The sequence below is a fragment of the Chanodichthys erythropterus genome, chromosome 2, assembly GCF_024489055.1.
Source record: "Chanodichthys erythropterus isolate Z2021 chromosome 2, ASM2448905v1, whole genome shotgun sequence".
NCBI classification, from domain to species: Eukaryota; Metazoa; Chordata; class Actinopteri; order Cypriniformes; family Xenocyprididae; genus Chanodichthys; species Chanodichthys erythropterus.
In genome coordinates, this window is record NC_090222.1 from 30,342,319 (window position 1) to 30,470,000 (window position 127,682).

A 127,682-nucleotide genomic window follows, 5' to 3' on the forward strand; every position below is an offset into this window, starting at 1 on the left:
CAATAACCACTCAAACCGGATCATTGAGTGAGTGAGTTGAACTCTAGAACTGGATCAGTGAACAAATTCTTTTCAATTAACTTATTAATCTATTTCATAAATTGGATTGAATGATATGTTCAAATCACAGTTCGACTTACTAACAGCACTCTAATGAGATATGACCAGTGAATAATGACTAAAATGTCATTTTTATTCAAATGGCTTCAGAAGACTTGAAATATAGAGTCATATGAGTAACATTGATACCTTTGGTGCTTCTGGGTGGTTTTTTTAATAGGCTTTTTAGTAACACTTGGTAGGCAACATAAAGGTTTTTAGTTTGCTGCATTAGTGCATTGACATGAACTAAAAATGAACAATACTTATGCAGTATATATATTAATGTAAATGTTAACATTTACTTATATATTTGTAAGTTGTATCTGTTAACATTAGTTAATGCAATGTGAACTAACAAACAATTAAATTATGATCTAATGTTAAAAAAAATAGACCTTGTTGTAAAGTGTTTCCTTTTTATAGCTTTTAGAGAACTATCATTGTAGTTTTTAAATAAAGTCATTCAGGTTAGGAACTAAAGAGGTTGGCAGAACAGTGACAGCATTTTTCATTTTTGAAAATCCATCAGGCACTCATAGAAACTTATCATCTTATCTGTGTTGTTAACTATTGCCCTTCAAGCAAACATACTTTTCTTCCTCACTCATTGTTCTCATTTTGTTACTTTCTCTCTTCTGCTCTCTTTATCTGTGTTCTTTCTATTCTCTGTCTCCATGTCTCATATTTTTCCTTTCTACCCACCGCTGTGTGGTGTCAACAGGTTGTTAAATATTTAAGGAGTCCAGGCCCATGTGTTGATGGTTCAGAGTGCCTCTCTGCCTCTCACTGTTTCCTATCTTGTCAGTTTAGGAAAAACTTTATGGTATACTTCACACAAAGACTCTGATGCCATCTTTCCTCTGCTGTCATTCTCTTTTAACTTAAAAAAAAAAAAAGCCAAGCAATAAAATAACAGGGTGCTTTAATCACATTTCTGTCTCTTTCTTTGTTTTCACAAGTCACTTTGAATTGTTTTTAATTGAAATGCTAAAGCTAAAACCCTTCTCTTTGTGTTTATCTCAGACCCTGGAGCAGTGGTGGAAACCCACAGTGCCGTTCCGTATGCAGTGATTGGGGGCATCCTAGCTCTGCTGGTCTTCACTGTCATCTGTGTGCTCATCGTCACCATCTGGTGCTCCGTCCGACAGAAAGGTGACCTCCTCTCTCCCTACACACTTAACCTGTGGTGACACAATGACATGATGCACCTCACCTTCTGAGGAGAGAGAGGAAGTAAAAAATATCCAAGCACTAGAGAGAGAAAGAGAGAGTGTGTGTGTGAGGGAAGATAAAGGCTGGTTACATTGCACCAATTAACATCAGCCGGGTTAAAACACTCATCCAGTTTGTTAGTGTTTGCTGGTGCAGTGAGAGCAAGCGTTAACAGGAAATGGAAACAGAACAGTTGTAGATTATGATTTAAAGTTGGGCTGTAAAATATACCAAGTAATGGTAGAAATGTCTCCCTTTAGAGATTTTGCTATACTGTTTATTTTGCAATAGATTTGCATCAGTGAGCAGAACTGCCCTACGTTATTTTCATGTGACAGCCATAAAGAAACATTGAGTAATATGAAAATACAGAGCGAGATGTGAGGATGTATTTATCACATGGTATTCGTTATAGGTTTTTTTGTTGACAGTTTCTGAGCAACGAAACATCAAATTTGTGTTTTAACAGGTGTTTCATATATTATCTGCTATTTTACATTCAGAATTCAGAGTATTCACTTACATAATGTTAGATATAAACACTACCATTGAAAAGTTTTGGAGTAAGATTTTTTTTTTTAAAGAAATTAATTTTCTTATTCAGCAAGGACACCTTGAATTGATGATCAAAAGTGACAGTAAAGATGATTAAGATGTTGCAAAAGATTTATATTTCAAATAAATCCTGTTCCATTAGCAGCAAATCGCTGAAGAGTAATGGCTCCTGAAAATACAGCTTTGACATCACTGGAAAATTGCATTTTAAAATATATTAAAGTAGAAAACAGTTATTTTACATTGTAATAATATATCACAATACACTGCGTTCCAAATTATTATGCAAGACACAAATCAGTAAGATTTCTGTACAATAAACATTCAGATTTTAGTTTTTCTAAGAAAATGTTTGTTCGTTTATTTATTCATGTCTTTTTAGATAACTGGTATCAATGTCAGACAAAATAATTTGCCAGATCTATGGAAACCCTACTTAGAGGTTGTTCCACATTATTAAGCAAGTCACAGTTCTCATGCAATATGGGGAGGAAGAAAGATTTTTCTGAAGATGAAAAGCATGAAATGGTGCAATGTTGTGCAAAAGGCATGAAAACAACTAATATTGTGTGAAACTGAATGGAGATTATCGAATTATCATAAGATTTGTGAGTGATTTAGAGCACAGCAGAATTCGGTCAGATAAAGGCTTATTAATGAACGTTCCTGTCAAAAAATGTATTGTATTAAAAGGGCAGCTATAAAAAAAAGCCAGTGTTGAGCAGCAAACAGGTATTTGAAGCTGCTGGTGTCTCTGGAGTCTCAAAAAGCTCTCCATGCAGGCTGGCAGTTGTGCGTAAAAATGCATTTCAGCCACTCCAAACCAAACCTCACAAAGAGAAACATTTACAGTGGGTTTAGAAATACACAAAGACTCATTTTTTAAATAGTTTTAGTCACTAAATAATGCCGTACTACTACTGGATGGTGTAAATGGATGGATTTCTGGATGGTTGGTGAATGGCACCACGTTCCAACAAGACTGCGATGTCAGCAAGGAGCTGGCGGGTGATGTTTTGGGCTGGAATATTGGGAAGTGAGATGGAGGGTATTAAAATGACTTTTGCAAGATATGTGGAGTTCATAACTGTCCATTTTCAGCCATGGTATAAAAAGGAGGATAGTGCATAGTACTATGCACTATCCCATGCTGCAAAAAACACCACAGAAATAAAATGGTGTCTAAAATGCATTTTTACGCACAACTGCCAGCCTGCATGGAGAGGTTCTCAAGACTCCAGAGACACCAGCAGCTTCAAATACCTGTTTGCTGCTCAACACTGGCTTTTTTTATAGCTGCCCTTTTAATACAATACATTTTTTTGATAGGAACTTTCATTAATAAGCCTTTATCTGACCGAGTTCTGCTGTGCTCTAAATCACTCACAAATCTTATGATAATTCGATAATCGCCATTCAGTTTCACACAATATTAGTTGTTTTCATGCCTTTTGCACAACATTGCACCATTTCATGCTTTTCATCTTCAGAAAGATCTTTCTTCCTCCCCATATTGCATGAGAACCATAACTTGCTTAATAATGTGGAACAACCTCTAAGTAGGGTTTCCATAGATCTGGCAAATTATTTTGTCTGAGATTGATACCAGTTATCTAAAAAGACATGGATAAACAAACAAACAAACTAAAATCTGAATGTTTATTGTACTGAAATCTTACTGATATGTGTCTTGCATAATAATTAGTAATAATAGTAATATTAATAATTTGGAACGCAGTGTATTACTGCTTTTACCGTATTTTGAATCAAATAAATGCAGCCTTATTGAGCATAAGAGATTTCTTTCAGAAACATAAAATTTTGAACAGAAGTGTATAACTAATATAGTAGTTAAAATATTAGTTGTTATCTTGAATATCATTTAATCTTGACTTCTATTGAAAATGTGCCCTTTGGTGGAAAAAAAACAACAACAAAAAAAGACAAAACTGGTAAAATGTAATATAAAATGTAGGTTACTTGACATTTATCTTTTTGGTTATGGACCTGTTGTCTAAAAACCAATATCACTGGCGATCCTGCTGTAGATTTTGATCATGCCGCCCACCCATACGGTGATGTAATGGATGAGTAAAAAAATCAGGAGGAGAGAATAGTTGATGTAGGAGGGTTTTTTGTTGTTCCTGAGGGCACACGGAAAGGTAACTTGTAAAAATGTTCAGATGAAAGAAGAGAGAAAGAAAGAAAATAATCTGCAGAGGACTGTGCCAGACCTGTGATATTAAGATGTAGCCCGTGGAAATGTGGGCACGGCCCTCGTGTTTAATAGCCTTTTTTTGTCAACCGTATCATGGTGCATCTATAAAGAAAACTTAATTACCTCGTCCCTAAACTCCTTTAAGAACTTCTGGTCATCTCGGTGTGTCACAGTTTCCAATAAAGATCACGGCACCCGCAAATTGGGGCGGAGGCAGAGGGCTGGGAGGAACCCGAGCCCACCTGCCTATCAAAGTCAGAAGCAGTTAGTTCACCCATCGGCGTAGAGACAGAGAGCATTAGGGTTGATCCTGTCTAACCTTGGGGTGCCTGGAAAGGCAGAATGGAAGTGATTAATCTTAGAATAGAGGAAAAGGAACATTACAGCTCTGATGCATTGTCTTTGTCCTGCGCAGTCCACGACATCACTGCTTTTAATGACCCCATCAGCCTCTGCTGTACACTTGCATTTCAAGAAAGCAAAACTGCACGTACGTAAGATCGATTTTTTTAATTAAATGGTGTCGTGCCAGTGCCATAGAGTCACTTCTGCCTTAGTTATTTCAGTTATTTGTCCCTGAGCCACAGAGGCAAAACCATTGTCATATAATGATGTGAATAAAATGGTTGCACTGTACCATATCGCTGACTGTGCAGTAAAATGTCAGAGGTGATTATATCTAATGAGTTTTGTGAATAATTAAAAGTTGACTTTTGCTGCAGGCCCTGCAAAAGATACTCTAACTGGCAGAAACGTGATCCCAAACAGGTGATGAAGGTTTAGATCTATGTAAGATAGATGCAATCCAACACGACAGCATCAATCCCCAGGGGCCAGTTTAGTTTGAGACATACTGATCGAGGACACTCGGGGCAGCTGAAGATGCAATAAAAGGACATAAAAAAGTTACGTTGACTGATATGCACATGAATGAAAATACATAGAGAAAACATAAAAATAAAAAAACAGAAATACGGAGAGGTACCGGGACTAGGTTGTTTCTAAAACACCACAAAATAAATAAAGGATTAGTTCACTTCAGAATGAAAATGTCCTGATACTCATCCCCATGTCATCAAAGATGTTTGTCTTCCTTCACTCCAAAGAAATTAAGGTTTTTGAGGAAAACATTTTAAGATTTTTCTCTAAATAGTAGACTTCAACAGCTACCAATGGGTTGAAGGTCCAAATTGCTGTTTCAGTGCAGCTTCAAAGGGCTTTACACAATCCCAGCTGAGGATTAAGGTCTTATCTAGCAAAACGAAAATATGGAGAGGTGCCAGGACTATGTTGTTTAAATGAAACACCTCAACTATAGCCCTGGTTCCAAATTGGATGAAAATCAAAAGAGGAAGATACAATAATTAAAGGATTAGTTCACTTCACAATTAAAATTCCCTGATAATTTACTCACCCCCATATCATCAAAGATGTTTGTCTTTCCTTCTTCAGTCGAAAAGAAATTATGGTTTTTGAGGAAAACATTCCAGGATTTTTCTCCGTTTAGTGGACTTCAGTGGGGTACAACGGGTTGAAGGTCCAAATTGCCATTTCAATGCAGCTTCAAAGGGCTCTACACAATCCTAGACGAGGAATAAAGGTCTTATCTAGTGAAACGATTGGTCATTTACAAAAAAAACAAAAAAACATTTATACACAAATGCTTGTCTTGCACTCTGTGTTGCGCCACACATTACGTAATCATGTTGATGAAAAACTCCATCTCATTTTCTCCTCCAAATTAAATAGTTCGACGTGGTTTTTTTTTTTTGTAAAGGCTGATTTAGTCTTTACACGTTCGCTTTATAGACACTGGATCGATACTTTTGCCTACGTCACACGTGACCTTTCCAACATGATTATGTAATACATGGTGCAGAGCTAGTGCAAGACGGGTATTTGTGGTTAAAAAGTATAAAAATTGTATTTATTTATTTTTTTTTGAAAATGACATATCGTTTCTCTAGATAAGACCCTTATTCCTCGGCTGGGATCGCTTGGAGCCCTTTGAAGCTGCATTGAAACTGCAATTTGGACATTCAACCCATTGGTAGCCGTTGAAGTCCACTATATAGAGAGACAAATCCTGGAATGTTTTCCTTAAAAACCTTAATTTCTTTTCAACTGAAGAAAGAAAGACATGAACATCTTGGATGACATGGTAGTGAGTAAATTATCAGGGAATTTTAATTCTGAAGTAAACTAATCCTTTAAGACAAAAATATGCACAAGCTCTCTTCAATTGATATACATTAAATTGCACTTGATTCAAGTGAGCGTGTTTAACAAGTTTGTTTAACGTTTTCTTTTAATTCCTGCAATGAAGTATGAACCTAATTCCTGATTAAATTGCGTCTTTCTCTCTAGGTTCATATTTGACTCATGAGGCCAGTGGGTTGGATGAACACGGTGAGGTTCAGGAGGCGTTCCTCAACGGTAATGATGCCAGCCAGGGCAAGAAGGAGTACCTACTGTAGCGCCGCCCTAGTGGAGCTCTTCAGAAACACTGGACCGCTGCAGAGTGCACACCGCAACACACACTGATCCCAAACAGACACAACACCACAACGACAACCAGAGGGAATCACAATCGTGCCATATGAAGATGGAGTGGGAAGGAGAGGACGGAGACGTTAATGGAGCAGGGCGGAGAGGGAGAAAGCCGAGAGGAGAGGATAATTATTATGATTGAAAGAGACCATCACACACACTCTTTCGGTTTTTAGTGGCGTGTACAATAGGAAACTAGCCGTAATTGTAGGTCCAGGAGAGAAAAGTGTCCATTTAAAATAGGCCGATCCATAACCAGCCAGGACTGCATTGCTGCTGGAAGCCGCAAAGGGCTTATGAGCTATTGAATGTCCCAGTGTGAGCAAATTGAAATCCCTTGCATTTGCCAAAGCGTACTGTATGGGCCTCAGAGACTGAGCTGGTAGAGAATAACTCCACCAATGACTGAGAGCGCAGAGCCGTCCTCATAAAGTATTCATCGGCGCTTTTCATCCGGCAACTCCATTATCGGCTCACGTTGGCCAAAACCTGTTGACTTGTGAAGAAAAGTTCCTCTCATTTTGATCCTCTCTCGGTGACTCTCTGTTTCCCGCTCTCCAATGCTCCTTCCTCTCCCTCCTTTATCTCTCCACTATTGTTTGTTAATAATTAAGGGATTAAACATGTTCTCTTTTATGAGCGGAATGAATTGGAGCGGCCCGCTCGCTCTGATGCTGTAAAAAGGGGCTTAATTATCACAAAAAGTCATTGGGAACGTGAAACCGCGAGGAGTTCGACTTGGGTGAGAAAAAAACAGGAAGGGAGTTTGTAGAGAACATGTCAGAAATTTCGATGTTTTTTTTTTTTTTTTTGATTGCTCAACACGAAAACACTTACACAATGAAACATATCTCTAAAGTCATTATTTGTATGAAAAAGTCTACAAAGTAAGTTAAATGACTCTTTTAAGAAAAAAAAAAAAACATTTACTTTTGCGCGCATTACCAAGCGATGCTATCGTACTAACACAGACTATTAGCTTAGAGGTGCAAAACTGAACAAACTACTGTTACGTCATCTTTAAAAAAAAAAAAAAATTAAAATTCACAAAAATATATATTTCGTTTGTCTTTAAAAGATATCAAAGGTCTTAATTGTTTTTATTAATTATTATTTGGACTATTATGATTGTTGTTGTTATTATTATTATTATTATTCTTACTGTTATTATAATTGTAAATGTTATAAATTGTATACTTCCCATGCTTTAGTTTTATCAGTAGAAACAGCTGTGTACCCACTTTTCTCTCTCCTCTTTCATTCTCTTCCTTCCTTCTTGATCCTCTTTGTGTCTTTCTCCCTATTTGTCTTTCACGTCTCCTCTTTGTCTTTCACTTCCTGTTTATTTTATAGTCTTCGCGTCGCTGTTGATATAGCTAACTGTACATCTTTATAGGGGAAAGATACCAAGCACGAAAAAATAAAAAATACTTAAAGAATCTCGCGTGAAAGACTGATTTTCTGACTTTGAGAAGCTGACACAATCAAGTTTCACCAGCGGCAATAAAAAAAAAGCAGCGAGGAAAAAGGGAGGATATTTTAATTAGCAGAAGCAGCCAGCAGAGATGAAAGCAGTATGACTGAGATGATGAATCATAAGACTCTTATGACAAAAGTGCAGAGACACCAAAGAGAGAGAAGAGAGAGAGAGAGAGCAGGTGCATTAAAATAGTACACCTCCATTATTCCACTGCAATCAATATACGATTGTGTCAGAAGTCACTTGCTGAGCGCTTCGGGAGGGGTTGGATTAGATTTTAAAGTCGAGGGGAGGATGACTGATCGATGTGTTTGTCCTCTATTGATGGAGAGGCTCTGCAGAAAGCTGTCATAAACAGTAACTGTCACATGGCAATCAAAGCGCACTCTTCGTTACCTGCTGTTCTGCTCGCTTTGAGCAGCTCCTTAGATAAAGAAGGACATATGCTAGCAATTTCCTTTTAGTATGAGTTAATGCTTCACAAAGCACGATCAGATGAGACGCGTTGCTAATTTCGGGGCTTCTGAGAAGCGAGTTACGCTTCAGTGAGCCGACAAACTCCAAAGCAGAGTTCAAATGAAAAATGACAGCCATATAGACTTGATGTGAACTTCATCAATCTCTTGTAATTTTGTTTATTGGACCTCGGCTGACATCTCAAAGGCAGATCCATGGGTAAATAAACCATATGCTGGTCAAACAGCGCATCCTTCGGCTTTATCCAAGGACGATGAGCGTTACGTTCTCTGCATGAAGGATTTGAAGCTTCCGTACTCCTTGTAATGACCCCATCCAAGAGGATGTGGACTAGAGCAGGTGCGACGAATTGACTGAAGCCGCTTTAGCGGTGAAAGTTTGTCATTTCGGCAGGAAGCTAAAGGCTCTCGAGCGAAGAGAACAATCGAATGAGCTCTCGGTTAGGGAAAGCTTTTACTTGTTTTACCTTTTTGACGGTCCACCTTCACTCAATAATTCACCTCGACATTGGAGGTTAGTGCGCACTTTAATGAGAGAGAAAAGCATTTGCAAGAAAAATGGTTGGAAGACAATGATCAAGAAAGAAAAAGCGCCAGACAAATCAAAGTCAGGGCTATACAAAGACAAAGTGAGGAGCAAAAGTAACATTAGATGGAGGATTTCGTGCTTGAGACTTGGATGAATAATGAGTGGATTGGGGAAGTGAGGCAGCGAAGAGAGAGAAGAAGAAATGAAGATCATAACGCAAATATTCAGATACAAAAGGAGTCATTTCTTACTCTAGCACTGGCACATGTGAGCAAAAAGAATAATCCAATTAGTGTGAAACAGGGCTTTTATTCGAGCTGCACATAAGAAGTGCGCATTTAATCAAAACAGCTATGGAATCCTGTTTTCCCTGGGAGTTATTGAGTGGTTAATTATCTCGATGCATTTAAATGGTCTCTCCCACTTGATATGCTATTGTAGTTGTTATAATTAAACATTCAGATCAAACCACAAGCTTGTGCTGGGTTTGAACATTGATGGGACACATTTTGATATACTATATTTAATTAAGCACAAGTATGCAAACTTATTAATGTATTCATATAACAGTCTTCTGAGATTTTACCATGTAATCCTGGAGTATCACTAGGATTAAAGATGGCAGCAATTCAATATTTATTGGACCATTTTTGCAACATAACACATTGGACGTGATTAAAAAGCACTTTATAAATCAGAAAAGGCCTGTTTTGTTCATGCCTTGCTTATTTGTTGTTAATGACATAAAACTAAGGTCTGGCAAATATTTCTTGCATATTGCAATAATCTTTTTCAGCCCCCTGAAGTATTCATTATTTCCATGCCAAAAAACTCATATCTGGGAAGCCATGTTAGGGAATGATAACTCAAGAATTAGCATTGATACCCTTGTGGGAATTGGTAGATGCATAGACAAACTTATTTCCTTCAAATCCAATTGGTTCAGAGTCCCCAGATATCTTCATAATTGGCCCCTAAAGTGGAAAAAAAACTTTTCAGACATGGGTGGTATCGGGGCCCTAATCATAAAAACAAAACCAACGATACAAATAAATGTGTTTTGATATTTGAACAAGTCTTGATTGACTTTAACAAATTTGCAAGTCCATAAACAGAATGTGAGAGGTTTGGTACAGTCACTCATTTAGCCAAGTCCATATAAAAATGTCTCATGTAATTACGGCAGTTAAAATAAACTGACCAAAACCGATTTAAATTTAATTTGGATTGAAATGGCTGGTGTAAAACTTTGATAATATTAGCCTAGACGTGTAAACACTCATCAGTTTGTTTCCTGACGTTCTGTACTATACTATGTAAACTTTTGAGCCAAGTGGATTTTGAACGCAACTTGAAAAATGTTTTTATCTTTGATCATTATGTTGCACAAATGAAAATGTGCTGGAAAACTGTAACCTTTTTGCAGATTTTAATGTTAAAATGTAATTTATGTGATTAAATGTCAGCAATATGTACAAATGTGCTTGAGAATCTCCCACAGAAGAGGCTCATTTTTTCTGAAGGAATCAAAGAGGTAAGAAGCAGTTTACATTTGTGGTGATCAAAACTGATGGTTTAAATCTATTCGTCACAGTATATAAGACAGAATATGTAGATCTCACTATCTATCCTGAAGTTTCAAATAGCAGATATGAATAACAGAGTTTGGAACCGGAATGAAATCATTGTGAACAGAAAAAATGTGCCCCTTTTAAATGTAACTAATGACTACAAAGGAGAAACGTGGCATGTAGGTCTACAATAATTTAAGCGGGCCAGAAAAATATGAAAAGTCCATTAATACTTATGTTTTAGATCTCAAATAACACAAAGTATGAACAAAATAGTTGAGCAGTAATACACTTCTTAATTCCTTCTTAATTCCATCTGGACTGACTCTAATACAAATAAAGCCTGGCATTAGCTAATATTGGATTAGTTTTACTCAACTGCTGAATATAATTACACATTACCCATGCAAGGACTCTACAGATAACTTTCGGTGCCCTCTTCACATCCCTGGAGGTCCTTTGCCTTTCGGTGTTGGCCCAGGGTGACCGTAATCTTCCACTGAACTGAAAGCACTCCCCACAGATTTGACTCGAGAGGTGATAACCCTTGAGGTCAGGTTGGGCACGGATAACAAGGAGCACTCCATGCCTGGCTGCTGAGAGGTGTTGGTGAAGAGGAGTGGGGGCACTACGCTATACGTCTGGAAAAGAACAGAGGCTGTCAGAGAGGTCCAGCCGGGTCTAGTGGCACTCGGGGCGAAGAGTAACAAAGCGTGGGTGATGTGCAGGGGCAGGCAAAGCATTACCAGGAGAGAAACGGAGAGAGCCAAGGAGCGAGACCACACTGAGCTTTGTTTCTGAGAAAATGAGGAGCTTGCAGGAACCTGCTGTGGCGTTAAGCACATCAAGTCCAGATACACGGCCAACAGAACCAACAGAGGAATAACAAACACGGTGATAGCGTAAACATACACAAGGAAAAGCGGACTGAGCATGGTGTCGGTGGCACAGACGCCCCAGTGGCTGCCGTGGATCTCTGCATAAGTAAAGTTCTCCTTGTCCTCCACCAGAAACTTGGATAGAAAACCTCCATAAGGCAAGAATTGGCCGATAACAGAGCGATCCTGGGGGTAGGGCCGTTTGGGAGGGAGGGCTGGGGTGGTGTAATTTTCTTCAGGCCATTCATCCATCCCGAGTCCAGCCGTATCGTCGTTCTCAGAAATTCCCCAAGCATAAGAAGAGTTGGAAATGATGAACTGGCCGAAGGCGGTGATCACGGAAATGACCCAGCAGAGCAGCACTGAGCACAAAACCCGCCTGCGAGTCACTAAGCCTGCATATCTGAAAGAAACATAAGTTCCGTCCTGCATTTTTACTATTAAGCATATTCAGCACAATTTAATACTCTGATTTTATAGTCAGCACAAACTGAGTCTTTAATGTTATTTCACATGAAAATAGCTTGCTGAACGTCTTATTCATAAACATTGCGAAACAAGGTCGGGATGTTCACGCTCACCTGTTCCCCAGGCGCCACTGCAGGTGTGTGTTAAGGGTGAGTAGAAGCAGAAGGCACACAGTGAACTGCCTGACCAGTAGGGGGCAGGAGACCATGGCGATACAGGTGTACAGGCACCGGGAACTCCTCAGGTTTAATAGCACAGACACAGGAGTGACCACAATACTGCCCACTGACCCAACCAAACTGAGGCAAAGTTTCAGGCATGCAGATGTGCTCCACTTTCTAGTTCCTGCCACAGCTGCAGAAGAACCAGCAGACAAGCACAACCGCACACTCACTCCCATCACCAGCACTGCTATTACACACTGAATCAAGGAATATAGCCACATAACATACATGACCCCTATGAGAGAAAGGGAGATGATGATGATAATTAATTAAAGAATTAAATATATAAGAATGACAAATTAATTGGATAAAAGCGTATGCCAAATGAATAAATGTCATTTTGATCATATCATCAACAGCATGATTGGTCCCTGCTGCTGCTACTCTTATAAATTGTTGGAGGGGCCCAGACTAGGAAAAAGTTCTGGTCATCCCTCCTTGTCCACACCAAAACACAAAAATGACCTGCCATTGTAATTTTTGAGCTATAATTTGTACGCGTCATCTTGCACTCCAGGAAATCTTCAGTTTTGAAAATCCAATTAGATACTTGCACATTTAGTTGGATTTATTAAAATTATACTATTATTATTATTATAAATATTGAATATTTATCATAATAAATAATACATTATTCATATAAAAACATGATCATTTAATGTAAATTAATGGTAATAATAATTGTTATAATCAACCATATAATTAATATTTATATTAATATAAGGTCAGTTCATTTTAATAATAACATTTAAATAAATCAATAATAATAAATTCATATTGTAGAATTTGTATCATTTATGTTTGTTGTGCATAACAATTGAATTGCTACTAGTAAAAATGTTCAATTTTGGTATCTGAAAATGTATTTCTGATATCAATATAATTTCAGATAAAAAAATGTCTTTCTTACTAGTAACAATCACATTCATGATATCAGAAACTAACATTGTCACTAGTGAAAATCAAATTATTGATATAAAAAATTAACATTGTAGTACCAATTAAATTTTTGATATCAAGAACAAGAATTCTAGTTTTTACTAGTGAGAATATAATTCTTGATATCAAAAATTAGCATTTTAACTAGTGAAAATTGAATTGTTGATATCAAAAATTTAATTTGTTACGGAAAGTAATTCCTGATATCAAAAATTGCCATTGTTACTAGTGGAAATGTAATTCCTGATATCAAAAATTAGCATTTTAACTAGTGAAAATTGAATTGTTGATATCAAGAATTCATATCCTGAGAATGAATAAAAGTCAAAACGGCTTGCCATAGCTAGCGGATAGTGAGGAGATGTTTGCTGTATGTGACAAAGCATGTTTTAGCCTAAAAACGTGTGACATCACTTAGAGCACCTTTAATTATTCATCAATAAATGTATTAATAAATGTTTATTTATTAAACATATTAATACATTTCCAACATACTTCAGCAATATAGTAATTTTAAACAATATTTGAGTTGAATAAAACTACCCAGCATGTTGGGCAAACATTTAACCCAATAGCTATTGCTGGGTTTGTCCATTTTCAACCCAACTTGAGTTGTTTTAAAAAAGGGACAGTTCACCCAAAATTGAAAATCCTGTCATCATTAACTCACCCTCAAGTTGTTCCAAACCTGTATATATTTCTTTGTTCTGCTGAACACAAAGGAAGATATTTGGAAGAATGTTTCTAACCAAGCAGATGTCTGCCCCCATTGGCTACAATAGTAGGAAATAAAAATACTATGGCAGTCAATGGGGGATGAGATCAGTTTGGTTACTGACATTCTTCCAAATATATTCCTTTGTGTTCAGCAGAACAAAGAAAATTTTACAGGTTTGGAACTTGAGGGTGAATAAATGATGACAGAATTTTCATTTTTGGGTGAACTATCACTTTTTTAGAGTATAAGTGCATAACATTGTTTAGAGATTGTCCATATGTGGAAATCTTAAGTTTCAAGCTTAGCTTACAAAAGGAGTTTTATAGAATTAAAAATGCTTTGGCTCACATATGCGTTTAAACAAGCTGCATACAGGAAGACAATAAAAGACTATATATATATATATATTCCTCATGGCATTCGTAGTTTACACTCAATTGAAAAGGTTAACGTGGATTGTTGTGACTGCATCCAGACAGCGGATGTGATCACAAACTACAGAGGAGAAAAGCCTGAAAGTCACGCCGCGCAGCTACACAGCCCCTGTGACAACCCATTCACGTTGCCTCGCTGCTCTGACAGGTTATTTCATTTTGTGCTCAGACAATGGGAAATACATATTTGCGTTAAAAAATAGCTGTTAAAATATCCCCCGAAACGCTTGAATATGCCACCTGTCTTTTTATCATAATGAGTTTGACCTTTTCAACAGCCGCTGACAGTAATCAGTCGGAGAACGACTGTGAGTGTTTCATAGTAATGAACAATCTCTTAATCCAGTGCTGCTCACACGCGCGGGCTGGGCCGCTGGGTCTGCTCTTCTTTCATTGTTTCCCCCACTCAAACAAATTGATTAGCTGAAATAATTAATGGCGTAAAAGTTAGAAGTCGTCTCATTGTGCCGTTCTCATTGTAATACTTCTGCACTTCACTCTCTGCACAATTAATTTCTCCTGCTAATCAACTAGAGCCCAGCGATGCAATAAATACTCGCGGATTCACGGTTCTCCGTTGGCGAAGGGAACAAGAAACGTGTTAATTAATAAACCAACACGTTTTCAATTGAATAAAAGGTGAGAGAAACAAGCTGTTGAAATTAGGCCTACCGTAATTGGACGCGAAGATAAATAGGGCATATGAATCTGTCAGCTCTGGGATTTTTGTCTGTCACCCAATGCTAATTCCTCTCACACGCTCCGTGCTTTTGAAATGTGCTGATGGACAGAGTGAATGCATAACCATAAACCATTTTTACCACAACTCAATACAGTGTGCGCAGGCTTATCAATCCATTCAAGTGTGTGAGGAGAACTGCCCATTCCATTTGGCCAGTACAAAGGGCAGCATCGCCACCATAAATAAACATCAATCTCATTCAGGAACACATAAAGACCCCAGCTCACATATACACACTTAGAAATGCACAGTCTGGGACTGACACACACCATCACCGATTTGCGCACGCCAGGACTCTATCTCTAAAGTAAACAGATATGGCAGGAATGATTGGGTAGAAAGAAGAATGAAGGGGAAAGGAAGGGCTTATCTGTTTGGGAGTTTAGGTGTCGATGCACATGAACTAATTCAGTTCTCAGCAGGGTATGAAATGATAGATTTCTTCCATGGTTCAATAAGGCTGCATCGTTGCTTTAAAGAAAAGAAAAAAACCCACACAGACTGTACTAATACATAAGATTCATATTGCCCTTCACAAGACTGTCTTAAGGTTATAGTATTCAAGCCCTCCCGTTGTGTTGAAAATATGGGTACGACGTTTATGTAGGAGGTTATTCAACGTGACCCTCATCGTGTTCCATGCAATTTTTATATAGTGACTATTTGCACACTGAGGTGCAAATAACAAGTATAAATTTGTAATTAGTGTAAACGCCATTTATTGGTATTTACTTCTGTATTTTGGTATGTCTGGATCTCAAACCTTTGTGAGGTTAAAAGGCTTCTCACACTTATTTTCAGCATCTCATCAGACTAATTAAGATCCAAAAACTAGATTTTTGTTTTTTGACAGACTCAAATCTGAAGAATTATCCTTTAATCTCGAGTTAACATAAGTCAAATGCTTTTTGTATTAAGTTCTTGACAAGATACAGTAAAGGTTTTATGTTTTGACTCTTTGCTGTTTTTCAAAGGGTTTATTTTTGGCAAATTGCATAGAAACCAAAGGGGGTTTTGCATGGAAACCAGACGTGTCAAAAGTTTACATGCGCATTCAATAAAAAGTCACAAAATTTGAATAAGAAATAAACAGTTTAACCTGTGTTTCAAGCAGTTTAAATATCAAATGTGGTTCAAACTGACCTTCAACACAAGGGCTTACTGGAGGGCCAATGTCCTGCAAAGTTTACTTCAACCCTAATTACACTGAAGCTAATCAAGGTCTTCAGACTCACTAAAACTTCCAGGTGTATTGGAGCTAAACTCTGCAGGACGTCGACTCTCCAGGAGCAGGATTGGACACCCCTGGTCTAGAGTGATGGACGGATGCGGTGGTGGGCATACTGTGGATTGATCAAGACCCTAGCTGCATGCAGGCAGCAGCTGATAGACATATGTTGTAAAATCCAACCTTTCTTTGGAGAATAATCATTTTAAATGGGGGGAAAATCTCATTAAGAAATAAATGTTTTTCTCTAATACACATTGCTCACAATTAATCATACCCTTTTATTCAATACTTTTTGCAACCTCCTTTTCCCAAGATAACAGCTCTGAGTCTTCTTCTATAATGCCTGATGAGTTTGGAGAACACCTGACAAGAGATCAGAGACCATTCCTTCATGCAGAATTTCTCCAGATCCTTCAGATTCCCAGCTCCATGTTGGTGCTTCTTCTCTTCAGTTCGCTCCACTCATTTTCTTTAGGGTTCAGGTCAGTGGACTGGGACGGCCATGGCAGAAGCTCAGTGACCCATTTTTGTGTTGGATTTGATGTTTGTTTTGGATCATTGTCCTGTTGGAAGATCCAAGCACAGCTTATTATAAGACTTCTAACAGGGACAGTCAGGTTTTGATTTTTTATCTGTTGGTATTCCATGATACCATGTATCTGATCAAGATGTCCAGGACCTCTGGCATAAAAATAGGCCCACGACACTAAAGATACAGCAGTATATTATTTCATTGTACACATGGTGTACTTTTTACCCCTGTGTGCACCAAACCCATCTTAAGTGTTTGCTGCTAAAAAAGCTAATTTTTGGTTTCATCTGAGCATTGAATCCATCTCGTTTGAAGTTCCAGTAGTGTCAGTTACTTTTCAAATTTTCTATGGTCAGATGAAGAGTCAGAAGAAGCACTAACATGGGGCTGGGAATCTGAAGGATCTGGAGAGATTCTGCATGAAGGAATGGTCTCTGATCTCTTGTCAGGTGTTCTCCAAACTCATCAGGCATTATAGAAGAAGACTCAGAGCTGTTATCTTGGGAAAAGGAGGTTGCAAAAAGTATTGAATAAAAGGGTATGATTAATTGTGAGCAATGTGTATTAGAGAAAAACATTTATTTCATAATGAGATTTTCCCCCCATTTAAAATGATTATTTTCCAATGAAAGGTTGGATTTTTGTAGATTTTTTAAAAGTATTAACGATGCAGATTTATCTTCACAGCCTTCTTTGGTCATATTTACTAAGGGTATGAATAAGTTCGAGCACAACTGTATATATGACTTTCTTCCTTCTGATGAACACAATCAGAGAAATATTAATATCCTGATGTATCCGATCTTTATAATGGTAGTGAGTGGGATCAACGAGTATGAGCTGAAGACAGTGTCTCCATCCACATCCATCCATCATAAACATACTTCACATGGCTTCAGGGGGTTAATAAAGGCCTTCTGAAGCGAAGCGATGGTTTTGTGTAAAAAAAAAAAAAAATCACCCTCATGCCGTACCACACCCGTAAGACCTTCGTTAATCTTCGGAATACAAATTAAGATATATTAGTTGAAATCCAATGGCTTCATGAGGCCTTCATTGGGAACAATGACATTTCATCCCTCAAGATTAATAAAGGTACTAAAAACATATTTAAATCAGTTCATGTGAGTACAGTGGTTCAGTATTAATATTATAAAGCGACGAGAATGTTTTTGGTGCGCCAAAAAAACAAAATAACGACTTATTTAGTGATGGCCGATTTCAAAACACTGCTTCATGAAGATACGGAGCATAATGAATCAGTGTACCGAATCATGAATTGGATCGTGTGTCAAACTGCCAAACGGCTGAAATCACGTGACTTTGGCACTCCGAACAGAAGATTGGACACGCTGATTCGTTTATGCTCCGATGCTTCCTGAAGCATTGTTTTGAAATCGGTCATTACTATAGGCCTATAAGTCGTTATTTTATTTATTTTATTTTTTTTGGCACACCAAAAATATTCTCGTCACTTTATAATATTAATATTGAACCACTGTACTCACATGAACTGATTTAAATATGTTTTTAGTACCTTTAAGGTTAACTAATGTCTTATGGGTGTGGAACGACATAAGGGTAAGTAGCCTAATAAATGACAGAATTTTCATTTTTGGGTGAACTAACCCTTTAACAAGTAACAAAGTAAAATATCTAGCTTCCACCAGACCGCATTCCATATTCTTATGAAGAAAATGTAAAACTCTTGCAGTTCAAAACGCTTGCACTAACCCCTTTTCAAATTATGGAAAAAGCTTAACTGACGCGACGCCAGGAAGGTGGTCTGGCGGAAGTTCGATATTTGACTTCATTACTTGTTAAATATGGATTTATTTATTTATTTTTTTTTTTTACACAAATGCATTGCTTTGCTTTAGAAGGTCTTTATTATCCCCCCAGAGCCGTGTCGAGTACATGTTTATGATGGATGTGGATTAAAGCACTTTCTTCAGCTCATAGGCTATACTCACTGATCCTCACTCACTGCCAATATAAAGCTTGGATGTGTCAGAATATTTATTAATATTTCTCCGACTGTGTTCATCAGAAAGAAGAAAGTCATATACTCCTAGGATGGCTTGAGGGTGAGTAAAGCTTGGGAAAATTTCTGCTACAAAAGAAGTGATATCACCGCATTGAAGGTACTATCTTAGGCGTTTTTTTTGCCGTTATTCACCCGAACTTGTCAACAAGGCTACTTTACGTGAATGCAAGTGCATTAACAGGTAGTTGCTGAATCACAGATGTTTCATATGAGATGAAGACATGTTTGCAGACAGTGATGAGGCCAAAACCATTTACATCTTATCTTCTATATTGAGGAGACCTTTTTGAATGATATTGGTTTACCTATTCCCTTTGTGAGCACTTGAGCTTAACTGAGCCTTGAGTGTTTGTAGATGTTTAAGAGTCTGTTTATTGAAATCTTGAGGTGTTCAGGTTTATTTTGACTTTAGAAAATAAACGTGATTGCTCTCATCGTAAATCAACAGTTTCTTGTTTTTTTCACTGGCATGTCTCTTAAGGACCAGTGGATCTTTGAGTCTACATTCAGTACAAGTAAAATACTATACTGTTATTTACTCAAGTCGTATTGGAATTGGAACCTTGTAACTTGGTCATTTTCATTGTAAGGTATTTTTACTGAAGTATGGCCTTTGCACCTCTGTTATGGCATCGCTGTGAAAACCCCTTTTTGAAAGCTTTATTTTTAAGAGCGTATGTTAGCTTCTATTTCAATGGTGTAAAAACATACACATAATAAACAACCTTGGTCTGTTGAAAATCAAAGGTATGTTCAGCACTCACTACCGGAAATGTCAAAGAAAGTCACAGTTAATTTACAAACAGCTGCAAAAGACATAACTTGCATTCATTCACATGTATTTTGACAACGAAAACCCACTCGAAATACCTAATACACTACTTGTACTCAAGTTAGTTTATTCAAAAATAGCTGAAAAGTCACATTTGTTAATTTGCCATCCATGTATTCGATGTTGCTATGGTCATAATCACTAGCACTTCCAAAGCTTTGCAGTGTGCATGTGTCAACGTATTAATGCAGATAGATTTAGCAATAACAGATTCAAGAACAGAAATATTACATCAAATTTGTGGACCGTGACGAATTTTACTCCCTTCATTAGTTTGTTGAGATGGTAAAAACAGGTTTAATTAGGAAAAGAGCTCAACTTTCTGATTGCATGTCACACATTTATGTTGATTTTTTATGTTTTAGTCATTTGTCTCAAATTTAAGGTTACTTTGTGTAGGTGGAAATGGAAACCAAACGTTTTTAAACACTTAAATTTATTTATGTGTGCCCAGTAAACCCATATTATACTAAATTGAACTAAACTGTTATATTTAGATATAAGTAATTGTTTTTTACAAAACATTGTTACTAGTAGACCCCCAAATTTGCACATATGGTGAAGTTGAATAGACGACCTCACTCGCTGCGCCATACTCAAATCTCGCGATAACAAACGCGACTCGCCCCTGTTAACACGCGTAGGAAACCCTGCACGTCCCTCTTCCTTTTGCTGTCCACAAGCAAGGTAAATCATACTCCGTATCTTTCTAGGTTATAAAGTGACTTTTGAGCAATTTTTGGTCACTAGTTTGCTCATACATCCATCTTTTTATGTAGCAGTAATCATATTAACACCGGACAATCAATGAAATGACGTAGAAATTAACCGCGTAGTGTTTTTGGAAAATGAAATTAGATCGCATGCTAAGATCGCCCGGTGTTCCAATGGCTGCGCCCATGCACTAGCATTGAGGCCTGGTCACTCAACATGTATCACTTTACTTTACTGCGATAAAAGGCGGTGAATTAATAGTAAAAACAAATAGTCGTTGCATGGTTTAAAACACCGGACTTATCATTTGTTATTTGCAAGTCTTGTTTGTGTACATTTTCTTTCGCCTCGGTATAAACGTGGTCGTTAGCTGTATTGCTAACACGCCGTTTCTAACAGCCAACCACCCACAAAACCGAACACTTGCGCTTACTATTATATTTAGGCTTTTGTTAATAAGGGTTGTTGTGTGTCTGTAATAAACAACACTGCCCTTAGGCTTTCATAAATATGTAACATATATTCGTGTTAGCTAAACGTTTTACATGTGACTTACTCTTGTTAAAGAATACTGTAAAATGGGCTAATATTTGATTCAAATCCAATATTGATTGTAATTTTCAGATGCCAGGCGGTGGTGTAACAGTGAAAGACGTCAACCAGCAGGAGTTTGTCCGCGCGCTGGCAGCTTTCCTCAAGAAGTCAGTTCAACTGTTCAGTGTTGATTGTATTCATACCCTTGCCGTTATGTTTTAGACGTTTTTTTGGTTTATGCTGTAGTTCATTTTGTAGCCTGGTGTTTTGACAGGTCGGGGAAGCTGAAGGTGCCGGACTGGGTTGACATTGTCAAGCTGGCCAAGCATAAAGAGCTGGCTCCCTGCGATGAGAACTGGTTCTACATCAGAGCTGGTAAGTGTGCCATTACTTTTACAAGAGCTCATGGACATGCATAGAGTTCAAAAGGTTGCTTGAACCTCAGATAATGGAGAACAAGGATGATGGCTGTGCATTAGTTAACTTAAGACCTGTACCACACTTAAAGGGTTAGTTAATCCAAAAATGAAATTTGTCACTAAGCACTCACCATCATGTCATCCCAAACCCATAAGACCTTTGTTCATATTCAGAAACACCAATTAAGATATTTTTGATGAAATCTGATGGTTTCTGAACCACACATAGGCAGCAATGTCATTGCACCTTTTGAGGTCCAGAAAGGTAGTAAAAACATTGTTAAAATAGTCCATGTGACTACAGTGGTTTAGCTTTAATGTTATGAAGCAACAACAACTTTTTGTATGCAAAAATGAAACAAAGATAATTACTTTATTAAGCAAATTTGTTCCTGTCATTCTCCTACGCTGTTGACATGGTGAATGCCGTGCAGCGCTTCAGGGTTTTACGTCCGAACACTGGCTCAGTATTGGCCAACACTGTACACGTGAGCAGCAAGGCGTATGCGTGTGATGCTGACACAGGAGCCAAAAATGAGCCCCTGTTCTGATGTAGAACCCTGAAGTGCTGCACTGCATTCACTGTCAACAGCATAGGAGGGAGACAGGGGAGAGAAGAAATTGAGCAAAGTGGTTATTTTTTGTTTTTGTGCACACAAAAATATTCTTGTCACTTCATAACATTAAGGTTGAATCAGTGTAGTCACATGGACCGTTTTAACAACTATTTCAACCTTTCTTGACCTCAAAATGTCAAAATGATGTTGTTGCCTATGTGTGGTTCAGGAACCCTCGGATTTTATCCTAAATATCTTGATTTGTGTTCTGAAGATGAAAAGGTCATATGGGTTTGGGATGACGTGAGGGAAAGTACTTGATGACAAATTTAATTTTTGGGTATACTAACACTAGAATTTCTGCTAGGCATGTGGAATATATTTTTGTCTTTAAAAGTGGTGTAATTATCTGCGTTTGTCAAAAGCCAGTTAAATGTGGGCTTTTTATTGAGTTATTCTATACTGAACATTGTATGACATGGTCCCAGTTTTGTTGCACAAAATTGTAAATTAACTTGTTTTGAATGGGTTTACAGTAGACAAGATTTAATAAAAATGTCAGTATTGGCAATAATGAACTTGTGTGGTCAATACCAATAAAGGTTCATGGTTCTTGATCATTTCAATATGCACTAATATGGTATGGAACACTGAGAAATGTTAGGTATAGTAACATATTTTTACGTAAGTTTTTCAATTGTTTAAAGTTATCCGCAAGTAGTGCTGTAAATGGGTCAGACACAAATGGCAAGCAGATGTGTTATATATATATATATATATATATATATATATATATATATATATATAAATTAGTTGTCATGATAACATTAAAATGTCTTGATACTATACCAGCTGAAGTATCACAATACCAAGTATTATCACAATACCATGCAGTATACAAAATGAACCAAACTTTAATAAATACATGAAAACAGACCAGATTTTTCTCTGAATACTTCATTAATGAGAAGGGCTTTTATTACCAATCAAATGAATCATTGTAAACAAAATTCATCTTAGCACTGCACAGAAGCTGCATGAAGTGACATTTAGATGTAGCATTTATGCATTTGCGCTTCAGTTACAATTGCATAAATAATGTTATTAATGTTTTAAATATAAAAATCTGAAAATAGAAAATGATAGAATAGGCCTACTTTTAGATGGGAGACTAAAGTCACCAGTAGGTGGCAGCAAGTCTTAATGATCAAGTCAATGAATCATTCAACTGATTAGTTCAAAACGGCTGATTGATTCAGGAATGAAGCAAATTACTTTTTTTATTTTATTTTTTTAATGAATGGTTTAGTAAGTCAGTGACTCACCCAATTGGTTCAAAAACAGATTAATTAAGAAAAGAGACAAAAATGGCGCTCTTCCTCGTGTCTATCAGGAGCGTTTTTGCCAGCATATCTTGAAATTTCCAACCATGACTGGAGAGCAGTATGTAGGCCTATATTAAAACATATAATACATTTATAGTGTTAAAATCACGATTGATATGATTGATAAGAACCGAGTGCAAAGCCGCTATAGCCTACTGATGAATGGAATTGCATTTGTCTGAAATTTTATGTTAAGTGAATTTCAGACCCTTTCTCCAGATAAAATGTTGTGCAAAAACTACATGCAAGTGCAACTTTATCTCATTGCAAAATTAAATGAAGCATTGGGAAACAATGCGCTAATTCTACAGAGCATTTACTACACTGGGCACAGCAGACAGGCAACGGCAGTCTCTTGTAATGTTTTTGCAAGCACGCATGTTCAATTGAAGTGTTCTTGCCGCACATACAACATTCTTTACGGTATTGACGATACTACCATTTAAAAAAAAAAAAAAAAAAATAGAATGGCATTGCCAGTATTTTAAAGCTTTAGTATCGCGATTACTATCGTAGTACCAGTACACTGTGCAACCCTATATGGGTTTCTATCAAATTTCTGCAAGAGGCGAATCATGACTACTTAAGAATAGGGGTGTAACGATACGCTCAGTTCACGATACGGTACGTATCCCGATACGATACGCATCACGATATTTTGAACAAAATGAAACTGAAATTCAAATAAGATTTATTTAAAAAACATTAACAAATTTCAATAATTTTCCTTGTTGTACGTACAAGATCACATTTCAAGGTTTAATAAAAACCTTCTGTAGCCTATTCAAATTAACAGCTGAATAGGTCTGTCTGTCACTGGAAAAAAAAAAAAAAATTGTTAAAATTAACATGAACTTAGAATTATGGATCCTAAGAGACGTTGACATATTGCTTCTAAAAACGCATGGAAGGCGCGGCCGCAACGCTTCTCCTTTCCAAAGCACCTGCGCTCCCGTGGCGTCGGTCGTTGCTATGCAACAATGAACTTCGCTCGCCAAGAGGATCAGGAAGTTTCAGCAAAGGATAAATTGATTTCTAGCCCTTGCATTAGCTTTACTACTAGATATAAAAACACCTTGTACAGCTATGATCAGCTGTTCGGCTGAGATTTTGATATTTTGTTACGGAAAGGCCATAGCTGATCGGTTGGTTCTTGTCACATGACCTGCTGTGCGCTTGCGGCATTCTGAAAAGTTGAGAATTTTTCATCTCGATGCATCTGGAAGACGCACCGCATGCGTCACGACCGCGTTGCTTCCATTGTGAGCGCGCATGCCTCATTTGAAATGACTGACTTGCATGTGGAAAAGACGCAATATGTGAACGGCCCCACAGAACTTCTTAAAGCAAAGCATCACATGCATCTTTTGCTTTTCTGTGAGTACAGCTGTTGCTGTGGCACTGCGGTGAAAGAAAGCCATGACTTCTCACGCGACCAAGCAATAGACTGACGCGAGAAACGTTTAAACCTGCTTGCAAGATTCGATGTGTGCGCGAAACACTTGCTGAACTAGAGAGCTGATTGAGACACACCCTTAATATGCGGTGACAACACGGCTTCTTTCTCTGCTACTTCCATGTTGCAGAGTAGGTAACGTCGGCAGCTCAACTAATAAGATCGTAAAAGTATCGCCATCACTCTACGATGCATATCGTAACATTTTTGCATCGCAAAATATCATACTGCGATATATCATTACAGCCCTACTTAAGAATGTAAAAGGTCTAACCCAGCACAAAAGGAATTACCAGTGAAGCGTGTGAAACACCAGCACCTGCCATTTTTTTTAAAAAGCCGTGTACATGACCTATATAATTACTCCATGAACTAACTCTACAAACATGGAAAACAGTGATAGATGAACCGCTCAACCTGTGAATCTCAATTTGAGATGACTGCAATAATTGTGCAGTTTAAACATGTCACATTTTGCCAAAGAATATTAAAAACACTGTTGTAAAGTACAGAGTATGGTTTAATCAGACTGTAATATTGTATTATATAATTTTCACAGCTTTAAAGTTACTCGGCACATAATTTGCAAGTTTACATTTATATGTTAAGATGTGCATTTTGAGCAATGAACGCGTTGAATTGCTTGTGCATTTTATTGGTATGCAAATTTTAGCAAATGCATTTAGCTTGCCCTCTGGTATGCTCATTAGTGTGGTTAAAACTTTGTTTTGCTGTTTTGTGATCGATGATCCATTTGAATGCCTTGTGCTATAAGCAGAAATGTAGTGTTTTTCAAATGATGACAAAGTTTAGTGGCTTTAAATGTTTACTCTGAGAATCTGGCGGAAAACAATGGATGGTGAAAGCAAGCTATTGTGTCAGGTTTGGGCTCAATTATTGATGACCTTTTCCTATTAATGTGTCAGCAGTTTCTGGTTTGTGCTGAGAAACTGAGCCTTTCTCGAACAAACATCCCACTTGAAACACTGTGTAAATTGAAGAGCTGAGTTTGAGTAGTTGGGAACTGATATTACAGATTTTATGCTGTGTGCGCTGCATTTTTGCTGTGAGTTTGAATAGACTTGAGTTTGGTTTCCTTTTTTTTTTTTTTTTTTTTTTTTTATATAAAGTGTTTCTTGGCATATTGCTGCCTTTTGTACTCCCTGAAAAAATGTCTTCTCCTGACTCTCTCTGTCCTGTCTCAGCCTCCACAGTGCGTCACCTGTACCTGCGTGGAGGTGTTGGTGTGGGCTCTATGACCAAGATCTACGGCGGGCGTAAGAGGAATGGTGTGTGCCCCTCTCACTTCAGCGTGGGTTCTAAGAACGTGGCCCGTAAAGTGCTCCAGGCCCTTGAGGGTCTCAAGATGGTGGAGAAAGACCCAAATGGGTGAGTAGACTTGTTTTTAATGACAGAAGTCAACATTTGAAGTGGATCAAAACCTTTCATCAAAGTTCCTAAAACCTTCTTCTTGGGACAACTTTGATCTTAGGACAACTTTTAACTTTTTTTTTGATCCACTTCAAATGTTGACTACTATATGTATGATGTATATCAGGAGTGTCCAGTCCTGCTCCTGGGGGCCATTGTCCTGCAGAGTTTAGCTCCAACCCCAATTAAACACACCGGAACCAGCTAATCATTAGGCATACTAGAAACTCCCAGGCAGTTTTGTTGAGGTAAATTGGAGCCAAACTATGAAGGCCAGTGGGCCTCCAGGAGTAGGTTTGGACATCCCTGAACTATATTGTTGTTGTTCTAAGATCCATAGTGTTTCCAACTAATTCTAAATTGTTGCTGTTTCACAGTGGGCGTAGACTGACCCCTCAGGGGACCAGAGACCTGGACAGAATTGCTGGGCAGGTAAGAAGTGTTATTGTATTACTGTATTTGTAAACTGGAGCATTTGTAACACTTTTTTTTTCTTCTTTCAAAAATTGCATTTAAGATGCTATTGATTTTAGTCAAGTCAGGCTTGTGAAGTTGGATACAGTACAACAGATGGCGGTTCTCAGAATTCACATGAATTACTGTTCGCCTTAGTTGTAAATTAAAATTTCAGAGGAATTTAAATGATGTTGCTGCACAAAAGCAACATGAGTGAGAGCAGATCCAGGTTCTGAATGTGGTGAACCCATTTTCACTTGAAAGGCCTCACGATTAAGTTTTGACAGCAGTAGCTTTGATTTAATATGTGGACACAGAACTATCTTCAGAAAGGAGATGCATGCACATCCCCTACAAAGCCTTTGCTTGCTTTTCGCCCCTCTGTTGGTCCTCCGCTTTCCCTGCGAGCTACCGCTGTGCGCCAATCCGATGCTGGAGGAAGTAAACAAGCCGATTGAATTTCATGCTCGCTGGGCTGCCGTATGGTGGCGTTTTATTCTGCCTGATCCCCTTAATGAGCTGAATTCCGATGAGTTAACGTGATTTTCTTGTTGTGCTTGCATTGGCTGTGTTTTCTGCACTCTGACTCTTTCCAGAGCAATGTTGATATGCTTGGCTGCTCATTGGTGGCATGAGCAAAAAGTGTCAGTGTAGAACCCAATGTTGCTCCTAATCTCCTGGCTAATATCGTGTCCAGAACCTGACAGGCTCCTGAATGTTTCCCCACTGTTGATTAGTTTATCAAGGATTTTGGTGCGACAGGGTGCAGGAAATAACCAGACTGATGTCTCTTAATCCTGATCTTTTTCTTCATTATCTGTTGCAGGTTGCTGCTGCAAGCAAGAAATCATGAAGTGTAAAATAAACTTTTTTTGAGAACCAACCACTGTCTTTGTCTTTTGTTTTTGTGCTTGTTTCCTTCAGAGACAAAAGCTAAAAACAAAGTATTTTAACCTTTCTAAAGACATTGTCTTAATGTTCTGTAAAAAAATATTGTTCCTCCCCTCAATCCATATTTTAACTTGATGTTCTTTGTTTTCACTTCTTCGAGTCATATTTTGCATTAATTCAGTCTCTGGTGCTTCAGGCAGGTTGCTTGAATCTGAACAGTAAGGCTGGATTTGTGTAACTGGCAAGGACGCTGATTGATATACTCATTAAGACAAGTGTCTTTATTTCCCTTCTGCTAGTTTTGGCAGAGGAATTTGGAGCAGTTAATGAATAAACGCATAGCAGTCAAACCGCTGTGTATTGAGCTGAACTGTGTGGTTGCTGCAAGGTAACAGTGCCATCATGTGGCCTTGTATATAAAATCCATTTGGTTTGTGATGGCAGCCAGAGTTCTCTGCCCAAATCATCCCATAATTATAGGTGTGTACATGCACTCTATGGGGAATGTTCTTGCTCTGCTTTTGTTTTGGCAGAAGGTGGGTCATGTTTTGTTTCAAATATTGAAACTTGAGTGTGAAGTTTTTTTGTTTATAGAATGTTTAAATTAAAGATCTTTATCTTCCCCATCGATAATCTAACATTATTCCATTCCCGAATGTGCGGGGAAATATGAAATGTTGCTTTGTTTCCCAAACTCTGTTCAGTAGCTTCTTTTGAGGCGTAACTTGGCGATAAATTAACTCAATTATAGCTTTGTGGAAAATACTTAATGAGAAAATATTTCATCCATTTAATTTAGTTCATTAGGTATGATTTAAGACATGTTCTGGTCTTTTGACATTCACAATTAGGATTTTGGTGACTTAAAAAGGGATGAAAAATCAACTTCAAGGTATTCCAAACCTGTATACATTTCTTCTGCTGAACACGAGATTTTGAAGAATGTGGGTAACCAAACATTTGATGGCGCCCATTGACTTCCGTTGGATAGGGGAAAAAATACAAGTCGGTCTGTTTTATTCTTCAACTGTTTTATTCTTCAAAATGTCGTCTTTGTGTTCAGCAGAAAGATTCATACAGGTTTGGAACAACTTAAATGCAAGTAAATTATGGATTTTTTTTTTTTTTTTGGTGAGCTATCCTTCATCTGTTAGGTTATCTAACAGTGTTTCTCAAAGAATTTGGCCATGATGAGACTGGGTGAAGTTAAACGTCTTGACTCGCCGTTTAAAAAAAAAATAAATAAATGAAAGGTCGCGCAACAGACATAGATGACCATCTACATAATATACGGTTTATTATAACGGCCTCAAAAGTTAAGAACAGAAAAAAATAACTAACTTGTAAGACTAATCTTGGCGGTTTATGCAACCTGCCCTTGCTGCAGTTTTTCAATTGCTCTGAACAGTACCTGTTCTGGCCAGTAGGTGGGACTGTTAAGTCGGAAGATTTCAACAAACCCTACAAAGAGCTGGTGAGGTAATAAAAGCGGTTCAGTAAAATTGAGAACTTATGTATAACTTCCATACTTAACAACTGTGTAGTTTACAGTCTGATAGTCAGGACGGCTAAATGTAAAAAATAGCTGCTCTGACCCAGCGACCTTTTATAACATTTTTATCCTGTGTATCATGGATGACAATCCAGTGTGCGTCTCTGGTAAAATAAGTTATGCTATTTTGAATTTAGCCAAAGACATACAGCGGAAATACATTCTTAGTAATGGGAACAACATATATCGTTAATGAAATAACATTGGTGAATTCAAATTTGCCGCTCTTATCCAGCCATTAACTCTACAGTGGCAAAAAAAGTTGATTTGGACTCTAGTTGAACGCAAGAGGGCAGAAAAGATCAAGTTTTGTATGGACCGCGAAGCTGATCTGCATCAAAATAAAATTACTTCTAACGCACCATTACTTTCCTTAAGGAAAGATGTAACAAGTAGAAAATAGGTTCTTGTTACATAATATATCACATACCTTCAAAACATAAGAACACACGTGTTGTTCACGTCGGTGTCACTGCAGAAAGTGGAGATGTTCCGCTGGTGATTTGTGTTTGAGTGCCGAATGTGTTGTTTACTGTACTGTGTTTGATTTACTCCATGTAATGTGTGTTCAGATGTTCCCTGGGAAGCGGTTTCATTCTCTGTGTCCACAATGCAGCTCCGCGCCAGTTTATCAATGATCGTGTAAATATGAATCTCCTTTTACAAACTCAGTCATCAACATAATTAGTGTTTCTACGTTTGCCCTTCATCTCTCAAGAGATGTTCATTTGTAACATTTTCATATCCACCTCTCTCCCCCCCTCATCTCGCCAGCTGTTTGAGAGCACCTGAGCTCCTCCCTCTCTCTGTCTCTACCCTGTAATTTGGAAGCAAGAGAGAAAGATAAACATGTCTTTGAGCGATAGACGAGAATGTCAAGAATGCTGGCTGAGAAGGTGTTGCTGTTTGCTCACTTGCCTCAAACGATGCCGCCGACAACTATTAACTTTTCAGGGAATTGTGGAGCCTGTGGGTATATATAGAGGAGATTAAAAACTGTAATTGCTAAAATTAAAATTACGACATTACATGATTACGTTATTGTGCACTTATAGGTAATGTGTTTAAAGTCACCATGAAATCAAAATTGACAATTTCTTTTAAATGGAATATTGCAGTAGCCTTTCTATTTATTATAATTTATCTGTGCACATCACCGTTATTATTATTATTATGTAATTCATGTGCCATCATAATTTTTAATCAAAATAACTTCCCCCTCCTGGAATGAGCATTCCTTATGTTATGACATAAGCCCTATTCGGACAGTAATCGTTTCTCATGTAGACATCTGTACAAATAAGTTTGTCAAAAAACAGTAGGTATTTCGGCTGGGAATTTTTACACAGGTGGTGGGAGAGAAACACAGACATTCTGGATTCGGACGGCAATAAAATCACAGACTACTGTCTGTAAATGGTGAAAATATTTTATGTCCCCGTGAGAAACAATAGAGTACCTCAGGGATTACGTGTTTTTGTATGCAAAACCCGGAAGCGAGTTAGCATTTTAGGATTTCCGGTCTATGGGTTTTTTGAATGGGTTTTTGCTAAATCACCTGAAATAAGGTCTGTGGTTAACAAAGCCTCTAAATATATTCATGTTTTGATCTATGACATAAAACACACCAGTTATAACCCGCTTGGGATTTTTTTTTTTAAAGCTTTTATTGTCTTTTAAAAACGGTGGTTGCTAACAAGTTGCTAAAGGGGACTACTTCCTTTGGCGGGGACTTTAGACGTAATCATGACAAATGGGACATTTGGACAGCATTTCACATGAAAAAGTGGATAAGTATTCATACACAGCTCTGATCATAATCAGTGAGCATGTTTTTAAATCAAGTTTTTTTTAAATAAAGTTTGAGGAAGTTTGGTGGTGACGTTGATCCGCGACCATGGTGTGCTGTAGTCAGTTTATAGCCTACAGTTAGCTTTTTATATCTGACAACTTTATTTAGGCTTCATATGTTGTAGGGATGCTCACATTGACCGTTTAACCGTTAACCGAAAGTAATAATTTTAACCGATTAATACTATCAGTTAAACGTTTTTTTTGTTTTGTTTGTTTTTTTTTTTTTGCTGCATGGTTAAAGAAAAATATGCTATATATAGTTACATATATGCTTATTTGTTAACTCGCGGGGCGTTTCACACGTGCCAGACATATTTCGCTAAGCAACAAGCAAAATGAAGCGAGCGAAAAGAAGTACTGACCATTTCGATAGGCACGGGGGACAGGGGGGTCAAGACGACCCCGCACTTTTGAAAAGACAGAAATCGACCCCCCCGCACTTTTGATAAGGGCTGCTTCAATCAGTCACAATATATCATCTTTTAGCTTAGGACATTTTCTTTCAAATGAGACCATTTTCACGTTTCTGTGAGCTTTCCTTCATAAATAATCAACTGTTTTGTCGCAGATGTGAAGAAGAAGAAATGCGCTCTCGAACAGAGAAACACGCGATCTCCAAGCAATCGATCACAGCGTGCTAACGTTTTAGGACAGGACGATGGTATATAAATCGTGGCCGAACGTTAGCGTTTGTCAATCAAGCAAAACCGTCCATTCAGAAACCAAGAAATTTGACACTTTAAGGTAAGAGGCTGGTCTCTCAGATTGACGCGCGAGCTGGCTTGACTGAAGTTTTCGTGAGGATTTGTAGTTAATGGACACCGTACACCGTCCGTGGTCATAACAAATAACAATCCTTGGGGTAGGCCTGCTATTTTTATTTGACGGAAAAAATGTCTAAAATACCGGTTGTTCAAAGCTTCAATCGATTCACCGTGTTTTTTTTTGTCATCTTAATTTGTTAAACATTTAAGTGAAAAATATTTAGTGTAGGCCTATTTATTTTATGCCTTTTTATTTAAATTATGCAGGTGCGAATTTGATAATGTGAATCCAGGTTCTGTTGTTTATCTGTTCTATGCTGCTGTTTGCATGTTAAAATAAACCCGTGGAAGACACAGACACTCGTCAATTGTATTTTTTTATTTAATGTCATATATATGTCATATTATCATCATATACGCTATACAACATTTTAATCTTATCAGTTAACGGTTAATAATCGGATAACGAGCGTCGGTTGTCGGTCGAGAAAGTTAACCGAAATGAGCATCCCTAATATGTTGTTAACTTGTAAGATTATCTTTTGAGATCTGGGAAATTCGGAGGCCAAGTCAACACCTCAAACTAATTGTTGTGCTCCTCAAAAACATTCCCGAACCATTTTTGCTTTGTGGCAGGGCACATTATCCTGCTAAAAGAGGCCACGGCCACGACCACCAGGGAATACCATTTCCATGAAAGGGTGTACATGATCTGCAACAATGCTTAGGTAGGTGGTATTTGTCAAAGTAATATTGACATGGATGGCTGGACCCAACAGAACCCAAAGCATCACACTGCTTCCACTGACTTGCCTTCTTCCCAATTACATCCTAGTGCCATGTGTTCACCAGGTAAGTGACGCAAATGCATTTGGCCATCCACGTGATGTAAAAGAAAACGTGATTCATCAGACCAGGCCACCTTCTTCCATTGCTCTGTGGTCCAGTTCTGATGCTTACGTGCTTTTGGCGATGGACAGGGGTCAGCATGGGCACCCTGACCGGTCTGCGGCTGTGCAGCCCCATACGCAACAAACTGCAATGAACTGTGTATTCTGACCCCTTTTTATCAGAACCAGTGTTAACTTCTTGAGCAATCTGAGAAGTCTGATTTCGTGTGAATTTCACGCAAACTGCAGCATACGCAGTCTGCTCCGGTCCAGAGACATGAAAGCACAGACCGGAACATATCCGCGAGTCTGCGTAGACCACAAAACGTTTTGGACGTAAATTCTGCACATTGTAAAGCAATATAGAGGAGATTAGGAGGAGAAACGGATAGAAATTAGAAGGAAACTGAGGTTTTACTGAGCTCAACGGCTCTGGCTGTGCTGTGATATAAATGAAATGCTATTGGCTATTTAAAAAAAGGGGAGGAGCTGCTCGATATGTACCCACCCTGTCTTCCTGTTTCAGTTCAAATTACGTCAACATATTGAATAATGCTGTGTGTTCTAAGGCACTTCAGTCGGCCTTTAAAGGATTATAAGTTAGTTCAAAATAAATTTCCCTATGGATGAGTTTTTACTTCCGGATTCCAACTGTTGCACACCATAGCAAACAAACCACAACGATCCAATTCCAGATGGACAAAATCAAGTCCCGACCTACATTTGTTTGAGAAGCGGTTTCAACTGAATATGTCACAACAGGGAAGAAAAGACTATCACAACTTCCGTAATTGTGGCTAAATGTTAACAGTAAGTTAGTGATGGGAGAAACATAAATGAAAGTATATCTATTAAAGGGTTAGTTCACCCAAAAATGAAAATTCTGTCATTTATTACTCACCCTCATGCCGTTCCACACTCGTAAGACCTTCATTAATCTTCAGAACACAAATTAAGATATTTTAGTTCAAATCCGATGGCTCCGTGAGGCCTTCATAGGGAGTAATGTCACTTCCTCTGTCAAGATCCATAAAGGTAATATTATAAAGCGACGAGAATATTTTTGGTGGGCCAGAAATAAAAAAAATAACGACTTATTTAGTGATGGCCGATTTCAAAACAATGCTTCAGGAAGCATCGGAGCACAGTGATTCTGTGTATCGAATCTGCAGTTCGGAGTGCCAAAGTCACGTGATTTCAGCCGTTTGGCGGGTTTGATGGTTTGAACCGCGATCCGATTCATGATTCGATACACTGATTCATAATGCTCCGATGCTTCCTGAAGCCGTGTTTTGAAATCGGTCATCACTAAATAAGTCGTTATTTTGTTTTTTTGCCGAACCAAAAATATTCTCGTCGGTTTATAATATTAATATTGAACAACAGTACTCACATGAACTGATTTAGATGTGTTTTTAGTACCTTTATGGATCTTGACAGAGGAAGTGACATTACTCCCTATGAAAGCCTCACGGAGCCATCGGATTTGAACTAAAATATCTTAATTTGTGTTCCGAAGATTAATGAAGGTCTTACAGGTGTGGAACGGCATGAGGGTGAGTAATAAATGACAGAATTTTCATTTTTGGGTGAAGTAAAACCGGAAGCGAGTTAGCATTTTAGGATTTCCGGTCTATGGGTTTTTTGAATGGGTTTTTGCTAAATCACCTGAAATAAGGTCTGTGGTTAACAAAGCCTCTAAATATATTCATGTTTTGATCTATGACTATATTCATGTTTTGATCTATGACATAAAACACACCAGTTATCTGTTATCAGTTATCTTCATTTGTGTTCCGAAGATTAATGAATGTCTTACAGGTGTGGAACGGCATGAGGGTTAGTAATAAATGACAGAATTTTCATTTTTGGATGAAGTAACCCTTTAAATGCAATTTTCAAATCATTTAATACCATTAAATATGAAGTGTCTGTATAATGTGTCATTTTTTAGATTGAATAACCAGGCCAATAAGAAACTATTAACTAAAACACGTTTTTTATTAGCCTATACAAATGTGTCCACTGAAATTTCAAAACAGTTATTACATAACTAAGCCATGTTTATTGAAATCATGTGACTATGACAGTTCTATACATGCTCCGCATCAATGGTTCAAAACAAATGATTTGCAAAGGTTCCAAAGCTTCACAAAGCATGTTTTGGAAGCACCCCATCTCTAGTTAACAGGCTCCATCATCTAAATGCTTACTTCGTATGCGCTATTAGAATGTCTGCTGTATGTAATTTTCCACTGTGATGTGTTGATTGGAGGATTTCTTGGCCGCACGCTGGTTCCTCAAAAATAACTCTATTATCAGTGAAGTCTCAAAGCCACTCAACACCCTTCTTCTGTTTTTCTGCAGGAAAGAGAGATCTGTGGAAGCAGGTCAGGATGACAGGGCGGGTAAAGATTAAGGATATAATCAATTGTTCCTGTTAAACAAAGCTTTTGTTTGGTTGTGTATATGATCTGTTCTCCATTTATTCAGAGCTCTTCCATTTCACACACTGTTGAAGTGTAGGTAAATATTTTTTTCCCCCTCTGTCCTGGCCATGGCTAATCTAATCTTACCGTCTGTTAGCTGAGTAAGTAAACAGCCATTGTTGTTGGTGTTGAATGTCTTTTTAAAAAAAAAAAGAAAAGTATGATTTGAATATGAACACTCACAAAACTCAGTACGTTAAACACTTGCAGTGGGTAGTTTCCTCTATTGAAATGACTGTATTTTGCTAGTGGAAATGAGTCAAGCAACATTAAATATGACCACCTTTACAGGAGAATCTATGTTCTTTTCCATTCATCAGCACGGCTTTTAAAACAAGCGCGTTCTGAGTGAATGGTCCCTGAGACTGTCTTTCTCTCTGACTGTCGCTGACACTCAGCTTCTGTGTGGCGTCTTTGTTAATCTACCCATCGTGCTCTGTTTGTGTTTGGGGCAGGTGGTGTAGTAAGTCCTGGTGCTTTTGTGTATTAATCTTCTGTGTGGCTGTGATGTCTCCCTGTGTGTGTGGCACAGCCTCAGGGCAGACAAGCCTGTGTTGTCTTTACTCAACAGGCACATGGCATGGCCTGCTCCCTTGGACATAACACCTGTTTTGAGGGCAAAAGGCGAGCTATGAACAGATGCAGGTTAGAAACACTATGTTTGAGTGTGTCTGTTTGGCACTTGATCTGGGTTCATATATGTTTGCCAGACATAGTCAAACACCTGTCAAAGGACGGACCAGAGCAGAGTCAAGTTTAAAGGAAGAAAAACTATTAGGAAGATATAAAGTAGGCTGGCAATTGAACATGACAATTTGGTATGATTAGTCAAAAAAAGGATATTTAAATAGTATTTTAATATATAAGTGAAATAATTAGAGTAAACATTGCATTATATTAATATTAATCTGTATTCATATAAATAAGCCTATTGCATTGATACTTTTATTATTAAAGTTACCATTTTATTGCAATTTGTCATAGGCCTATTTAATACCCATGTATAGTCTATTTAAAGGTGATGGAGAGGATTTTTTCGTCGACTGAGAATTCAAAGACTGTTACTGAGTTTTTGAAATGAGCGCATGCGTAAGAACAGCCCCCCTCCTTCACAGCTCAGTTCAAAGGAACGCCTCCCAAAAATCGTGCACGAGTATTGGAACACGAGTGTTTATCACCGGCATTCTCTGTATCGTGTTAGTGGATTCATTATGTCGGACTCAACGCAGGTAACTTATAATCTGCAGTTGTTACGCCTGTTTCACACATAATCCGTCTGCAGTGCATGTGCGGTCCGTATGCAGTGCGTATGTGTTGCTGAAGCAGGAAGCGGCCATTGTGCTTTCACACAGCACACGTTTGCAGTGCGTAAAGTTATATTCATTACGCTTATATATTGACAGTTGCTGGAGTAGTTTAGTACACGTAAACATGACACAAAGATTTGAAAACTTACTGTCGACACCAACAGTCAACGAAACTGCTTCCCAAGCCTTTTCCTTCGCATTCAAATATTTATACAATACATTCTGCGGGTCACACAGAATTTTATGTTTTTCCACCTCAACGATGAGACGAGTGTCATCCATGTCACCTTGTTTTTGAATAGGTTGGTTTAGGTCCGCCTGTCACGTACTTGGGTAAAGTTGGTTTTATATTCGCACATTCGGACTTCTGATAAATTCAGACTTTCCAATAAATGTGCAATAAATTAAATGTTTGCGAATTTTAAGCAGCGACATGATATTGACAACCAACGATTGTCAACTTACAACATTTTTTCACAGTCGATCAAAATAGTCAAGTATTGTTTTAATGGCATATTTACTTGTGAATGTCCACTGAATGTCCAATGTAGTGTGATTAACAAGGCTACTGAATACGGATGTCCGAATGTGTGAATATAAAACCAACTTTACCCAAGTCACGTCATTGCCTGCTGGGATGCGAGTTTCCCTCCAACGATGGGGAAAAACATATCTGATCGCATTATGCAAGTAAACACTGTTCATTTTTTTAAAAATAAAATTATTGTTTTGAACTGATACAACTGAACTGTGTATCCAACAATCCATGTTCAATTGAAATGTTTCCTTTTGGCATGAATATAGCTTGTTGCTGGCATGGCGTTAAATCAAAAAAAAAAAAAAAAATCCTTTATGTAATGTACTAAATATACAAAGTAGTTTAAATGTGCATAATTTCTTTTTTTTTTTACAATTTCAGGTCAATCCATGTTCATTTTGCCCACACACAATCTGCTGTGCTGCACTTGCAGTACAGCAAAAATAGACTCGGTACGTAAACGATCGCTGCACTGCTGCAGACGCACCGCTCCTGGAACGCAATGACGGACCGCAACCGCGTGCAGTGTGAACGCTCTAATACGTTAACATGGGTGCGTAAAAAAATACGCAACGCATACGCACTGCAGACGGATAATGTGTGAAACAGGCGTTACTCCTGTCTCCTGACAAAAACATTGCATACAGCGCCTGTTAGGGCTGGGTACCGAACTCGATACTTTTTAGGTACCGATCGAACTGCCTCGATACTATCGAGTATCGAAAGTGTCTTGTCATTCGGTACCAAATTTCGGTACCTCAGAATGGAGCCGAGTAGAGGGGCGGAGAAATGCCTTCGCTGTCTCGTTGAGGAGCAAGTAACGTTGCGCTACATTATTATTTATATCTCAATATATAAAACTATACGCGCGAGAGAGACCCTATGTGCAAGAGGGCGAGTGAATCAACGGTTTCGTTTTCCGTTTATCTCCGAATGGACGGGTGAGAAACGGCTGTTTATGTGAGCAGCCGGTTCACTACAGATACTGTTAACAGAAAACAAAAGTGTCGCACTGCCTGCAGAAACAGCGGAACGCGCAATGTTTTTGTAGTCTAGTTATGGACAGGTACAACACACAGCAGCTTTACATCAGCGTTCTTCCCTCAAGTCTATGGAAACTCGCGACCGGTTCGTGACAGGCTCGTTCGCCTGCACGAGCACAGTCTCTGCCTCTGGCTCCAGAACGCGAACAATTCTGCTGAAAAAGGGGTATCAGCGTCCTCCTGATACTGGGGATAATCTGCTGGTCGGGCCAAGTTATTAAAAAAAAATAACATTCAAATTAATTGCGGGTGGATGAGAGATGTATCATTAATGTGTCGATTTTAATAAAGACACAGAACTCTTATTTCACGGTAAGACGCAACGAACTTGCGTCACTCTTACTTCCGCTTTGATCGTGTTAATAATAATTAATTTTTTGAAGAATTGAAGAACAATTGCTGAGTGATTTAAAAAGAGCCTCACATAGCCTACTGAATTTTTGCACTGAAAACTAAACTTTATTAAAACTTTGCACTCATTTATTGTATTGGGTAAATGTTGTTAATTTGTGCTTTTTTTTTATTCCCCGCAGTGGCTCAGGAGATGTGTCTTTGAGTCTGAAAAAAAGTCAACAAAGTTAAAATATAAAACCAAAGATTTTTTTTAGGTTATGTAATCTTGTTTAAACAGATTTTATAAAATTGGTATCAAAAGGTACCTATCGTTTAGGTATCGGTATCGAAGTCAAGGTATCGGTATCGTCTCGGTATCAAATTTTTGAACGATACCCAGCCCTAGCGCCTGTAGAGTGTGGAAAGTACTGGAGCGCGCAGCCACGCTCGTCTCTCACAAGGAACGTCACGGCAGTGATTGACAAGCCAGAGGGCCAATCGTTTACGCGATCATCGATGTTTTGGCTGATGTTTTTAAGGCCCTACCTCGTGCACAGATGATGTATATTAATATTATTACTTTCAGTGCACCTAATAAATAGTTTTTTATCCGTTAGTAAAGACAGTTTCAAGAAATATTGCAAAAATGTATAAAACAAAACATCCTCTTTAGCACCTTTAATAGACTGAAAACATTTCCTACCATCAGAGCAAGTGATGCTTGAATTAACAAATGAATGAAATGAATACTTTGCTAGTCGACTGAAGATGTTTCATGTGTATTAGGCACATCCATGCTTCAAAAAGAGGTAGGGACAATATCGACCCTGGTGAAAAGTAGTGGGGAAGTGTCCCACCTGTCCCGCTCACAAATTACGCCTATGGCTGTCTGTCATCTGAAGGTTTTAGATCCAGTCACTGTTTTTCACCGAAGCTGTTCCTGTCAGTTTTGTGTTCTACACACGACTCATTAAAAGCTGTCGTTTAATGAAGATTTGACTGATGAACTCGCGGATTGGACTATTGTCGTATCAAAAGTGATAAGACTTTTCAGTTTTATGCACGTCGTTATCTTGGATAATCTATTTATTACTTTTGTCACTGTAGGTTACTGGTAAGAGAATACGAGCTTGACTCCCGTTTATACAGACAGTCTGAGACACTACTGTAAGTTGCTGTTAGAAACGGACATTTTGAGATTCACACCTAGGTTTTGAATCACAAAAACTGACAGTGAATGAACATAGCCTGTCTATTTTTGTCCTTGTCGCCTTTATCATGCTTACTGAAGGGTTTAAGGTAGCCTACTATTCTCTATTTTGGAGCTTAACTAAAAGTCAAAGTAACCATTATACACGCAACCCCAGAGAACTGTAGACATGAACAAACGTATCTGAATGCATTTTTAGGAAATGTTCCATATTACATATTTTTACAGATTTATACTGTCCTGCTGCGACTATTTTTGGCCAGGGACTTTGCTGTCGGACCAATGCTCGAAAAGTTTGTCTCACACATGATACACCTTTCTTTGTTTCAGCAAGGGGGTCCCTCGTGAAGAGATCATAATATTCGAGGGTCTTTGGCGTCAAGTTTGAAATCTGAGAAGGAAAACATATTCATAAAGCTGAGATTGACTAAGACAAGTATGTAAACATCTAGTTAATCCAGGAGATATGTCTAAATGTGTGAGATGACACCTAGAATGTGTTCTTGCAACATGGTGTTATCTGAAATATCTACATTCTGAAGGATAATCTGTTCCCACCCATCCAAATAGCCAATATTCACACACAAGCTTGTTTGGGGTATTAAGGGGTTGTCTCTGTCTTTGCTCTTAAACAAGTCCTCCTTATCTAATCAGGACCAGAAAGTTCTCCTATTTCTGTTGTATTTCTCTCACCTGCGCTACCCCCTTCAGTGGCCACCATCACTTCACCTCTCTTTCAACTTAAACCACTATTCACTATAAGCCCTCAGCTGCTCTGATCCCCCCACGAGTATGTGTGGTCTTATCTTAACAGCTTCTGACCCAGAGTCCCACTCTCGTTTACTCCTATCAGCCCATTCCTCTCCCATTCACTTATGCAGACAATGCACATCCACCATCTCACTCCTCCGTGCAGGAATATGAATTTTGCAACATCTCTGTATTAAATATTTACTTCGACAGTGTCCGGAGAAATGTGAACATAAGCCATGCACATACCTGCAGTTATTTATTAAGTCTCGTATGACAGTCCAGATCCCTGCTGTTGGTCAGAGCAGCCCGAACAGACACGCATGAGTTAGGATTATTAAAGTGGGTGAACTTTCTAGAAAGACAGGAATGGATTATTTATGGCTGGTCAGTGCTGATAGTAAGATAGTTCTTCTCCAGCTTTAGCAATGTTTTGAATGAAATAATTCAAATGAAATTTTGACTTGGGGCAAAGTTCTTCCACTTCTTTCTCCCCTCATGCCCCTTCAGAGTTCAGGCATGCTGTTTGTAAGTAGGAGTGCCTGATAATTGGGTGGATGCAGAAATTGTATGTGAAATATGTGTGTGCGTTGGACAGAGTGTATTTCTCTGTAACATTGGCGCTTTCTCTCTGACTGCAAACTCTCTTTCCAAGTCGAGAAAGCTACTTTTTGTAACCAATACAAGTTGTCAAAAGGGACGTTGGCCCTTAAAGGGATAGGGATGGAAATTCTGTCATAAATCACTCACCCTCATGTAGTTCCAGACCTGTTTGGCTTTTCCCCCCATAGAACACAAGTTACTTTGAAAAGTGTTTCAGTGTTTTTTGGGGGGTTCATACAATGAAAGTCAATGGGGTCCAGTGTTGTTTGGACCTCAACATTCTTCAAAATATCTTATTTTGTGTTCTGATGAAGAAAGAAAGTCATAAGGGTTTGGAACTACATGAGGGAGAGTGAATGATAACAATTTAAAAAATACATTTTAAATATAATTTAAGGATAACAAATGGGATTACATAGATTTGTTTAATTTTTCACAAAGCATTGATTTAAATTCAAACAAATATTTTAAAACAGAAAATGTGCATTTTCTTTTTGACAAGGCTTGTCAGTAGTTTTTGACTATTAAAAAATACTTTAAGGCAAATCAGTTCACTTGGTCATCTTGGTTACGCCTTTGGGCATGAATTTGGGAAGGAGGAGTGGAGTTTATACCTAAAGCTCATTACTACACCTGCCTCTAACCATAATCATACTTGCTGTTTCGCCGATTAATAAGATATAGCTTATATCGTGAATATAATATGCCTCATACCATCTTGTGTTTTGGAAATTCAATTAACCTTTCAATAGTATGTCTTTTTTTAATGAAATGAATACTTTTATTCATCACTGAAAACAAAATATATATTTCACATAAATGATGTTCTGTTGGACTTTTTATACATCAAGAAATCCTGAAAAAAAAAAACGATCACAGTTTCTACAAAAATATTAAGCAGCACAACAGTTTTCAACATTAATACTCTTGAGCACCAAATCAGCATTTTAGAATGATTTCTGATCATTTTACAAAATTACTGTTTTTACTGTATTTTTTATCCCCCCAGCAGCTTTGGTGAGCATAAGAGACTACTTTAAAAAAACAACAACAGTGATAATCTTACTGGACCCAAACTTTTGAAAGGTGGTGTAAGAGGCTAGTGGCCCTCAGTGGTTGTCTTTCAAATTAAATTCTCTCTCTCTTTTCTCGCTCTATTTCCTGTTATTTCTTACAGTCTGTAGGTTGCGTGTTCATGCGGTTGAGCTGTATCAGAACAGGGAGAATTGAGCTGGAGAGAGAGTGACCAGGTCTGAGATCTTTTATCTTCCAGTCTTAGAGCTTGTCTGTCAGGTAGTGCAGAGCCATAGTGAGACATTGAGACCACATGGATACAGAACACTGACTGTCCCCTTGCTTTTGAAGGAGAAAGCTCAGGAGAGAGCTCGTATGGAATGCTAATGCTGCAGTCAAAGTCAGGACAGTGAAATTTTGGGACAGTGTTCCAGAAAGGAGACATTGTGTCATTGCTATGAGATCCATTAGCATGCCAGGCTGTGTTGCATACCCTATCGTTGTCTTTTCAAAGGGATAGAAGAGACTTTAAAACTTGTGAAATGAAAGTGAGGTGTCTGCTACATTACAGGTTAATTAGGAGAGTGACTTACAGAACAGGAATGCAATTATGTGGATTTAACGTACTTGAATAATTTCTGCGCTCTCCAGAGAAAACTGTGTTAGAGATGATAACTTTGCATCTCACTTTGTCCCATTCAGAAAGTCATCTGCATACTCAGAAGCAGATGAAAGGCCTGAACCTGCTTTAGGGCTGTGCGAATGTAACAGACAGACATTTAGTGTTACATTATGCGTTTGCCTGAGGCTCTTCTCCTCTACAGTAATGGGGAGTCGTGCTTCCCTGTCTTTTGATATATGAATGACCCTCTTTTTCATTTTTCATCACAGCTTCTGTTACAGCCGTGTCTCATGTCTGGCTGTGTTTTAAATCTGTAGCACAGCACACACAGCATTTCATGAATAACAATACACTGCTACTATTCCTTGCCCTATGGGAGTAATGGTTGGGTGAGTACAAAGACTCTGCCCATTAAAGTGGCCTGCAACCTGCAAGCATAACTGCCACTCTTCTCCTGCTGCCTGATTTAAAAAAAATTATGCAATAGCATGTTTTATTCCGTTTGTTGACCCATTGTGTCATTTCCAGCCCTGACTTTAGTGCCGAATAAGTTTCTTTGGGTGTTCGGCATAGGTATGACTGTACGACTATTAAGTTGATCTGTACTTACTATGTATGATTATTAAGATGAGTCTAATGAATTTATTTATTAGGGTTGTCACTCAATTAAAAATGGGAAGTAAATGTTAATCTAATTAATCATGTATGAATAACTTCTCTTGAGAAAAGCCCCTAAGTGAAGAAGATCATTTTAGACATTGCATTTGTAACGCTGCGTGCACTCAGGCCTCGTTTAAACTAGTGCGTTTTCGCTCATGTAACGGAGGCCAGCTAGCAGTCGCTGTGCGAGTAATCCTCATTCCTCTGATCTCAAGAGATGCTCTAGCGACTGACGTTAGGGGTTGCAGCATTTAGCCTCCTCGTTAGAGCATCCGACTCCCATGCCGGAGACCCAGGTTCGAGGCCCTCGCAGAGCGGGGCGAGTAGGACCTGGGTGGAGGGGTTACACTCATGCACACTGGGCATACGCGTACAAGTGTAAACAGTTCCCTCTTGCGCATGTAGGTAGCTGCAGTATTAAAAAAATACAGTTTAACTGCACAGTGGCTGCTAAAAATGACAACAAAGATAGTAAAGATTGCAGATTAGTCTCCATGTTATTGTTTACACGGTCGTCAAGGATACACAGAGCGAATATGTGCAACCACGCCATCGTTTTCAAAAGTCTCCACCGGAGTAGTGTAAACGACAGGCGTAACCACTGCAAAAGTTATGCATTTTAAAATGAAAATGCACTAGTGTATAACAAAGTTGCAAGGGGATAGTGAGGGATAGGTGTAGGCAGTGAGTAGCTATGAAAACAAATGAGGGTAACTATGGAGATGCACCTTAAATCTGCAGTGGTCAGGTGGTACAGTGGCCATGTGGTACAAGTTGTAGCTCTCAGAAAATTAAGAGTTTAGATGTTGTAATTACAAGTTCTACAAGCACCTGAAGATTTTTTTTTTTAACATACTTACGGCATGAACTCACCTAAGCTAACAAGGCACAAAGCAAACAGGAACTAAACATAGAAAGTAAAGACAGAAACAATGGGAACAGAAAAACACTTCAACATAAAAGTCCTTAAACAAAAGACAGGGAAACACAAGGTCAAGATTGTTGCAGTAAATCGTGGGATATGGCTTGCGGTCCATAGCATTCATTTTAGCAAATTTTTTAAACTGTGTTTTTATTAATTTATTTGCTTAAACTGGTCTATGTACATATACATAAAACAGATATCTTTGACCATTGGTTTGCATTTTGCTGTTTCTCTAGAGCAGGAGTGTCCAAACTCAGTCCTGGAGGGCCACTGTCCTGTAGAGTTTAGCTCCAAATTGCCTCAACACACCTGCCTATAAGTTTCTAGCCCATAGTAAGACCTTGATTAGCTGGTTCAGATGTGTTTAATTGGGGTTGGAGTTAAACTCTGCAGGACAGTGGCCTTCCAGGAGCAGGATTGGACACCCCTGCTCTAGAGTCAGCATGAGCTACATATTTTTAAGACAGTCAAGTTAAAATCAGTTTAACTTTAAAAACATTAGTGTGGGGCATATCGCTTGTAGTAGCAACTGAAAATGGGCTGACTGCAGACTAAAGAGCTGTTTACACAACACCGTTTTCAACTAAAAACTGAAAACATTTTATGCACAGTTTTGGCAGTTTATTTGCACGACAGTGGCATTTTGGGGGCCTAAAGAAGCAAGCTTTGGAAAACAGGTTTCAAGTTTACATTTTTGAAAATGATACCGTTATCTTCCTCATGTAAACAACAAAAACGCCAATTGGTGAAAGCGTTACGTTGTGCACATGCTGTTAAGTGTTCAGTCTATAGGTGTGTAGTGTATCTTTACAAAGTGACATCGCCAACTACTGGCCTGGTATTCATAACACAGCTTTTTTTGTCATTTTCGTGGATCCTTGTGAGTGGGGAACGCTTTGACAATATCGTCTGTATGCGAAAAAAGCATTTTTAGCGCATCCTTGTCATGTAGATGTACGCTAAAACAAGAAGGTGGTACTTAACGCTTGAATTGTTCTGATCATTAAAAAATACCTTAATTTATAATGTATGTATTTGTCAGAGGATCTTATTAAATGTCTAAAATTGTATCTATTTTAATAATTATGAAAAATCTTATTTTATAATCATTATTATTGCAAATGTAATCATCATCATCCATCATCATCTTCTCATACTTAAATACTTTAATTTTGTTAGGTATAATTAATTGTACTAAATGTGTACATCAACAACCATATATCATCACTTTATATTTATATAGGTTTTATTTATATATATAAAGGGACAGGGGATAGGATTGGTGGTATAGTTATGGTTTAAGGGTGGGTTAAGGTGTGAGGGTATTATTTAAAAAAAAAATAAAAGTACAATGTAAAAAACATGGATGTACACAATAAGTGCAGTGTATGAAATTAAGTTAAATGTTAGTAGATAGTAGTTAAAGACACCTAATATAAAGTGGGACCATACATACATATCAAAATATATTTAAAACAATTTTTAGAATAATTTTGATAAGCTTATTATTGTGGTATATTAATCAGCCATCTTGTCTTTAGTTCATATATATTCATATGTCTTTATTCGTAACATAATTGTAGTTGTCAGTTAGTTCTGTGACAAATGAGTGACCACTGACCACTAGATAATACTCTTTCTTAAGGCCACAAAGTACACTTGTTCCTCTATTAGCTTTAATACTTCTTCAAGACCTTCCAGTTGCCTTTAAACTACCATTTTCAACATTTTTAATTGTTTCACTGTTTAATACTCACCCGGTGCTCTTAGCAGCTTAAGTACACAAATATTGCCCTCGTTATTGCTCTTCTCTGTGTGTTGTGCCCTGCATTGTACCAGCCTAAGTTGTCCAGTTCTGACCTGAATTAAATACCCTTCCTTTTCTTCTGACCCTTCTCCCCAATTTCTCCAACCAAGAGGCAGAACGTGTGCTGGAGGAGTGTAATCTGCTCTTTTGCTCTCCTTTATTTCCATTTCAATCCCTTGTTCACAGCTGGACCCCAACCGCTTTGCATGCTGATGAAGAGTGGATCAGCCCAACGTGGGGGAAAAAGCGCAAACAGACAGGAGGAGGGAATGAGGGATTATTTGGAGGAGTAAAAGAGAAGAAAGGGTGAGAGAACTGAGGAAAGAAAGACAAAGAGTAGATTTGTTTGTACGCTTTTAAAAAGCACTCAAAGAAAATCTATTATTTCCACTTATAAACCGATCGATTGTTCTTGCATTTTTCCCTTTTCTCTTATATTCCTGCCAGTGGTAGCGCTCGTTCTGTGGACTGCAGTCATCTCTGTCGGGAAAAGTGAGAGATGCTGAGTCAGATTACTCATAAACTTAGAGCATTAGGCTGCATTATTCTACCAGGAAGTGGTGAGCAGCGTTCTCTATGACAGAATAATTGATCTATTGTTAATAATGTTAGATAGATGTTGAAGATGAGGATGTAAGAATGTGAGTCAGATGTTTGGTGGTTGTGAAGGGATGAAGTGTTGAAGTGCTTGTGAGTGTGTGTGCATACAGTATGTGCTCTGCATAGTGTTGAAGAACTGCACCATTTCAAAAACACAGGCAAAAATATAGGCCTACAATGGCCCCAAAATATTTGGACACTTAAAGCAGACTTAAAGGAACTTTTCTTAGAAGGTTTTTTTTTTTTTTTTCTGAGCAATTTTTGCAGTTAGTTTTAATTATCTGGTCTCAAGGTGATTCAGGTGGATACACTCCATATATCATCGCGTCTACTAAAAACATATTGCACTATTGTTACCAGAAAGAGTTTGGATTTTATTATTTTATTTAAAGTTAACAAACTTTTTTTTCAAATTTCCCTGTGCTTTCTTCCTTTAAAACAAATAATCTTGGTTATAATTTTTATTTAATTCCCACATACTTTTTGAGATCACACTTTTTTTTATCATTTAAAGTCGCCATGGAATGGAAATCTTCTTTCTAAATGCATGTTATTAATCTTGCTGTGGATGATTTATCTATGCATATGTTTCATTTATTTATTTTTTACATTTTGCAATCAAAACTTGATATCGAGGAGAAACGTCAAACTGTCTGCTGACGTATTTAGATCTGCCTAGCAAATCAACAACAAATGGATAGAGAGACAAGTCCTGCCCTGCAAATTTTTTCGATAGTCTATTTCACAAATGGAAGAAATGATCTGTTGCTATTCTACTATAATGCTTAAATGAAAGAAGAAAACAAAACACTTATTGGCTGTTGTTTTGATCTGTATATTGTGTAGTGTTTTAGTACTTTTCTAGTACTACTCTAGTAAATTGAAAGTAATACATGTGGTTATTTCGATAATTGGTATCTTTGACATGTAAAACTACAGAAACTTCAGATTGATGGACTAGGAAAAAAGGAGGACTTTATTATCAGAAATCCAGTTTATCCTCAGTGAACTGTTGTACAAATAGTCATTTTACTAGTGACCTGTAAATATGCTCAATATGAACAGATTCTCTAGCTGTATAATATATTCTGTAATGATTATCTAATATTATATGCCTCTGTTGAATGCTTGAATCTGATTGGCTGACAGATGTTTTAAGGTTTTGATTATTAAGCATGGCTGTATGAAGTAGTTCCAGATCTAGACTGAATTTAATAATTTTTTCCCCTTGCAAATAAATCTGATAATCAATTTCTATTTCTTTCAAAATTAATTTATAAATTACATTTTTATACACTGAAAAAACAAGATTTTTGCTGCTTGTTCAAATTGCTTAATTAAAATGAGCTACAGCAAGACATTTTGTCCTAACTTAATTTGATTGTGTTCAATCCACTTAAATGCAAAATTGAAATTTTCTTATTCCGTTTGTGTTGAGATTACATGAATGATTTATATTGCATTGACTGAAACTGGGCAGTGCTTATTAGTTCCCAGCATGCTTTGCATATGGTTAAATCAAGAGAAAGTACAGCAAATGTTGAAATTAAGTGTTATTTTATGTATTTTTGAGCAAGATGAGAAATGGGAGAGAGTTGATAGAGTGGCACCTTGAGAATCCTTAATTGAGTCACTGAAAATGACTCCATGATTTTGTTACATGAACAAATTATGTTTGTTTAACTTTATTGATTCACGTGGGACCGATGTACAAATTAAATCATGTAATTCTAGCAAACTTTTTTTCCAGTGTATATGGAAAACACCCCTCTCTCTCTTTCTGATGACAGCATTTGGGGTTGTTTCTAAGCAAGATTAATTGATCTAAGAGAGTAGTTCTCACAAAATATGTTTATGTGCTTACTGCGGTGTAAGCAGAATAATTGGCTGCTGAATTATTGATAATTAATGCACACACAAGCTGTGTTTGCTTCACGTTGTGGCTGCATTAGCACCATGTGCATTAACTTTTAAAAATTCGTCATCCACTGTCATCCCTTAATGCTTACTTAACTGTAAATCCAAATAAAGCGTTTGAAATGTGTGAGAGAGAGAGAGAGACTGAGTGAGCATGAGCTTTTGTAGGGGGGCTGACTGAGACCCGCTTGCTTGATCAAAGGGACAGAAGCAGCTCAAGCCAACCAAGCCTGATGAACACACTCACAATCACACACTTTCTCCCGCGGGATGCTGCGCCTCACCATATGCTGAGTATTGATTATGATTCCTATTGATTTATGCTCCTGTCACCGTGCCTAAGCAGTAAATGAAGTATCAACCCTTTTCAAGAAATTACTGCAGTGAGCGTACATTATGCTGTCCTTGGCTTTTGAAAACGGCAGTTTGCTTTTAACCTGAATAATGTCATGTTTTTGCAGATCTCTGCAAATTATTTTCGTCAGCAGACGCGAGTGAATCAGCTGGTAAGTTGATTAAAGGAGCACGTGGTCAATCCGCTGCCCTGCCACACTCGTCCTGATGAGCGGGTATGCCGGGAGCTTGGCAGCAGAGATAACAGTGCTAAATCATGGCGGTAAGGGGATCTTGGTTGCACTGACTGCTGCAGGCTGGGATTTCCAGCACTCTCTCTTCGGTCTCAGCATCAAACTGGTATTTGCTCCAGCGCTCCGTCATTGTGCAGGAGCGTGTGTCATAGGTTCTCTTCCCTAAAAGCACCGTCATTGGCGCCTAATAAGATAATGACCATCATCATGAGTAATAGAGGGTGAAAGCAAGATGAACACATATGGGATGATAAAGAGAGGGCTTTTGGGTGACAGAGGAAGCAGAAACAAGGATAACTGGAATTAGGCGAAACATGGAAGGAGATTAGGTTAAAGGATTAGTTCACTTTAAAATAAAAATTACCCCAAGATTTACTCATCCTCAAGCCATCCTAGGTTTATTAGACTTTCTTCTTTCTGATGAACACAATTGGAGTTGCATTAATAAATATCCTGACATGTCCAAGCTTAATAATGGCAGTAAACCACCTTTCTTATTCAACTTACAAAGAAAATGTAACTGACGCGAGGTCGGTTATGCTTTTTTCAAAAGCTGAATATGGAAGGCGGTCTGACGGAAGCTAGATATTTGACTAAATATGGATATTTTTCTTTCACAAACACATCGCTTCACTTCAGAAGGCATTTATTAACCCCCCGGAGCCGTGTGGAGTATGTTTATAATGGATGGATGCGCTTTCCTGAGCTTCATATTCATTGGTCCCGTTCACCGCCATAAAAAATATAAAGCTTGGACACATCAGGATATTTATTAATATACCTCAGATTGTGTTCATCAGAAAGAAGAAAATCATTATATGATAGGATAGTAATTTTCATTTTAGAGTGAGGAAATGTGGAAGAAAATAAGATTATGAGAAGAAAACTAGGCAATGGACAAGGATTAGCACACTGGTTGGGTCGATAAAGAGCAGAAGTTTGTGTGTGTACTGATTTCGGTTAGTCTGGGGGTCCCCTCAAAGGAGGAGGCCACTCTAGGGACGTGACATCAGAGGGGTTTGGCACTGAAACGGCCTCACTGCACACAGATGGGGCCCCGATGTGAACCATCTAACACACACGGACAGAAGCGCAGTCTAATGGATGCACAGGTGGACAAACACTGCCATGATCTGACTCTAGAGACAAGAAATCTGAGCTCAGAGAGCGCTCGGGCAAAAAAAAGCTCTTGTTTCTGCTGCATACTGCACTGGTTTAATCATCATGTGCAACTGTGAGAACTTGAGCTGTATTGTAGGTGTAAATATGTTTTGATGTGCCCACAGATCAGATGGCAGTTTTTGTGTTGGGATTATGCAATGTTTTGTGGCTGGCATTATTGACACTCACACACTTGCTGCCTCATTAATATCCTTCATACATAAAAATGTTATGCTTTGGTTCATCCATAATTACTATTTAATTCATTTTATGGAACTTTTATTATTTTTCTTTAAAGTGAGTCGAGGAATTTTCACTGAATTCGCCTTAAGCTCAAACACCCCCATCTCTACTCAAGCTCACATACACTTCTTCTCGACTCTGCACAGAAATGGACCTCAGGCGTGTTTCAGGCATATGTGTGTGGAAACGGAGAGTGCTAAAAAAGGATAAAGGTTTAAATTCTCCAGGCACGTTGTTTCAGCATATGAATATTTCAATATTTTTTTCAGAGAGAAATGATTTCATTTATGGAATTGAATGTGAGGAAGGTTTTTAAATGAGAGGGTGACTGTTTCTTCTACTAGACTTTTGATGACATTCTTGTGTAGAAAAACAATTGAACCCACAAAGCACCCTAAAACATAACTTGTCCATTAGCTATTTTTTTTATGTTTCTGAAAGAAGTCCCTAATGCTTACCAAGGCTGCATTTATTTGATCAAAAATACAGTATAAACAGGAATATTGTGAAATGTATGTAATAATAAACATTATTACAATTTAAAGGTGCAATATGTAAGATTTTTGGATTAAAATATCCGAATACCACTGTAAGAGTTATATATTTTGTTGACTTGTGTATTTAAATTATCCCAGATGTTTCCAGAGAGATGAGCAATTGTGTGCGTTGCCTATCAGTGACGTCATACCAGCGTTACCCTCAATTTCCGGTTTTATTGTAAAAACCATGGAAACACCAAAGATGCTTTAATATTTTATTGTTTTTATTAGACAAGGTCATCAAGCTATGCATTTGTTTTTTCTGAATAGGTGACCTCTAGCGGCAAAAATCTACATAGTGTGCCTTTAAAATAGCTTTTCTTTCTTTTTTTAAAATATATTTTAAAATCAGATTTTTTCCTGTGATGGCAAAGCTGGATTTTCAGCAGCCTTTACAGTCTTCAGTGTCACATGATCCTTTAGAAATCTCTCAATATGCTGATTTTGTGCTCAAGAAACATTTCTTATTACATTTCAATTATGAAAGTTGTTATGCTTTACAGTTTTATGGAAAGCATGATCTATTTTTTTAGGATGCAAAAGAACAGCATTTATTTGAAATAGATCTTTTGTAATAATGTAAGTCTTTACCCGTCTCTTTTTAAAATGCGCGTGTGTGTGTGTGTGTGTGTGTGTATGTATATATATGTATGTATATATATATATATATATATATATATATATATATATATATATATATATATATATATATATATATATATATATATATATATATATATATATAATATATACACCAGTAAAACATCATTACATCAGTAACACCATTATGAACTGCAATGAAAAGATGTCATATGCTAATTTAAAACCCTCTAGTATGTGTGAGTATTAAACAAAGGCTTTTATTAGGTGTATTGTTTCACAGGCAGTGAATTTGAAACCTACGGTTCTTCTGAGTGAGTCATCTGAGTTTACAGTAAACGTAAGTGTCATTGTGCACACAGCTATGAATCCCATTCTGTACACTGACTGTGTTTAATGAGGCTATTCTTGAGCTTCCATCGTGAACTCTTAATCTGCCATGTATATTGAGATCACCGTCAGTTTCAATGTCTTCCTCAGTTGCTCTTTGACCTCTGGCATGAGTTAAGGTCAGTTCACCCACATTGAGCTCTGATCTGTGTGGTCTGTAGTTTATGATAATCTGCTCTGTGTGTAGAGAAAGATGTTCAGTCAGGCTGTGAGGGGAAGGAATGATAGGCTCTATTGTTCTACTGAAAGCCCCCATGAGGATGAACCCTGCAGCCGAAATGTCAGCATGTCCGCCCACGTGCCATGCCAAAATGACTGATACAAATATGCAAACTTTTTGGGTTGAATGCCGACACTGTGCCACCATGATGACAGACTGTTATGTCTAGATCTAAAGGATACATGCAGCTTGTAGGCTTAGTGCTGGGACGGTCATTCATGGAAAGTAGAGCAGAATATGGATCTGTCCTTGATTAAACCCTCAGTTGCAGGAACTTTGTGCACTCCCTACATGTTGTTCTGGTAACCACAGTGGCAATCAAGCTCTCTAATATTGGAAACCAATTGACCCTTCGCCGAGAGTTTGATTGACAAGCGATCTAACCAATCATAACGCCGAATCTGCCATTTTGTCCGACAAAGCAGTCAGGAGTTAGAAGATTAACCTCGGTGGACATGAACTTGAAAAACAGTGTGTACTGACGTCTTTACGCATTTGAAGCAACATTCCTTCTCATGTTCATTCATGTTTATTTGATGCTATAAATTAACTAGTATGAGAGATGATCGGTTCACGAGCCGCTTGAGATGAGGCGCTACAGCAATCTGTCACGACACATTAAAGAGCCACAAAACAGGGTTTGCGAAGGTTCAGTTGGTCTAACCAACATGTTGGTCTAACCAACATGATTCCTAATATTCACTGTCAGGCCATCATCAAATGCAACTGGCGGCATCTTATGTCTTAATTATTGATTGTATTTAAAATTATCTCAGAGGACTTCAGCAGTAATATGATGATTATAATATTGTTGCCGTGTTCATCTTGTTGCTAGTCTGGTTGTTTTGTAATGGACTTTTTTTTTTGTAAAGGTAAGATTATAAAACAATTTGAACTCCAATCAATATTTAATGTCCACATATTTATTCATTTGGTTTTGTAGCCATGCACTAAAGGCAATAATGCCAGTCATTATCACAAAATAAAGCCTGACAGGGTGATAAGGATCTCAATGTGTATTTCTGATGTGAAAAATATTGTTTATCTTTCAGTGACAAAGGGGGGATTTTGGTTACACTTTATTATACAGTATCATTGTTACACATGGTACTTGTAGTAATAACTATAAATTATGCATAATTACATGCAATTAATCCTAAACCAAACCCTCATCAGACCCTGCCCTATAGTAAGTACATGTAGTTAATTATTTTTACTCTCTACTTAAATGTATAATTACACTGTAACACAGACACAATAGAAAGTGTAACCCTTTATTTGGTTACACTTTATTTTAAGGTGTCTTTGTTACAGTGTAATTATATATTTAAGTACTGAGGAATATTAACTAACTACATGTACTTACTATAGGGGTAAGATTAGGGTTTGGTTTGGTTTAGGGTTGGTTGCATGTAACTATGCATAATTTACTGTTATTACTATAGTAACTATTTAACATTTGTAACAATGACACTAAAATAAAGTGTTACCCTTTATTTTAAGGTGTCCTTGTTACAGTGTAATTATACATTTATGTTTAAATACATTTATGAGGAATATTAATTAAATACATATAGGGTTAAAGTTAGGATTAGGGTTTGGTTTAGGGTTAGTTGCATGTAATTATGCATTATTGCTACATTAATGTAATGTGTAACACGGACACTGTAAAATAGTGTTACCATTTTTTTAAAAGCATTTTTGCACTGGTTTATTTAGGCTCAGAATACATTTATTTTCCCTGCTTCTATACCAAGTTTGTTTATAAAAAGAGACATTTAAAATAAATAAATGTGGTTACAAGATTTTTTTTTTATATCCCCAGCATGTCTTTTGTATTCAGCAGTTATACCAAAACAACAAAATTGCAGGAATACCATTTATAATAAAACTGATTGCAAGGGTAAACAAATACACGACTGAAAAGATGTAGGCGAATACAAAATAGAGAGACGGTGTGTGAAAACACTTTACGTAACAACCTATAATTGTGAAAATAATGTAAAAAGTGCATCAAATTCAATTCTGCTATTCGGTCCGTGCTCTTTTTGGTCTGTCTTTACTCGTTCTCTGATTTACTTGCCTGGTCTGCAGTCCTCTTTCCTCTCCCTTAAGCCCCAATTTATCATTCTGTTTCTCTCTTCTCTGCGCCTCTATTCTGTATCCCGTTGTTCCCCCAGGCCCCATGCTAGTCACACCCTGACACAAGAATCAAAGAGTTCTTCTAACCTCTTCTCTCCCTTTTCATCATTTTATCATTACATCCCTCCATCATCCAGCCCTGCAGAGTACTTCTGATGGTATTGTTCCCAAAGAAAACGACACTTTTGATGAAAATCACACACACTTTAGATCACTACAACATTCAGGGTCAACATGAAGCTCTGATGTTTTCAAAGAGCAAAGTCTGGACAGTGGAAAGGTCACAGAGTGGGTTTCAATTACTAGTATGTGTATCTGTCCTGGCTGAGACAGGACAACCCACAAATCTGTGCAGCTTTTGATCGCTTGGCTCATACAGCGATCAAGTTTATGGAGATATTAAAAATAAATAAATGGAATTGCTTTATGCTGAAAATAAGGCCAAAATATGCTGAAAATAAGACCAATATATTGCGACCCGCACCTGGTGCATCAGAAATGTATCTCTTGTCTGTCATCTCTCATATCTCTCATTGTACATCATTAACAACTAGTTGTTCAGTTCGGTTCTGTACACATTACATAGAATTTCTGTAAATGCGGTTACTTTTGGGAGTTAATTCGGTTGTAGAATGCGGTTGTCACTCCCATAAAGGGACCACAAACACAAGAGGTGCCAGAACGTTGCTGTCAATCATCTGAGTTTCTAGAGTTAGTCGTGTTCTGTACATATGTAACGATAATTTAGGGGATTCACTCCTTTATTTAAATGCGGTTTTCACTCCTGAAACAATGTGTACATGGCCAGTAAGTTGTGACAGACATTTCATTTTTGGATGAACCATCCATTTAAATCTCATTCTCCATTACATATATTCACTTTGGCAGGCTATGATTGGCCACATGAAAACCAATGGCATTGCCATCATAAACATCAAAGCAGTTTGAGATTATAGAGCTTCAATGGAGGGTGGTATTATTAATAAATAATAATTATACTACTTTTATGGTGCTTTTATACATTTAGTCCAGTGGTGTTTTCTCATTGGAGGCCAGGGAGGCAGTTCCTCAATCAATCAATCAATCAATCAATCAATCAATCAATCAATCAATCAATCAATCAATCAATCAATCAATCAATCAATCAATCAATCAATCAATCAATCAATCAATCAATCAATCAATCAATCACCTTAGAATAAAAATCTAAATAATCTCAAAATAAAGGTGGTCTCAGTAGTAAAATATACATTAAATATGGCTGCCGATTTCACTGCAAAAAATGCAGTTACTTTGAATTTTTTGTCTTGTTTCCAGTCCAAATATCTAAAAATTCTTAGATCAAGAAGCATTTTCTTGACAAGTAAAAATTATTTTCTTGTTTTTAGGAAAAATAAGTCAAAATTAAGCGAGTTTTTCCTTAAAACAAGCAAAATAATCTGCCAGTGGGGTAAGCAAAATAATCTGAATCCAAACTGAAAACAAGATTATACAGCTTATTTTTGGTTTGATATAAGATTATTTTGCTTACTTAATTTTGACTTATTTTTTCTGAAAACAAGAAAATAATTTTTACTTGTCTAGAAAATGCTTCTTGATTTAAGAACTTTAAGATATTTTGACTAGAAAGACAAAAACTCTAAGCAAGAACAGCATTTTTTGCAGTGTTATTGTAACAAATGTTTAAAACCAAATTTATTTCATTTATTTGAGAATGGGATCAGGAAAGTTGGAGGACAGAATGAGGATTTTGCCTCATTTCAGAAAACCACATGCCACTGATTTAGTCCTTCTGGAGCTTGACTATTGTGAATAATCTGTACTATCAAACTATGAACTGTTATTGGTCTACATGAAAATTCAACATTTTTCTTTTGCTTTCCACAGAAAAATAACATCATACAAGTTCGTATAGACATGAGGGTGAGTAAACGATTGCAGAATTTTCATTTCTGGTTGAACTATCCAGGCTGTTCATATCAGTCTGCCTCATATCTGATGTTGTTGTTTCTGGAAAATGTGTTTTTTGGAAGAAATTTCCCAAAGCAAGCTCTTATCAGTACCGCTGTTTCTTGAAAACAGACTTTAACTGATTGCATTTGACCCATTTTCCCTAGAATATTTGAATATGGAATATTCCCTAACTTATGCATTGCACTGAATTTTAGGCATTAGAGCAAAGCAATGCTTGTGCATAGCCGGTGTCTATGTGAACTTTGAAGTGCAAAGAGTCACTTCAGGCATTATGAGAAGAGCAGTTTAATACACTGCTGTGCTGTCATGACCCAAGAATAGTAACAGAAAAGTAACCGTAATGACACAGCTGAATATATCACACAGCATCCTCTCCCTTCAATACAAAAGCTCAACCCTCCTGTCTTCTCTCTCCTCTTCTTTCATCACTTTACCCTACTCCATTTCCCAAGCCTCTCGCCTCTTATCGGTTCGATAACACACTCTCTCTCTTGTGCACCCCACTCTTGCCCTGAGAAAAGTGAAGCAGCTGTTTTGCTCCAGCTATCCAAGGAATGCCTGTTTGAAACCCAGTGTGAACTGAGAGACTATTATTACCAAAGGGACACACAAATGCATGGTCTAAACTGATGGAAGAGCTGGAATTATATAAGCGCATCCTTGTCAATCAGACAAAAATTGTGATCTAGCCTATATATGTTTTGTGCAAGAGTAATCTGTAAGTTAGGCTATTGCAGATTTAGAGACCAAAACAGCCCTATTAGTTCCTTCAAAATTAAATCGCATCACATTCATTCACAGTATCACCTTTTTTTCTTTAGAAATTTGCATTTGTGATACCGTGTAAAAGTCTTTCTCGTCTCTTGGCCGTGTGTGTTCACTCCAGTAGCACTTTACTCGTTTGGGAAGGGAGAGGAGAGGAGAGGAGAGGGGAGGGGCGCACGGTCACCTTTTGTGCAAATATATCAGCCAAGTCACTGCCATCCGCATCAGATTTCTTGCGCCAAGAAGGACGGGGGTGCGCACTACACTGCTGCGTGTGAGCGCGAGAGCAGAGGGTGAAGGAGCTGTACCGAGAAGAGACGCTGCAAAGAAATACTACGACGCGACGCGAAACAAAGCCGCCAAGTTAAGAGCAACTATGGAAGGAGCGATGCTGGGACGGTTCGGGATTTGCTGCACCTTGCTTGCTGTAGCGCTGCAAGGTAAGAACTAATGAAAATACTAAGAAATTTAGCGATTTTACTATAATTAAAAGCCTATTGATGTTTTGTTTTTTTGTAAATCACAAACTTTACTTCATAATTTTCCGTTCTAAACGTAAAAGGCTTGTTTGAATGTGGAGTAAATTAAGAACAGGTTACTTTTTTTTTTGTTGGTTCTTACAACAACCTGTTACCGTGAGCGCAAGTTGAAGTGTCGAAACTACTTATAGGGATCTGCGAGGCGTTACCTGAGGATATATTAAAACAGATTATTTGTGGCTGTTGGCGTCTTTGAGGATCAGAAGCTCATGTTTAAGTCAGGATTAGTCTTGGTCTTTGAGGAGGGGATGGGACGCTCCTGCTCCGCGCGCACTGTCGCCGGACAGACGCGCTTTCTTTCATCGGAGTTCAAGTGTGCGGCTGCGAGACTCTAAATTCATATTACGCCAGTTTGATTATTAGAACGTCTTGTTGAATTTTGAAATTACAATCTCATTCTTAGACTTAAAAAAAAAATCTATTTTATATAATATAATCAATGGCGTAATCGAAATCTTCTTTAACTCACTTTGTTTTTACAATGGGGTTCACAATTTTCGACATTTAAAACTATATTTATTGAATTTATTACAGATATTTTGTGTAGATGTAAAACTACCATATACAGAATTGTGTGCTGTGTGGGTGCCATGATCTTCTACAATACCAGAGTTAAAATGTGGTATATGCAAGAACTAATTTTTCTGTGACCAATACACAAACTAATTAAGGTCTGATAAATGCATATATCAATGTTCCTTTGTTAAATTATCTTTTTCCCCAATTAACTGTACAGAAGTAAAATAATATCTGTTAGTATTCTGTCAGAATATATGAACCTGCTTTGTGCTACCAAGGCCATTGGGCCGTGACTGTCTGCACCCTGCGGTTCAGTTAGTAGCGCAGTTTTGTTCTGCTTTGAAGTGTTTGGCTTCCAATGACCAATCATGTTTCAGCACCGTGGCCCCTCCTTTAGCTCCGCCTCCTACCGACAGTCTTTATCACCTTTCTCATGGTGTAGCCTATATGCAGATGCATTAAAAATTTGCCTAAATACAAAGTAACACACTGTTTGACTTGTGGATAAGATTTAATTTTGATACCAAATTTACATTTATGACAGACAATTTGAGAATCTGCTTGTTTTCCACTTCAACATGACTGTATGAGTAAAAAACATTCATATAAAAATAAAGTATACCCTCCCAGGCAGACATTCCTCTCCATCCCAGAGGTACTTGCATTTTATCTTCCTATCTGCTCTTAAGGCTCTCTCTCTCTCACTCCCCTCCCTTACTGTTCTTCCAGCGTTCTCACCTTCTTTCAGTTCTGCGGCTATATCTGCAGTCTTTTTTTACCTACCTATCTTATCCCCCTGCGCCCTGCCTTTCTTCCGTTGTTTGAGACTCCTCTCATGTCCACAGTTTGAAAATACGTGTGGAGCAACAGACAGATGAAGTGTTTCTTCTGATGAACTCACTGAAGGCTCCAGGCTGCTGCGTTGGGGTTTAGTGCACTGATCAGTGATGCTTCTGTTGCTCTGAAAGCAGGTCCTCTGAGATCTTCTCTTCTGTAGCTGTTTTTTCTTCCCTCTCTTAACTCGAACGTCATTAAGAATTAACATATTTTTTTTTTGCATGTCCTTTAATTGGGCTGATCATGGGCTCCACAGTTACTTTCTTTTGATGTCAAAGCCATGTCAGATCTGATGCTCAGACCTGTCTGGCAGTTTATGCCAGTCATACCACATGATCCATGACTTCTCAAGTTCAGTGGGTTTGAAAATCGCTACACTTCCATAAACTCTGCAGCTTCTTTTCTTTGAGCGTGTCAACGGGAAAACTTGTTTTAATGACTTTATCCTCTTTCCGGGCATAAATTTCAATTGATCTGTAGCGTTTAACTGCCAAATGACAGCGGCTGGAACTCTGCCCATTCATTTCAATTTGTTGCCTACCTCTCCCAGAGGTGCACCAGCCTCTGCTAGAGCTTTCATATAATTTGCCTTATAATAGAAGTCTCAGTGATTAGCATTTAAAATGGTTCCCGTCCAGCATCATATTGGAGCCACACGACCTTGTTACTGTAACCACCAGCGCTGATACCAAAGCAATACCCTCTCAGATGATATTTAAACAATATTATTTGCATTTTCGAGCCCCAGTTGAGTATCCCTAGGTGGTGTTGGTGCAGCACCCCGGTGACTGCGTGTTTGATCGTGGTGGGATGTCAGAAGGTGGCGGAAAGAATCGTAGAGACAGCTTGTCAGCTGAGTTTAAGAAGCTGCGCAGAAACAACACGCTTTCCTTCTTTGTCTATTTCCCCAGCTCATTTCCTTGCCAAAATTTTCTCCTCAGCAGAACCTCCCCAACCGCAGCGGCATCAAAAGCGTGCACGCACACACATCACCCCCTGCAGATGGCAGTAATTATTATGGTATTAGGAGGCTTCAAATTAAAACCTGCTCTTTGTGCTGGGCAAGCAGATAAAAGCCAATCTTATGTCTGAGGTGGCTTCTGCGAGCTCAAAGCTCCTAGATATCCATCTCTCACACACACACACACACACCTGCGCATGAAGCTAGTCACGCACACCTGTGTATGCAGTTTAAACCCATACATTGCGTAACTGTTCAAACCCAAGGTGCTTATTTGGCCGGTGATGATGATAGCTGGTAAAGTGTGTGATTTGGCCCTCTGCTGTGGGCCCCAGTCTCTCGGATCAGCTTTGTGATTCATGCCCGTGAGGAGGGGGGAGTCACTGCTTGGAATGAGAAGCATTCAGCAGGGGACAGGTTACATCTCGCCCCCTGACTCTTCAACCCCCCGGATTCTCTCTCTTTCTATCCCGTCTCTATTTCTCTGTCTCGCTTTCGTTAGGCACAGATGGACGCGCAGGCTGCCAGTGAAAGCAAGTCACGCAACCACAACACACTGGTTTTGATCCAAGATCACAATATGGCACTTTGCTGTTAGACCATAAAGCATTTTTTACACATAGATCACATTATAGTGGTTTAACAGCCCCCTGACCACATAGCATGTGGCAATTAGATTCAGTTATTAAAAAATGCCATTTATAGAGTGACGTAATTGCATTAATCATAACTGTAGCTGCATAGTTGGTACAACATTTGATGAAGAACTTAATTTGTGCTTTTAAACAAAGAGTACAGAAAATAAAAATTTGAAAATGAAGGTCATCACGTGACCTACAGGATCAATTGCGCCGCTTCACTGCCACACTGTAAAAATTAATTACATTTTTCTTTTGTCAAATCAACTTAGATAATTAATGTGGTTCAGACAGCATATCTTGAGTATCTGCTGACTAAACCAATTGCCTTCATTGTATTAAGTAAAGGTTTTACTCAAAATTTTAAGATAACCAACTTACTTTTTTAAGTTAAACCAACAATTCTTTTTACAGTGCATTCACAACTTTTCTCCTGTGGCCTCATGGGATAGTAAAGTGTCCACTCTATGCACACTTCAGAATCTTGGTAAAAGCAGTAGGTCATGTGGGTACTTTTTGCCTATTCTTTTATGGATACTGTGAATTCAGGTATACTTCTCTTTTTCGTATACTGTTTTCACCTATGTAGTAGGCATATTATATACACAGGGTGTTACTTCTTAGAAGAAAGTCTGATAGAGTTATTAAATGACTCTTAACACCTTAAATAATCACAAAGAGCATTTGGGCTTGTTTTAATTGTTTTGAGACCCATCATGAAAGCTTGTTTTCGGATTGGCAGCAGTACTTTTGGCAGTCGGGTTGAGGAAAGCTCACTGCTTGCTGGCACAAAGCAGCTGCAACCACATGCTCACTCTGAAAGAGAGACACTAAGCAGCCCATCTTTTCATCTTAACATAATCTAAACTTGTGTTTCTTGATCTTTTTGGTCTGACGAATCCCCACAACTATATCAGTAAAGCACAAGTTTAATTGACATTGTGTTACTTTTTTGTCTTTTATAATATGTAAGTTGGATATCATTTAGAAGTACATTTAATGTTATGAAGGTTGTCACTATTACAGTACTTCACTTTTAAACTGATTTATAATTATTTTGTATTATAGTATGTTTCATAGGTTTAATAATGCAAAATCAAGTACCTGGTTTTATGTGTTGGGAATTATTAAAGAGATAGTTGTTCCCCAAAATTAAAATTCTGTAATTTACTCATCCTCATGTTGTTCCAAACCTGACTTTCTTTCTTCGGTGGAACACAACAAATTTTCAGAAATGGCTTCATTTCTTTTTCCGTGCTGTGACAGTCAATGTTGTTTTGGACCTGATTAGTCTCGCATAGCCAGACCTTCAGACTGACAGCAGAAGGTCTGGACTCTATCACAGCTTTCATTGGCCAAGGACCGCCCAAGAGAACATTTGACTGACATGTAACGCAACCAGTCACAGTTCGTTTTGTTCTGCATCATGTTTAGGGGCGTGAAAATGTAAAGTCATTGTCCCTACAATAACAGTCCGACGTGCATCTAATAAATTATTAAAATGGAGCCGCGAACATCACACACTTTTGGAAATCCAGCATTTATTTGATCCTGGTTAGCGCTCATTGTCACACAATGGCGTTCTTCTTCCATGAGGGGGTTTGGCTCTACATTTGTTTCCAGGTGGACTGTTAAAGAACACGACACACACTCCCAGAAATCCTGTAGAATTCAACCAACCACAACATCGAAAGTGTTTTCCAGTTATGTGTGCCATATGCATCAGACTTTCAGCCAACGGTCCGTGGGCGTGATGTCTAAGGCTGAGACTAGAACCTGATTGACTTTTACTAAATGAACATAAACAGTTCTTCCAAATATCTTATTTTGTGTTCCACAGAAGAAACAGTCATACAGGTTTGGAACAACATTAGGATAAGTAAGTGATGACAGAGTTGTCATTTTTGGCTGAACTATGTCTTTCAATTAGTTCAGTTGGGCTAAAGTTTAAGAAGACGAATTATTGTTTTGGTCTAACGGAAACTGAACTTTTGAAGTGCATGTTAACGTATTACTGATCTGATGCTGCTGCAGATGTTACACACCCAGACACAACACACACACAGAGAGTTTTAATGCTGTGGATTAGCTCTGTCTGGCTTGCTTCTGTGTTTGTTAGTCTCTCTCTTTGTTTTCAGTAATGGTGGTGGTTTACGATCAGTGGGTGACCATTGATGTTTTCTATGATTTACGGTTGGTATTGTGCGTGCTCCGGCATAGATAACCGTCTCGTACACACACAGAGGTTGACCGAGAGGACAGACCAGGAAAGAATTTATTCATGCAGACCTGCTGAGCTCTTTCACTCAGAATTTATAACCATCACTGCTGATAGAGTCATTCCTTCAAAAAAGAAAGCAGCATCCCTCCATCTCTCCTCCCCTCTTCTTCTCCGTCTGCATTCATGCCCCCCACCAACCCACCCATCTTTCATGAAATCTTGGTCCTGCCTAGTCCTTCAGCATTCAAACACTAGTACCCACACTACAAAGCATCCTGGCATGGCAGAAACAGAGATGAGGAAGTCCGTCACCCGCTGCCCTTTGATTTCTCCAAGGCTGCAGCTTCAAGGCTGTTATTAGTGGCATACAGGAAACAGAGTACGTGGAAGATATGGGTGTGTGTGTGATGGCTGTTTTCTGTGAAGGATGTTGAAGTGGTCTGATACTAAAGTGGGGAGCCGAAGGATATGAGGCACAGTGAAAAGCTGCATCTGTGTGTTGGGGCATAGTGCTTTGAAGAATAGGCGCTTCACAGGCTCTTTGGGGAGACGAGGTTAAGAGCGGCTGATCCATTTAGCCGTGGAGATCGGCAGGGTGATTGGCCAACGCAAATCCTGAGGCCTCTCACAGGCATTCCTAATGGATTCAGGGCTGATGGGTTTCCTTTTGGGGAAAAATATCGTTTTTTAGCGAGGAACTTAGGTCATGCTACACTATCGGCCATCTTGTAGTACATTGCCACATTTCCCTTAGCTCTATTATACCAGTATCGATTTGGAGATGGACATTAGTTGTTCTGCATTGATTTGTTTATCCTAACAGTGTTTGGGGATTTGACTTACAAGAAATGCTTCATCTTGACGCACTTATATAGCTTGTTTTCTGTCGTCTGTGATCTGTTTTCTGCTGTCTGTGATCTGTTTTGTGGCTTAATTACATTTAGGGCTGGGAGATATAGCTTAAAAAAGTATATATTATTTAAAAAGTATATATTTATTATATATATATTATTCACCCCCCAAAAAAGGTTTTAAGCCAGTTATTTATATATTTTGCTGTAGCGTCAATAGGAAATATCTGTTCACATTTCCAAACATTAATTTTTCCATTAATTGTAATAATCCAGTGAGATTTTTGAATACACAAAAAGTATATAAATACATAATAAAAATGTTTATACATATACTATTTTATATACATACTAAACAAATTTAAAATAATTTAAAATCCATATTTTATTCAAAATTAATATATTCGCTAATATATTTATTTGCTTTAAAATAGTGATTTTTGCTGCCATTGTTGCAGTTAAAAAAAGTTAAATATAATCAAGTCATTATTTTACTAAATGATTCACAGACATTAATCACACTTATTAACTCTTATGCCAGGCTTAACACACTCATATTTGCAGGTTAACAAGTTTAAAAAATTGAGACTTTAGTAAACAATGGCCAAATTAAACGGCAATTTATTTTTTTAACACCAGCAAAATCATCAAAATGTTGATCACAAGCTACTTTCTCGCCATTAGTCATTTGCGTCATATCTCAGTTGGACCTCCACCGCACCTGGTTAAAACTGTGCCAGCTTTACCTGATGTGACTGAAAACATAGTAATGTTGAAACAGTACTTGTTTAAGAGTTCTTCAAACATCCCTTTCCTCACACAGACTGTGCCCATTGTCTTCGTACTATCATCTGGCAAACATTCCCTGGAGAACAGTCTACTGACGCAAGGGAGAGAAAAGCCTTTATAGCCCTCAGCTTACGGCTGTTTGGTTAGTCTAGCTATTCACTCCCCTGCACTCGACAGACCCTTCAAGATGTGGTCTCACTGAAGATTACACACGCAACACTATTTGTAATCCTGATCTTTCATTTGCACTCGCACCACCTGAAAAACATACACACAAATCCTTCAGTTGCGAGAAATGTAAAAAGTGCTTTTTTTTAGACAAGTTTGGTCCTTATTTGATGTTCACTTCTACATCACGCACTTTTTTTTTTATCACTGTTTAAATATTGTTTGGGTTAATCATAGTTCAGTGGGTGAAACTAGACTTTTGTGTTTGAGTTTGTGTGTTTCTGACTGATTTATCATATCATTCTTTTTTCCATTTGCACAGCGTGTGACTTTAACATGAAGGACACTTTTTTTCCCCCATGAGACACTATTTTGCCAAAAAATAAAAAAATAATAAAAAAATCTGGTTAATGGTTAGCTGAGAATTGTTAACCTCTTCAATGAAAATTGTTACTGTTTGACTAGCCACATTATTGCTTTAACAGTGCTTGACCCGTGAAGCACCGCAAGGCCCTCTGGTGAATTTAAAATGGATGGAGTGCATTTGTGAGTATGTATGTGTCTGAGGTGCATTACATGATTGAAAAATGCTGCAAAATAGCAAGGTGATTTCTGGCCATTCAACTGTGTAAAACAACATTTATAATATTTGCACATTACATGACCAAAGGGACTGTTTGCGAGTCAGACAGACATTTGGGGAGGGTTTGAATGTCTGAGATCGGGCTTCCCCGTTCACACGCTGAGATTGGGTGACATATCACTTTTCATTCAGGAGACACATGTTCAGGTGATTACCTGCGGGAGAACAGCATCACTTTACTCAACCTCCACCCCCACAGCCTGCTCTGTCTCTGTAACATACACTTTGTTGTACCGTGTGCTGTAAAACCTGTATGAACATGACTTTAAATATGACCAGCACTAGAAAAAGTTATATAGCAAGTAGCTGAAGACTCGTATTACCAACTTCTTGCTCTTGCTCTTTAAAAATTCACTTACTTGATCAGTGTTTTTGTCTCGTTTTCCACTGAGAATATGTAAACATCATTAAAACATGATAAATGTACTTTATTAGCAAAAATTACAAACGATTGCATAAGATTTGTTTTCACAGAGAATATCTATCTTTATATATATATATATATATATATATATATATATATATATATATATATATATATATATATATATATATACACACTGTGTGCAGAATTATTAGGCAAGTTGATTTTCTGATCATATTTTTTTTTCCAAGCACATTTGACCAATTCCAATCCACATCAATCTTAATAACTACTATTAATATTGTATTTAATCATTTATAACCATTATATAGTTGTTCATGAAGGCTGGAAATGAAAAACGCCTTATATTCAGGTGTGCAGAATTATTAGGCAGGTTTTCTTTTACAGGCAAAAGGAGCCAAAAAAGAGATTTAACTCAGACTGAAAATTCAAAAATTATTAAATACTCATGAGAAGGATGCAATACTAATGCAGTACTAGAAATTGCAAAGTTAAAGCATGACCAATGGAAAGCAAAATGCTCATTGGGTCAGCGGGGTCATACAAAAACAGGTGGAAAAGAAAAGACACCTTAACTGCAAAATAAGTCTTAAGGTGAATTAAGGTGAAGAATTAAGTGTGAAACCATCAGGAACCCTCCTTTAGTCTCCAGCGCCACCATTTTTCAGAACTGCAACCTACCTGGAGTCTCCAGAAGTGCAAGGTGTCAGGATCTCAGAGACTTAGGTTAGCTAAAGAATCCTAAAAAATGACCCGCTCTTAATAAGAATCACAAGCTGAAGTGTTATAAAATACATGAAGACTGGGTTTTTATAGGCCTTATAGACAGACAGCTTGAGATTGACTCCTGAAGGACCAGCACCACATCCTCTTGTACCACTGTTTGAAGAATTTATCTTCCAGAATCTGGCAGTAAGGTGTGGGAGTTCACTTTTAGTCCATCTCTTATCCTGAAATGTCCATCTTGCAGAGATGGACTAAAAATGATCTTCCAAAACTTACTGCCAGATTTTGGAAGATAAATTCTTCAAACAGTGGTACAAGAGGATGTGGTGCTGGTCCTTCAAGAGTCACTCCCAAGCTGTCTGTCTATAAGGCCTATAAATACCTATAAATACATCTTCATGTATTTTATAACACTTCAGTTTGTGATTCTTATTAAGAGCGGGTCATTTTCTAGGATTCTTATAAGGCGTTTTTCATTTCCAGCCTTCATGAACAATTATATATCACTTATAAATTATTAAAAACAATACTAATAGTAGTTATTAAGATTGATGTGGATTGTAATTGGTCAAATGTGCTTGGAAAAAAAAATATGATCAGAAAAAACTTGCCTAATAATTCTGCACACAGTATATATATATATATATATATATATATATATATATATATATATATATATATATATATATATATATATATATATATATATATATATATATATATATATATATGCAAACACACACTACTGTTCAAAAGTTCGGGATCAGTAAGATTTTTAATGTTTTTTACAGAAATCTTATTTGTTTGATAGAAAATACAGTAAAAACAGTAATATTGTGAAATTTTCAGCATCATTACTCCAGTCTTCAGTGTCACGTGATCCTTCAGAAATCATTATAATATGCTTATTTGCTACTCAGTAAACATTTCTTATTATTATTATCAGTGTTGAAAACACTTGTGCTGCTTAATATTTTGGTGGAAACTTTGATACATTTTGTCAGGATTCTCTGATGAATAAAAAGTTCAAGAGTAGCATTTCTTTAACATTAAACTTTATAAATGTCTTAACTATCACTTTTCATCAATATATTGCACCCTTGCTAACATATAGCCTATTTTGGCAAATAAGGAAGGGAAAATAAACTTAATGTCTTTGACAAGGACTCCTATGCAATTTCATGCAATTTTGCTTCTTAAATACATTTATCTTATTTTAAAGATGTTCATTTTCACTGGACATCATGATAAAGAAAATTATTTTTGGGGGGGGGTTGCTCTCATTTTCTCTCCTTCCCTTCTCCCTCTTTATCGAAACCGTTCATCCCTGTAGATTTGCAAGCACTTTGCTTTAGTTTGTGGTTAATGAGTGTCTCTGGCTAATCGGGGAGGTGGTCTGATGGACCCCAAGGAACACATTGCCAACTCTAATTCTGTTGCCTTCCTGATTGACACACAGCTTGATAATCATATTCAGGCCTGCGGGGCTCCAGCATTGGTTCCCCCCCTGCATAATCTCAACCAATCAGGGATTTCCCTGTACGGTATACTAGCATGACTGACAGCTAGAATGGCTACATTTCCTTCGAGTTTCAGGTTTCATACCTTGTCATTTATTAAAGGTTGTAGCCATCCATTTGCTCTTAAATGTAAACTTATTATTGGACAGTAATTGATTTTGGATGTAATTTTCATTTTGCAGAGAACACGGATGAAGTATGTAAGATTCCCATTATGCTTCAACTCCATTAGGAAGGATATTTTTACCAGCTCTAGGATCACAGAAGATCATAATATACAGGTTTATTGAGTTTTGAGAACTAAAATGTAGCACAAATGAAAATCTTGTTATGTATTATCTAAGGAAATGGGCTTTGTGCGATCAAATTAAGTATTCATGAGGGCCAGTAATTCTTTGTTTGCCGTCTATTCCTCGCAGAGTCCAGAATCTCTTAAAAGACAATTAAACAGACAGTGGTGGCATTTGGCTTACGATGGATTAGTTCAGTTCGTTAAAAACAGAAGCTCATGAAATGGTTCTGCACTAAGACACACAGGGCTTTAACTCTTTAAGACTGACTTAATTAGACTGTTATTTTGGGAAGAGGTCAACACGCACTGGAATATAGAATATGTTGGGCATATGTTTGAGAGACTTTGTTGGTGTTGTTGGTGTCTTTGGTCCTCCTTGTGTCCCATATGGGGTGTGGAACGCCCGCTGACAGTGGCGGCTGTGACTCCCCACCATGGCTGAACATTTTTGGGACCGCGGTCAGTCTAACCCCTCCATTCCCTGCCAAGTAACCATGGTGACAGGCACGTGGAATTCCCTAGTCAATTAACAGTTGGAGTGGGAGTAGGAGCGGGCATGTGGGCGCATATTGACTTGTGCAATGGGGAGGGCTGACAGAGCGAGAACAGAGGACACATGTTCATTAAAATCATCCATCCTGGATCAGATGGTAGATCTGGAGATTTTTTTCCCTCCCTCCCTTGCCGTCTCTTTGAAAAGCTTGTGCTGCTCGTTTGTGAGTGTGATACTGTACCTCATTGGGCTAAAGGCAACTTTCTCACACTGCTCTGTCCTTTCCTTTGTCCTTCATTCATTCTCACTCCCTTTGTTAACATCTCTCTTTTTCGTCTGGGGAAGCCCCTTTCCCTCTCTCTCTTTTTGTTTTTCTTCTCTTTGGTTGCTCAGTCGCTATATTCTGTAAACAGTAACATCATATAGTACAAGTCATAAAAGTCATAAATTCAAGCCAGTATAATTAGAACACAGAAAATAGGAGTAATTATAAAAATGCAGCTGATGGCTGTGGAATTCAGTTGCAGTTTTGCTCTGACATATATATTCATAAATTATCATACAAAAGTTTGGGGTCTGTACATTTTTATTTTAATTAATTTACACTTTTATTCACATTAAATTGATCAAAAGTGGCAGTAAAGATATTTATAATGTTATAAAAGATTATCATTTTAAATAAATGCTGTTCTTTTGAATTTTCTATTAAAACAATAATGAAAAAATGTATCATGGCTTCCATAAAGAGACTTCTACCAAAAACATTTTTTTTTTTTTAAATTGTACCGACCCCAAACTTTTCAATGGTAGTGTATTTATTTTAATTTGATTTTTAATTTATTTATTGGTCATGTGGGTCCAGGGCATCTAAATCCTTGTCTGTTTTCTCACTTTCTGTATACATGTGGCCACACACACACACACATGCTCTTGTACCTGCGCAGCAGTTAAAGGACAAGGCTACATTGTTAAGACATTCCTGGGGCTGCTGGAATGCAGGTATTAATGCGGAGTGATTAGACACAGAGAGAGAACAAGCGCAGAGGGGGTGGGGGGTAATGATAGAAAGGAAAAAAAGGACAGAGGGGTTGGATTGGGGGAAAATGAGGGGAGAAGGGAGTGATGGACTGGGACAGATTGAGGTACAGAAAGGGAACATATTGCAGAATGAGGAGGAGATATTGTTTTGAGGAGAGAATTCTGAGTTAGTGAAGGTCAAAGGGACAGTTCACTCAAAAATGAACATTTTGTCATGACTGACTGTGTATTCTGGTTTTTGCAATGCAGTTACTGTACAATGAATGGGAACTGAAACTTTCAAGCTTCAAAAAGGGACCAAAAGCAATTAAAAGTATTTAAAAAGTGACCCATGTGACTCATGCAATATTTTCTAAATCTTCTGAAGCTGTACAATATCTTTGTATAAGAAATACACTAAAATTTAAGTTATGCACTAAAAATCTTGACATTTGTCCTAGCTCTCTTTTGTACTTTCATTAGAGTTAATGAGAAGTATTGATATCTAATTTGTGAACGAATTATTTGAAAAGGATGTGTTGATCTGATTCATGAAGCCTTTCTTAATGATTCTGACTGGTTGAGTTCAAATCACAGACTCAATGAGCCAGTCAAGTTATATAATGAAATCAGTTTTGGTCTGTTTCTCACACTTCAGAGGATTTATATAGTGCATAAATCGAATTGACTGCTTTTGATATACATTCATAGTCCTTTTTGGAGCTTGAAGGCTCCAGTCACCATAACTGCAAGAAAATGTCTTCAGAAACTCTTTTATGTTCCTCAGAAGAAAAGAAAAAAAAGTCACAGGTTTGGAATGATACGTGGGTGAGTAAATGATGATGGGGGTTGGGGGGGCAGTGTGTGTGTTTCAGGAATGTGTTTATACTTGACATAACTAATATTACAGTATGTATATACGTGTGTTGATATTAGAGGTGGAAATGTGTGCATTGCTATCAGACAGGAGCTTGTGAAAATGGTCTTTTTTCCATCCCAGAGAGGAATTTGGATTTAACTGTATTTAAAAATAGGAAGTGAAATGCCTGGGAGGTCCCAGCATAACGATAGCAGTACCAGCTGGTGATTGGATCTGCCATGGATCTGTGTGAGAAAGGGAGGACGAGAGCGGGCGGGGGAAGGTGGGGGTTGCCTGTTGGTGCTTCCATGGTGAGGGCAGCATTGCCAACCAATGTCAGTCGTGCCATCTCTGCTATACGGCCAGGTGGCATCAACCAGCAACATGTCCTGGCATTAACTACTACATATCCCTTCCAACACACAAGGTGGTGTAATCAATGTCAAAGTCAACCTTCTCTACCCCATGATTTGCCCTCACCCCTCCTAGAATCCCCACCCATCTCTCCATCTGCTTCCTGTATGTGATGGACGAATCGATTGAGGCTTCATCTAACATTTGTGGGTGTCCCATATCAAAAATTTACCAATTCCAGAAGATTGCTGTTCAGAAAACCTTCCTTACCATAGCCCATCCTTACCATAGAATATTAACCACATTTAACATCAAACCCTTAATTTTTATAGTTCATTTAAAGCTGAAGTGTGTAATTACTTTGCCGTTTTCAAACAAAATTGCAAAAATAATAATCTTTTCCCCTCATCTGTCATTTGTTGACAAACAGATAATCCAGCCCAACTCACAACTCAACTTTTTATTTTATTTTATTTTATTTTATTTTATTTTGTGTGTAATTACTTTGCCATTTTCAAACGAAATTGCAAAAATAATCTTTTCGTCTCGTCTGTCATTTGTTGACAAACAGATAATCTAGCCCAACTCACAACTTTTTTATTTTATTTTATTTTATTTTATTTTATTTTATTTTATTTTATTTTATTTTATTTTATTTATTTTATTTTGTGTGTAATTACTTTGCCATTTTCAAATGAAATGGCAAAAAATAATAATCTTTTCCTCTCGTCTGTCATTTGTTGACAAACAGATAATCCAGCCCAACTCACAACTTTTTATTTTATTTTATTTTATTTTATTTTATTTTATTTTATTTTATTTTATTTTATTTTATTTTATTTTATTTTATTTTATTTTATTTTATTTTATTTTATTTTATTTTATTTTGTGTGTAATTACTTTGCCTTTTTCAAATGAAATGGCAAAAAATAATAATCTTTTCCTCTCGTCTGTCATTTGTTGACAAACAGATAATCCAGCCCAACTCACAACTCAACTTTTTATTTTTACTTAAAAATGTTCATGAAAGACTTCATTTTTCATTTTATGTAAGTTTATGTTAAAGCTTATCAAATTGGTTCATATATAATAATATTTTACTATTATTATTATTAATTTTAATATAAAAATAAATACAATTATTCCTTTTCATTTAGTAAAAAACAGTGTGGAAACATGCTTTATTTTAACTAATTTTTTTACTTTATATTAAGTTCTTGTGTTAAACAACTAACAGTAGCTGTTTGGTTGAAGTTCTGTTTGGGTTAGCTGATCAAAAATCTTCACTTTAAGTCATTTCAGAGCATACAGATAAATGTCTAGATATACTGAATATCATTAAAAAAAATGATATGGTTGGAACAGGCAAGATTGTGTGCTCTTTTCTTTGTCATTTTTCTGTTGCGCTCCCTCTTCCTCTCACTCTCTCTTGATCTTTCCATCTTTCTCTCTCTCTGGGAATGATAGTTTAAAGTGTTGTGTAGAGCTCTGGATGGAGTGACATAGAGGGAGTGAGACAGCTGGACACTCATGGCTCCAAAGATCAGCTTACACTAACTCACTGGCATGTCTGGCTGCAGTCTCCCTCTCTTTCTGTCCCAACGTCTCTTTCGTTCCACTTCTCTTATTTGCTCGGGTCATTGCTCTGTTTCAGTCAAACAAACTCCCTACACACATAGTGCTATGTGTTACGGTAGAGTTGCCATCTTGTGTTGGTTTGTCCGGAGTGGAGCTCAAGCCTGACATCAAACACAACTAAACAAAGAAGTCATGAAAACAAGATGAAACTGCTCTGGGGCAGTAACCGTGAGCCCTCTTTACAAACACACACACAGGCATTCAAATGGAAACATGTTTTAAAGGCATGACTCCTCAAGCCCCTGCCGTGTCATTCATTTATAAAGAATGGAGCGGATTGCACATGGAAAAATCTTGAGGGTGCAGATTGAGTGACAGACACCCTGCCCCCTTCTCTCCCTCTGCATCCCCTGTTTTTAAGGTGACAAGATGGCTGTTTTCTACTCTCTTTTCTTCTGTCACTCTGTTCTCTCTTCCCCATACCTGCCCAAACATGGACCCTGTCCCCCCAACCCCCAGCCTCGTTAAACCCCCACCTTCAGCAAACATACTAAAATCCACACTTTACCCAAGAGTTAGGACACAGCCTGGGGCCATGCAATTTTCTCCAGGTGTGTTCCCTGTCAGTAAAAACTAAGATGGACGCTGTTTTTAGAACATGGTACACAGTAGCTGGTCTAAGTTGATTCAAGCTAGTTACTAGCTATATAATATATAATATACTACGTATAATCAAAGTATATATTGTTTTGTTTTTTTTTGCAAGCTAACTGCTCAGCTTACTATCTTAGCACACTGCTAACTGATTAGCCTGCTAGCTTAGCCTATAGAAATGTTCAGTTATACATATTTATATGATTGTTTTTGTTCAGGCAATACAAACAGCTACCCCCTGGGGTCTTAGGCAAATTATTCATGACACAGTAGCTCTTTAGGGATTTAGTGACAGGTCTAATAGAGCGGAGAAAGGACTAGTTTCCATGACTGACACTTTCCTCTCATTCTTCCACGCAGTGTGGACAGCTCCAGTCACCCTGACAGTGTGTTTGTGTGATGTTTAGTGGATAAACTGTGACATGCCTTTTCATGTCAGATGTGTACGTATTCGCCTACCTTACCAGTCAGACAATGAATCACAGCACAGAATAAAGACAGAGATTACATCACACTCCTTTTAATGTTTGTTTTTATCATGTTTTCCCAAATACTTCTCATATTTGAGCCCTGCGTCACACTCATTTTACTTTTGAAATGTTATCATGTTTGCGTATGTGGAAGGTTCTCCAATCAGGTAACACAGCACAAGAATTTGTTTTCGAGCTGAAATACTGCGAGTCAAAATTGCCGCAGCTGTTTGACTTTATGATTTTCATTTGAATTGCTTAAGAAACAATGGGACACAGAGGAGGCAGCAGTAGCCTCTGTTCTTATCGCTCTCTTTCACCCAAGGTTCCGGCTCACTGCCCTCCTCTACTGCTCTCTCCGACTATCCCTCCTCTTATCTCTAGTACATGCCCAAGGTTCTGTCCATCCTGCCAGAACAGTTGAAGCTGAGCAGCCTGTTCAATTTCATCCATTTTTTTTTCATAGCTTTTCTCCTCATTGTTTTTCTTTTAGAATCAGATCTCACTCCCACTGTTGCTAGAAGCGGTAGTTTTAACATGGCTGCATTACACAATGACTTTTCCTTTGGGGGTTGGAGGGCTGACGTTTCGGATGGCTGCCCCTAAACATAAAAACAACTTGCTTTCTCTGTTTAAGCATTTACTGTTCTGAAATCTTAGATCTGTATATTTATATTTGTACACTCTAAAAAATGCTGGGTTAAAAACAACCCAAGTGGTGTTGAAAATGCACAAACCCAGCGATTGGGTTGTTTTAACCCAGCAGTTGGGTTAAATGTTTGCCCAACCTGCTGGATAGTTTTACTTAACTCAACTATTGTTTAAAAATTACAGTATTGCTTACTTAAAATGAACCCAAAATATCTTGAAAATTAACATTTATTAATATGTTTAGTAAATGAACATTTTAATTTCATTTTAGATTCATTTTAAGTCAGCCATATAGTCATTTTCAAACAATAGTTGGGTTAAATAAAGCTACCCAGGTTGGGCAAACATTTAACCCAACAGTTGGGTTAAAACAACCCAATCGCTGGGTTTGTCCATTTTCAACCCTTGGGTTGTTTTTAACCCAGCATTTTTTAGAGTGTATTCTTTTATATAAGCCTGGTTTGTGATCTTACATTTGTGGGTTTTTTCATCATTATTCGGCATTTCAGCAAAGTATTTTTCAGTATTTGGAAAATACAGAGCTTTAGTTCAGTAACACTCAAGACAATCTTCATGAGTCAGCTGTGTGGTAAATGTATTTATGACATGCAATTCAATTTAACTTACAAGAACAATTTTTTGATTTCCTTTACGCTATATTTTAAGACCACCCCAACCTTTTAAATTTGATGTCCATTGAGGGATTTAAGCCTTTTTTCCTGGAGTCAAATTTGCAAAGCCACCCCCCCCCCCCCTCTTTCTCTTGTTCACTTCCCCTCTCCTTGTCCAGCTGGAATTCTGATTAAAATGATAATTTGTCACCTGCTCCCATAATGATAAACATCTTTTTTGTTTTTGATCTGGCAATGCTGGTTCTTCCTTTATGTCATTGTTCTCTCTTTACTATTTGTCTTTAAACTTATCTGATTCTCAGCAGACCATGAACTCTTCAGCCTGTCTCGTCCCGTCCATCCTCTTCAAGCCTGTGTTTATTTTGTAGGCACGTTCTATTGGTGTGACCAGCTTTATTGTATCCGTTTCTATGTTTGTGACTTCAGTGAGGCAGTCACAGTATTCCAGCTGACCTTGAAAGTCTGATGTCTGATTATTGTTCTGTCCTTGTCTGTCTTTGTCTTTGGTATGAGCAGAAAAGACATACATTTCATTATTACATGCCACTCTGGAATACTTAATTCTGACTGAGCAATTGCAGCATCCTGCGGTCAAATACTTCTGTATTTGGACATTAAACTGTACCTTTGAAAATGTTTTACACTGCTTTTGTATGTATAACCTAAGTCAAAGACCTGCAGGATCGTACAAGACCCCAGCTGTGATACATATTATTTTAAGGGAAGAAAGGTAAATCAAGGAGTTTACCATGTTTTCAATAAGCAGTGGAATGTCTTAGTCAGATCTGAGGGGCGGATACCGAGATAAAGATATGTTTACCGACAACAGCATTAAAGGAAGGAGGTGTGAGTAACAAGCAGTGTCACAGGAAACAGAGGAATCCTTTTGTATGATCATAAAAAGAGAGAAAGATGCAATAATACGTACATCCGATCCTTATATCCTGTCCACAGCCTTAAGGAACCCTTGTCTCCACATCCGACATTGAGTGACAGATTTTAAACAGCCATGAGAGTATGTGTGTGTGATTATCTCAGTCTGGGATGGTGTCATAGATTCCATGTGTGGTCCTCAGCAGAATGTTTTATTCCACCTCCCTAATATTTGTGTGTGTGTACTGACACTCCATTTTCATCTCCATTTTTGTGTTTACAGACTTTTCTGGCTCTGCTCATTAATTATAGCGCTCTATACCTGACGCTCTCTCCACCTCCCCCTCATTCTATCTGTCATCTCTTTAGTTCTTGGCTCCTGCAGGTTGCGACGTGTTATGTCTAATGCAGATAAGGACGATTCTTCAGTTCACACTGCAGATCTCAATCTGTATCACAGCTGAGGCTGAGTTAAGCTCTGTTATTAAACTTTTACAGTGCTTTTACATAGGTGTTTTACTGCTAGTTTTTGGAGGGATAATCTTTGGAATTCCGTCAAATGGATTTAAACTCTGTAGCTGAGTGTATTACATTTTTACTGGTAGCTGAAATCATAATCAAATTAGCCAAAATATCTTAGAAATTAGCATGTAGGGGGTGGGCAATGTGCAGAGCTGATAGTGTTCAAAGCCTTTAGAAATCTGTGTGACTTCATGTGGATTCACAGCTTCCATGTGGATCTACTAATAATAACAGTATCTGACTATTCATTAACTCTTCCTTCTTTAATGTTTATCACTCACACATTTTAAAGATAACTCATTACTTTGTCCGATGATACATTGCTGTTCATTAAGCTTCCTGTACTAATTTGAACTAGTTTTATGAGATTGTTTTTCTTATCCTAAATATAACTCAACATAAATCTTTGTTTAGCGCCCATATATATATATATATATATATATATATATATATATATATATATATATATATATATATATATATATATATATATATATATATATATATATATATATATATATATATGTAAGGTATGAGAGGCTGTGCTGTAGCGTGAATAAGTCACGGCTGAAAGGCATTGTTAGGCATGACGTGAAGCGGAGCAACCATGCAATAAAAATGTTAAAGCCAAAAATATGTATCAATGCAACTTCCATGAAGTAAACTTTCACTAAAAGCCTTCCTTCTACCGGAAAAAAAGTCCCTGACCATGAACAGCAACAGAAGTTACATTATTACACCATTAGATGGCAGCAAAGACTGTCTTTATGAGTGTGTCAGTCAGTAGCGAAGACTTTTACATTGAAAAGACTGAATTGTTGTGAACACGGAACAAGACGCAACTGACAAATGCTTTGACTAGCGCTGTCAGTCACGGGAAAACCCTTTAACTGTTAAAAGGACAAGATAATACATCAGACATTTAAACAGATTTTTTTATTATGAACATAGGACTGACATGAAGGAAAATGCTAAATCTGAATGCAGGTAATAAACTCGCTCACTCGATCACTTTCTCACAATACTCTTCTATATAATACAGTAAGCTTTAATGAACAATATCAATTGAGAACATACAGTTTACGTTGCTAAGAGTGGTTGCTAAGGGTGTTATTTAGTGATACACAGAGCCGTTGGGTGAAGCAGTCATAACTGTGTTTTATCGTGAATAAAACACAGCTATTGACCAATCAGAATCAAGGACAGGAACTAACCGTTTTATAAATATATATATGTAGGCTATATAAAATGGGTGCTGACATATTTTTTAAGGGAGACAGGATATACATACACCCATAAACACCCATTTCATTTTTATATTATGATGTATTTTAGAGTGAGGCAGAATATTCACAGAGAAAAAACATAGGGTGGGACTTGATTAAATCTTGAAAAAGCTTGGTTTCATTTAAGAAATTAGAGCCAAGTAGTTGGAGTGGAGGATAAACAAAATATTTGGCATTAGGGAAAAGGTGGAGCAAGTTATTATATTTTAATTACATGTTAAAAATTCTGTATTAATGCACAATAAGACCAGAAATGTCTAATAAGAAGGTAAATTGGGTCAAATTTGATTTCATGCTGATTTTAATGATGGTGCTAAATGGCTTTGATGGCTCTTCTGTGATGTCTTCAGCAGTGTCAGATTGAACCTAATGCAATCACTAAGGACAGACCTGTGCATGACCTGACCCCACCCTATACCCCTCCACCCATCTCAATCCTCCATGTCTCCGTCCATTTAAGTAGACACACCCGCCCCATTGATCTCTGTCCCCTTAGTGACTGTTCTATGAAGACAATTACCCCCTGCTTGTAACCTTGTTGACATTCCATTGTTGTCCTCTCCGCCCTTCAAATTTAGGGCTTTTTCCAGTGGATATGAAGCAAATTTCTCATTTCTTATGTATTTCTTATGTATTTCACCTTTAAATGTATTAAAATGCATTAAACATATTATTTATTAAGCAATATTTATTAAATTTATTACATTTCTTATTAGGTCAGTTACAGAAAGAATTGACAATCAAGTTTATATCATTTTATCAACTCCATGTCATCATATAACTCCATTACAGCATATCATCATAAGCGTGTATCTCCTCATCTCTGCTGCCATCTTGTTACTATTAACTAGGTTAAGACACCTCTCCAGCTGTCTTAAATACTTTAGGAGCTGAGACCTAGTCTTGACACTTAGTAAACTTTATGAATCTGCCAAATAGATATAACGGACCCCTTTTTGCGACAGGGATGGAAAGGGCAAGTGGATGTGCTGGTTGAGTGTGTGTGTTAACAGACTGATAGATGCCAGGTGTCTCATAATTGGACAGATTAGGTTTGAATATCCCACACAGATACACAGAGGAAATGCTTTGGTGGGCAACTCATGTGTCTACACTCGTCTATCCTATCTGTTTATCTGTGTCTCAGTGCTGTGTCCTATCCGTTAACATCAATATGTGTGGAATTCAAACTTCAATACATATATGGATGAGGTGTATGGAATGCTGCTGCTCACATGACACAGAACACAGACCTGATGCAGGTAATGAAAGCATGAACCAAACACCCCTACTGTCCCAGAGCAGATAATGCAAAAAGACACTACAGAAATGCGATTACATGTGCAACATGTGATGTTATTATCTCATGTTTGCGCATTAGGTGAAGCAAGATGTTAAAACAAAAGGCCTTTCCGGCACTCAGCATGTACGTAAAGACAAAGTAGTCTTTTTTGTTGTTGTTGTTGTTGTTGTCTCTGTAATTAGACTATGTTAGTGGAGTGAATCAACAATTTCCCTCGTCCACTAAAAGCATTCTGTTATCGGTTCATTTCCACTTCGCTTCTGGTTTTCCATTTCTTCTTCCTTGCTCGCTTTGGGTTAGTTTCTCTGTAACGTTCTTTCAGGATGTTTTTTTTGTTTGTTTGTTTTATCAGATTTCATGGGCACCAGACATATTAAATGAAATCATCTTTGTGCAATTTCCGTACATTTATGAGAGCGATGAGTTGGTATGGTTATGAAACTGCTCCATTAACACTTTTTAACCTTTAGTGAATTTTTGCTGGCGTGCAATTGCATTATGGGCTGTTAACCTGTTAAGCTTATGACGGAGAGGTTTTGAAACTAATTTAGAGAGAAAACATAGGTGTCTACATTTCATATTATTACATGGCACTCTGGAAATATTTTTGTATATGACCATTAAATTGTATATTTGAGCTTTTTTCCAAATATTTTATTTAAAAAATTAAAACAATATATAAATAAATATAAAATAATACACAAACACAATAGTTATGTAACATTTAATATTGCATTTATTTGCTCTGTTTGGTGGTAGCACTCAGTGGTAATCAAATCATTTAATGCAGTGGTTCCCTAACTGTTTCTGACAGGCCCCGATTTTGTAGAGAACAATATTTTCAAGACGCCCACCTACATGCACTTACATAAAAACACTCTCTGACATGCATGCCCTTGCTTGCAAAATCCTATATGATTTATTTGAAACGTAATTAATACAGTACAACTTCAACAGGCTTTTCTTTGTGTTTGTGATGTGAAGTCTCTTAAGTGGCGTCCTAACTTGTTCGACTCCATACTGTCAGAAGCTATATTTGAGGCACGCACACACTGTGTTCTCTCTTCAATACCCACTTGGTAAATCCGAGGACAAGATATGCCTCGTTATATTTTCTTGAGGCTGGCACTGGACGTGACAAAGCTAACATTGCAAATCTATTTCTACTTTGTCTCAGAAGTTACGCCAGGGGTTGTAGTATGTCAGAAATAGAACGGGGCATCAGTTTACTGTGGTAAATTTGTTGTGTTGTGTCATGCTGCACTGCATCCAGTGTAGACAGCATCACTGATTATAATGCAGTATATGCTGGATAATTTCACAGAGGGGTCTTGTATCACCCTGCCTGAAGAGGTTTCTTTTGCATAACAATCTGCTGACTATACACTATCCCATTGCCTTACTGTCTTACCTGCTTTTCATAACACGAGTCTGGGTTTGGCGGTTGCCAGGAGAACGGTACTTGCCTGACTGCAATGTGCCAAGTGTAAAGTTTGATGGAGGGGGATTATGGTGTGGGGTTGTTTTTTCATGGGGTTGGGCTTGGCCCCTTAGTTCCAGGGAAAGGAACTCTTAATGCTTCAGCATACCAAGACATTTTGGACAATTTCATGCTCCCAACTTTGTGGGAACAGTTTGGGGATGGCCCCTTCCTGTTCCAACACGACTGCACACCAGTGCACAAAGCAAGGTCCATGAAGACATGAATGAGCAAGTTTGGTGAGGAGGAACTTGACTGGCCTGCACCGAGTCCTGACCTCAAACCTATAGAACACCTTTGGGATGAATTAGAGCGGAGCCAGGCCTTCTCGCCAACATCAATGCCTGACCTCACAAATGCGCTTCTAGAACAATGGTCAAAATTTCCCATAAACACACTCCTAAACCTTGTGGAAAGCTTTCCCAGAAGAGTTGAGGCTGTTATAGCTGCAAAGGGTGGGCCAACTCCGTTTTAAACCCTACGGATTAAGAATGGGATGTCATTAAATTTCATGTGCACGTAAAGGCAGGCGTCCCAAAACTTTTGGCAATATAGTGTATCTATCTGATAAGTTGTCATCTAATTAACAGCATTAAGTACTGTCAAACAGTCATTATTACTTGACTACACTCCACTTCAGGCAAAATCGCACAGCTCTGCCTTTACTCCACACCGCTCACATGCTCTGTTGCTAATATTTAGCACAATTAAGTTCAGTTCACAACAAATTGAATTTCCTGCCAAAATGAATAAAGGTCTGCAAGTATCCCTCCGTGTCTGTGTGTGTGGTTGTGTGTTTTTGCGTCCTCTGTGCTAGGTGACCCTCTGTTTTAATCAATCAAAGTGGCTCACAAGACCTTGACAGCTTGGCATGGAGAGGATGAAAAGAAAAGCAGAGAGTACAGTAGAAAGATGAGGAATGATGTGAATCTGTGCTGTAATTGCACAGGAGAGAAGTGGAATCATTAAAGATAGAGTGCTCTACGCTAACGGGGATAAGATGGATAAGCCGGCCATGAGCTGCATCGATCCCTCTGTCATACTCTCTGACTTGTTTACACGCTCAATGCCCTGAGTTACAGAGCTAGAGACACAAACCACAAGCGCCTGTAAGACCGTGACTCGTTACCCTCCACTTACTCACGGTCATTCAAGCATTATAAAGCTAATCCGCACTAATAGGGAAAAGAGAGAGAGTAAAACAGAGGTTTTGGTTTAGTAGTGAAGGAGAGCAAGCAAAATGGAGGGATAAAATGGAAGAGTGGTTTTATACTACAGGCTTAGCACTCTGTTTTTGCTTCGAGACACTGATAACCTGTACAGACAGTCCCGAGTGATGATGGCATGTCTTGTTTTGTCCTGTCTGTCTAAACCCAGCCATAATCATGCATAAATCTGAAATACACTGATAAAAATCATTCGTGAATGGACAATAACAAGGAAATTTGCAAAAAAGTGCAACAGTATGATATTATCATGTTTTTCGACAATGGTATCATAATGATATCATGGTGTTCTTTAAAGGTGCCCTTGAATGAAAAATTGAATTTATCTTGGCATAGTTAAATAAAAAGAGTTCAGTACACGGAAATGACATACAGTGAGTCTCAAACTCCATTGTTTCCTCCTTCTTATATAAATCTAATTTGTTTAAAAGACCTCCGAAGAACAGGCGAATCTCAACATAACACCGACTGTTACGTAACAGTCGGGATGTACACCCCCAATATTTGCATATGCCAGCCCATGTTCCCAACATTATGAAAGGCATTAGATAAGGGCAGGCAGTATTAACGTCTGGATGTGCACAGCTGAATCAACAGACTAGGTAAGCAAGCAAGAACAATAGTGAAAAATGGCAGATGGAGTGATAATAACTGACATGATCCATGATATCATGATATTTTTAGTGATATTTGTAAATTGTCTTTCTAAATGTTTTGTTAGCATGTTGCTAATGTACTGTTAAATGTGGTTAAAGTTACCATCGTTTCTTACTGTATTCACAGAGAAAAGAGCCGTCGCTATTTTGATTTTTAAACACTTGCAGTCTGTATAATTCATAAACACAACTTCATTCTTTATAAATCTCTCCAACAGTGTAGCATTAGCCGTTAGCCACGGATCACAGCCTCAAGTTCATTCAGAATCAAATGTAAACAATATAACAGTATACAATACTCACATAATCCGACGCGTGCATGCAGTATGCATGACGAACACTTTGTAAAGATCCATTTGAGGGTTATATTAGCTGTGTAAACTTTGTTTAGGCACTGTTCAAGGCAAGCGCGAGCTCCGTGGGCGGAGAGCACGAGATTTAAAGGGGCCACACAGCATAAATCGGTTCATATTTAATGATGCTCCCCAAAAAAATTAAAGAAAATCTATGGGGTATTTTGAGCTGAAACTTCACAGACACATTCAGGGGACACCTTAGACTTATATTACATCTTGTAAAAAAGATGGCACCTTTAAGTACACTTGAATTTAATATAATGTAATATAATGTGTTATGTTACTGAACAATAACCAATGTATGTATCCTTTTCACAGACTGTAATGACACGGTTGCACAGTTATTAACATTGCAAAAAAAGTTTTACATTTTTTCATTAAAAAAACAAAATTTATGTAAATTTATACTTTTATACTTGTGTGTGGTCCATTGACCAATATTATGAATATTTACTCTTGCCTGTTGCATTAAAAAAGGTAGTACCAAACCTGTAACCCATATTTGATTTAATCTCATTTGCATGTAGACACGCCATCTTCATGAAGTGAAGAGATAATGCTTATTTTGCTATCCTAAATGCTCAATTATATGGTTAATTGCATTGTATTATTTGCATTTAGCATCGCTTTTGCTTGCTGTTCGTGACCCTTTAAGAAAACCTGAAATGCGAGAAAGGTTTTCTTATATTATTAGCATGAAATATTGGCCATTTCAGACTAATGGCAGAAAAATACCAGTAAAAAATACAGTAATATTATAATTCTGATATGGTCCACAATATATTACACATTCCTACTGAGTCCATTGGTTTTACCATCTGATACAATCACTGTACCATAGTACCACCACAGTACTTTTTTGCAAAGGGAATAGAAAAACTCTTCTGATCTGCAACTGAACAGTGAGTGAGACAGTGGAGAGGAAAGATGAAAGGGTGTGTTGAAAGTTTGTGTGTGTGTGTATGTGTGTGATTCTGACCTTTAGCCCTCAGTCTGCTGTTAGCACTGTCAACATTGTAAACAAACTCACTTTATACCGGAGACAGGCTGAGAGAAAGAAAAAAAAATATAAGAGAGAGGCAGAAGCAGCGGGAAGAAAAGAAAATCTGGAGGGAGAGACGTGAGGCAGAGAAAAAGTGAAGAGAGAGAGACTGGAGTGGAGGGGAGAGGAGGCAGAGAGGTGCAGGACTGACTGTAATAACATTGCGCTAGAAACAGCAGGGAACAAGCAAACCCTGACCTGCTCCTCTTTTCTCGCTCTGTCCTTCACCCTCTCATCCCCCTCATAAGCCCTCTGTCCTCCCTTCTTCCACTCAGACTCTTAAAACTCTCTCTCAGATTGAGCTTTACTCCATCAGAGCTGAGATTTACACGGCCCAATGCGTCTTGCTATCTTTTTCTGACACACACACTGTGGTCACTACAGCGGCAGGGCCTCCGGTAAGTGGACCTCATGAGATCTTCCCCGGTGTTCGCTTTCCCTGTTTTCACGGGACCGGTTCGACAAGACTCCTCTCATTGTATTTCACCATGGAGACGTGCAATGTTACGATAACACTCTCCTTTAATCCTATCGGATTAACACCGTATCATTTGATTAAATTTTCGCTCATGGGTGAAGCTGTTAATATACGCATTGCAGATGTAATTATGCATAGTCATTCGGCGTTTATCGCTCGGCCCACAACAGATGCTATTTTCTTATATCCTTCCCTCATTTCCTTCTCTTCCCATTCTCCCCAACCTGGAAACAGGAAAGGAAAACTATACCAGCTTAACTATATGCTGGTTGACAGGAAAGCAGGCCCAGGGATGTACAGTCAAACATCAGCCGCCTCAGGGATTGGAGTCACTCTCCTTCCCTCCCTCCCTCCCTCTTCTCCTCTCTGCTGCCAAACCGAAGCTCATTAGAGGAAAAGGGATTCCTGACTAAATAGAATGCGGCTCCTGCCAGACTGGGTGAAAGATGAGGGAGGGAGGGAGAGAGAGAACTGTGTAGAAATGAGGAAAATTATTAATTTAAATGATCACATATATCCATCCATTCTCCATACTGCTTATCCTCTGAATCCTTAATCAATCAAAAAAAAAAAAAAAAATCACACGACACGGCATATTAGTAATTAATTGTATGCAGTCTGTTAGATTGAGATCTTGAAATTTTACACAGTAAACCCTGGGTTATCATACTTATTTGCATGTTTATACTGTTTAATAACATGGATCGGGCAAATACAGCATGCCACAAGCAAATAACCTGTTTTAATATATGCTTCTCCATTTGTGGAAATGCCATCACTTCAGTTAATATGTTTTGACATTTTTTACAGGTTCCCTCAGACTCTGAAACTAAACAAAGTGCATGAAAATTTCTGTGCACCGCTCATGAATATTTAATGAGACAGGCATTGTATCGTTTATGATTGGCTGTCTAACATTCTAGCGCTGCGTTGTTTCACACTGTACAGTTTTGGCACAGCAATTCAGCAGAGCTTCATACCCCAGGGTTAGAAATGGTGCCAACCCCCTTTCAAAATGACAAATGTGAAACGTTACTGAATCCAGTGTTAAAACTGGCCTGGTGAAAAAAATAACTGTGAGCTAAAACAAAATATGGTGTAGGCCTACTGCATAATCATCGCCTTAAATCTTTAATTTCACTGAAAAGTATTTCTTGCTCTAATTAGATTCATTTTCAGTAGTTCTTCCTATAAAAGCCAAAGAAGAGAATGAAATGTGGGCTAAAATTCATCATTTTGTTTGTTTGTGGGATCCTGTTACTTCCTCAGTTTACAGTAGAGCTAAAGTAAAGTTCACTTGACCGTTCCATACATATATATGGAGTTTGTGTCCCAGCCACCCGCCAAGTCCCCCCCAATAGCCCCTACAAAAGTCAACCGCACCATTGTCCAGCTAATAAAGCACCTGAGTGTGAGAAATGTGGAGCTTAAGGAGTGTGAAAGAAAGAGGGAAAGAGCAGACAAAAGGAGAAGTGTTAACTGAAGTCAGGAGACTAGCATTACAGCTGACATGCAGCAGAGGGCTGGAGGAGGGGAGCATATATTTGTGTGTGGCCTGTCTGAAAGCAGACCTTCGTTTGAACTTCAGTTCATAATGACCAGTAAGAAAACAAGGAAAGAGGAACTAGTGAGATCGCTTTCATTTTTCTTCTGGACATGGAGATTAAAAGGAGGTCAAGCATTGTGTTTGATGTAATTGATTTGGCTTTCAGACTACTTATTTGTATCTGATTATTTTACAATATTCAAGTCCTGTAACTGTAATGGGTCCTTAAAGGCAGAAACACACCAAGCTGACGGTCGGCCGACTACGTTTTCTCAGTGTGTTCTGCACCGTCTTCTGAAGTTGGTCCTCGTCAACCTTTTTTTGGCCAATTTGACATGTTGAATCGGCGTTGGAGCTCATCGGTCCGTCTGGCTATCGGATCATACTGATTGGCTGTTCAGCTACTGCCACCTGCTGGTTCGGAAAGGCATTTCATCTTATGCAGGCACAGAACGGACGTGCTACTTGTCGGCTGTTGAGCATTGGTTTGGTGTGTGAGGGCAACTTTGGACACAGACTCTGCTGTGAGCCAGCGTGAGCCAACCACGCAGTCTGCTTTCGTCGCCACTAGTTCGTCGGCGTCGGCTTGGTGTGTTCCTGCCTTAACTCAAACTGTTTGCAAGTCATATCATTCTCTATATGACATAGCTGGTTGGTTCCTGCTGTATAAGTAGCCAGTGAGCTTGCATGCTCATCCTTCAAATACTTGTTAGCATTTGCAGTGCAGCTCGCTTTCAGAAACCCTCCACCTTCCCCAGCTCCACCTGTATAGATCTGCTATGGGTAGTTAATGTACACTATGGCTATATTGTACAGCAGCAGCATGTATTATTTGCTCAAAGCAGTGTGTCGTGTATGTATTGGCAGTAGCAAGTCCTTTACCAACAGTGTAGCTTCTTCCAAGATCAAATATATCAATATTTTCATACCTGTTACCATGCAAAAACACGTACACAGTTATCATGACAGAAATGTATTCCAACAATATTGTCTCATTTATTTCTGTTTGTTAATTCATGAATAATTCTATAAAAATACACAACCATCAGTAATTTTAATAAATAAAACAATGATAATAAAATTTGAATTATTTCATGTGAAGGGATTTCAGGAGAAACATCTGAGACATTACTTCCATGAGAGGTAAAATTGGCCTGGATATCTGGAACCTCAGTGGACATTTTTGTAGTGTTACTGCAGTGTAGATGATCCAACACAAACATGATGATGAAGACAATCTTCCAAATCTTCCAAAGGCATGAATCCAAACAATACACACACATAAAACTAACAAGACCGAGAAACAACAGAAAGGCAGGAACTTAAGTAGTGAGGATAACAAGGTTGATTAATGAGACACAGCTGACAAACGTGAACTTATAATGATGGTGACCATTGAAACCGAGTGGCGGGAACTTAATAAAGAAACACAGAAACTAGTAAAAACTCAAACAAAGAGTCCAAAACAAACAGACATGTGACAGTTATGGGTTCATATTTATTTTCATTCCTCAGAAACATATTTCCTGCTGGAACAAAGCTCTGTTGATTTGGTATCATTTGAGCCAGGATAACCCCTTTTCCTTCTGGTTATCTACACCCCAAACATAGCGCTCTGTCTGCTCAATATTTATAAATACAACTTACTATCATCCCTTGGAAAAAAAACTTGCTGCATAAAGGGAATGTTGGGACACAGAAAGAGAGATGGAGTAGAGAAATGAAGTGGCTCTGGATGGAGAGAGAGCGAGTGAGCAAGAGAGACAGAGTGAGGGGGCAGCGCTCGCTGTCCTAACCCTTTTAGCGAGATTAACTCAAGCCGTAATGTCTCTCTCACATGGCCCTACTATTTATCTTCTGACTCAGCTCTCTCTCTCCCCTTTTCCTTATCCTTCTATCTCAATAATGAGTTTCGGTGGTACAGCAGAGTCTTCATTGTGGATGCGGCAGCTATAGCATTAAAACACACCAGCAGCATGGCAGCTCTCGTGCAGTAACTGTCAGCACTAATACACCCCACACAAGCCCTTCATCCACTCCCACCCTACTGCTGTCAATCAAGTTATTTGTTTTATTGGTGCCTGCTTCCATTTTCAGTTTTTATTCCACCTCTTTCTCTCTTAGAGCTCTCCTGTTTAATTCACTTCATTTTAGATGTCCATTACTGGCTGTTCCACCATTAACTGCCATCTAGCCCGACTGATTGCTCTGCCAAACAATGCATATATCTGGCTTCTGCTATGGATGTTCATTTTTTTTTTTTTTTTTTGTGAAAATGAATGGGGGAGTGCAGACATGCATGCAATTGGAGCATTTAGTCTCCTTCCATTTAGACATTTCTGTCTCTTTTTATACTCTCCCATTTGCATCCATCCATCTTTGGTTTTTTTGCACTCTCCACTCTAAAATAATCCTCCCAACCCCCAACGAGTTCCCCATTTCCCTCCCCAGATTTCATTCTCACGTTGGTCTCTGCTTTGGGAGCCGAAGTTAGGAATACGGGGCTGTAATTGCACCGCCTGGGGGCCGGTGAGGTGATCGGGAGAGCAGGAGTTGTCCCTCAGCATTAAATATTAACTCTTTTTTTATCTTTGCCTCTTTGCTGACATGCCCTAATAAGAATCCCATCTCTTCATTTTTGTCAATGTCATGTGAGGTTCATTCCAGTTCCTTAGAGGTGATTTCAAATCGAGTTTCCCGATACAGGTAATTTGAAACTTTTGAGACGGGCCCTAATATTGCTCTCTGTCCCTTCTTGTTGACCACATAACGAACTATAATCAGATTAAGTTACATACATCATATATATAGATACAATTTGTGTCATTTTGGCAAACAGATATGCTTCTATGAATAGTTTTGCAGTGCAAGCTCACATATCTAAGATTTGTGTATTTTCCTCTTGTAGGAATTTGAAGTTACTAAGAAAAAAAAGAATAAAACATCAGCTGTGTTGGCTGCAGAGGATATATTTTGTCTGAATTATTTATTCAGAATTTGCGGCATAACCTTCTTAGACAAAATGCACCAGCCTAACTAACCAAACTATAAATTATAGATGCAGAACAGTGTATTGGATAGCTTTTAATATATCCCCTACACAGATTTAGTATAGGATGATGAAGTGCATGTTTAATAACACCCATCTTTTATTCATTTATCATACTGATCATCGTAATGTGATCTTCACATCGCTCCATTTTATTTGTGTAAATGTAGTTTCTCTTTTATTATTATCTTATGTTAGTTATCTCTTTCCTCTTTCTCTCATGTCATGTAGTTTGTGCTGGCCCTCAGATTGAATGTGTTTGACTCATGATGCCATTGTCAGGACGACGGCAGTAGCGGGGTGGAATGCCAGCAGAACAAAAGACCGAGTGTGAACTGACCTTGTAGCCCACTTCACGCTGTTTATCCTCAGACATCAAGAGACTGAGATTATTTACCTATTCATAAGAAAACTAGAGTGTCCTGGGTTTACATGTTAAAGCATATCATCAGGAGAGAGAGAGGGCCTGGAAAAGAATAATTTTGGTTGACTTGGTGTTTTTGCTTTTCTAATGTACATGCTAGCTTTTATTGTGCACAATCTATTAATTATTCCAAAAGTTTGTCTTTGTAATTTTTAATCAACACTTTTTATTCTATCTAATCATTTGTAAGTGTGAACTTGTGAACGTGTTTTGGCTCAAAATATCAAACATGGTTGATGTCGTCCGAATGAATAGAATCTGAACTGTGTCTGAAATCGAATACTTCCCTACTATATAGCATGTGAAAAACAGTACCCCAACAGAGTAGTATGTCCGAATACATAGTATTCAAAAAACAGTAGGCAAAAAGTCCCTGAATGGCCTACTACTTCAGGCGAGAATCTGAAGTGCGCATTCGATGGACACTTTACTTTCCCATGAGGCCACAGGTGGGGATTTATCAATGGAGGTAAAGCAATGGATTTATCAATGGAGGTAAACTGATGTTGGTAGGTCAATGACAACATGGCGGATGTAGTACGTCCGGATTACATTCATACTACATACAACACGGTCGCAAAGTAAGTTCAAATTCAAATGTAGTACCTACTCTGACATTACGTGATTTTGGATGCACTGAAAGAGTCTGTGCCCATCATACACCATGCAATTTTTTTGCCAAATTTGTCAAACTCTGATTGCCGAAAATCTCTAGCTTTTCTTTTATAACTAGCATCGACTCAAATTGGGGAAAAAATCTGTAAAAGTTGTTTGGTGTATTCCAGCCTTCAAGAAATCTTTGAAATTTTTAATCTGGCTTTCGTTTTATTCTTCTGATGTAACTTAGGTAACGCAGGCTATTAAATAATTTAAACTAAAAGCAAAATTGTTATTCAAGCATGGTTTTAGCAAACTAGCATTTGATCTGGCTTCATTTTGTAATGCCGACTTTTCACAATCCAGTCAGTTCTCGACTGACAGGATGAGATGGAAGTCATATTTTTTTTCCCTCATTGAATTTTATGTTTTAAAGGGATAGTTCACCCAAAAATGAAAATTTGATGTGTATCAGCTTACCCCCAGTGCATCCAAGATGTAGGTGACTTTTTTTCTTCAGTCGAACGCAAATTATGATTTTTAACTGCAACCGCTGCCGTCTGTCAGTCAAATAATAGCAGTGATTGGGAACTTGAACAATAAGAGTCAAAAAAACTTCCATAGACAAATCCAAATTAAACCCTGCGGCTCGTGACGACACATTAATGTCCTAAGACCAGGGGCGTAAATTTCATCGGACAGTAGGGGGGGACAATAAACATAAAATTTCTCAAGAGCAATTTTTGAAGGGGACACAAATAATACAGCCACAATTTTACTTATAAAGGATATATGTAACGTAATGTTACACAGAAGAAAACCTTACAACTATTATTAGTGTAGCATGTAGACTGCCATTATGCTCAATGTTTCTCTTTGGTTCAATAAAAACAAAAACTTACTAAATTGACCAAAATATTCAAAATCATTTATTTATTGGAATATTTTTGAAGTTTTTTACAACCAAGTCACCAAAATACGATGAATATACTTTGAGCAAAACCCAACACACAACAGTAAATCTTCTAGCCTTATTACAGTTCACATATTCTTATCACACGGTTAATTGTTGTTGGTGTGGTTGACATAGTATCCAACAAACTATTGTAAACAAGCTACCAAACACGCTAGGTAACATTATAATTGCTAAAATAGCAAATCATCTTGCTTTTTTTGTTATGACTAATTACTCAGCGTCGTCATCATTAAAGCAAAAATAACCACTTCATCCGATGTTTTTCAATAAAATAGCCTTAACAGCCGACTTACTAGATCTCCTCTCAACTACCGTCTGTCTTCTCTCCCGCCGGCGCCGCCGGATTTCTACACGCACGAGTGTGACGTGCATGGTGGACCAAACCACTGTGAGGCAAGGGAGGGGTGACTCAAAATGTTTCTAAACTTAAAACGCCTGTTTGCGTTTGTATTGCTTTAATTCTTACACAATTATTTTAAAAATATATCATTTATTTACAATACTTAGAGTGGTATTTAATTGTATTTTTTTGGGGGGGACAGCACTCAGATAAGGGGGGTCATGTCCCCCCCGTCCCCCCCGCGATTTACGCCCCTGCCTAAGACACGAAACGATCGGTTTGTGCGAGAAACTGAACAATATTTATATAATTTTTTACCTCTAATACAGCACTATGTCCAACTTCGTTCAGCTTCCTGTTAGTGAGGTCAAAAAACGCATTGTGATGACGGAAGTGATGTTTTGCCCATATACTTAAATGAGCGCGAGACATCACTTCCGTTGTCAGAGCGCGATCAGACCTCACTAACCGGAAGCTGAACGAAGTTGGACATAGTGGTGTATTAGAGGTAAAAAATTATATAAATACTGTTCGGTTTCTCGTACAAACCGATCGTTTCGTGTCTTAGGACATTAATGTGCCGTCACGAGCCGCAGGGTTTAATTTGGATTTGTCTATGGAAAATTTTTCGAGTCTTATTGTTCAAGTTCCCAATCACTGCTATTATTTGACTGACAGACGGCAGCTACATCTTGGATGCACTGGGGGTAAGCAGATAAACATCAAATTTTCATTTTTGGGTGAACTATCCCTTCAAGGTAAATTTAGTAGTTCTTTAGCTAGTGTTAACATTGCTGTGCTTTGCTTACTTTAAGTACTGATACCACAATAGTGTTAGACGCTGCACTGCCTTCTAACAATTTGGAGCAGCGTGATTGTCTTTGAGTTTTATGTAAATTACACTGATACTAGTGAGTTTTAAAGATCAGTCTACACAATAATAAATTTCCTTAATTTTCCAACAAAAAAGAAGCTACTTATGGGCCAGAATGTGTTACAATGTGCTACTTTTCCATTGTTTTTCTATGTAAACATGCAATAGCCGGGCATGCAAAACCGTCGCGTTCGCGTCTTGCGTCTTTTGCAGGGTCTCGCGCTTGACATGGCATTCTAAAAATGCGGTCTTCAAGTTAAAATCAGTTCAACTTTTAAAAAAATGCATCTCGAGACCTTGCGTTTTTTCCTTGTTCCATTGCCCGCATCTTGCATTTTTCAAAGCAAAAATGCGTTGTGTGAATGAGCTCATCACTACTTTTCTCCATCATCAAATCTTTCCATCTTGTGTATGCTGTACCGATGTGTGCACCCATTTTTTTGTCTTTGTCTTTCTGCCTTCTGCCTTCAGACCTATTCTGCTTCTTCGGATCTATAGGTACTGATTCTCCCCTTATCTCTGTTGCTAAAGCTCAATAATATGTCTGTTCCACTGTCTGATTTTCGCTCTTAACCTCATTTTGCTTCAGTTTTAAGTCTTGTGTATCTGCAAAGGTGGTGTATCAGTGAGCTTGAGGAGTTTTTCTGCTATTTAGTCCAACACGGTGGGTCACGTCATTTCAACAAGACAAAATACATTGAGAGGAATGACTCACATCATACATAATTAAAACACTTTTGAAAGTAAACTATTATAGTGGAGTCTTATGTGAGTGGACACCATTCAGATGACTCTTCACAAAAACACAATTTATTTGTAATTTGGCTCCAAACTTTAAATTGGCACTAAACTACTGAATGCACTTTTAATTCAGAAACGCATCACTTCACAGAAACTGCACATTCAAACTGCAATTCACAAGAACTGTAACCAAGCAAAGGTGAGAAAGAGGAACAGAGAATGGGAGGAGACCACTGAGATTTGTATACCAGAGTCCCTGAAGTGCAGAGAAGTGTGTAAGGCTAGTGAATGATGTCAAGTATGGCTGAGTGTCTAACAACCAATAGCATGCCTAAATCATAAGAGCATGACTGTAAATATATACTATAGTGTCATTTGTCACAGGTCCGCGGTCCCTAAATGAAAACAGAACGGCAGAGATGCATGAGATGGAAGAATGTATCGCTTGGCAGAAGCCAAAAGATAAATTCCCACATGTCTTATCCTGTTTTAGTAGAAGACTTTGACCACACACAGACAGTCTGTAAACCTCAGTCAGTTAAGCCTAAACACTTGAGGTAAATATTCAATCCTTAGCTTATGTTAGTGAAAGTGTACTGTAAGTGCGGTCTAACCAGGGGATGATGTGACCACTTTCTGGTTTATGGCAGTCATGTGCTTAACTCAAACAGGAATGATCAATTAAGTTGGGTAGAGTGTATTGGTCATGAGGAATGTCTTCGTTTGATGTCTACGACTGGCTCACACACTTCACATAACATACTGAGATACAACACAAATGCTCAGAAGGTCTGACCGGTGACTCAAGTTCACACGGTTTCAATTTGTCTCAGTTTGTTGGTGTAATAGGTGACTATAGGAGAAATGTCTGGCTTGTTTGTTGTTGCTAAACTACGGTCAACCTAAACAAAGTTTAGTTTTTTTAAATTTTCCGTTCTGTCTTTTTGCTTTTGGCAATTTCCTGCTATCTTTGTCATATTATTACCCAACTCCAGTTTCACTTCTTATTCTTTCTCTCACTTATTTACTCTTTCTCCTGCTCTAGTCTGTCCGTCCGTCTGTCTTTTTCTGCTCACCCTGATCTCTTCTCTTTGCCTTGTGACTGAGGGTTTGTGTGCCAGTGTGTGTGTCAAAGTCAATGAAAGAGCCAGCAGCTGCTGTTGGTGCTCTTGCACCTGTTCTTGTCTCATCATGGTAGTGATGACTGATGTCAAGCCTTACATGGACCCATCATGCCCCTCTCTACCCTCCACATCCATTAAACACACGCACACATGCTCACAGCGGGCCTTCTTTATCTACAGTTTGCTCATTTTGTATTTGGCAGCTTATTTGAAGATGGAAGGAAGGAAGTTCCAAATTTGCTACCCACTTCCTGTTCTGAAGTTGCTGTTTTCTTAGTGCTTTGTGATTAGCTTTACGCTTATTTTACACATATTTTCCCTGAGGTCTCCTTGTGAGACTTCAGACTGCATTATATGATTACATACATTTGGTTTTGTTTTTATTTGACACTTTTATGATGAAAATAAATGATTTTACCATTGTTGTTTTAAACCTGAATGGTTTATTAACTTTATTTTTATTCAAATGTAGTACTTCAACTTCAACTTATTTATTTTAGTTAGTAGGAATTCATGTGTACATTTTTCATCTAATATTTTTTATTTTATTTTATTTCAGTTTCATTTCAATTTACCGAAATAATATTTTTAGTTTTATAAAACTGCTTAAAAGTGGTCCATATGGCTTATACACTTAATAACATTGTGTGTCAAAAGGACTGAAATTTAAGTCTTGACATCTGCTGTCAGCATCCGCAGTAGTGAATGTCATTCAGCTGTAACTACTGACATTGAGGCAACACTCATACCATCCCTTCCCACTCACTGCTGTTCTCCCATTGGCAGTCCTGCTACCCTGTTGCCATAGCAATAATGTTCAGCATACAACACAAAAAATTACAGCGCTCCATAAAAATCAGCAAGGTTAACACTTTTTCTGTTTGTGTACTGTACATGCGTGTGGGTGGATATTTTCTCATGAATATTAATGTTGTTTGTGATTGCATTTCTGTTTATATCATTTAAATATAAGCATTGCTTGGGTTAGTAGCCTATCTAGAATCCATACTTGAGGATTTTTCTTTCAACTTCTCAAAGAGGTTAAATTTTATAAAAATTCTTTATAAAACGGTCTTTATGCGTTAAAGTATACTTCTGCTTTTATAAACAATTTTACTACAGTTTTAAGTTAGACCTGAACTTCTTTTGAGAATTTAAAAGCATGAATTTCAGTATGTTTTGATAGATTTATGCTTAAAACAGGAAAAACTGTTTTCCAGTGGGGTTTGAGAAAAAAAAAAAAGAAGTTTAATCGAAGTCCCTTTAAGACAAGTAATTTTACTCGGCGTCCATCTTTGAAATGCCACTTCAAGCGCAGCTCCTATCTCTTAGAATAGGGAAACATCAAATTCTCCAAAGCTGTTTGCCAAGCTTTCGATTAAATTTCATATTTGAAATCACCAAGGAAATCTGACAGTAACTGTCTTTGTTTCTAATTTGTTTCTAAACACTCGAATCATGACAAAAAAACTGTATTTTTCAGGCTGAATCAAGCTATTGCGCATGCGTTGTCCTAGGTGTGCATCTGACTGTTTCTATTGGAACCGGAGCTTCTAGTGGCTGCTTTACCAATCGGCGAATAGCTCTTATTATGAAGGCGGGACTTATTCCGCCATATTGCGCATTGCACTTTCTCCCATTCAAAATAATACGAGAGACGTGTCTTGTGTTATTCTATAGTCTTTGGTTTAATTAATTAAAAATTCTCTTAAGTTTTTCTATGAAAAGTCTATGATAATGTCTTATACAGTTTCTCAAGTGAATTTTTCCTGTTAACCATTTTTAGATATTTTCACCAGACAAAAAAAAAAGATTTGCCCCCAGTGGTTGATTTCAGCCTGTGGTCACTGGTTGTGTCAGTTGCACAGGCAGTTTTCATATGAACCTTTGGAATAAATGAAACTGCTCAGCTGTGTTCACCCACTGTCACATGCAGTTAGACCGACATATCCATCCATTCAGTCTGTTCTGAACAGGATTTGCTTCAGGAGGTTATTTTGAAGACTATATATAATAAAGGTTGTCCGAATAAAATGAAAAACGTGAAAGGTCAAGTTTTATTTTGATAATAAAAGTAAACTGAAAGTGGATAAGCAGATATAGAAATACTATAGTGAAGATACTTTCAGAGCACTGTTAGGTTAGATTATCAGCTTATTTTAATTTTACATCACAGTATGTGGGCAGCGATGGTATATGTTTATGTGCAACTTTTCAGCCACAGGGTTCCTTAGATAGTAATTTTTGTTTCTAACCACACACACACACCACATCTCAAATGCACTCTCATGAGACACTTCTTTCTCACAGTTCATAACCTCTGTGTGGAACATCCAAACGCTAAACTAGTCTATTGATAATTCATAGTTTTCTGTTTTTCACTGAACCACAACATAGCTTTAAGGAGAGAGATGACTTTTGATCTAATGGCCATTTTAAAATAATGAAGGAGCCAGACTCAAGCATATGAGCACCAATTGAAGCACATGCAATAACCACTGCTCCTGTTGCTTGAGCCCTCAGAGAACAGACAGGTGATGTACGAATGACAGGGTGTTAATGGAAAATTGAGTTTACATTTGAAGCTGTTGACCATGAGGGAGCAATCACCTTTCCACCTGTGTATGTGTCTGAACGAGTGTACAGTATGTCCGCCCAGTGGAAAGGTACTGTATACACATCATTTATTTGTCCCTCTGTGTGTGTGCATGTGTTGGCATCAGCCAGAAAATGAAAAAAGATGGTTATAAAATAGAAGGGAGGACACATTGTAAGATTAAAAATGGAGTCTGTCCACTATTACCAAAGACTATAGAATAACACAAGACGCGTCACTTGTATTGTTTTGAATGGGAGAAATTGTAACGCGCAATATGGCGGAATAAGTCCTGCCTTCTAAATAAGAGCCAATCGCCGATTGTTAAAGTCATCGCGTCACTTCAGCGGCCGTTAGAATCACCGGTTTCTATAGAAACAGTCAGATGGCATTTAAGTCTGCGCATTAGCTTGATCCAGCCTGAGAAATACAGGGTTTTTTGTCATGATCCGAGTGTTTAGAAACTAAATTTATGAGCGGGTTGTTGTTTCAAATATGAAATTTAATCGTAAGGTTGGCGAACAGTTTTGGAGAATTTGATGTTTCCCCATTCAAAGAGATTGCATGATGCCCAGGATGCCCGAGAGGCGTTTCAAAGATGGCCGCCGAGTGAAATGACTTGTCTTAAAGGGACTTTGCTATTACTTAGACAATTACTATTTGCACTTGTTGTAAACCAGATGCTATCTGTTGCTTTTGTACACTCGATATTCATCATGATTTACACTGTAAATAGCCCCTGCCTTAAAATATAGTATGAAAGAATATTTAAAACATATTACACAAATAATATTAAAAAGTCAACATACAACAGAAATTGCTATTGAGCGGGAGAGATGTAAATGTTTTTTATTGAAGATTAGAGGGCACATTAATTTTAAAAAATAATGATGTGCATGGATTAATCATTTATAATAAACACTGTAACATTCCATTAAACAAATAAGAATTGTCAATTTCGATTTCATGGTGAATTTAAATAATAACGGTTGAATGAATTATTCAACGATTCACTCATAAGTCACTTCTTTCGTTCCTGAATGAATCAATAGTTTGAATAAATCTGTAAAAACAGTCACTGAAAAATAATATTTATATGTATATTTCTAATATACAGACTTAATTGTCTGGAATGCTGAAAAGTCAGTGCTGTTGAACTGTATATCAGCTCACTGAGCCAATCAAAATCTAGGGAAAGAACTATTATATAATAAGAGAGATATAAATTAAGTAGTAAAAAGAGGTAAAAATAAAAAGACAGACATTGAAAGCTGAAGTGGAGAGGCAGCTGGCTCTTTTCACAGAAGCGTCTGTTCTCCCACTGTGTGTGCGCCCGTGTGAGGGATAGTATTCAGACTTTGGGGCAGAACGTCAGGGGTACGGCAGAAGTCTTTGACAGTGGCAGCTCTCCGTCTCTCAGAAGTTGTCTGGCCCACTTCTGTCTCGCCAGCAATTGCCGGTACTGAAATGATCCATCTGTCTGAAAACTGCCTTGAGTTTTCAGAATGCAGTGTATCGACCTGATGCGCTTCATAAATACTGAATGTGAGGGTGTGTGCGTGTGTACGTAGGGTCTCCTCTCAGTGTGAGTGTCTGTCGATGTGTCTGCTGCTCACAGTCAGAAAGTCTCCTTTCCATCTGCTTCTCTCGCCGTTCATCACGCGTGCTCTCTTTCTTTCTTTAAATCCGATTATCTTTACCGCTCGCTATGGCTCGCACCCACCCGCACGTACCCTTGACCGCACCCCATCCAGCCCCTGCTGAGGGGGAGATTGAACAGAGGAGGCACTAATTGCCCCTTAATTGCCCCTATGTCTGTCCAGCTGCTCCCCTAAGCAGAAAAGAAGAGTGGACAAGTAGTATTGATCAGACAAGAGTAGTGAGAATAAAAGAGAAAGGTGGAATTGGAGTGAGAGTTTTAAATAGACATATTAAAGGGATAGTTCACCTAAAAATGTAATTTCTTTCATCATTTATTCACCTTCATGTTTTTCCAAACCTGTATGACTTTCTTTCTTCTGTGTAATAAAAAAGATATAAAAAACCCCTAAAAGTTAAGATATTTTGAAGTGTTTTTTTTCGTCTGTACAATGAAAGTCAGTTGGGGTTTTTTTTGGGGGGGGGGGGGGGCTTCATCAGACAACAATTAACATCTTCAAGGTGCAATGTTTAATTTCTGTTCCTTTAGAGAAAGAACAGAACAGAACTGCAAAAAAATAAACATTGTTTCCATACTGGTTTCCAAAGCATTCCTACGACCCCTTTCATGAGTCGTCTGCTGCTTTAAATGCTTGAGCTCTTTAAAGCAAGACGGATTCTGATTGGCTTTCAGTGTTTTTATTGTTCAGCTGGTAAAAATCATTCTGATCCAATGATATCTTTCCTTTGTCATAATAGTTATTGGGCCCTATTTTAACAGTCTAAGCACATAGTCTAAAGCGCACTTAGTGCGTGTCCGAATCAACTTTTGCTAGTTTAAGGACAGGAAAAATGGTCTGTGTGCATGGCGCATGGTCTAAAAGGGTTGTCCATATTCTCTTAATGAGTAATGGGTGTGTTTTGGGTGTAACGTGTAATAAATCAATCTCATCTCCAATTCCCTTTAAAAGCCAGTTGCGCTCTCGCCATGAACGATTTGCTATTTACATGGCGGAATTTGAAAGCAGAAATATTGACCGCTTCTCTAGCGGATCTGCTTGTGTGCAAGGTTAAAGGTTCTCGAATGAAAATTTGAATTTATCTGGGCATAGTCAAATAACAAAAGTTCAGTACATGGAAATGACATACAGTGAGTCTCAAACTCCATTGTTTCCTCATTCTTATATAAATCTCATTTGTTTAAAAGACCTCCGAAGAACAGGCGAATCTCAACATAACACCGACTGTTACGGAACAGTCGGGGTGTACGCCCCCAATATTTGCATATGCCAGCCCATGATGTTTCCAACATTATGAAAGGCATTACACAAGGGCAGCCAGTAACGTCTGGATGTGCACAGATGAATCAACAGACTAGGTAAGCAAGCAAGAACAAAAGCGAAAAATGGCAGATGGAGCAATAATAACTGACATGATCCATGATATCATGATATTTTTAGTGATATTTGTAAATTGTCTTTCTAAATGTTTCGTTATGTACTTTTAAATGTGGTTAAAGTTACCATCATTTCTTACTGGATTCATGGAGACAAGAGCCGTCACTATTTTCATTTTTAAACACTTGCAGTCTGTATAATTCATAAACACAACTTCATTCTTTATAAATCTCTCCAACAGTGTAGCATTAGCCATTAGCCACAGAGCACAGCCTCAAGTTCATTCAGAATCAAATGTAAACAATATAACAGTATACAATACTCACATAATCCGATGCATGCATTCCGCATGCATGACGAACACTTTGTAAAGATCCATTTGAGGGTTATATTAGCTGTGTGAACTTTGTTTATGCACTGTTCAAGGCAAGCGTGAGCTCCGTGGGCATGGAGCACGAGAATTAAAGGGCCAGTAGCCCTGAATCGGCTTATTTATAATGATGCCCCAAAATAATTTAAAAAATTAAAAAAATGAATCAAAAAAAAATCTATGGGGTATTTTGAGCTGAAACTTCACAGACACATTCAGGGGACACCTTAGACTTATATTACATCTTTTAAAAAAAAGTTCTAGCGCACCTTTAAAGCATGTGAGCAGACCATCTATGGGAAAAGCCGGATTCCACCAAAGCATTTTTATCTTCATGCACACAATAATAATGTTTTACATTGTAATACTTTTATTTTTAATATTTGGCATGTTTGTGAGCTGCTGTGTGTGTGTAATAAGCAGAGTGTATGCATGTTGTGTACCTGCTTATAGGTGCATATTAATAACACGCTCTTTAAATAACAAAACAAATATTGCGCCATTGACTTTAGACCAGATTTCAGTTGGTCAATGGCGCAGTCTATTTCAGTTGCCTCAAAATAGCAACACGCCAACAATGCACCTGAACACACCTCGTTTTCAGAACAGCACGCACATGGGCGCACAAATGGGCGCAAATGCATTTGCTGTTTAAACAACGTGACACTGAATGTGAAAATGATAACTGCGGCGGGCTGAAACTAGCAAAAAACGTCACGTCTGACGCTGCATTGTATGATAGGGCCCATAATGTTGGTGTGAACTTCAGTACCCTCAATGAAGTATAATGATTATTAAAACTTTATAGTTGTTGCAGTTATCATCTTTGGTGTAAAATGGGTCTTTGCGATGACCTCTGCGCTCACTCTTGGATCATTCTTTATTTAGAGTGGATATTACAAAACACTATGTGATGCATTACATCACCACTGCAAGGACTGCAAAGGCTGGCATTTGGGACAGGGCTAGATAGAAAGTGATGGACATGTAGGAGAGAGTAAAATCAGGGGAGACGATAAAAAAGGATATGAAAAAGGAGTATTGTTTTTGAATGTTATATAGTCTATGGAGGACATTTTTGTATGGGAGACCTTTGAACCCACTATAACATACTGAGATCTCTGAAGAGTTCTGTCAATCACAAGAGGAATGTCTCACACACACTCAACTTTATTGACACAAATAACTACTACAAGCTTGTAGCGATTATACACATACATTCTTGTTGAGTGCTAATGCAGAACTTCTGGATCTGACTGGTGTGTTTTGGTTCATGTGTTGCGCTGATTCATTTTTAAAGGGAAAGTACAGCCTCTCTTTGTTTCACTGTTTCTTCAGGGCCCAGTATGTGAAGTTACTCGCGTACTGTATAAAAGTAATCACGAGTTGTTTGTTTGTGTTCTGTGCTCTGGGTGGGAGTCATGAGAATCTGCTGGCGGGCGTGCTTATGTGTGTTGTCTATCAGCCAGTGGGATCTAGGAAAGAGGGAGGATCTTAGAAGAGATTATTATTATCTGTCTGGATGCCACACTACTCCTGTGATCTTTCTAAACAAGGCAACTCCATGATCATTTTACATACACACAAAACGAATCTTAGTCTGCATTTTCATTCTACCTTGCACACTAAAAAGTAGTCTGAGTTTTGGAAGTGTTTTGATAAACATGAATTACTAAACTATTTCACCACCCTATTTTTCAGCCTTTTGGCGATACTTAATATTTATGGGTGTTTGTTTTTCAGTCAAAGGAACCATTATTTCCACCAAGGACATAAAATGTTAACTACATGAAGTGAAAAATCTAGTTAATAAATAATCAAGGCATGCTTTCCACAGTTTTTTTGCTGAATGAACACAAAGAAAAATTATATTGAAAATTGAAATAATATTGAAAACTGCTGAAAATTCAGCTTTGCCATCACAGGAATAAAATATTTATTAAATAAATGCTGCCAAATAAATAAGCCATTACCAAATAAATGCACCCTCGGAAAGGGATAAAAAAGCAAAAATTAACTCGTAAACTCGACCCCAAAATTATGAACAGTTGTGAAACAATAAACGGCAATTAGAAATGTAATAAGAATAAGATCTTTTAATGGATTTATTTATATGCTTATATAACAAAAAAACAGCAATAAGATTCATTTAAATTTAAAAAGATTCATTAAAATGTATACAATTTCTACACCTTTTTTGCTTTTGAGGTTTAAAATGGACACATTTAAAATAATTTTCACCGTCATTATATCTCAAGTTGCACAACAAAATAAAAAATGTTTTTATAAGAAACTTAATGGAGAAATTAAAAATACATTAAAATATATGAAATATTCATGATGTTTCCTAATTTATATTGCCTTCAAAATGTTTGCAATTATATTATGAATTATAAAATATATCGCCCAGCCCTACTGTGGACTCCTACTACCCGATTTCAAGAGAGCAAAGGGTTATCTGCTGTCTTTTTTCTTGCTCTCTCTTGCACCTGGTTCTGTGCAGCTGGGCTTCATGTTTGGAGGCAGCGGGAACACAATGGCTGTTTCAGTCTCACAGCATGTGGATCATTTCTCACTGCGTGTGACTCCGAGGCTGCTGCAGTGAAAAGCCGTCTGGCAAATTATTATGATTGTTCTTCAATGCCGCCCATCCAGCTCTCAATCCTTCTCGCCAAAACAAGTCCAATTTTTAATAAAAATAAACATCTTTGTTATCACACATGTAATTTTTGGTCTCTTTTTCCTTCTCTTTACAGTATGTTTGGCTACTGTCAAGGTCACTGTGACCCCAAAGGTGCAAGTGATTAAAGGAGAGACTGCCAAACTGCCATGCAGTTACACCATCTCTGCAGAAGCTTCTGAGATTGTGGTCCAGTGGTTCATTGTGAGTAGATGAATGACTTTATATTATTAGAATATATCACTTTTTTCATTTATCTTCTATTTAATGTATGGATCATGTATCACCCAATACTGGGTCCCACTTTATATTAAGTATATTGAACTATTACGTACTATCCTTTAATAATTTAATACAATGCAGTTACTGTGAGCAAACATTTTACGCTGTACTTAAAAAAACCTGCATGTAATTATAGCTGTAATTATTTTTTGTTTCTCTTTTTTATTTTTGTAATTACATCTATAATTACACTGTTGACCCTTCTTTTGCCCCTTAAACCTAACCATACCACCAAACCTGTCAACCTTACCCGTTTCCCACCTCAACAGCAAAAGTGTTTTGCAATACAACATAAAAACAATAAGCACAATTGTACCTAATAATTATTTTTTTTTTTTTTATGTAAGTACATAGCAGTTAAAGACTCCTAATGACTGAATGCTGTACTACAGTACATTGATGAATTTGTGTTTCCATCATCCTCAGGAAGTTGCAGGTGCAAGAAAGCAAATTGCTTACAAGTCTTCCCAAGGTTTTGAAGTTGATGCTGGCACACCATTGACAAGTCGCTTAACCATGGAAAAGGACTTGTCCCTCACCATCTCCTCAGTCATGGTTGAAGATGAGATAAGCTTCTTCTGCCAAGTGACCGCAGGGGTTGTGGGGGTGTCTGAAGCTGAGACCAAGGTCGAGGTTTTCTGTAAGTCTGACTGAAAACGAATGCATATCATATTTCTTCCATCCTTATTAGCTTAGCCTGCTTGGTTTGAGCGCTTGTGTCCACTCCTCTAACAATTTCCATAAACTAAATGGGACATATGGCTAGCCACTTTTACCCCTATTCATTAGCCTTGGGTGTTTTTTGTGAGTTGGCCCAGGGTCAATTATGGCCGTACAGATTGCATTTGACACAATTGATTAATAGAGTGATTGCACTTGTCATGTTTGATGGATGTCATTTTAAGGGTTATGAGAGCCAAAGAGCTCTATGTGCATTGAGCACTGTGTTAATGACCACTGACCTAAGAGAGCTGCTTGTCCTTGCCTCGCTGATCCCAGATAAGTTGCAAAACGCAGGGAGTCAGATCTTACACTGAGAAAACACAATTAAGGGAGGAACATATCAGTGATGGGATGAGGTGTGCTTTCTGTAGAGTCTTCATGATAGTGTATTGCTGAACTTGGCTGACTGGCACAAAAGTAAGATGTAAAACCTAGAGCTAGATATTATAATCATGTTCCTTGTGCACCAAATAATGCATAGACTAAAATATATGTAAGTATAAATTGGCTTTTTTTGTCAGAACTGCAACTGTCAGAATTTGACAACTGTAAAATTCACAGTAAAAAAAAATAAAAATAATTATATATATATATATATAAACATTCGTAAAAATAAATAAATTGATCAAAAGTTTTTTTTTTTTAAGAAATTAGTACTTTCATTCAGCAAAGATGCATTAAATTAACCAAAAGTTCAATTCAATTCAATTCAATTCAATTCAATTCAATTCAATTCAATTCAATTCACATTTATTTGTATAGCGCTTTTCACAATACATATCATTTCAAAGCAGCTTTACAGAGAATGCATGTCAAAATTACAATATTAGAAGAATGCAGTTAGCAAATAATGTAATAATTTGTGCAAATAATTTACAAACACTGTTAGCATTTAATTTTAAGGTAAAGCAATGAGCTCCTGGAAAATGTATGTGAAAAAAGTGACAGTAATTTATAAATACATTTATAATGTTACAAAAGATTTCTATTTCAAATAAATAAATGCTGTTATCATGAACTTTCCATTCTTCGAAGAATCATAAATGGACTTCATGGTTGTTAATTATATTATAATGTATATAAATATTTTAATAAGATTAACAAATAAATCTCATTTAAATGGTTTGATATCAATGATTAGATATTTATTCTGAAAAAAAGACAAAAGTATATTACAAATGGTTTCTTTTAAACATTTATATTTAATCACTATAAGCTATGAGATGGCACCCATTTCATAGAATGAACGTTGCATTTACTTAAATGGTGGTGTAACACTGCATGTATATTGTATATTATAGACCTTAGTCAGGGTACATGGCATATTTATCACAATATATGGTATATTTAATTTAGCACAGTTTATAGATTTTTTTTATTATTATTATGTATCTCTAATTGGCCTGCATTAGATGGTATTGAACTTTCAGCCCCCTGCTCAGTGATTCATTATGTCTTTAAAGACCCTCCCCCAGCTGTGTGCAATGGGGTCACTTTATGAAAAACTAGACAATTGTTTGTGCGTAGGAGGGTGTAGGCTGCGTGGTATAGTGTGTGTGTGTACAGACCAGAGAAAACAGCAGAACAGGCTCTTTGTTTATTTTCCATCCCAGACTGCATGGAGCGAGAGAGGCAGTAATGGCTGTAATAATTGTGAATGAGAGAAGTGGGACCGGAAAACAATGGCACCTCCTCCCAGGAGACGAATGATGCTGCCTGCTTCATGGCTAATGGCTGCACCAGAGGGACATGTCCTTATGTAGTGAGAGAAAAAGACATCTATCTCCGTGCAAACTCACATGATCTCTGTGCTTGGTCTTTTCAAGTGTCTTTTAAAAGTATTTTGAGAAAGATTGAGACATGAGGGTGATGCTTTTGTGATTGAAAAAATCATGTGGACATAGAAGAAGAGAGACCGACTAAGTGCTCTAGGAAGAATGGCATGACTGTTAATGTTATTAAAAATGATTCAGTTTATTTTTGAAGCAGATGACAGCTGGGAGCACTGATATGGTGACCTTGCGTGTGAATTGGTGGGTGGGGGAGTGGTTGCAGCATGATTTGGAAAGGGAGCTGGAAGTGTCACAGTGTTAATGCATCAATGTTTGCTTTTTATCATGTTTAGCTAATTTTTCATGTTTCCATTTGCAAAATTTAGGGGCAAATTCACTAAACAAGTTTTTGCACAAGGCAATTTCAATGCAAAAACTTGATTCTTATTCAACAACTAGCTCCAATCCAGTTTTAAACTGAGTGAATGTCATTCTTTTCGGCACAAACACGCACTTTGGATGCAAATTAGGCTCATTATATTGTGCCATATTCACAAAACTCAGCACAATTTGCCTGGCACATTTAATGTTACGGTATTTCCGCCCACAGAAAGCAGGTGGCAAGCTGAATTTTATTAAGAGAGATGTCTGTGTATATTTCTTTTGATCTTGGCAGCAGTTATTCATAAAATAATGATAAAAAGATGAAGAAGAAAATTAGAACTGGGCATCCTGTGTAGCCTATTACATTTAAACACACATTTTAAAGCTGCAGTTCGTAACTTTTTTTGGCTAAAAATGATCCAAAATCAATTTTTGAGCAAGTACATAACCAGCCAGTGTTCAAAACATTCTCCTTACCTTAGCCAGATTCACAACGGTAAGCTTTTAATAATGTTTTCTAAGAAAATTGGCACTGGTAGGTTTCTGCGGGAAACTCGAGCCGTTAGTCTTTGCGTCATTACGTCACGTCTGTTTACATAAAGGAGTTCCAGGTAGTAGGCTATATGGCATGTGAGGATGCTGCTGCTAGCGGATCAATATATAGCCTTTTCTCACAGCAGCTGCAATAATTAAACTTATAATTTTGATGGTGGATTGTAATCCAGCAAACCTTAGATTCGTCTGCGCTAAGGAGCCGTGCCGATGCACAACCCACGTAAAGATGATAATTCCATAAATAACTGCAATTGCAGGTTTCAAACAGAAATGGCGACAAAGAGGCAAAACTGACAGACTGCAGCTTCAAAAAAACAGTTATCAGCTGTCACGATTCTTTTATTGAATTCCTCCCCAATGTGTTTGTATTTATATGGCCAATTGGGTATATGCATGTAATTGGTTTAGGAAACCGTATCTCAGATTTGATTTAAGTTATTAATGAAAATGAACTTCCCTTTTCCTCTCACAGTTGCTCCAGAGAAGCCAGTGATAACAGACAATATTCAGGCCATCACTGTCAGTCATGACTCTACATCCTCCTCTGAGGTGAGTCTCGTGTAAATGTTTTTAGCTATATATGATAGCTTTGAGTCTTAAAATGTGCATTTACTTTGTGCAGCCGTACAATGACTTAAAGGTGCCGTAGAACGTCTTTTTAAAATATGTAATATAAGTCTAAGGTGTCCCCTGAATGTGTCTGTGAAGTTTCAGCTCAAAATACCCCATAGATTTTTTTTTTATTAATTTTTTTAACTGCCTATTTTGGGGCATTATTAACTATGCGCCGATTCTGCGCGGCCCCTTTAAATTCTCGTGCTCTCCGCCCCCGGAGCTCGCGTTTGCCTTTAACAGCATAAACAAAGTTCACACAGCTAATATAACCCTCAAAGTGAATCTTTACAAAGTGTTCGTCATGCAACATGTCTAATCACGTAAGTATGGTATTTATTTGGATGTTTACATTTGATTCTGAATGAGTTTGAGGCTGTGCTCCGTGGCTAAAGCTAACATTACACACTGTTGGAGAGATTTATAAAGAATGAAGTTGTGTTTATGAATTATACAGACTGCAAGTGTTTAAAAAATGAAAATAACGACAGTCTTGTCTCCGTGAATACAGTAAGAAATGATGGTAACTTTAACCACATTTAACAGATACATTAGCAACATGCTAACAAAACATTTAGAAAGACAATTTACAAATATCTCTAAAAATATAATGATATCATGGATCATGTCAGTTATTATTGCTCCATCTGCCATTTTTCGCTATTGTCCTTGCTTGCTTACCTAGTCTGTTGATTCAGCTGTGCAGCTCCAGATGTTAATACTGGCTGCCCTTGTGTAATGCCTTGAACATGAGCTGGCATATGCAAATATTGGGGGCGTACATATTAATGATCCCGACTGTTACGTATAGATTCGCCTGTTCTTCGGAGGTCTTTTAAACAAATGAAATTTATATAAGAAGGAGGAAAGAATGGAGTTTGAGACTCACTGTATGTCATTTCCATGTACTGAACTCTTGTTATTCAACTATGCCGAGGTAAATTCAATTTTTAATTCTAGGGCACCTTTAATGAAAAGCTTGTCAAAAATCTTATAACAACATCTAGCATGTCAAATTTCTGTGTGGTATGTTGGTTTAGGTGGGCAAGTGCACCAGCAGGAACGGTTACCCTGTGCCTCGTATTATCTGGTTTAAAGATGACACTCCACTGCCTGACGAAAAGAGCCACAAGGAAAGTAAGTGCAGAATCTGAAAAGTGGTCAGAATAAGTCAGCTCTTTAAAGTCCTTTAAATTATCTTTCCCATCCATTGCAGTGTTACTGGAATCATAATAGGATCTAAAAATGTGAGATTCAAAGGACTTATGTAAACTACTATTCAAATTGGACTGAATTGTTTAAAAGTGACAGCAAAAAAAAAAAAAAAAAAAAAAAATCTCAAATAAATGCAGTGCCTTTTAACTTACTTTTAAAGGATTAGTTCAACTATAAATGAAAATTAGCCCAAGCTTTACTCACCATCAAGACATCCTAGGTGTATATTACTTTGTTCCTTCTAATGAACACAATCGGCGAGATATTAAGAAATATCCTGATGCATCCGTGCTTTATTATGGCAGTGAACAGGGTACACGAGTATGAGCTGAAGAAAGTGCTTCTGACGCGTCACCAGTTATATACTTTCTTTATAACTTTAATACAGAAGGCGGTCTGGTGGAACCTAGATATTTTACTTCATAACTTGTGAAATATGGATATATTTTTTTTTACACAAACGCATCACTTCGCTTCAGAAGGCCTTTATTAACCCACTGGAGCAGTGTGGAGCACACGTTTACAATGGATGGATGTGGATGGAGACACTTTCTTCAGCTCATACTTGTGTGACCCCTGTTCACTGCCATTATAAAGCTCGGATGCGCCAGGATATTTATTAAAATATCTCAGATTGTGTTCATCAGAAAGAAGAAAGTCATATACATACATGGCTTGAGGGTGAGTAAAGCTTGAGCTAATTTTCACTTGAAATTGAACTAATCCTTCAATTAAAGAATCCTGAAAAAATGCATCAAGTATTAAGTAGCACAGTTTTTTCAACATTGATAAAGATAAAGAAATGTTTCTTGAGCACCAAATCAGCATATTAGAATGATCATGTGACACCGATGACTTGGAGTAATGGCTCCTAAAAATTACATTTTAAAATATATTAAAATTGAAAAGCTATTTTAAATAGTTTTATTTAACGATTTTTACCTTAACGAGCATATTAGCATTCCGCTACTCCTCCCACACTTTTAGATCTCTTACTGTAAAATTAATCTTGTTCCTATCTTTTTCTCAGAAACGTACATGAAACTTACTTCGGTGAAGGAACCCTCAGGCCTGTACACCATGACCAGCACGCTGTTCATGCAGCCGGTTAAAGCTGATGCTAAATCAGTTTTTCACTGCACGGTGGAGTACAGCATGCCAGGCGGCCTGAACAAACAGGAGAGCTCTGATAAATTCAGCCTCACTTTGCTCTGTGAGTCTGACACACACACACACTTAGAAAGAAACAGTAACCCGTGCCACATGCATCAACTATACGCCTCAAACTCCTCATCCTTTCCTCTCCTCAGATTCGGCAGAAAATGTGTTCTTTAAAGTGAAGAATCAGGGGCCAATCAAAGAGGGGGATGATGTGGAGATGGAGTGTGAGACTGATGGAAACCCTCAGCCAGAGTTTGAATTTTATAAAGAGGTGCGAGGCTATGAATGCTAAATCACAACCAAATGATCTAGTATATTATTCTCACTCATGTATTTACTCACTCACTTCTAAGGATGTACAACTGAGGACTCAGAAAGGCACATTATATATACAGAATGTCTCTCGAAATGACAGTGGAACCTATAAGTGTGAAGCTCTGGACTATGATGCCTCAGAAGATGTCCAACTTATCAAAACTCTATCCTTAATAGTGCATTGTAAGTATCAATCCAAACACTATAACAAATACAAAAGTGGGCAAGTTGCTAAATGACGTGCATCACTGATTATTAAACTTTCTTCTTCATTACCATCACTAATTCAGGTGAACTTTACAGAACAAGAACAGTGTGCTATCAGTAAAATGTGCTCATGAATTGTAAAAGTGGGCTGGATAATATTCTTACATGGTCTGAAATGAATTGTGACATTTTATCTGTTGTTTCTCTTTAAAGAACTATTAAAATTGCTCACTAACTTCATTAAGAACTATTAAATCAAAATTGAGGCAAATGCTTCTCATTATTATTTTTATGTTTTTTTTTGTTGTTGTTATTTTTAGCTTAAGTTTTATGCTTTTCATTTTTTATATAATTCCATTTGGCTTTAATTTTATTTCAACTTATTTTAATTCACTTAGTTGCCAAAGTAACATTTCTGTTTCTCTAATTTTCATTTGTTACATTTTCATCTTACATTTATTTTATTTCAGCTTTATTTCAAATGCTTTTTAAAAGCTTTAGTTTTAGTTTACAGTAACAGCACTGGTTCTCAACATCAACTGAAAAGAGCATAATTTGAAAGCGATTACAAGGGACACAACTGTCCCTAATGTTTCTACAACACATTCATTCTGGTACTGTGAACACTTTAGTTACCATCAACACTACAGTGACTTCAATCAATTACAGTTTTTTCAACCACATTTTACAATATTTTTGGATAGTGTCTAACTTTACAAACACAGAAGGTTTGGAGCTCTTCTCATTCTGAAACACCCAGATCCTCTCTATATTTAGATACATTAGAAACGAGCAAAAGCTTGAAAATGGCAAATGGCAACAGTTGTTAGGGCTGGTCAGTAATGTTTGAGGGCGGGGCTTAGAAAAGGATCAGTTGTTAAGTTCTCATGTTTTGTTGAATTTTCCATCTCCACATAGCTACATTCATTCTTTTGTCACTCTGTCAGATATGGACCCTTTGACAGTGACTCCAGAAGGCCCCTTGATTGTTAATAAAGGAGATGTTGTGGAGCTTCAGTGTAAGACCAAGTCCTCTGACGCCCACACCATGCAGTGGAAAAAGGCAAGTATAGATTTCAACAAGCCTCCATCTCCTGTGCCTAGAGTACCTAACTTTTCTCTGTATTTATCTTTCTCTGATGTTTTTTTAGTCATAATGATGCTATGTTGTGTCTGCCCTTGGAGGTCCTTTCAGTTGTTTTTTTTTCCATTTTGGCAGATAGTGTTAAACCCAAATTTAAACCCCTTTTCACCCAAAACTGAAGATTCTGTCATCATTTGCTCACCTTCATGTTGTTCCAAAACCATAAGACTTTGGTTAATCTTCGAACTGAAAGTCTAGGTAACCAAAACTTTAAAGATCCAAAAAGTTAATAGTCATCATAAAATGAATCTATGTGAATCAAGAGGATTAATCTAAGTCTTCTGAAGAGAAACCTTTCCTTTATATGATGAACAGATTTCATTCAAGTTAAAAAAGAGAGCACATCACATATGGTAAACACGAAAGGTCGTATATAAAGTGATCGTATCTCTTAAACTGCGTGATTGATTAACACTTTACAATAAGGTTCATTAGTTAACATTAGTTAACTAAATTATTTAACATGAACTAATAATGAACTGTGCTTATATAACATCTTTGTTAATGTTATTTCAAAATTTACTAATACATTATTAAAAATTTGTTGACATTAGTTAATGCACATGTGTTCATTAACTAACGTTAACAAAGATTAGTAAATACAGTAACAAATGTATTGCTCATGGTTAGTTCATGTTAGTTAATATATGAACTAATGTTTAACTAATGAACCTTAATGTAAGGTGTTACCGCTTGATTCATATGGATTCAATTTATGACACTTGTACGACTATTTTGGATCTTCTAAGTTTTGGTTAACTGGACTTTAAATGGAAGGACAGAAACCTCTGATTTTATTAAAAAATATCTTAATTTGTGTTTCGAAGAAGAACCAAAGTCTTATGGTTTTAGAATGACATAATTTGTGTATATATATATACATATATATATATATATATATGGCTGTACACTTTGTGGCTAATGGAAATAGTGGGTTATACTAGATCTTGTCTGAATCAGCATCTCATTTCATCTCACTGTATACCATAGGACTCAAAGGAGTTGTCAAAAAATGGTGTGTTGACTATCCAGTCAGGTACTCTGGCTGACGCTGGTGTGTATATATGTGTCGGAGCTGTACCTTCAGTGCCAGGTCTCCAGAAACAAGCCAATATCACCCTTAACATCAAAGGTATGAAGTGCATACACAGACGCATACAGCTTTGTTGTGGTTGATCAGTGCAAAGTGTCAATACAAGCTGTCATCAATGTCAAAGCTGCTCAAGAGATAGAACTCAACTATGGGCAGTCAACAAACAGTCAATGCTTGTTATACCAGCTGGTTTCTGTTGTGTGGATATTATGTTTAGATAAAGGCAGGAGTTCAGTGTCAGAAGAAAACAGCCTTAGTGAAGCATGATTGTTTGAAAATATTGAGTAACTTGCAGTGAAGAATATTAAAATGTTGGTCAGACCAGTGTCATGGCTGACCTGTTGAGCTCAATAGTAAGTAAAACACCATTCAAAATCTCCACATCAATACTGATATGAAACAACATTATAAAACATTTAAAGACAAAAATACAATTGGCTTTTATGTTGTCAAATGATGGTACTCTACCATTCAAAAGTTTGGGTCAAAAAAGGTCAAAAGTTTGTAATATTGTGTAAATATGAATACAACTGTTTTCTATATTAATATATTTTAAAATGTAATTTATTGCTGTGATGGCAAAGCTAAATTTTCAGCATCATTACTCCAGCCGTCACATGATCCTTCAGAAATCATTCTAATGTGCTGATTTGCTGCTCAAGAAACATTTCTGTTGAAAACAGTTGTGCTGCTTCATATTTTGTGGAAACCATTTTTTCTTTGATGCATAGAAAGTTCAAAAGAACAGCATTTTTTGAAATAGAATTCTTTTGTAACATTAACAATCTCTTTATGATTCACTGTTAAATAATTTAATGCACCCAAATAATTTTTCTTTTCTTTATCAAACCCAAAAACTTTTGAACAGTAGTGTGTATGTTTCTGTAGAAGTCATAAGTCACGTATAATCCTTAAGTCTCCGTTATCATGAAAATGGGAACAGGTGGTGCGTTCATATCTCCTTACAAACTCCTTCTTCTGCGTTTGGAAATCATGATGTGCTCTTAATGGATTTGGAGCAATTTTTTTCAATTTCATATTTATCTAGGTAAAAAGCCAGTAAGCTTTTTACCACTAATGCTCCATAATGAAGAGTAAAGGATGCACATTAGGTGTGTAATTGGTGCTGATCTGCGTGTTTTATCATTCTTGTGCTGCCACGGAGGATGATGGGATATGTTTGTCTCATAAGCCAGCTAAATGAGTTGGGTTTTCTGGCAGTAAACAAAATGCTTATAAACTAAATGGTGCTGTCAACATTCACATTTACAACAAATTATGATCCATAACAAGTTGCTTCCACTATACAAATTGAATTTAACTCAGGGTGAAAAAAAAATTCCCGGACTTTAATTAAGCCGTTCGTGTGCAATTTGTAAATAAGTTTATTCTGATAAGAATTCCAAGCTACCCTAGTGAAAAATAAATATAATAAAATGTATTTGAAATACATGTATTTCATGCTAAGTATACTACAAATACATTTACATGTTATGTACTCAATAAAAATACCCTGCAGTTGTGCCTTAGTATGCTAAACTGGTATACTAAAGTCTGCTAAACTGGAACAAGTAATTTTGTACTTAATGCACTCTAATTGTGTGGAAGTAGTGCTGAGCTCCAGCTAAGATATACTTAGGTATATTTGATTGTGCTAAAGTGATTTTTGCAAGTATTTGATATTAGTAGTATTCTTTAGGTACACTTTAAATATCTTACATTTAAAGGCCGATATGATTAAAATATCATACAATCCTCATCATTAGTGACATTAAAACACACATTTTTATATCAGTAGTCTAAAGTGATATGTCAGTAAATATGTTAATAGAATTTAAGTGTATTTAGTATGACATAAATGTATTGTAAATACATTACTTTTTTGCTAGGGTAGCTTAGCTAGCCAATATGGGATGTTGTTGCATTAAAGCATTAGAGTTGTTTTAGAAGAATTTAAAAAAACTCATCCGTTTTCTAATCCTCATAGACTTTTTGCTTCAAATAGAATGTTGTGAATCTTCTCAGCGCAGTTTCATTTGGTTCAAGGCAACTTCCTGAAATGCCTGTGGTGAAAATCAATGGAAGATATATTTCCAAGGCCACTAACAATGTGAGCAGTTACTGTTGAGCTAATTTTAATAATAAAACTCTAACATGAGTTGATAAACATTGTCGTCCTGCAGTATATGTGACATATACAGGAACACTAGGTGTCATTTATCTTATCTGTGCAATCAGGAAAACTTTCATTCTATAGTTGATTTCCTGGTTTTGTTCTATACGCCTTCATGGCATTTAAAGTGTTCATGGGTGTAGTTCACACCTTCCTGGTTTCCACGAAAGGATGGTGTGGCATTTACAGTGCGGTACATAAATTCTCCCCTGGTACTGAGTACATGGAATATGAAGTCATGGCTACTGTACATGTACATGTAGCTACTGTTTCAGAGCCATGGATAGTGATGGGTGCGTTGGAGTGGACTCCAGCACAGGAATTGACTCTGTGTCTGAAATCATTCACTTGTACATAAGAGAGCTGAGGCTATCACAGAAACAGCGTCACAGACACATAGTTTTATCCTACATGTAGCTAATGTACAATAAAATGTATGTTGGAAATATATACATAGGCTACCTCTATGCTAGCTTTGTCATTTCACCCTCACCCAAACATTTGAATGAATTAGATGAATTCATTAAAAAATACATGAACTTCTCTCTCATTTCTTTAACTCTAAAAAATAATATTCGACCAAATCTTTTTCTCGTTACTTTCCCTCTTTAAATTTAGGTATTAACAACAACTAGGAAACAATGGTGACACATCATTTCAAGGTAATGTCATCTCTAAACTGGACAAATTTGGCCAGTCATGCTTTAGGCTTTGTGTCAGAAAAAAAGACATTTTGACGGCAATCTTGTATTCTTTTATTGCCGACCATGTTTTGACTTAAACTAAATTGATTCCGAGAGTCGATTCAATCAACATCTACAGTGAAAGTTGGGAATTGGAGTCGACTCAGAAAATCCTATAATCGAACACCCCTAGCCATGGACTGAATCCTCAAAAAAAGCAGATGTCAAATTTGTTAAGATGATCTGGTAGTAGGTTTATTTTAACGTCCCTTTGAATGACCAACAAAGATATCAAGGAATTTACAACTCAAAGTAAATGAACTCAAAGATTGGCAACTTCCAATAAACATATGCTATTGTTTTGAAGGTAAACCTGAGATTGATTCTTCAGTGGATGGTTTTATTGCAAAGGTGGGAGAGATGGTCACTCTCAACTGCTCTGCCCTTGGCTATCCTGCTCCACAGTTCACATGGACACCTTCTGGTAAAGAGGTGCGTGTGTGTAATAGTTTAGGTTTGAACTTGATCTTTACATCAGAGAAAACTGTATTCATTGTATTTTGTAATGTTATTCATCTCTCTGTCTGTCTGTGTGTAGTCAGTGACAGTATTGGGGAATAGGGTGATGAGCACAGTCACTCTTGAAGCCACAGATGCGGTTCTGGAGGATGGTGTGCTGTGTGAAGCATACAATGAGCATGGAAAAGTCAACAAGAAATTAAAGATCGTCAAATCAGGTTAGTGCTTCCTACTCATATGAACTGGAGCAATGTTAGGATTGGAATACAACAATCTAAAAATGACTGGGTTAAAAATAACCCACTGGGTAAATCTCAGATAGAAACGTACAGTTTTATCTAGTTTGATACACATTAACCAAAAGAACCCCAGCAAATGCCTTCTGGTATGCAGGGATATACATTTCAGACAGTGCTTGGTACATAGTCACATGACCTTATTGTTGTATGGTGAATTCAGCCTGTAGCAACCAGATATCTCAGTTACATTTGAATACTGTTATGAAGTTTTTTTATTATTATTATTATTATCCCATTTTGTGTAAGAATGTGAGAATTTTAGTCAAGAAGATCTCAAAAATCATGATGATTTTGCATGCTTGAGTTGCATTGACCTTGTAGACACTTCAGAATCATGTCCGTTTTATACACTACTAACCAAATTTTGGAAAATGTTAGATTTTTTTTAAAGTTTTTGAAAGAAGTCTCTTATGCCCACCAAGGCTGCATTTATTTATTTGATCACAAATGCTGTAAAACAGAAATACTGTGAAATATTATTACAATTTAAACTATTTGTTTTCTGATTTAATATATTTTAAAATGCTAATAATATTTCTCTGATGGGAAAGCTGCATTTTCAGCATCAGTACTCTAGTCTTCAGTATTAAAATCTAGAAAGTGTCCCAAACTTTTGAACAGCAGATTGATTCTGTAGACCTCTGAAATTTTAAGAATATTAGAAATAACATGTAAAATCTCTTTAAACAATTCAAACTGTCAGCCCACAATTTAAATGGGCATGAGGCTTCTGCATACTTAATGCAAATCGTTTTAATAGTATGCAATTCCGAACATACCTTGTATCTTCTCAGCAGACCCAGATGTATAATTTTAGCTGTTCTCTAAACCTCATTCTTTTATTTCTTCTGTGCAGATGCAGACAAAGGCCCAGATGCCAATGCCGCTAACCGAGGTAGACACTTGTCCCAGCTCTATCTGCTCCTCCTCTTCCTCTCAGGACTCTTTCTTTGTACATACTCCGTGATCTAACTCTTCAGCTCTTTACACTGTATATTATGTACTGTTACCAAACACTGTGTATATTGTATTACGTATGTGACCTTTGTATGATGTCTGTCCTCTATTTTGTTGATGCTGCACCTTTAACTTTTCCCTTATTTGGGACAATAAAGGATTCTGTTCTATTTTACCTTCCTCTCTTTCCTTCCTCTCTGTGTCTGGGGTGTTTGTCACTTAATACCGATGTCCTTTCCTTCCATCTTTGAGCGTGCTGTGCAATGTTTAGCTTGTGCGGTCACTTCAGAGAGTGTGTGTGTGTGTGTGTGTGTGTGTGTGTGTTCGTCTTCATCTCATCGATGGGCCTCGTTATGTGTGTGTATGTGGGTTAATGCTGGAGTGTTTTTTTTACGTGTGCTGTTCGATGGGACTCAACTTTCTCTTTCCCATAATGCTGCTCGAAGGAAACCCCGTGTTTAAAACAGGTCTGTATAACCCCTGCTGCTTTTCTGTCTTTGCGTGTGAATAAAATGATGTGTGTATGTGATTGTCTGTTTGCTTACAGCTGTGAGTATGTGTGTGTGTTTGTATATAATTTCTCAAACTGTGACAATATTTAGCAACAATTACCTTATGGGTCTCGCATTTACTGTCGACATAAGAACAATTGATTATTGTTCTGGTTTACTTCCTCCCCACCCTCCTCAACACGCCCGTTCCCCCTCTGTGTCCCCCTTTCTCTTCCTCTCCCACCCAATTGTGTTACTTCTTCACACTTACTATTAACCATCAACTTCTCATCAACTCTCTTCTCGTTCGCTATTCTCTGCAGAGTTGCAGCAGGGGGGTTCGAGTGCGGTCGTGGTCGCCGTGGTGGTGTGTGTTCTGCTGCTTCTCATCATGGTGGCTCTGCTCTTCTTCCTCAGTAAGAAGGGCAAGCTGAGCTGCTGTGGAAAAAAGGACAAGATGGATGTGTAAGTAGCACAAACCACAGGCAGTGTTGCCAATTGCTTTCAGTTGAAAGTAGCTAAAACTGGTCGCTAAATTACTTCATATTGGCGAGGCCACTGATCTATATTAATATAAATATAGACAAGTGGGCGAGTCACAGAATCTTGATAAGGTTTGTCTAAGAAGTTGCTAGATTTGTTTTGAAAAAAAGCCTTAAAAGGGGTGGGGAAGTTGCTAAATCTAGAGAAAAAAGCAGGCCACATGTTCACATATTCATTCTCATCTTTTCTTTATTGGTCATTCCTCTTTGCAGGCCATCTGGGGATGTGAAAAATGAGAAAGGCAATGAAGAGACTGGTCTGTTAAACAAACCACATCTACAACAGGTGAGGGGTTTGGCATATAGCATAGTGGTTTTGGCTTATACTGTAAATCTAAGGTTCTTCCCAATGAAAACGATGATGAAGATTCAGTGACATTACTCAAGTAACTTAAATACACAGATGATTAACTCAAATGAGGAACAGCTGTGATGACTAGTTTGTGTAAAGAAACACATGTGATGAATGAAAACAAACTGATAATGATGATAATGAAACTAAACTGAACAGACGTGTGACACACACACACACACATATATATTAATAAACTTTTTGAATTATTTTATTTTTATTTTTTATTTCATATATATATATATATATATATATATATATATATATATATATATATATATATTATTTTAAAATTAGTTTGTTTTAGTAATTAATTAATTTGTCTTTTTTTTATATTTAAATACTTCTATATAGCTTCAATATATTTTATTTCATTTTTCTTTTAGCCATTTTAGTACCTCAACTTATTTTATTTTAGTTTGTTGCCAAGGCAACATTTCAATTTATGTTTTTTAAGTTTACATTTTTTCGGCTAATATTTATATTGTATTTTATTTCAGCTTTGTCAATTAATACAAACAGTTTTTTTATAGTTTTAATTAACTATAAGAATTTAAAAAAATATTAATATTAGCATGAACTGCATAGTACAAATTTTTTTTTTTTGACTAATAATTCACTGCATCAGTGTCACTTTTAAGAATCATATTACTTTAAACAGCTAAATGATGGCTTGTAACAATAGCATGCATTCATTAACAACCTTTCCTCTTTCACAGTGTTAAAATGAAAAAGATAAGAGACAAATAAGAACATGATCTCTCCAGAGGCAAAGAGGATGATGTGGTGGAATTAAGAGTGCTCTGATGGAGGAGAAGAGAGAAGATGGAGGACAGAGAAGATGAATTCATTTTGGCTGTACAGTTTGTTTGGGTTTTTTTTGGAGCCGGGGTGGGGAGTTGGGAGGTTTGTATGAAGGGGCTATGGTGTTGAACTGAGGGTGGGATTCAGTTTAGAAGTGGGAGGGGCAATAAACGTAAATCTGCATTATTTTGATAAGGGTTTCTACTGTGTCCTGATTGCGTAATCAAGCCAGTCTTTGTCCAGTCAGAATGACTAGGCAATATGACTCTATAAAAAAAGTGTGCTTAATGCAGCTTAATGTTCATCTACCCAAAACATATCAGAAAAGTCACACTGGGGGTTGCTCTTTCTATTGTGCTGCACCCTGATTATGTTGATTAGTTCATGTTATTGAATAGTGCAGTGCAGACTCTTTTTTGCATTACAGTGCACTCTTACTGTGTACATTTTTGATTGTGAACTGCACACATGACATTATCCTGAGTAGTAGACCCTACAGACCACTATATGTTCTGGTCATGATCTGCATGGAGCATATGAATGTGTCATTACATACACTGTCCGGCTGTACATTCAACACTGGGGAAATGATCAAACTCTGTTATTCTTATCAGCCTTTGTATAGTCAAAAATTTATGTTTTTTGCCCATATTTTAGACCATGTCCTAAATTCCACACTATAATGTCCTACACCTGTTTTGAGCTAAAACCAAAAGCCAGTGGTGGCACAAAGAAAGAAAGAGTGTGAGAATCAAACCAGATATCTGAATGGACAGACCCATTTAGCTCAAGTCTGAAAGTTGTAGAAGTGGTTCACAACTAACTCAATCATCTCATTTCCTCTGAACTGTACTGAATTCCACTCGACAGCTCAAACATGTTCAAAGACTTTAACCTAACTCTGTAATTATTAAACATGGGTTAGTAATGGGACAGGTCAGGCCTATTTTCTGGGTTTTTGTCTTTTAAAATGGCTCCCGAAGCATTACTCTATATATTCTCACCTTAACTTTACTTTTTGAATGATTAAAGTGCTAAAAAGTGATTGGAAAATATCTACTGAATGAGCACAAATCTAAATGCACATGCTGTCTCAATATACTTTTCTTCATTTTCTTTTACCAACGCTTTTAATATCAATTGGTTGGCATTATTTATATATTTAGAGAAACAAATCAAATTAAACACCTTCAGCCTTTTTCTTTTTCTTTTTTTTTTTTTTGTAAAAAAACTTTAAAGTTGTTGCTCTGTGTTTTTAGCGAAACTTATACTTTAAAAGCATAGTTCACCCAAAAATGAATGATGTCATTTACTCACCCTCATGTAATTCCAAACCTAGAGGACTTCTTGAGGAACACAGAAGAAGGTTTTAACTGTTTTTGTGCATAATTAATGTTAGTGGAGTCCAAACAACACCAGATCCCAGTCATTTTCATTGTATAAACAACAACAAAACACATTTTTAAAATATCTTCTAAAATATGTTTGCGATGAGATGAGGATAAATGAGTAAATGATGACATAATTTTCGGGTGAACTATACTTTTAAATTCTGAGAGTAAGTAGATAAACAAGAAAAAGTTAAGGGACAGGACTAGAATTTTTCCACTGCTGTTACAGAGTGATGATCTTTTTTGTTATTTATCAATATTGATATTCATTGCAGCTTTCATTTTGTTTGTTTTTTTTAAACCAAAATTTGAACAAGGGGTGTAAAAACAATTACTTTAAGCTTGTATGTGATGTTCCAGGGTTTTGTGTTTAGCTTATATATGTATTTTGTATCTTTCTCAGTAATAGCTCACTGTTGTTCAGATGGCACAGCTGGAACATTCTAGAATCACTATGTTGTTGGAACACCCTGTCATTTTTTCCCCAATTCCTAATGTTAAACAAAGCCATGGGCCTTGTTATTTGCTTCAAATGATAAGATTCACAATCTGCTATTCTCTGCATGTCAGAGCAACACCCAGGGACAGTTTTTCTAACATTTGTGCAATTTCTCAATATGGCCGTAGACATACACATACATTCAGTGCTTTTCTGTTCCAACAAAACTGTGATTCTAGTACAACTGAATAAGGTTAAAGAGAGGACTGAGGAGAAATGAGATTGGTAGAGGGTGGGAAAGGGTTTTGCTTGGATATAACATTTTTTTTTTTTACCTACTGAATCTTTGTGTGTAGTTGAGTGTTAATGAATCTGTATGTATTAATTGTCCACTAGACACATGGAACATGAGCTAATACATCTCTGAACATCTCAAACACTGGAAAAAGGATGATGGCCAGTTTGTAAAGGCCCCTGCCTCAGACTCCTCATGGAATATATTTTACTTTTTATCTTAATGCTATTTTTCACATTTATTGATATAATTTTGCAAAATGTAGTCGTATGTTCTGTCAATGAAATGTGTGATTTAGAGTTATGATCAATATTTGCATACCAAAATATTTGAACACCAATTTTTTAGAATATTGTGAAAAAAAAAAAAAAAACGTTTCTTAAGGAGGATATAGGCTACATGTCTTAACTACTGAATGATTTTGCAAATTTCGCTGATAAGAAAGAAGTTTTGAATAAGATGTCATACTTTATGGATGTCTGCAATTGCTTGTGCCCTCCAGGTCTACTGTATATTTTGTGGTACGCATTTGTGAACTTTGTAGCTTGTCTTTTTCTGATTGGAACTGTGTAGAGTTTATACTGCCCCAAAAAAAAAAAGCAACAACAACAACAAATCCCAAACTGTCTCATGTTTTGTGTCCAAAAAGTTCTAAATTTGCTGTAACCCTGAGGTAACTTAATCATTTAAATGGCTAAATCAATTGATTAGGCCTATGTTAAACATTGTTTCTCGCCTTAACATTCATTTCAAGTTTCCCTTTGGGGTTTCAGTATTTGTTCTTTACTTCTAATGTTCAGATTTAACAGGCTTTAATCTTTTGTAACCATCAGATAAGTATATCATGTATGATCTTGTTAAACGTTAAATGATGGTGCAAACCCCCCCCCCCCCTAAGGGATTTTTACATGTAAAGACGCTTTGGAGGACAGATACACGCTTCCGTAATTGAATGACATTTAACTACGATCATTACATTATGTAATCTGATAGGCGTGGGGTTTGGTTATTTCATCTTTGTGAGAATACACTGTCGTATTTAGTGAAATGCAGCTATAGGAACCTTGCTGAGGATTGTGTTCGAGCGACACGATTATAATGCTGCTATCCTGCATATCGCTTCCTTTAACACGTTTATATATTGCTAAAACCTGGATTTTCAGATTTTCAAATTCATTTTGATTTGTGAATATGATATTTAAATTGTTAGAACAAAACGTGAAAGTTTCAAATTGCAGCAATGTCAACCACAGAGATTATATTACTTGTAAGTCAAAAACTCCCGAGAGAACCCAGAGTTTGGAAAAGCCTAAACATTTAGGCTACGTAATGATATACGTTTGGACTCTCCACATTTATCCCCATCTTTTTTATTACATAAAATAATATAAACTCAAAATAATGTTTAATCATTTATTTTGTTAGCAGCCATAATAAGCTTGATAATGTCCAGTTAGCCGGTCGTTACAGAAAAATATTTGCAGTGACAGTTAGGCGTATCACTTAAATGGATAGATCACCCAAAAAATTTAAATTATTCCATGATTTACTCACCCTGAAGCCATCCTAGTTGTATATGATCTTTTTTTCAGACTAACACAATCGTAGATATATTTAAAACTACTTAGTCCTCCAAGGTTTATAATGGTTGTGAATGGCGGGCCGCATTTTGAAGTAAAAAATCCATCCATAAAAAAAAGTAATCCATATGGCTCCAGAGGGTTAATAAAGGCCTTCTGAAGTTAAGCAATTCATTTTTGTAAGAAAAATATCCATATTTAAAACTTTATAAATTAAAATAACTAGCTTCCGGTGGACGACCGCACGCAGAATGCTCAAGTCGACTTGCGGAAAATTTGTAATCTTCTCAGGATGTATGACGCAGGATGTATTGTAAGCTTAGACGCCTCTTGTGGTTCAAAATAGGGCTGTGCAACAAATTTAAGCTTCTCTTCTCTTATATCAAAATCCTCTGAAATTTTTCTGTAAAAATGATCGTTATAGATTTATAATCCGTGACCGGTGATTTGTTTGGTCTATCCTCTGTGCCTCCGTGTTCATCATTAGGCCTACGTTGTGTGTCAGGTCAAATGGTGCGTTCAACTCATGCCGGAAAGATTGTATTTACGAGCAGAACCGACATGAACGCCACCATAATGTCGTAAATACCAGTGGGAAGCTTGTAATTTTCTTTAAGCTCCGATCTGTACGAGTTTGGGGCGTGTCAGTCAGAAACATAGCGAAATACCACAATACCTGCAGGTATTTTGCAGTGACATTGTCAGGCTTTTCTATTTACAACGAAGTAAGCTGATTCCCAGCAAAAAATATGATAGCATCACAGTATAAAAATGTAATATGTAACAATAAAGTTTACAATGGCTTCATAAATGAATTAAAAAACATAAAAAAGCAACATACAACTAATGCACACAAGTGTTATTTTGTGTAATTCATTTAGAGAAGGCACACCGCCATTATACTCCGAGGAAAGTGACTTGAACGCACCTACCGTCGTACACACGACTTCCCACCTCGTAAATACGAACTTCCCAAGAGGACTTGAACGCACTAAAAGTATACTCTTCCGCCGCAAATCGACTTGAGCATTCTGCATCCGCCGGAAGCTAGTTATTTGAATTTATAAAGTTTTAAATATGGATATTTTTTTATAAAAACATATTGCTTTAGAAGGCCTTTATTAACCCACTGGAGTCGCATGGATTACTTTTTTTATTATAAATAGATGCATTATTTTTGACTACAAAACGTGGCCCCCCATTCACAACCATTATAAACATTGGAGGACTAAGGGTATTTTTAAATATCTCTCTGATTATGTTCATCTGAAAGAAGTGCTACTTACTCAAAATTTGCTTTTTAACTAAGAAGCACTCTGATGGTCTATGCATGACCAACTTGAGTTGAACCCATTGCGAAATCTGCATTGGGAAATACTGTGTACTTATGGCGAAATTCATGATCAAGTGAATTTCTATTGAAATGACTTGATTTTGCCCGTGAAAATGTGCATTCACAACCATTATAAACATTGGAAGACTAAGGGTATTTTTAAATATCTCTCTGATTATGTTCGTCTGAAAGAAGTGCTACTTACTCAGAATTTGCTTTTTAACTATGAAGCATTCTGATGGTCTATGCGTGACCAACTTGAGTTGAACCCATTGTGAAATCTGCATTGGGAAATACTGTGTATTTATGCAGAATTCATGATCAAGTGAATTTGACTGGATTTTGCCTGTAAAAAATGTGCAGGACAATGGTAAATGTGACAGCACCATTATTTATTGAGCTATCAGAATGAAGGTGGTCCCATTTTGCATAGTATGAAATATTCTATGTGAGCATTGTATCGTACACTGAAAAATGGTGTAGTGCACTAAAAGTACCTTGATGATGTACTAGATGAATTGTGAATACATACCCTCAAGATAGTTATGTCTTAAAATAGACGGTGTATTTGGACAGCTGACACAGCCAATATGTCGTCAAACCTTCACCTAGAGACTTGTTCATCCTTGTCTCTGCTTGCTAGGTATCTGTCAAGGTACTGAAATTCCTCCTGTGTTGAAATTTGCATGTAAGGGGATCATTTTAAATAGTAGTCCTACATACTAGACAGCAAGATACACCCTCAGGTGTGATTAACATTATTTGCTTGTGCTGTCCACTTGAGTTTGCGGAATGAGAGAGATATACATTAAAGATCCCTCGTAAATCATTGATTCAGACAGCTCATTCACCCATCAGACCATCAGCACATCAGCACAGGAACAAATGCATGTTAATGCAGTTTGATATTGAGATGAAAATAAGGATGGAAGATGGAAATTGAAATCATATTTGTTTGCAGATAAGAAGAGATGTTTAATAGGAAAGGAAATGACGTGTTCCAACAGGCTGCAGTGGAAAAAGCTTCTCAAGTCATTTTAGATCAGTAGATATGCTTATGGATAGAATTAGGAAGGATGCTTGGATAATTATGTGAATAATAAGAGAGAGAGAGGATATGAGTGAGTCAGCTATATCAGATGCTCTCAAGCACATTGCTGTGCATTTCATTTAGTGAATGGAGACACTAAAGTCTGACTCTATTCCATTGATTTAATGATGATTCTCCCTCATCAAAGTAAGTGAATCTCCTTCTGCCAATACCAATCCACTCTGTACTTTTTATGTATACTTTTTTATTAGGCTATGTGAGTAATTAAAGATACACTATATAACTTATATGTAAAAAAAAAACTGCATGCATTTTGCAGAAGAACATTGTTTTGGTTGCGCTTCGGTTCTGCGTGTTTCTTTATCATAACTAAAAAAGAGGTTATCCTACTGCTCATAAAACATTAAATACTATACCTAAGAGATAGCCAGTTTAAATGGAAAGGATCTCAAGCTGACTAGCTAAAGACGTTACTGTAGCTATACTCATTAATAGACACTGTACTTTCTTGAAAATAAACAGGACAACACTACAACAACCCATAATGAAATGACCTTTCACTATATTGCTTTACAATGAACTGCACAGTGTCGGTCGGTGTGTTCCAACCGGGATATATCGCCCTCCGAAGGGCACTTCGGAGTGAAAATAATCATGGCCACCATGATTGGTGGCAAAACTGGCCACTTCAAAGGGCCCTCCGAAATTAAGGATTTCGAAGGGTAGGCTACAACTGATGGACACTTCGGGTCCCCATGATCCTTTGCACAGGGAAGTTGTTTGACGTCACAGAATGGGTACAGGCTCAGAGTTCGATTTTAACAATAAATGTATGTATAATATTTTTCTGTACTACTGTAATATTTATATGAGTTAGATTTGGAACGCAGGGGATATCACTGATTACAATGGGTTCTATTGTCTTTTGTCACATTGCACTGCTCACATCCGGTATAGACATGGTGTCAGAGAGCTACATATGGCAATTTACCTGTTCAATAAAATACCTTACTCATGTGTTATAAATAAATAAAAATGTCTTTCGTATAGAATATTTTTAGAGAATATTTTTCTTATATCTTATGTAATATTTTCTGTCAAATAGAGGTCGCTAGAGGCCTATTGAAAACAAAGGAATAGCTTGATGACGCCAAGTTCGAGCACGGAATCTTGGGACATGTGGTCTTCACCTCAGCATCCGGTGGAAAAGAATTGGGATAGGACTTGGGAAGAAATCATGTTCATAGACGATTATTAACATTACTGTAGTATGAAGATTACTGTAGTGTTGTGGGAGCTGAACGAGGCCGCTGGAGCAATTGCGCAACACACGCCGCGAGCAACAGAACTTTTACTATACCACAGTCGCCGGCGCTGCTTCTGCTTTTCCGGTCATGAGAATGAGGTAACACAGCTCTGTTTATCATATTAGATACATTTGAGTGTTGAAAATGTTATAACGTTACTCTGTGCGTTCGCTCGGCAGCTGCTGTGAGACACTTGTTGCACACTGACTGCAGTAAAATAGATCGACTTTAGAATATCATATTAAAAGCTGGATGGCTTATGTTGATAAATGGCATGCAGTTAATTTTAAAACGTATTGTACGATGGATAAAATTCTGTATTACCATTACTACAAATAAAGCTGCATCTGATTATGCTATGTTAGCTACTTCACAAAATAGTGTTTTTCTCTGAGGCATGGTGAAGTGTGATACTCGCAAAAAATCAAGAAAACTAGATTTAAACAATAAGACTAAACGTGTTGAGCTATATAACAATAATTAGTTTTATGTCTATAAATATATCAAAACACTGTTCCCTTGCCTATTAAAACATGTACATATTAAAGCGTCTTTGGTGTTTCCATGGTTTCTACAAAATAAAAACGGAAACAGGGTAACATGGGTATGACGCAATAACCAAAGCACAAAAAGTTTTCCGTTTTTAGTTGAAAACGGCATCATGCAAACAGCCCCTTAGCTAACTATAACAACACTGCCTGGAACCATATTATGCCACTTAAAGGTACACTCAGTAATTTTTTCCTCATTAAAAATTGAGTACATCATCATATATGATGATGAATTTGAGTACTTATTGTAAAAATTGTTGGTGATGAGATCACATGACCTGCTGAATACTACTTACTTTGTTCTCATTAGCCCTTTTACTGGAAACTGGAAATTGTGTTGGTTTTTGTGCACTGCCTTGCTTCTCGCATTAACTGCAAAATGTGTTCAGTGTGAACTTCCCCTAAAAAAATGTTAAATTGTTTCTGTGGAACTGAGGGCTGCTGTACGATATGCCTGGACATGCCATCAGTCTGTGCTATCCTGCTGTTATATAAATCAGCACAAGTGTCTGAGAGTTCTGTCTCACATAGACATGTAAAAGGGTGCTTGGTATGACAAGAAAAAAAACCCTGCTTAAACATTTGCATTTTTGGACAAGGCAATATTCTTGTAAACATTCAATCCTTTAAGGCAAAGAACATCAAGATATGACTAAATTACTGGTATGCCCGTACAGTTCTTCCCATACACTCAGGGCTGTGTTCTAATGAGCTTTCATACTCTTTCCAATGACTCATATTTTCTTACCCATAATCCCTTTCTGTCATCTGTCGTCGGCTTGATTTCACTGGGATTTCTCTCAAACTGCTAATTGCACATCTGTGTGTGTGTGTGTGTGCGCGTATTACATGTCGTTGCATGTACACTTAATTTGCTCTTTAATGACGCAGTGAGCGAGACCTCCTCAGTTTCTCGTTATCCTCGGCCCTCCATTACATCCCCTGCTGTGTTCGGGTTCAGAGCAGAATGTTATCAAACCAGCCTTGAAGATTAGCAAAAT

At 37.4% G+C, this 127,682-nt stretch overlaps 4 protein-coding genes across 8 annotated transcripts in view; 3 read left to right on the plus strand and 1 right to left on the minus strand.

The window, feature by feature from the left end:
- The window catches only part of cadm4 (cell adhesion molecule 4), a 166,450-nt gene extending 158,374 nt beyond the window's left edge, over window positions 1–8,076 (plus strand). For all 4 annotated transcript variants that reach the window (XM_067395729.1, XM_067395743.1, XM_067395722.1 and 1 more), the window contains 2 exons: window positions 1,126–1,254; window positions 6,455–8,076. In XM_067395729.1, coding sequence (XP_067251830.1) covers window positions 1,126–1,254; window positions 6,455–6,564 — 239 coding nt within the window. In that variant the 3' untranslated portion in view covers window positions 6,565–8,076. The remainder of the gene's footprint in view (window positions 1–1,125; window positions 1,255–6,454) is intronic.
- Window positions 8,077–11,133: 3,057 nt separating this feature from the next.
- Window positions 11,134–12,439, minus strand: LOC137029419 (adenosine receptor A1-like). The gene is made up of 2 exons (XM_067399022.1): window positions 12,153–12,439; window positions 11,134–11,974 (listed from the first exon to the last, which is right to left on the minus strand). The coding sequence occupies exons 1-2, from the start codon at window positions 12,437–12,439 to the stop codon at window positions 11,134–11,136; spliced, it is 1,128 nt and encodes a 375-aa protein (XP_067255123.1).
- Window positions 12,440–20,364: 7,925 nt separating this feature from the next.
- On the plus strand, window positions 20,365–27,573 carry rps19 (ribosomal protein S19). The gene is made up of 6 exons (XM_067395752.1): window positions 20,365–20,425; window positions 21,077–21,153; window positions 21,261–21,361; window positions 26,009–26,192; window positions 26,612–26,666; window positions 27,517–27,573. The coding sequence occupies exons 2-6, from the start codon at window positions 21,077–21,079 to the stop codon at window positions 27,541–27,543; spliced, it is 444 nt and encodes a 147-aa protein (XP_067251853.1). The 5' UTR covers window positions 20,365–20,425; the 3' UTR covers window positions 27,544–27,573.
- Window positions 27,574–57,328: 29,755 nt separating this feature from the next.
- bcam (basal cell adhesion molecule (Lutheran blood group)) lies at window positions 57,329–121,476 on the plus strand. Of its 2 annotated transcripts, none has more exons than XM_067409227.1 (16): window positions 57,329–57,520; window positions 102,528–102,655; window positions 103,160–103,373; window positions 106,640–106,716; window positions 107,820–107,916; window positions 109,025–109,207; window positions 109,305–109,426; window positions 109,509–109,653; window positions 110,625–110,744; window positions 111,858–111,953; window positions 115,138–115,262; window positions 115,369–115,507; window positions 116,445–116,483; window positions 117,360–117,501; window positions 117,792–117,864; window positions 118,650–121,476. In XM_067409227.1, exons 1-16 carry the CDS (start codon window positions 57,457–57,459, stop codon window positions 118,653–118,655), a joined length of 1,770 nt encoding a protein of 589 aa, XP_067265328.1. In that variant the 5' UTR covers window positions 57,329–57,456; the 3' UTR covers window positions 118,656–121,476. The 2 variants fall into 2 exon arrangements, with proteins under 2 accessions (XP_067265328.1, XP_067265321.1); XM_067409220.1 differs by having other exon boundaries at window positions 110,625–110,740; window positions 111,812–111,953.
- Window positions 121,477–127,682: the final 6,206 nt, after the last annotated feature.

Bases quoted from the DNA above. Each gene is read 5' to 3' on its own strand.
- LOC137029419 (XM_067399022.1), bottom strand. From the start codon at position 12,439: ATGGGAGTGAGTGTGCGGTTGTGCTTGTCTGCTGGTTCTTCTGCAGCT. The intron at 11,975-12,152 runs GTGAGCGTGAAC...TGTTTCTTTCAG, and splicing joins CAGTGGCGCCTGGGGAACAG to ATATGCAGGCTTAGTGACTC.
- rps19 (XM_067395752.1), top strand. From the start codon at position 21,077: ATGCCAGGCGGTGGTGTAACAGTGAAAGACGTCAACCAGCAGGAGTTT. The intron at 21,362-26,008 runs GTAAGTGTGCCA...GTCCTGTCTCAG, and splicing joins CTGGTTCTACATCAGAGCTG to CCTCCACAGTGCGTCACCTG. The intron at 26,193-26,611 runs GTGAGTAGACTT...GCTGTTTCACAG, and splicing joins GTGGAGAAAGACCCAAATGG to TGGGCGTAGACTGACCCCTC.
- bcam (XM_067409220.1), top strand. From the start codon at position 57,457: ATGGAAGGAGCGATGCTGGGACGGTTCGGGATTTGCTGCACCTTGCTT. The intron at 110,741-111,811 runs GCAAGTATAGAT...TGTATACCATAG, and splicing joins ACACCATGCAGTGGAAAAAG to GACTCAAAGGAGTTGTCAAA. The intron at 117,502-117,791 runs GTAAGTAGCACA...TCCTCTTTGCAG, and splicing joins AAAAAGGACAAGATGGATGT to GCCATCTGGGGATGTGAAAA.